The sequence below is a fragment of the Phragmites australis genome, chromosome 15 (genome assembly GCF_958298935.1).
Source record: "Phragmites australis chromosome 15, lpPhrAust1.1, whole genome shotgun sequence".
Classification (NCBI taxonomy): domain Eukaryota; kingdom Viridiplantae; phylum Streptophyta; class Magnoliopsida; order Poales; family Poaceae; genus Phragmites; species Phragmites australis.
In genome coordinates, this window is record NC_084935.1 from 4,530,707 (window position 1) to 4,673,024 (window position 142,318).

Consider the following 142,318-nt stretch of genomic DNA (forward strand, 5'->3'; position numbering starts at 1 on the left):
GTTCACTAAGCATAAATTGAACATGTTAAAAAATAACATTGTAATTAACTTTTTCATATTTACCATTATTTTTCCTACATAAAGCATAGTATAAGTAAACTAATAAAAGTGGTTTCACTAATTTTGGAGGTTAGTTATGAATTAATCTAATTGTAACACATTTACACCATCATGCATGTTACAATAACTATTTCATGAGTTCATAAATTTTTACAAGACACATGATCATGTAAGAAGACTAAAATAATGATTTTTGGATTAGCAAAGGATTAACTATGCATTTAACTAGGTTTAGCAAATGCATTTTCTCACAGAAAATATACAACTTTTTATGAGTATAAATATTTTTATCATATAGATCATGTTATAAGAAAATCAACAAAATTTGTTTCACTTGATTTGAAGCTCAGATAAATTAGTTATAGATTTTATAAGATTGAGCTGTTATTTTTTTAACTTGAGCGGTTTTCGATAAAACTAAACGGTTTTTAATAAAATTGAGAGGTTTTCGATCGAACTTTGAGTGGTTTTTTATCACAAACAAAATACAAGAAATACGGTCGGTTTTCGATGAAATTCGAGCGGTTTTCGGTTCATATCGAGCTGTTACCAAATCGTCGATTCAGTCGCTTTTTGCCTCCTATTTACAAATTTGACTGATTGAATCTAATCAAATTTTCACTAAATTTTAAAAGATTTTCACGATATTCATGAATTTTTAAAAATCACCTGGTAGCAATTTCCGGATCCCAAACGATTTTATTAACTTGGCTGCCGCACGCCATGGCCAGCATCAGCGTCGCGGTGTCGCCCCTCACCGGCGTCGAGCCATACCACAACTCCCTCAAGTTCGCGCAAGCGCTCGTCGGCGCCGTGCCGCTGGTGCACGTCTTCTGCGTGGAGCGGCCGTCGATCGCCGGCCGGTTCCTCTGCGCCGCGGCGCACCCGAACATGCGGGACCTTGTCGATCACTATGCGCGCGAGCACCCGGAGCTGGAGCTGCGGATCAGAGAGTACGTAAATCCGTCAGCTTCTGGCTCCTCCTTTCGTTCTTCTTTCGATGAATCACCGCGTACGTGGTAAATGGCAGAAAATAGTAGTTATCATTTGCTAGTGATCTTTTTCTTTGCGTGTGTGTATGTTTTGCCTGGATTGTTAGGGTGGCAGGAGCAGAAGTGAGTGCAGGCTAGCACAGGCAAAAGCTCGTGGACTTGGCGTTCAAGTACCGGTACGGAGCAGAGGAGGAGTGGACGGCAGCGTGGAATGCGCGAAGAGGCTGGGGTTGCTGTGATGGGAGTATGGGACAAAATGGCTCGCGCGAGTGCTTCTTTTTGTTTGCCACTTGTATCTCCGTGGCTCCGTGCATGCATGTGCTGGAGACTTTTTTTTCTCTTCCATATACGTAGGTTCCGTTTGACAAGACTTTTCCGAGCAATTTCTCAATTAGAGAAGCTTTTTTAACAGTATTTTTTAGTTTTTAGTTTTTTTTATAGAATTTGTAAAAGTGATTCTTTGAAATTAATTTGAAGCTAAGAATAAAAAAACAGCTTCCACTGATTCACTTTTTTACAAAATCACTTCCTCTGTATAGTTTATTTTAAAAAATCACTTTAAAATCACTTTAAACCACAAAATCACTCCAAAAAAGTCACTCTTCATAGAAAATTAAAAAAAAACTCTACCAAATAAATTCTTAGTTCATGTGAAAATTTAAGTGCTAGTTAAGCACTCTACTTTATAAGGAGAGATATTTTATGGTTCTCCTTGGAAACTTCTCATTAAGAAATCCTTGGCTTGGATCAGCAACAATGGATAGGGTCAGGCCACAGCTGCAGATTTGACTACGCACCTGCTGCCGGCCGGCTTCCTCTGCAATGCCCGGGACACCGGACTCTGCATTCTGGAAGGCTGATGGAACACGGAAGCCATCGACTTCGTCCATGACATGCAAGCCACTCTTCTTCTGACTTGGAAGCGATTCTATCATCCTAAAATATATATCCGTCCGTGAGTGCACTCTGATCTGACCACTGCAAAAAAATCGATCCGGACTCGTCAAGATGACCGGCCAGGTCTCGCCTAGTTGCTTCATCTGTCCAATAACCTGGTAGCAAATGACGCCTCCAAACTGAAACGCCGGTCGTCACAGCCAAAGCCGAGCTGAGCAGATCGTCCGGATCTCGTTCTAAATGCAAAACGTCTCTGTAGTGGCTCACAATTTCTTGTCGTGCCGAGACCATACGTATGGTTTGACATCGGGGGTAACCGGCGGCGAACCGTCGATCAGCGCCAGGGGCACGCTCGTACCTTCGCACGCACTCTTGTTAATTGTTGTCGGTCACACTAATAGGGATTAGGAGGAGTTATTTACTTATGACAAGGCCATTTGCAGATAGTATTCTAGTGTGCGTGCAGAAAAATAAAAGCAAGAGATCAGCTAGAGAAATCAGCTAGCTACACGCTTGCTGGACCCCATACTTTCACCAATATGTTTACGTTTTTGTTTTGGATTCGTGTAAAAGGTTAATCCGAGGTTGATGATATTGGAACACCTAGATTTATATATTGGTCAATCTCAAGCTCTGGTAGTAAAATGACACTAAACTTCTATAACCTCTCGCATAGGCTACATTTGATACTAATTCTTTCTTTCATCTATCACAACCTTACAACTAGCAAATTGACTCTATTGTTGACGATAACATTGTACACATGGGCTCTCCTCCACGTGTATACATATGCTTTTCGCTATTTAAAGCGCGGCTGAGCGGACATCAGGAACTGTGCGCGGTTGACAAGAAGGGAGGGAAAGGAGGGGGAGAAACGGAGGGGAGACAATGAGCAAGGTGTGCGTCACCGGCGGCGGCGGCTACATTGGGAGCTGGCTCGTCAGGAAGCTCCTCGACAGAGGCTGCGTCGTCCACGCCACCTTGAGGAACCTCGGTACGTGCCTGTGGTCTGCTCACTCTCTGCGCTACACCTGCAACGACGACTGCATGCTGATGCGTGGTTCGGTGGGCGTGGCGTAATCGACAGGGGACGAGAAGAAGGCGGCGCTGCTCCGGGCGCTCCCCGGCGCGGCGGAGCGGCTGACGCTGTTCGAGGCGGATATCTACGACGCCGACACCTTCGAGCCGGCCATCGCGGGGTGCGAGTTCGTCTTCCTCGTCGCCACGCCGCTGATGCACGACCATACCAGCACCAAGGTACGCACAGGTCCCGACAAGTTCTACCGCTAAAGCAGGCTCGGTTCTAATATTTCGGTGGTCTGAGATGAGATTAAAAATAAAGCTCTATTATTAAATATAAATCGCTCAGATCTATTTTTTTTTAACTTTTGAACCAATATACACAATATATATATACATATGAAACCTTTGAATTTTAGAACCCGGGGCGGTCGTACTGCTCAACCCCTCGTTCGTTCTTCAGTCTCAGATTTACTTCACAGCATCCGGTCAACAGGGGGGGGGGGGGGCGCTGTTTTAGAGTAAACTATGCATGGAAGCGGTTCTAACATGTGAGCGGCTCCCTAATTTGCGCCATCGCCACGAGGCGGCTAGCTGCTGCAAGCCTGCAGTCACCCGCTCTGGATTCTGGTGCGTGTGTCCTCGTTGCCTTCCATTTGTCTTTGTGAACTCATCGCTGTGCTTGGGCTACCTAATTTGCAGTTCAATTACAAACTCGCCCTTGCTTTCGCTTACCCTTCAGACGAATTGAACATGGTGTCGTCAATTCCACCTTCCACGCTTAAAATACTGTTCATCTCTAGACCGTCGTCGTTCGTCGTTCTCGTGCAGAGCATGGATATATATTTTATGACACCAAGATGAATTAATCCATCTTTAGTACAAGATTCGGCTACGTGCATCTATTAATATGCAGGATTTGGGATAATTCTATTTCTTTATCTAAAAAATTCTTAGCAGAAGCCTCACCACATCTCGGGTGGACGGGATGGAAAAGGGAGTAAACTTCTTCCAATACTGACCGACACCAACCTTTGATTCCTACTGGATCAAGAAACTGAGCGACGTGGCTAAGCGTGCATTGCATAGTACTCCATTCATCATAAATACTTATTGTTTTTATTTTGTTCACAATCTTTATATGTAACTTTAACTATTGTTTTTTATTATAATATATTTATAATATTTAATAACAATATAATACTATAAAAATATTTTTCAAGATATATCTACACATATGATTTTTATGTTTTCAAACTAAATATTCTAGAAACTATTGACGATCAGAGTTTTAAAAGTTTGACCAGATCTTGATCAAAGCGATAAATATTTATATGACAGTAGGGAGTAGTAGTTAACATTTTCAAACTTTGACTATAAACTATTATTTATATATTGAGTTTGAATATTTGAAAATGATGCAGATAGATTTATTAAGAAAAGTAGTTTCATAATAGTATATGTTAGGGGTTGTTATTTAGGACCTCCGCCGCTCCTGGCCCCGAAGGACCACGTTTGCGGATAAAATAGGTCCCTAGAGGCTGTGCGAATCACCAGGCTCTAGGACCTTCCGGAGCCCTAGCCTCTAAAGCCCTAACCTTCCAAAGCCACAGTCTCTAGAACCCTTGCCTTCCGAAGTCTGTGTAGGCTTTCCGAACTCTCGAGGAGAGCCATCTGACCTAGGAGAAAGATCAACTAGAGAGGACCTACCAACCATCCTCCACCTACAAGAAAGTGATATACATTTAATGCAATACAAGTGGAGGGCATCCTAACATCCCCAGTGTAAGTGAAGGTTGTCCTGATATCTTGGTAGTGTGGCGCCGCGATAAGTGATCGGTTGTGCACCAGTTCCCGACCACTTGCACTGTTGTATCGTCGTAATAGAGAATATCTTCTGATTAGGAGCAAGTTCATCCCACCTAGACCCGTACCGTGCGATCCGGCCGATTCTAGGTCGTGCGATATTTATACCGCCATCACCGTAGGGATATACTTGGACATTTTCACATCCTGCTAGTGCTATAAATACAGACCTTTGACCAAGACCAAAGGACCAATCCTTTTTTACCATCACATATCTGATGTTTCTCTCTCTTCACTTCTTCTCCAAGCTTAAGCACACTCCTATGAGTGTACTCTCGTCGCACTTGTTCGCGCAAGACATATTCTTGCTTTAACAGTATACTTTTACTATATTCTATAAACATATTATACCAAAAAGTAGTAGCCAAAGATGTATTTTGTGGACAATGCTGATGTTCAAAACATACTTATTTGTGACTATAGGGAGTATCTCCACTACTACAGAAATACTATTTTTTGCCGGATCAATTAAAACCGATAGTGATATGTTTTTCATTGCCGGTTTGTAAGAAAAAAATACCACTTCCGGTTTTAGAAAACAACCGGTAATAATATGGTATTATCATTGTCAGTTTATAACAAAAATAAGTAGTGATACTATCATTGTCGGTTTTTGTTATGAATCGACAATGAACCCAGAGCCGAACTTGAATTTGGCATTAAATCCAATTTAATCATCACTTCCGCTCACTCATCCTGGCCTATAAAATCTAAGTTCGATCTGATCAAACCTCATGCCCACCCGTCTCCCTTATCCTTTCTCTCTACTGTCATCCCCTCCCTCTTTTATCCTCTCTCGCCGTTGGATCTCTACCTGGCCTTCACCGCACCCCACGCCCTGCACCACCACCACCACCACCACCAGTGAGCTCACCTCCACTGCCGATGAAGTCCCCACTGTCACTAGCACCTGTAAGTTCGCCACCATCACTGGAGAAATCTCCTCCACCACCAGCACCCGTGATCTCCCCACCACCACCAGTAAAATCACCTCCACCACTAGCAGTGAGCTCGCCACCCCAACTAATGAATCCCTCCACCACTTGTTCCCGTTGGCTTGCCTCCGCTGCCAGTCAAGTCTCCTCCACCGCTCGCACCAGTAAGCTTGCCTCCACCCCCAGTGAAATCCTCACCTCCTCCAACTCTAGTAAGTTACCACAACCACCTATAAAATCAGCACCCTCACCGGAGACTCCGGACAATTAAAAATAAAACGGAACCGAGCACTCTCTGCCGGAGTCTGACTCGGAGACTCCAGACTAAATACTGAGTATCGGAGTATCCGGTGAACACCGGAGACTCCGGACTCAGTGAACTTTTGTTAAATAACCCGGTGTCCGTGGGTGAGTGTGTCTCTCAACTTATTGGTTCTAAAGGATATCTTGAGCATTGAGACACTAAACAAGCAATCAAATGCAACCCTCTTAATAGAACGGCTATCTTAGACTCAATTTTAAAAATAAAAGAATTTAAATCCTATTGAGTACTCCTTGTTGCTTCTCTTTTCTTTTCGAAGGGCGTCAATCGTCATATGTCTTCTCAATTTAGACTAAGATATGTTCATGACTTAGATAAATATATTAGATCATTAATCGTTTTGTCATCAATAAGACAAAACCCACTTAGGGGGTCTAGATGCACTTTCAATCTACTAAAAAGCCAAAACTTTTTTTTGCCAAAGCCCTTTGTTTGTATCTTTTATTTTAGTGAGTTTGGTTAAGTTTCTGTTCATTAGAGTCTTTGTTTTAGTCGCTGATCATCCATACTTTGAGTATCATTTGTGCCGCTCTATATTCTTGTGTCATTTCATATCTATAAGTGAAAATCCCACCCAAAAAATGTCATAGCCCAAGTCATCCTTTGCGAAAACTTTGATCCCATCAAGTTGTAGCTGCCGGTTATGTTGGGTTTTATCTTCTAATTGTGCTATTCATATATCTGGTTTTGTTATGTTATAATTAAAAAAAGTGTAAAAAAAAAGACAAAGGAAGTTGCTGTAAAAAAAATGGAAAGCTTGAGAAAGGAAGTATCTACTCCAAGTCATAAGAACAAACCTATAGCATCAACAAATGCCTCAGTTGGTTCTACTGTTAGAAGCAATGGAATTTGGTGCTTTAAGTGTGGGGTCGTGGACATGTTCTCAAAAGTCAACTTTTGATATTTAGAAATATGAACTCCTTTTGTTTAGCTATGTGTTAGTAAATCTCAGATAGTGATATCTACCTCTTTGCTCTTGTGATTTTCTTCGTGAGATTACAGAAGCAGTCGTTCGATGACTCCCAATTGGTGCTCCTGCTCCGTTTGATTGCATGTTATATTGGTTGATAACTTAGAATGTAGTTGAGCGAATCCTTAATTCTGGTTGCCGTATAGAGACGATGGTTGGCTTTGAGTATATTTGTCAAGTTGCACTATTATCTTGGCTGTTTGCAGCTAGTTATTCTTGCTGGTTGATCATACGTCATGAAATAATGGTTAAACGAATACAAGATTATTTATGTAATTTTTATTTTTATCATTTTAAATTGAATTAAAAAGAGAATATCACACAAGATGATAAAAATCCATATCAATAGAGCATTGCAAATGAACTCATTTTTTCACCAAGTAACTTAGGGTTGAAAATAATTTTAGAAATTATTACGCCACATGAGAGGAATATTAGTGAATTTTTCTAGATTTTTTGGAATTCCTTTGAGGCCTTAAAAATTGTTAGAAATTCTGAAAATAGCCTCTTTAGAGTTTTTTTATTTTGAAACCTACATGGGGTATTCAGATGAATCCTTTTAAAATGGATTCATCATAAATTATCGGATTTATAGAAAATATTTCGTGAATTTTAGAGTATGACAACTCTATTGTTCAAATAGAGAAAGAGGGAAGTAGAAAAATTAAAATATTAGTAGGGACTGTTTATCTGACACTTAATGTTTGATATGACTCAGGTTGTCACGCTGGCCCATTTGTAAAGGCATTGTCACGTCAGTTGAGAAGTTATGCTAAGAACTTTGGTGTGACAAAAATGCTAGTGTGTCGCCAGTCGCCACTCGCCAGAGCCCAACTGTACTCTCGTGCCCGGTCTCAAGCTCCACTACTGCTTTCTGTTAGGAGTTTGTTGGCAGCACTAACTCTTGTACATGTATAGATTACCAAGAGTATCAATAGAAAACGTTGAGCATTGCATCTGAACTCTCTCTCGCTCCCTCTCTCCCTCCCTCTCTCTCTCTCGTTCTACAGTTTTTAGCGGGAAATTTTCGTTGACACAACCTCACGTTTGTCACGTTGAGTGTGAGCTTCAGCAGTTGCATAATTGTTTAGGCATACGACTGCAGCTTGTTGTGAGAGTCTCAATCTAAATTTCCTACTTTTTTCCTAGCTGATTTTCTCGGATAGAGTCATTGAGGGTCCTAAACAGTAGAGTTTCATAAGTCCACGCTACAACGTAGATTACTTGGTCTGAAGATCGATGTAATTCGCATGTTTTTTTTTCGCAGTACAAGAACAGCACCGAAGCAGCGGTGGACGCGGCGCGCATCATCCTGAAGCAGTGCGAGCGGTCCGGGACGGTGAGGCGCGTCATCCACACGGCCTCGGTCACGGCCGCCTCACCGCTGAAGGAGGACGGCAGCGGGTTCAAGGAGTTCATCAACGAGTCGTGCTGGACTCCGCTCGGCCTCTCCTACGGATTCAGCAACATTCACCTGGACGTAAGCATGCATTTCCTCGAAAGTTCACGAACCCATCGTCGTCGTCGATCGATAGCAATGGCGCTGATCGATGATCAACTTGAACGACACGCGCACAGGCTTATGCGTGGTCCAAGACGCTGTCGGAGAAGGAGCTGCTGCGGTACAACGAGCGCGAGTCCCGGGCGTTCGAGGTGGTCACGCTGGCGTGCGCGCTCGTCGGCGGCGACACCATCCAGCCGTACCTGTGGAGCAGCATCCCCGTGATTGTGGCAACGCTGACGGGCAGCGAGATCCACCACAACTCCCTCCTGTTCTTGCAGGCGCTGCTGGGGTCCGTGCCACTGGCGCACGTGGAGGACGTCTGCGAGGCGCACGTCTTCTGCATGGAGCAGCCGTCCATGGCCGGCCGCTTCCTCTGCGCGGCCGGGTACCCCAACATGCAGGACTTCGTCGACCGCTTCGCCGGCAAGTACCCCGAGCGCAAGATACTGCTCAAGGAGTACGTGACCGGGTGTCCTTGATTGATTATTTTGTGCCGTTTAATTCTGCTGTTGCGAATGTATGATTACTGATTGATCTTGTGTGGTGATCTGTTTGCTTTACAGGGTGACAGGGGAGGGGGTCAGGGTGAAGGCTGACACAAACAGGCTCGAGGACTTGGGGTTCAGGTACAGGTACGGAGTGGAGGAGACGTTGGACTGCAGCGTCGAATGCGCCAAGCGATTGGGAGAGCTCTAGAGATGTGTAGTACGTGCAAATGTGCAATGTATGCATACTAGTTGGGATTCGATTGCAGCTATTGTCACATGGTGTATCGTTCGTGTGTATATTTCTGTTGACTCCTCGTCCCAAAGTGTGGGTTCAGGTTCGCCGTAAAAAGGAGTGTGTGGTTTGAGTACAGAAATTCTAGGTTTGGTTCCACCGTGTCCACTAGGCTTCTCTGATTCGCTCCCCGAATCGCAGGGACGGTAACACCCAAAGCGAAATTTCCACTACCTTAAGTATACATGACTTATAAAAATATTCATTTATGTAAAATATGTGAAAAAATAATAAGATAGGTGAGAAAAATTAACGGATGAGATTACATCGGGTGGATAGATGAACAGCTATTCATAAGTCCACAGGTAATACCTAGCAATGGACAAGCCATTAGCGGACTCTTGGCCTGCTTACGTAAGTTGGGCCAGCCTGCGCCAACAAATGCTTCTGTCGAACTCTTAACTAGGCCGCACCATGCATACCATAGATGTTTGGAAAAGGTACATATTGTCTCTCTCAATTATTGCTCGAGTCTGTTTGTTTCTCATACCGAATCGTAAAACCGGATATCTCAATTCCAACTATTCAAATCGGTGCAATTTACCTTCTTAACTAATTTTCATAATGGTTTCATCCTACGTGACGACAACTGTGTAATGCTAACTAGGTTCTGAGGCTGAGGTGGCTGACACGTGGTAGGCACGTGGGATCGAGGTGGATGCTGACTAGGCAACCGACTGACTGGAATTATGAAGGACATGTGGTGGCTCCTGAATGGTTGGTGAAAAGGTAAGTTCTAGATCTAATCTTGGTCACGGGTTTTTGATCTAACGGCTTGGATTGATGACGACCATTGAGACAACGGAGGGGCTCGGGCATGGCGGCGACGATGCCAGAGTTGGGCGGAGAACTCATCAATGGCCTCGGAACTCGATAACAAGTGGCAGGGGAGCATTAGGGCTAGACGTAGATCTCACCTCGAGCAACAGGGAGGTTAGAGAGGGGACGAGGCGGCTGTCAACGAGTGAGGGTGGCGGCAACCTCGGGACTGCAACAACGACGACACTCTGACAACTGGGGAGCGAGGGCAAGGGCGTTAGAGCGGTTAGCGGGCAACGACAAAGCTCTGGGGTGACTTGATAGCTACAATACGGCACAAAATCAGCTTGGCAGCCAGAGAGCAGAGGCGGCGTGGATCCACAGAGGCACCTCCACCTCCTTCTCGCAGCTCCCGCCTCTGCCTCCCTCCACCTCGTCATACACCTCTGTCTGCCTCAACTTCCCCTCCCTCCGCGAGGGCGACGCGCACCTTATGGGCCCACTCGACGCCTCCATCGACTCCAAGCTCCCCGCCATCTGCCACAACCTCCGCCCCTGTTTCTTCTTCTCCACCTTCGGTCACCATTGCCACTACCTCCCCGATGCTCTATTGCCCCAACCGAGCACACTGCCATGCTCCTGGTAACTCACTAGTCCCGTTTTTGCCCTTCACCAAGCCCAATTTTGGTCGAAGCCGAGATGCACAAATCGGGTCGCCATCACCACCGGGCTCTATTTCTTCTCGTCGGTAAGGTATCCTTCCAATTCCCCTCTTCTCCACCATCTCCTAGGCTCTATCTAGCTTGCCGCATCTCCAATTTACGCCCTCGTTCATTGAGCTGCGCCAGCGGCAGCTGGCGGCGACGAGCAGCAGCGGTGGAGGGAGAGGCTACGGTGAGGGCTCGGCTAGAGCATGGAGAGGGTAAAAGAAGCGGTAGGGGAGGTAGAGTGGAGGATGACGGAGCTCACCGTGGGGTCGGACGGGACGGACGATGGCCAGAGCTGGAAATCGACGAGAACGGTGGTAGTGCTCTGTCCCGTTCGACCCCACAGTGAGCTCCGTCATCCTCCATTTTTCCTCCCCGGCCCTTCTTTTACCCTCTCCATGCTCGAGCCGAGCACTCATCATAGCCTCCCTCTCTGCCACCGCTGCTCATCGCTGCTAGGCGCCACTGTTGCTTCACCAGCCGAGTCAAGTGCCCAAAACCATCCACAACGACCCATTGCTACTCCCTATCACGCAAAACCCCGCTAAAACCGAGCTGAGATCTATTCCCGCCGAGCACCTCTTTCGGCTTCATCTCCGGTGAGGTCACATCGGCGATTCGACTGTCTTCCGATAACGCATACCCTACCAACACACTCACCATGTCCCGTAGGTGCCCCATGCCTAGCACGCACTAGAGGCCGCCGCCTTTTCGCCATTTCTGGCCGAGCTTTGGTGAGAGCGTCGCCGCCGTAGCACTATGCTGGCACCCCTCCGTCGCTATCTCTCTCTGTGTGCGTGCCTCTCCCTTTCTCTGTTAGGCTGATGTGCGGGACTCATCACTGCCAAGTCAGTTGGGCCATCCACGAAGTCAACATGCTAAGTTGTTGCCACATAGGACGAAATGAGCATCAAAATTAGTTAAGCAGGTAAATTGCACCGATTTAAATATTTGAAGGAGGAATATATCTGATTTTGCGGTTCGAGAGGGACAAACAGACTCGAGCAATAGTTGAGAGAGGCAATGTGAACTTGTTACTAGATGCTTTGCTCCGTCGAAGGCAAACTAAGCCCAGCCAAGACCAGCCTCCAGTTGGCCAACCCGCCGTCCACTTCAGATCGAGCCACTGCTCCCATCAGACGCACCTCCACCGGACCATGCTAATACGGGCACCATTCTGACAGCATTACTATTCCATTTTTTTTGTAATTGCGTTGTTCCTGCTTCTTGTTTTTTTAGGCATGTTTATTTCAGTTGGAGATTATAAAAAATAGTTTGTTGATTGTGAATTGTAAGAAGCTAATTGTAAAGTTGGATTATAAAAAACTGGATTGTGTATTGTAAAAGCTGGTGGAAGACAGAATATTGCATTGTTACAACGTGAGAGCTGGATTGTAACAATCCAGCTGTTTGTTTCAGCTTGCAGATTATGGGCATGTTTGTTTCGAATTGTAAAATCTAGATTGTGATCACAATCTAAAAGCTAAAATAAACAGCTGGATTGTAATCACAATCCAAAAGCTAAAACAAACAGCTGGTTGTAAAAGCTAGATTGTTACAATCCAGCAATCCACCTTCCACCAAATTATAACAATCCATAATCCAGATTTTACAATTCAGCTTCTTACAATCCACAATTTATAAGCTGTTTTTCACAATCTCAAACTAAAACAAATCCAACTGTTTGTTTCATCTTATAGATTGTGACCACAATCCAGCTTTTACAATCTGAAACAAATATGTCCTCAGTGTGCGCTTACTTTTCATTGTTGTTGCATTTTGGTCATGGGTGCATGCCACCAGCACTTTTGGATCAAAATTTACACTCTAACTTTTCAACAAAAATTTCATCACAAATTTCGACAATCACAAAAGATTTTCACTAAACTTTGTAGATAAGTTTTCAACAAAATAAATCAAAAAATAAATAAAGTGATTGAGAAAGTAGATTTTGCACAACTTTTTTATGAATTTTTTGAAAAAATTTATTCAAAAAACTTTTTATGATTCTTTTTCTCAAAAGTTTTGCTCAAAGCATTTTGACTATTTTTTTTCTAAAAGTTTTTCTAAAAATTCGTAGGCGTAAATTTCATCCAATATATTAAAACTAATATTATTAAAAAAAAAATAGATAAGTTGGCTGTGCTAGTGGTCTTTCATGAGCTTGCACCTTTTAGGTATGTTTATTTCAGCTGAATATTGTGAAAAGTATATTGTAGATTATGGATTGTGAAAAGTTGAATTGTTACAATTTGGATTGTAAAAGCTAGTAGATGTTTGGCAACTTGGACTCTAGTATGGGTGGATTGCTGCTTTTGTATGTTAGTAGTCTGTAATGCTCTCAGCTAATTTGGGTGACATGTTTATTCTTTTGTGACACGTTAACATTCGATTGGACTTGTGATTCATTTTTAAATACGAAAATTCATAAATAAAAATGAAAACATACATAATTCATGTAAACTCGATGTCTACATGATCGGATAATTTAACGGATACATAATTCATGCAAAATTGATGCAATGCTCTTTGCATGCCAATGGCCCATGCAAACCAATTTTGTCCATAAATTCAGATAACTTAAAAGATACATAATTCATGCAAAATTGAATATTTATCCATAAATACAAAATTGCATAAATTAAATTAAAGAGATACATAATTCATATAACTTGAGTATTTATCCATATAAATAGCTTCTCACAATCATCCTACTCTCTCATAACAAATAAAGCATTAGCAAGGTTATCACAGAAGATATTCATGTCTCTCTCTTCATCGCTAAATTCACCATTGTCACCACTTCCTTTAGATGAAGATGCTTCGGGTATTAGTATGTAATTTTTATCTTGATCACACATGTCAAAATCTCCATCCCTCGTAGCACTATCTCGAATGAAGTTATGAAAAGGCATACATGCAAGTATTATTTTTCTTTGCTTTATCATAGGATAACTTGGTAAGTCCAATAAAATTCTCCATTTCATCTTCAAAACACCAAATGACCACTCAATCACATTGCGCAGAGATGAATGCAAATGGTTATATACCTCCTTTTTGACACTTGGTCGTGGGCCTTGTCGAAACTATGATAAATAGTACTTTATCCCTTTATACAGAGCTAGATAACCCGCTCAGTTAGGATAGCACGAGTCAAAAAGATAAAAAATTTCTATATACACAATGTAGAATATGAGAAAAAAAGGTATGATAATGAAACAATTGAGATAACAAGGCAATATATGAGTATACCAGTTGGGGATATGTGACCTTATCGCCATATTTGCGTAAAGCATCATTGAACACTCTCATATCATGTACCGATCATGACCATCACACAACAACAAAGGTGGACCTCATGTCAAAGTCACATACAACCAAAATATTTTGAGTGGAATATCCATGGCGTCCCACATATTGAACCAACTTTGACGACGGCACAACAACAGGTATATGTGTCCCATCTATTGCACCTATATTATTGAATTGTGGTGCAAAACAAGCACCTTGTAATCTAGAATGCACCGTCCTGAACTCTAGATCTCTTGGTTTGACAATATATGCTGAGAGGAGATAGACAATATCCAACATTTCTTGAAATTTCCTACTAATTATTTCAGTTAACCTCTCGAACATGTTTTCAGCTTGTTTAAATGATCGGGGAGCCCCAATCATCCATAAAAATACGCCTAAAGATTCAATAGAACTCATCTTCACAGTTGTATTCAAGCCATATGATGACACAAGTAATTCATGTAGCCTATCAAAAAGTGGTCTACTCATCCTAAATATGTTGAAGCAAGATGTTGGATTATTAAGAGTATTTATAACCCAATCATGACCCGATAGAATAGATTCTTTTCACTCGGATTTGTTCAGGAAAGTTGCACCATAGTACATATCAAACGAGCAAGATATAGCTCCATATTGTCGAATCACATCCAGTTGATTGCATGCAACCTCAAGTGTTTCATCCTCATCATCACTTCCAGTAAAGTTCATCTACAATCAAAGTTGCAATACGTCACTAAATAACAACGTTGAAATTACTTATCCATAACATTAGAGATAGTTCATGCAACATAAATTATTAAACATAGGTCCAAGCAACACATTACATAGCCATTGTCATAAGCAAATAAGTTCAAGAAACAATAAATAGCTAACTAATATTAGATTACTAATAATAGCCCTCCTTCTAGCACTACCTCTTCAACCAACCAAGCCTTCCTTCATTGGTGGTTAAGGTTAAGAACACATCACGGTTTTCAGCTTTGACAAAAAGTTGGCTGGCCATGAAATGCTCTATACTTCCTTCCGTTGCCCCACACATCACATCCAAGCCCATCACTTCCTTGATGGATTCAAACCTTAGTTCCCCTTGCATCATCTTGTTGGCTATAACACTATTGGCATGTATAGTATCCCATATGCCTTTCATTATCTTAACCATAGGGTTCTTTACTTTCTTCTTCAGACTAGTAGCACTTTTACTACTACTATTGCCTCTCTTCAGTGTAGTGCTACTCATTGGGCTTGCCTCACCGCCATATCCTTCACCTCCTTCCTCTCCTTCACCTTCTTCCCTACGCCTTCACTAGGAACACAAGAAGAAGAACCGTCCACAGCAGTAAGTTCAAGCATCACCTCAAGCAGTTCTGGACACTCTGGTGAACCATTCTTGAGCTTCCTCCATTCTGTGCATTTCTGAAAAATATAAAAGATAATATTAGTCAACAGGTATCCTAGAAGAACATGTAAGATAGTAATGTACATGATGGATAAGTACCTTTGTATGTTCCTTCCAATAAGCTCACTTGCTACCACTGTTCCTTTAGCATGATTCCATCCAAGGTTAGTAGCTTTATTAATGTACAACCAAAAGTTATACAAGTCTTTAAGTGCATCTCATTGGTTCTTCAACTGCAGTTTAGTGTGATGCAAACCTATCCTTAACAAGTACTTCTCAGCTATGTTCTTATATCCTCTACTAGTCATAACTCCAATAGACATATTCTCAACTTTGATTTTCTCAACATAAATTTCACAGAACGCCGTATTGTTTAAGGTATTCCAATCAGCTTTGTCTAGAACAAAGTCCTCCACCTATTGCAAACATGTCGTCGGAAAAAAAGTAGCAAAATATCTAACAAATCAGAAAAATGTGCAGCACAAAAACAGTACCATAAGTCAGCATGCAAGTAACTAATTAAGTGCTTGTTTCATGAAAGTATCATAACTGATTAAGGGAAACAAAATTCTGATCATTACAAAAAAGGAAATATGACTGTAAGCATTGAGCCAGACTTCATGTAGTACCAACTTCATGTCATGATCAAGAAAGATAATAAATAAGTACCAACTTATTCATATAGTACCAACTTCATGTCATGGTTAAGAAATATAATAAATATGTTGGAAATAATAAATCTTAACGTCATGAATATACAAGTTCAACACAAAAACTAACGTGCATCTCTAAACTTTTTTTACAAGTGCATCTATAAACTTATCTCAGTTCTACAATTATTCAGTTCACCAATCCATCAAACAAAAAAAACATCATGAGAATTGCATAAATATGACCGTAAGCATTGAGCCAGACTTCCAGTCATGATAATAGCAATAAATGTTGACATGAACATTCAGGCACATTGCAAGTTATCTTTTTATATATACATCTGCATGCTTTTAGTCATATCACTGAATATCAGAATGTGCTCAGGCATAACTCTCTTTCAAAAATAACTCTACCAAAACTATAGCAATTGTTGAAACAATCGATAGGATATGCAAATTTCAATACTGATGTAACTAGTCTGATTGACGCGCCTACGCGCGCCCGTTTTTATTTTGCTGTGTAGAGCACGACAAAAGAAAACTAAAAAATTAGGTTCACAAATTTTGTACATTTCAATATTTATTTACGAAATTATTAATGTTAAACACATTCAATTAATTATAGAGAAAACAATATTACTTTTATGCATGCGTATAGTAGTTTTAACATGTAGGTAGAAGTAATACTAACTAAAAAAAAATGTTTCATATTTTTTTGAGTTTTAGATATTTTTCTTTGCATTTTAGTTTTTTTTCAGCCGATTTATTAATGTAACTATTATTCATTTCGACATTTTTATAGAATTTCTGAAAAAGAAAACTACATATATATATGTATACGTATATATACACATATGTATATATGTATACATGTATACCTATATGTGTATATATACATATATACGTGTACACGTATACCTATATGTATATATATACATATAGAGCCCACTGCTACAGTATCTACAGTATCAGGGCGGAGAATTCAAGGCTTTCAGGCACTTTAGTATAGTATATAGTAGTTGATAAAGAAATCAAATTAAATATATTGTGTTGTTGGGCACCATTCTAAGTTCCTCAATTATTTAGTTATATCGCTATTCAGTTGAGCAGTCCATCAAACAAACAAATCGTGAATTTATGCAATAACAAAAAATTGCAATCAAAGGTACATGAGAAGATTCATGCACACCCATGAGCTCAAATTGCATGTAAGCCAGTTTCATATATATGAGGGTGACGCCAGTTTCATTTATTCTAAGCATGCTTTGGTTGAAATAAAAATTGCAATCACAGATACTTTGAGAATTGTGCCCATTTAGCATGAAACAAAAACATGCTTTGGCTGCTCTCACCGTGAATCAACAGATCATTTGGAACTTTACTTACACCAAATCTAACATAACTATCATCGATTAAGGCCGGTCGGAGCTCAACGTTTCAACAGCACTGATAACAGCAAGCACAATCGAACACAAATCATAACAAATTTGATGGCGGAAACTATAGAGCATTTCTTGCCAAGATGGCGCGGATGGGGGGCGGTGCACCGGTAGATGCTCCGGCTGTCACGTCGGCTGCTGGCCGCAAGCCATACCGGCGGAGGGGCGAGGCACCATGTACGCCTGGGAGCCCGAGCTAGGGCGGGTTGCCACGACAAGACGGAGAGCAGTGCCGAGACGAGAAGCGCAGCTTGGAAGAGAACCAGCGCTGGGAACGGCCTCCGCGATGGGGAACCCAGCCTCCTCACCGGGGAACGAGGCATCCACGCTGGGGATCCATTCCGCACCGGCCGCCTGACCTCGCAACACATCTCAGAATGCTGGCCACGGTGACCTCGGGCACCTCCGTGTTGAGGTCCAGTGGATCCATATGGCTTGGTTTCCGGCCACGGCTCGACGCCTAGGGTTCCGTAGGAGTAGACGGAGGGGCTCGGGGTGGGGTGAAAATTGGATGGCAGTGACAGGTAAATTTAATGAAAGCGTATGGGTATTTTAATCTTTCGTACTTCACAATCTGAAATAACCTGTTGTGAGATAGATTCTAACTATCTAGAGACCATATTACTACAATTTAATTATAACTTATGTCTATTTATTTCGACTTCGAATTATAGACACGGGAACCTACAATCTGCAACCTTACTCCTCGAGTGGAATTGCACGAAAGAACAGGAAGGAAGGCAATGCGGGCCATCACTGCATGTAGGATGGATGGACCGGATAGCTCGAGCGAAAAGAGAAGGGAGGGGCTGTCGGAGTGGTCCACGAGTTGACAGCCATCGCTCACCACGGAACAGGAATTTCAGCCGGACGCACGCTCGCTCGCTCGGCCTCGGCACGCGACCTCCATGACCCATGCATGATTCGCACCTGGCCGCGCAGCGCCCCTCTGCCGCGCGCATCATTGCTTGCCCGCGCGCCTGCTTCTGCGCCGCCATTACTACCCCGCCTTAACTTCGGCTCAGTCACAGTACGCGCCGATGCAATCATGCTGCTCGCTGCGCAACACCATGTGCAACCTGCACCGACGACGGATCCAACGCCCAGGGCACATCGGCGCGCCATGCCCATGATCGAGGTAGGCCTAGCTACACGGTTCGGAAACACTGCTCCGCCCGTCCGTCCGTCCGTCCGTGGGGACTGCAACTTGGATGCGCGTACAGTAGCGTCTGCCCAGAATCTGCACCTCGAGCAAGGCAAAACAAGCCGTGACAGAACAAGGGGTCCCACTTGAGCGAGGAGGACCGGACGATCGGATCGCTGTTGCCCTGATGCGCCACACCACCTACCGGAACATGCCCAGGAACGTGCATCGCCATGAGTTGGCGCATCTCTGTTGAGAAGGGACCAAATTTACCAGATGCGAGTTAAGCACGCACACCAAGAATGGCGGAGGTCAGAGTTCTCACTCCCAACAGGGAAGCATACACATGGCATTGTCGCAACAGCATTCTCATTCCAACCAACCATGAACTAACCTACTGGCTTCCCCACATTTACAAGATTAACATAAAGGAAAAGATAGACAATGGTCCTTGGAAGACAGTGACAGCCCTACTACCAAATTACAGAATAGAGAACATGAGAGGTGGTCATAAAGGGACACAACCATGGACTCGCTGACAACAAACAAGAAGCAGGCACTATTGGATTTTCGGATGGCATGACACATTCAGATGGATCAGGTTTTTTTCTTCCTCTTTCTCCACAGATCATCAGACTACTCCTGAAACAAGCTTACCAAAAGGGTCTCTTTCTACCAGCAAGTAGGGTATTGTTTCTAGGGTCAAGCTTTATGCCACCGCAATGGCAGAGATGATCACGGCGAGGAAGGCAGCAAGCCCAGCCGTAGGTAGCTTGCCCGCCCCTGCAGCGTCCATGCCGGTGCTAGTGCCTGTCGGTCCTAGGCCGCCGAACCCTGTGCCAGTAGTCCCAGTAGTGGTGCCCGTTCCCATGCCAGTGCCAGTGGCTGTGCCGGTGCCGACTCCGGTTCCGGTTCCGGGCGTGAAGGTCCCTGGGGTTCCTCCCATGGTGCCTCCAGTGGTCGGGGTGGTTGTTCCAACAGCACTGTATAAAGAAGGCAAAGTTGTTAGTGTTGTTGTAATTTTGATTCAATAGTATGCTGAAAACACTGTAATTGATAATCGGGCTGTTATCATAATCAGATTTATGCTGCTGCCTGCAACTTGAAAACAAAATCCTTCACTCCTGTATGTTAGAACTTCCAGAGCATTGCTGGTGTATTGATGCTCATCAATCTTTCATACAAATGCAAGTCTAGAAATTCATAGCCTGATAGTATGCATCTTGGATGTTTGTATAGGAATGAGGTATTTTCCAGTTTGGAAGGAGCATCAATTAAAATTCAATGCAGGCAGTTGCATTCCGAAAAGACCACGATGCATAAAATTTCATGCAGCACTAGTTTTCAAAATACACAATTTAAAACATCAACCAGTCCTAGGTAGTGCTTCATGGTACACATTTAATTTGAGTGGAGTTCATAATGTACCTTGCACTTGTGGGGAAAGAGCAGCCAGAAGAACCTGAAAGTGATAGGACATAAAAAGAACACATAAGGCACAACTACTCTGATAGATTAACAAAATAACTGAAATCGCACAAATTGTCATCCTCAGTATTTTGGTTTTCTTTTGCAAACTAGAAAAGAACAATCGCACAAATTCCTGCCGGCTGCCAGTATATACCTAAGGATACACATTAGTCATCACAACGCAATAACTTTGAAATTTGCCGGATTTTCTTGCACTTATTCGGAAAGTTCCACTTTTACTATTTTAGTTAAACGAGTCCACATCAAAAGCATACTCCACTACCTCTACAGAACCCGATTCCATGAAGCTAACTGATAACTAATTGATAAGGTAGCTAGATGTTCAGATTTACAGATCTTCCAGTGGCAAAAGTGGAGTTAAGTGGCAGCACAAGCACAGAAGCTCAAAATCCTGGAACACACTTTACAGATGTAATAGAGCATGACATTAACATTGATTCCACTAACAATGCAGTCCTTTCCTCACATTTCTAATCCTGAAAATAGCTCGCAACTAGCAACTAATAGCATGCAAGTGCTACCACTTCATCACAACCCGTGGATTCTTGAGCCTGAATGCAAGGGTAATCAAAACATGAGGGCCATTACTCGGGTTGCTGGTGGTGAGGGTGGCGGTGCCGGTGAAGTCGCAGGTCGCGCCAGTGGCCTTGTTGTTCTGGTAGTAGCTGTTGGCCGCCCAGGAGCAGTGCGCGGGGATGGTGTTGGGGTTGTAGCACGACCCGGTGTCATGGATGGGGGTGCAGTCCGCCCCCGAGCCGCAGGCGTAGTCGATGGTCTTCTGCAGCGCGGCCTGAGCCGCGTCTTGCCTGCACACGCACCATTCTGCACAAGACACCGGAGCAGATCAGTAGAGAACGCATGTGACCAGGAAAGGCGGTTCTTCTGTGTCAGTTTCTTGATGTGCATGTCACCGAATAAGCAGAAGAAAGGGATGGCTGACCCGGGGGTGTGACAAAAGCAATCGGATAGAGTGAGGTTTGCACAGAAAGAAAGGAGAACGCGGGCAACTTTGCCATTAGGAACATACATTCCAACGGGAATCTTAGCTCTTTATGTAAGGTTTGCTGCATGTCAGTTAAACAAAAGCAGAAACAGCAAGAAAGTGTTCTTTTTTGGGGAGAGCTCCACTTGAGAAGAACACATCTCCGCGAGGAAAGAAGAGAAAAATCCCCCCTTTTGCACCTTCTCTGTTTCGTTCTTGAACGAAACGGTAAAATACGACGCAGCTGATGACCATCTTCAGCCTCATGAAGGTACGGAAAAGCAATCTAGATGGAATCCGTGGCAAAAACAGTACATCTCGGATAAAATGGCTAGTTCCTCCTAAAAAAGAGGTGGGAATGAAAACTTTTTTATGCTTTGATGCCACAAAACACAAGCATAGATGAAAACAGGTAGAAAAATAACAGCTTGGGAGGCTACATTTCTACACATTACAGAACATAAATAACAAATAAAAGAAGAACATCTATGATTTGGCAAAAGAAAACCAATGAGAACTCCAGGTTTCCAGGCACCAAGCCTCACAAAATAACTAAAGAAAAGAAGCATTTGCAATCATTACTTTAGACAAACTTGCTAAATCCAAAAGAAGAAGAAGAAGAAGAGAGAAGAACAGAAAGGTGAACGGAGCTCACGTGAAGCAGCGAGAGTGGAGGAAAGGAGGAGCACCACCGCCGCCACCAGCGCCTTCATGATCTCTGCCACTCTCCTGCTAGACCTCCCCAGGAACGCCTGTCAGCACGCGAGAGAGAGCTCTGCGGATTAGATTCGTGGGAGAGAGATAGAGAGGGTCTCAAAGGTGGCTCGGCTTTGTTTTTTGTCCCTCCTCTTGAGAGAGAAAGCAAGATAGAAATGCGATGCGAGGAGAAACCGAGAAAAAGAGTGTGCGCGCAGCAGCGGCTGGTGGTGGTCACTCCAGGACAAGAGCAGCAGGACGCCGATGGGTGGAGTGTGCTTCGGTGTGCGATGAGCTGCGTGCGCGTAGATTTTTGATACGCCTGCACGAATTTTAACTAGTACCTCGATCGTCCTGCCCACCGCAAAATGCCAGCATATTTCGTGTGGATTTCGATTTGCTGGTGGCACTTTCTTGCGCATGGAATTGGCAAAAAGTTCTGGTTCTTGGTGCAGTTTATGCTTTTTCTTTTTTGGTGGAATTTCCTTTCCAAGTTCCAAATGCTGGGGATTTCTCGTCTTTGGGGTCTGTGATTGAGGTCAGTAAATACTGTTTTCTGCAGACGAATGTAACTGAAATGAATGAAAGATGAAGGAAAAACCTGTGGAATTAATGTGGCCCAACCTCCTCTGCGTCGACAATATTCCGATCACAGCAGTGATTTGGCCACGATAAATGCAGAAATGCCCCTTCTCAGGTGAGAAAACCCACAGTGGCCTGTGTTCAGTGCTCCTGGTACTGTGCTAACAAAAGCAACGGTCGCATTGTCAGAAAGCGGTCTCCGTTCTCCAAGGAGGAACTACAGTTTCACTCTACTGCAGAGGACAAGCTGTGCTGTGCACCTCGGGCTCATTATTTGCGGTTGGTGTGTTGGCGGGGCCCACATGGCCAGGGACAAACGGACGGACACTCCATATGGCTGGCTGCCTTGGATCTATCTCGGTCCACTTTGCAGTAACAGGCTACGTTAACCGGTCAGAGCAATGTGACTGTAGACGCTCGAATTACAGTAACATTAATTCCCCGTACGAGCAGGTTAACGGGGTGTTTGGTTCTTGGCTCATACCTTGCCACATGTTACGCCAAACTTGGCCAGGATTTTGCTTGCTGCCATAAATTCTTGCCAACTTTGGTCACTCGGCCACAAATCGTTGCTCGTTAGGGGTGTGCGGTTTGGCGCCTTCACAAATCGTTGCTCGTTAGGGATGCCGGCACCCGAGAAAGCGAGGCGAGCGACGATGATGTATTTTAAGAGTGTCGGAGTATTTTTTTATAAAGAAAAGATTTTTAGTGTTAAATTTAAATATATAGGTCGGATGGTTTAGTGTTGAGTTTGTAAACACTGAAGAATACGTCAGATCTTTTGTTGCAAAGAGGTTGCAGAATAGTGTTTTAGTGGATTGGCACATGTCGGATTATCCGGTAATAGATATGAGATTATCAAAAGCTTCTATCATACCTTTTCTTACATGGAGAAAAATTTCAGAACATATTGTGCTACACTCACCGGATGATTCGGTATTCAGAGCAGAACATACTGGAACATCCGTTGTTCACGTTTTCTACAGGATATGATCTGAGTTGAAATTTTTTATTTTTGTTAATATAGAGATATTATAGAGTAGGGAGAAATATGTTTGCTTGTTTCATAGTGTGCAGGTGACAGATGCAATTTGACAGTTGATGGCGGGTGATCGGGGCTAAGCAGGTATTTGGTGCCGGATAATTAAGGAGGGCCGAACGGAGTCAAGGATAATTCTAGCTGTACACATGGAGGTCAAGTAAAATATGAAATAGAGGATGAAGATAGTGTGTTGATAAAGTCAAGCGAATAAGATGTCAGTGTAAGTGACAAGGTAGTCCGAGGGATTAAGAGAGAGAGAAATTTGCCGACGGTCAAGATCGCAAGACGGAAAATATGTGTCATCATTGGAGTGCTTGATTCAGGTGGAAGCAAGTGACGACTAATCACGTTTTGAGAAGCGTACTACGGTTTTGCGATTTGGTCCTAAAACCGTGGGAGAACTGGAGTAGTACGTAACATCATCACAAAGCTTGCGTCGAGGCGAAGTTAAATCGTAAAGACGCCACGCCCGTCCGATAAATGGAGGAAAAAAATAAACTAAAATACTCTCGATGGTAGGTATGAGTGTATTATAAGATAGATATATTTTGAGGAAAAAACTAAAAAACTTAAAGATCAGGTTTTCTAGACCTATAAATAGAGATGTAGGACTATAAGAGAGGAGAAATCAAACATTTGAGCCCCATGTGCCTCCCATATGAGAACATTGTGTTAGGATTTTAGAGGAGAGAAGGATAAGTGTTTAGCCTATGTAGTAAGTGAGAGTTTTGAGAGAAAATATTGTAGTCCGTTTAAAATATGGCTGATCTCTTTGAGTAATGAAGTTTATTTTGTTATATATGTTTGAATTCTCTTTCTTCTAGTTTTCCTCTCTTGGTTCTTTTATCGTATGTGCAAGTTTTCTGGGTTGATTTTTATTTTTTTTTAGCTAAAATTTTAACATATTGAGATGTCGTTCTTCTTAATGCTAAATGTATGAAATTCATATATATATATATATATATATATATATGATAGGATGTTGAATTCTCTTGCATTTAGATTATTATATTGGAGATCTTTTTCACTTAGTGTTCATCTTTTGATTTTTTAAAGTGCGTTGAGTGATTAAATAAAAAAATATTCTTAATTTCAAAAAAATCTATTAAAATAACTATTCATCCTGCTATAATCGTCACTCTAGTTTCTACCATAGCCTTTAGAAAGTAGTGAACCTTTGTCATAATCTTACCGTGTTTCTTGATTCCGTCGATCCCATCGATCTGGAAACTTAGTGACGGTGGGTCTGACTGCGCGTCTCGGTAGCCTTGACATGCATGGCCTTCGGAGCTGGGCCTTTTTGATGCTTCATGCTTGCAAGGCAGCATGAGCACTCACCGAGTGACTGATGATCTGATGATCACCTACCGCCTTTTCGAAGTTCGTCGGAGATGATGAAGCCATTCGCTAACCGGATCTGCTCGTCGACCCTTTTGTCCCCAGATTAGATTCTCCAACTCCAATCGCGCAGGCATTGATTGGTTATTTGGTTGGTGGCAGACCTACGGGAATTATATGCTGCTGCCGCTGCAAGTGTTGGTGGACTGCGAATCATTGCGCCATGTCACGCATGTTCCACGGCCCGGACAGCACGAGATGAGCTCGTTTATTCTCCTATTCTATGCTCGAAGGCGTGGCGAGCTTGAGCATTTTTTTGGTAGCGTGACCCTATTCGATTCGGCTGCTTGTGGAGCTAATAAATTAAAATCGTATTAGTTCAGTAATTAGTTAGTTTACGGACGGCTACTACTGTCCCTGCCAGATTGAGTTCGAGGAGAATCAATTCAACGGTAACGTACGGCCAGTGGTGACATCCATCAAGTTCTAGATGTTCCTGACAAGAGTCGAGTCAAGGCCACGCCGGGGCGGATTTAACCGGGGGGGGGGGGGGTTGAGCCCTCCCTACTGGCTGCCGCACAAGGGAGCCCCCCTCGGCCCCTCTCCAACTTTTGCACCATGGATGAGGAATTTCAGCCTTCCAGAGGTAGAAGAAGGAGCTCCTGCGAATCTGGGCCAGCTGGGCTGCAAAGAAACGAAAAGGCAGCAGTTAGGCCATCCAACTAATTCAGCCCAGAGCCCACTACTTACTCAACTCAAGCCCATTTCACAGCTGGTCATCCATCCCCATCCGGCCAAATCCCAATCCCTAATTTGTCTCCTATGTGCGGGACAAATTCAACCATCTGTTAGTCCCGGTTTGGCTCTTTTTTTGTTCCGGCTTTAATTTTTCATGTTTTAGGTCTTTCTTTTGGTCTACTGGGACTAGATAAACCTAGTGTGCATCACCACTAAGACTATTAGTCTACATACACTAGATCAAGCTATTAAATCCAAATCACTCTTTATAGTACGGTTAAAGAGAATAAATCTATTTATATAAGTGATGTTCTCAACTCCGTATCACTTAACTAAACAATATGTCTTTATATTTTCATAAAGCTCTTCTTTGATCTTGATATTAACTCTTATAAGGTGTTTGAAACCTTAATCCCATCTTCTTCATCCATCTGATTAAAACTTTGCAAACTAGTAAATATTGTTAGTCTCATTGACCATATTAATATTAATCACCAAAATATATTAATCCTATGCTAGGATCATTGATCATTCACAAAGGAAACATGTGCCCTCCAATTTTGATTTGCAGAGAGAGGGGGATATGGCTTTCTAAAAGATGTGTAAGATTTTCTTTTTAGATGGATATGTAAGCCTTTTCCTCCCGTATTAGACACGGACTATGTTAGATCGGCTGGGTCTGAATATCAGGATTCAGGACGGGCTACTTGGGCCGGATCTGATTAGTAGGCTGCTTGGCAGGTCAAATTGGGCCGTAATTTGACCTAACTCAGGACAATTTGATCCATTTTTATATCATTTCTCAGGTCTAGTATACAATATGCCCAATTTTTACACGAGATAGTTGACATATGTAGTTACGACATTTTTTAGATGGAGGAATAAAGATTATCTCGGCCTCTAGATCACGTGATGCACATGACAAACATAGCTACGGCATAGAGCATCAGAACTTATGAACGGGTTAGAACATTATGTAGATAAATCTTGAGATAACTTGATGGAAGTGAGCACAGTGTCACACTTGTCAGTAGCATTTGCAAGACAGACAAAAAAAAAACTAGTCTTCGTGTTGACACTGATGACTGAACACTTGAATGGAGGCAGCAGTGATTCCTCGCAGCAAAAAAATAAAAATTAGAAAAATTAGAAAACCAGAAGTGAGAACTCAGACTCAGGTGTTAGCGGCTAATAAATACAATCGCTTCTCTTTGCAGTCGCTGCAACTGGGACCCACAAAACCGAAACCCTAACCAAATAGACCCACCATTCGAACACGCCAAACCCTTCTCCGACCCTTCCCGCCGCCGCCACTCACACCACCACCTCCTCCTCACCCCCCCCCCTCTCTTCCCGTCCGCCGTCGTCGCCATGGACGCCGGCGGCGCCTCCGACGCCTCGCGCCAGGTGCGCGTGCGCTTCGTGACGAAGCTGCCGCCCCCGCTTCGCGCGCCGCCCGCCGCCATCGCCGTCCCCGCCGACCTCTCCCGCATGGGTCTCTCCGAGATCGTCAACAGCCTCCTGCTGGCCGGTGAGCGCCTCGCGACCCAATCCGAGCCTTGCTAGAGCGGGACAACTCACGGGTTACTAAGCCTTTCGCTTCTGTTTCGCAGCCGAGCCGGACCACCAAGCGCAGCCCTTCGACTTCCTCGTGGATGGAGAGCTCGTGCGGCTGCCGCTCCGGCAGTTCCTCATCGCCAAAGGCATCTCTGCGGTAAGATTTTTTGTTCGGAGGCTTGTTTTTTCGGAGGTGTTGCTGTGGCAGGATATGGTTGTGAATTGTGTCGATGATTCGGTGCGAACGTTTTGCAGGAGAGGGTGCTGGAGCTCGAGTACGTGAAAGCCGTGGCGCCGAGGAAGCAGGAGGAGCCCTGTCCCCACGATGACTGGGTTAGTGCGGTCGATGGATCGAACCCGAGGTATGGTTTAGGTGGTCAATCAGGTGTCTTGCTGGTTATGTAGAAAACTGTTAGCTGTGGAAGTTACTGATCTGGAATGGATGTTCTTTTCTTTCATTTGTCATACTATCTGTAACGGTTAGATGACTTGGGTTTGAATTTTGGATTTGAGGTCTTTAGGATGCACCTTATTTTGATATGAGAGGTCAGTGGATGCACAAAATTGATTTGGCTAAGTTCACAGTATGTCAGTGCATGGTTGTACTTCAGGTTAGTTAACATTTTTTTGGATAAATACCTATCTAGACTTTGTTGACATTGGCTTTCTAATAAAGCAGCAGGGCATTAGTCCCAGTTAGGAGGGAACATGCCAAGGGATTTTAGCAGTCGGATTCGAACGGAACCCAAGCCACAGAAATAGATGTAAAATGGCAATTTCAACCGTCATATGCTGTTCCTCCATCCTTTTATATTTGACGCTTTAGACTTGAGCACGTTTATGTTGGGGCCTGGTTCGCTCACATAGGTCGTAGGAGTAACTTCTGGTAGCCGAGGCCCAAGGCAGGCCGCAGGCATACTGGCGGTAACAGGAAAACAGAGGAGTCAGGTGCACTTGCCTAATAGTCCTGTAGTAATATTCTAGTCTGAAACTCTTCTAATCTAATACCCTGGCTGAACTCCTAGATGGAAGCCTCCTCCTCCTGCTCAGTTTGTTGCTCGGCTTGGACTCACCCTTGTGCAGTGTGCTGTGCATCAACCTTTTGCACCTGACGCTGCTGCTCCTATTGCATGTCCTTCCTCCTTGAGTAGCGACGACACCACTAGGAGTCAACAACAACCTATTAACAAAAAGCACATCAAGACCACATACCCTATTAAGTCTGTCCCCCTTGCCACATATTTAAACGCTTGTCTCATAAGCCACCCATTTTTTATTGTAGTGACAAATCACCAATGAACATAGGCATTGGGTCTTCTGAAATATACATACACCAAAAGAGGTAGGGACATTTTAGAAAGTTGTATTCATGTATCCTCTTGAATCATACAACTGATAAAAAAGAACGCTTCATCACCTCTAATATCTAGTAAAGAACAGCGGATGTGATACACTTGTACACAGTGACACATTTGATTGTTTCCTTTGAATATAGATAGACAGAATTTGTGCATTGACATTCAAATGAACTTTTTTTTTAATCTAGAATCTTTATTTGAAGTTTTTCTTTCATGTTTCCATATTACTAAACTATTTGTTGTTTGGCAGTTTCATATTAACTGGTTGCTACGATGGTCTTGCAAGGTATGCCTCACTCAGATTTCTATTCTTCTGTTTTACTCTGGTAGAAAAGGCACACACATGAAAGTGCCAAAATTGTTGCAAGAAAATCATGTGGAATTGTTGTATGTCTTACCATTTCATTTCTTGCTTAGAATATGGAAAGACGGAGCAGTATGTACACAAGTTTTGGAGGGGCACAGCGGTGCAATTACTTCTACTAGATTCATCAATAAAGGTTAGCATTTACAAAATAATCACATTTGTTTATTATTGTTATGATCTCATCCCTTCCACAAATATTCTGCTTCATTGTCACATTTTCATATTTTTTATGCTACTGACATAAATAATATTATTCCAGGAGTTGAAACCAAGGGCAGTCTGCATGTAGTGACTGGCTCGAAGGATAGGTCATTGCGCCTATTCAAGGTAAATATACTTTTTTTTTTTTGCTTTTCTTTCAGGATCTTATTTATTGTCATAATAGTTTTCTTACATCCTACATTATGCTTTGCACTCCTGAAGTGTGAAACGTCGGTCAATATGGACTACCAAAAGCGGGTTGGGGCTTACAAAATTCTTCGCGGGCACACATCATCTGTTCAAAGTATTTCTATAGACCCTTCCAGAAATATGGTAATGATCACTTGATCTGGTCTTCTGCATCAATGCTGTCGCTGTATTTACTTATTTTATAAGTTCCATCTGACCTCTTTGTTGAGTACCTAGCTATGTTCTGGTTCCTGGGATAGCACCATCAAGCTGTGGGCGGTCGAAGGGTCAGAAGAAGATGGTGACACTGTCTCATTGAAGAAGAGAAGGATGAATTCTGACTCATCTGGACCTGAAGAGTCTCAGTTAGAGGTACTTGTTACAATCTAATCGGGATTCCTGGGTCTTGTATGCATAATGCCAAGGCTGTAGAGTATATTTGTCTGTTGATTGATTTAGGAAGTCACGTACTTTCATCACTTTATTTGGTATTCTGGTGTTTCCCCCTTGGTGCGTTGGCCTATGGTTATAGAGGGTATGAATACTCAGCTGCAAAATGGTTTGGTTTCAGTTTATGGCTACTCCTGGCTTTCCATAGTGCTGTTTCTGGACTAGATCAAATAATTCAAGTTATTGAGTTGAAAATGGGCAGGCTCATGCTTTTCAAATCCTTGTCCTATGATAGATTTAACATGTATTAATTACCATGATTTTGAGGGAGATGAAAGGTTGACACTTTCTGTTAGCACGTTTTTTTTCTCTTTGGTCACGAACTCATGATAATTCCCACCTCTCACAATTTGGAATCCTGCTGTACTCCAGGGTTCAGCCACTTCAACACTTCTGGGACATACACAGTGTGTTACTGCTGTTGCCTGGCCTGAGCAGCAAACAATATATTCAGCTTCTTGGGATCATTCTGTTCGGCAGTGGGATGCCGAAACAGTGAAAGAAACATGGAATATGGTAAGAAAAATGTATCTTTATATTGCAAACTATGTAGCTTTGTAGTAACAACTTTTCTATGCTATTTGATTGGCAACTCCAAATTTAAGTGCTGATTTTCTCTGCAGTCTGTCTATTGCAGCGAATAAGAAAGTCACTAGTTAATTTTTTACTATTAAATGTGGAAGATTCATAAAGCTAGTCGGACTATCCTGTTCTGTTCCATAACTGATTTTTTTCTGACTTCACTAAGTTCACTTTTATGTCCGAACCTTTTCCATAGGTTTGTGGGAAGGCCTTGAATTGCTTGGATTGTGGTGGCGAGGGCTCTTCACTGATTGCTGCTGGTGGCTCTGACCCTGTCTTGAGGGTATGGGACCCTCGCAAACCTGGTAAATATATTATAAGTATGCTTTTAATTATCTTTCTTGGACCACATCCAAACTAGCTGATATATTTTCCCTCAAACAGGAACTCTAGCTCCTATTTTTCAGTTCTCCTCTCACTCAAGCTGGATCACTGCTTGTAAATGGCATCCAAGTTCCTGGTTTCATTTGATATCGTCTTCGTTTGATGGGAAAGTGATGTTGTGGGACCTAAGAACAGCAGTATGATTCTAATATTCTCGTTCTCTTCCTCACTTGCTCACCAGATTGTTGCTTAAAACAATTCTTTAATGATTTTACTCTTGTCTGCAGTGGCCGCTTGCTTCTGTGGACTCGCACAAAGATAAGGTATTCTCTTTGTGGTGTTTCTTTTTCCATATTTCAGGTGAAAGAAAATGAGGCATTGAGCTAACCTTGGTGGTTGCAGGTTTTGTGTGCCGACTGGTGGAAAGGGGACAGCGTGATCAGTGGTGGAGCTGATTCCAAGCTATGTATCTCATCTGGGATCGAAATTGTGTGAGAAGATTTTCCACATGTTTCTTGTGTCCATGCTATTGAGGTTTGAACTTTTCTCATTCGTCATTATCTTAAATAGCCCAATTTATTTTTCCTCACTTCAAATAGTTAGATATCTGCTTTGCCCTTGCCGAACTCTTTAGGTGCTTCATAGCCACTAGCTAACTGCTGTTCAATTGCACAGATAATATTGGTTGACAAGTCATCCCTAAAAGCCAAACAATGTCAATTGTGGTTGAGAACATATGCACCAATTGTTCGTCAGACCAAGGTACCACATGGAGCTTGCCATTTGTGTATGCACTTATGCATGAGCCTGCATAAGTAAGATCCATAGTAATGGATTGCCACACTTTGCTCATCAACCTTTTGCTTGTTATGTCGTTTGGTGAAATTGACACTAAAATCGATATATTATTGCAAGATCATGAATTATAGTTCTGAGTTGATTGTTGGGCTGGCCGCTTTGCTTCATCCTGGTGTTACTTAACAGTGTCAATGTCAAGTGGTGAACTTTAATTGGTAGACTATGCTAATTACATTTTTAGAATCATAATCTATGTGTTCAGGTGAAAGGAAATCCTAGAGCCACACAACCTAGCATATGAATTGTGATGACCGTTATCTGTGTAGTAGAGTACTTGCATAGCACAGCTGGTTTCGTTGAAAGAAACTTACCACCTGTAGTTAGCCTAACTGGGTCGAAAGATCAGAATGTGGGCTATGTGGTATTGATGTCGTGATAGTGAATTTCATTGTGCTCGATACCTCACCAGGTTGATACATGAAACCAAAGAGGACAAGAAAGAAAGCGTTGGCAATCTCACTCCCAGGATTGAGACATGACTGCTTCGCAGTAGCTTTGTATAGCTCAAATCAGCTGGATTCTGAACTCGCTGTCGTGGCAATGCTTGTACTAGTAATTCATCTGCTGAGTTTGTGCTCCCTTGGGCATGCCGTTTCCTCTTAACTGGTGGCCTAACCACCGTGTGTGCTCGCACCTGTCCTGTGCACGAACATGAGCGCACCACCGCTCACCAGACTGCTGACTCTTTTCTCAACCAAATCGTCCGGCGAGCGTAGACTCCGGGGAGGACAGGGGCACACCAGCACCAAGCACCAACTTGGTAGCAGTCGAGCAGATGACCAACCGAAGTCCTAGGGCGCCGGATTGTCGCAACACGATGACACGCACAACGCCTTTGCGCCTACAGGCTATAAGTACCGCGTCGCTCTTCGCCTCTTCCATGCCCCGTTCTCTCATACAAAGCAAGCTCAAACTCGCGAATCGTACGAGCGGATCCAGCATGGCCTCGAGAACCGCCGTGCCCTCCCTCGTGCTCCTCGCGCTGCTGTTCTCGTGCATCGTCATGAGCAGCGCGGCGAGGAGGCTGGAGGAAGCGTCGCCCAAGGAGGAGGAGGAGTTCCCGCCGCACCTGACCGTGCCGGAGCTGCCAGTGCCAGAGCACGAGCTGCCCCCGCTGCCCAAGGTCGAGCTGCCTCCGCTCCCGGAAGCGCACCTGCCGCCATTCCCGGAGGTCGACCTGCCGCCGAAGCCCGAGCTGCCAAAGGTGGAGCTGCCGCCGAAGCCCGAGATCCCCGCCATTCCAGAGTTCCACTTCCCGGAGCCAGAGGCGGCTAAGCCATGATGCACGATCAGGCCTGCGTCCTATATGCCGTGCTAGCTACTCCGTTGGTCGTGTATACGTATCTGTCTGTGTTGTTGTCGTGTGTCCGGCTGTCCGTCCGGTCGTAGCGTTGCTCGTGCTCTTTCCTTTTGTTTTTCAGCGATTGTGCCAAGTATGTACGTATGCACGAGGCTGTCCTGTTCTGTGACTCGTGAGCGATGGCCTGATGATGCTAGCCACCTGCCCGCACGGATCGACGCTTTTGTATAAGGGTCCTTGTATCGTGGAGGTTTATCAATAAAGGATTGATCTCACAGTTAGCAGAAAAGGTGTTTCTAGACGTTCAGTCCATGCATGCTTTTCTGTGGTTCAGTGATTTCTGTCATCGGACAGCGTGGGCAACGTGTACTCTGCAATCTGCAGTGAACGTGCAAAGATGAGTCCATAAACATGTAACGGCAACACGGGAAAAAACTGAGTGGTTCGAATTATTCAGTCGACTTCATGCACCGGTCGTGCTGTCACACGTTCTCTCAACTCGACGCTTCTTAGCTTCCGTACGGCGTTGCGCCCCTCGATGCTGGCGCCGCCCGCAGTGCGCTCGAGCACAAGATGTACCTCGGCCCCCGCTGCCGCCGCGTCCGCCACCTGGGCCGAGCCCGAGCTTGTGCGAAGGTGGACGGGGCCGAGCTCGAGGCGGCGAAAGTGGAGGCCGAGCTCGCGATGGGGATGAGCTCCCGACGGGCGAGGCCGAGCTCGAGGCGGCGGAGGCGTAGGCTGAGCTCGCAGGCAGAGGCGGAGCTCGCGGGTGGAGGCCGAGCTCCCGGCGAGCGAGGCTGAGCTTGAGGTGTGGCAGAGGTGGAGGCCAAGCTCGTGACGGGATGGCGCGTCGGGCAGCATGGGCCATGGGGTCGACGAGGCCGGTGGAGGACGAGGGGCCGAGCGGCATTGTCACGGTGGTGAGACAGAAGCCAACCGGGGTGTGGCAGGGAGCAGAGGCAGGAGGACGAGCGGGGGACTCGTATACTCAGGCATCACGAAGCAATGTCGCCGAAATAAAGAGTGATTTAAATCTCGATGAACAGTACAATAACATTATCTATTGTAGCGATTTTACTGTTCATCAGTGATATTACTTTAGTAATATCGGAGGATGCGAGTCCATAAACAGGTGAGGTGAGAGGCTGTTGAATGGATAAGGAGTGGGGGGCGCTCCTAGAAGAAGCGAGACAGAGAGTTGTTTTTGGGTTTGGGTTAGAGTAAGATAGAGAGACCGTTGGAGATGAGTTTTAGATTAAAATATTTATTTTGGCTATAGAAAACTATTTATAAAATCTTTTAAAAATACTCTAAGAACAACACAGCCTCTGAAGCAGCATGCACAATCTTCTATACAAACATGTGCTCACAAACCGATTCAAATAGTTACCTACACTGTTGGGACCTATGGAAATAATAAAAAAAGGGAAAACCTTCCAACAGCAGCATATCGGTGAAGACCGCGCTCTAAAACTTATCCAGCAGGACATCCATCACTTGCACCTGGTAACCTGCTGATCAAACAACGGAGATTTAAATTTTCACTATAACCATCAGTTGTTCTTTGAACATAGCTTTCTCTGTTTTTTTTCAGATCCCCCGAGACTTTTGCTCTTGTCAATCTTTCCTACCTGCTTGAATGACAACGGAGATTTAAAACTTTTTTGGGGGAGATTGAATGACAACGGAGATTTTAAACCTTTCATTGTTAATCTTGAATTTGTGCAGCTGCAATGAAAGGAACTGAGCATAGAAGCACTTGCCAAGTTTCAAAATAGCTCCAAGAGTTTAGGTCATAGGTGTTCCCTGGAACATGCCATCGCAACTTAACAGGTGATCTGATCTGACGACAGTTCAGAGCTGACAAGCATGCACCTCTATCCCGCAACTTCCCTCAACGTAGCGCGCGCAGCGCTCACCAACCTGATGTCCTGATCTCTCAGTTTCGAACAAAATCATCAGCCAAATACATGCCCAAAGGCCGGATCACACGAGCACCCATGAACCAACCGCAGAAGGAGGATGTCAAAGCAAAAGCATCCGCGCTCTGGCGACCTACTGCCGCCGCATTCTTCCATCCACCGCCGCCGTGCCTTGTATTGATCTGAGCCTGTTGCAAAGAGGAGGTGTAGCCAACCTAGATGGATCTAAACCTAATCGGTAACTTACTCCTTGGTTTATGTTAGCTTGTCTCGCTTGTGAAACCCTCTAATGATTTGTTTGGGCTTGTCCTTCGTAGGGGCCCCAGGCTTCATTTATATAGGGGGTATCGTACGTCTTTTGGAGTCTTCTTTCCTGTTCTAGGAGATAACTTCTCTATTTATGGGATATCCTGAGTGCCTACGAGTAGTTTTCTTTCATCTAGGGATCTTTTTCCTGAAGATAGAGATATGTTCCGAGAATTACGGGAAATCATGAGGTGTCCGAATATGGCAATTATCCAGTAGTCATCGTTAAAATATGTCATATCTCTCTATCTTATGTACATCATATTTAATTATTGTTCGACTGATCCCTGATTACTCACCAAATGCACAAGATTTGTGTTTAATTATCAAAACCATAAGAAAAGGGATAAGTGCGCAAATCTAGGAACAAAACTATCAGGATCTCGCAAAATTGAAGACAACTGCACCAAGCATGCCTCAATTAGAATTTTTAGGGCCTGTTTGGTTACCCGCATGCCCTCAGCTTGACTCGTATAAGTCATGCAGGTTGAGTTGAGACATGCTGGAGAGATGCAGTAGGGTCTGTTTGGTTGGCTGCATGTGCTTAGCCTGACTGAGAAGAGATTGTGTTTGGTTGTCCGCATGAGTATATGTTGTAATACAAAGGAACTCACTTTTTTACCAAATAACCTAGGGTTAAAAATATTTTTATAAATTAGTACATCACATGATAAGAATATTAGTGATTTTTTTTATGATTTTTGGAGAATTTAATTAAATATTAACTTAGGCTTTTTATCAAACTAATTAAAATAGGTTGCTAGTAAGCTCTAGTTCGCTCATGAAAATGTTTAGAATTTTTGGACCACTCTGTTACCTTTAAATAAAATCGAGAGTTAAATAAAAAAATTCATGTGTACAATGAATTTGCCCTGTTCCGAGCAGGCCCGGCGGATACGGCCGAATCCTGCGTACGCACGGAGCCAGGCTGGGGCAATGCGCTTGCACGGGCGGATGCAGGTGCGAGCGAGCGGTCCAGGCAACCAAACATGCATCCCACGCCCACAAATGCATGCGTCGGTGCTTGCACGAGCGGAGCAGAGGAACCAAACACGCTCTTAGAAGGTTTGGAGGGGTACCACATGACCATACAGTTGCTCGTCGGGATCAACGCGTCAAATTGTGCAACTTTTGTGAAGGCTCCCGGGCAAAATATCTTCAAGAGGTGCTACAAAATCCTATTATGTGGGGGTTATAAAGAGAGGGTGTCAATCTAGATAAGAGGCATCCATGCGCACAACACCATCCAAAGATATTACGTCACCGCCACACTACTGTAGCTAGGGTTCATATCGCCGCCATCCATCTCCACCATTAGAACCCTTGTGCTATACCATAAACAAATGTCTCTCAGTGTACTCTATCATCGCATCAAGTAATTATGTTTGCATCCATCACCACAGCTCTTGATGGGTCGGCCTGTTGACAAATCTACCCATATATTCGATCGACTCTTGGGAACAACTGTGTGATGTCTTTTGCACAAATTTTTAGGGGACATATAAGCGCCCTGGGAAGGAGGACGATCTCCTCCACCTCCTACAAGAACCAAAGGAGTCGCTTGGGAGTTAATCAAGCGATTCAGTAACGTGAGAAATACGATCCCAGAGATTACCGATCCCTTGATCATTTGTGCCTTCTGACAAGGCATAAGCGGTTGGAGGTTGATCGAAGACATGGCTATGTGACCTCCTTAAGATGTTAGAGAACTCTTTGAGTTGGCCAACTGTTGTGCATCTACCAAAGAAGCTATTACATGGAACTGGTTGATGGACATAGGGGACAAATTGCCTCAGTCGGGATAAGAGGCTGAGGGATCCAAGTGGGCTGAGAAGCGCAAACCTAGTAGGAAGTCAGACAAAGCCAAGAAGAAGAACAAGATGGGCGAGTATAATGTCATGATCACATCTCATGATAAGACTTATATACCCAGGAAGACCTCCGATAAAGGGAAGAAGTTGACAGCTAGGGAGAGATAAAAAAAAGAGATGGTGCTCCTTCTACAAGTAGGACACTCATGACATAGAGTTCTCCTGAACTAGGTTCAAGCAGCTTGAGCAGTAGCAAAAGGGTCTGCACTCGGGGAAGGCCTCAGGCTCCAAGCCGTCAGAAGATGACGACGACCTCCCATTCCAAGAGGGCCCTCACGAGGTGAATCACATCTTTTTTTTTTGGGGGGGGGGAGGGGGTTACTTCGACTAGTCTGACTGTCCTAAAGTCGTTAGTAAACCAGGCTACAATCCGATAGGGTCAAGCCGAACATTAACAACTGTAAGGTAAACTGACTACTTACCGATGGAGGGAGTTCCCTTAATATCTTGTTTCTTGGTGCATTAGATAACATGCATGTACCTAGATCCAAGATCAAGCTAGTGAAGTATGCCTTTTATGGAATCATATTAGGCTCTTAGTCCAAGCCGCTTGGGCAAGTCTCGCTACACGTTACTTTCAGGAATGTGGAGAATTTCCGAACAGAGAAAATCTAGTTTGATGTGGCCGACTTCGATACAACATATAACGCCATTCTTGATCAGCCAGCCCTAGCGAAATTCATGGATGTGGTCTACTACATGTACCAGTCCCTAAAGCTTCCAAGTTCCAAAGGACTTATCAATGTCCAAGGCGACAAACACATGGCGTTGAAGTGCGTCAGGAAAAGCCTCGAGTTGGTTGAATAGGTACCCCCTCCACAAAGACAATTATGTGGAGGAAGAGCCGAAGCTCTCAAAGCCCAAAGTTACTCCTAAACAGGGCAAAGGGGTTAAGGTCATTCCTCGAGATCCAACAAAATTAGCCAAGCTCATCAGGGTCAACACTGTGTTGGGCCCAAACTGGAACTCAGGCACGCCAGCTCGTGGGATGCTGATCTACTCCAACAGTCTTATTTTTAGTAAGTAAATTAGGTTAGGTATATTTCATTTATCCTACCAGAATAATAGAGTTGGGTTGTTTCCTAGAAACAATGTGCAATTTTATGCTATCTATTCTCTCATAATACTTAATCACCGACTTCCGGTTCTTGTAGATCTTCACTAGTCCGATGACTTTTTTGCATCCTAAGCATGGATAAAAGGTAGGAATGTAATTTTCACTTTTAAATACTACATCTTCTCTAACTTCTAACTATCCAAGAGAAAAGTTCTACTTCAATCGAATAGTCGGGGGCTAGGGAAATAGAATCTTTCTCTCTTAAACTTTGATTGTCCGATCAATACATCTGTTATACAATTGAACAGTCGAGGGCTAGGGGAAAGTATATCACCCATAGAGCAATTTAGAAAGTTTCGCTATGTTGCTTGATGACGTCTACCCTTAGATGGTTAGTTCAAAAGAGGCTTAAGACAAAACTGCAAGGACTTGACGATGGGCTAAGCACATTTATGAGTACACACAAATCAACGTGTTTGTAACACTTGAGACAATAATACATCCTATTCAGAGTCGTACGTGGAAGAAGTCACCAGAGGTGTTCCTTGCCTAACCTCTCGACGCTATAGACACATCAAAAGAAGTCAAGTCGTTCTAAGCCACATGATAAATTGTTTAAACTCCCAAAAGAAGTTTGACAAATCTGAAATATGTTATAGGTTCAGACTCACTCGAAGGCGAATACTGGGAGAGTTCAAAATTGATTACATAAATAAACAAAAAACGTTCAGGGATTCGCAGGAGGATCTCACAGCTCCGGAGCCTCGGTGATAACTGAAGCAACACGAGCACCCTTCTGCTCGAAGCTGGCTATCTCCGAAAGATAACACGTGAAGCCCCGCATGATGACGTCCTAGTTGATCTGAGGGAAGTAACTCTTGAGACATCTCAACGTACTCGCTAGGCACTCACGAGTCACCTCCTTCTATTTCTAGAGGCTTGGGTGCTAGGCTACTCACAGCCAATTGCTGAAGGTCTCCCCCACCTAGAGCAATCTGCTAAAGGTAACCCATGGCGTAGGCATCCCATAGAAATGGGAGCGATTGGTTGGACTTCTAGATATATCGGTTGAAGGACGCAAAAGCTTTCTTCGCCACTGGGATCATGGCCTCTGACTACTTCTGAAGGATCTTTGTGTCCTCCCGTGCCGAAGTCTCTGACTCCTTTAGCCGCTCCACCTCAGCTGCTCCACCTCAGCTGTGAGCCCTGAACAACAAATCCCACCACAACATCCCATTGAATTATTTTGTTGATATGTGAAAAGAGGATGTTGAGTTCCCCATCGCTAAATCACAATCTTAGCCACCCAAATTAGTACAACACCAACAAAAAGCTATTGCAACAACCAAAAAGAGGCACTACAACAACCATAAAAAGCTATTGCAACATGCAGGAAAATATCTCCATCTCAGCTCGATGCAGCAATTTGTACAATAGCAAACAAGATCCACATCCACATCATCCAGAAAAAGCTTCTGCAACGTCTAGAAAATTCTTTGCAACAATTCAACTTATGTTTTTTGGAACATCAAGTGAAAGCTACTGCAACATCCAGAAAATACCGTTGCAACATATCAACCTACTTATTGTAACACACGAACTTGGATCCATACGAGAGTGAGAAGGACAAGAGAAAGAGAGAGGAGGGAGAAAGGGAGAGGCACACCAAGTAGGGAAGGTTCTTGTCTCCTCTACCCCTTCCCCTTCCCCTCTTTCTTCCTCAATAACTGATGTAGCTTCTTCCCACATCGATTTTTCTTTAATTGGAAATTTTCAGCTTTGAATCGAAAGCTTTTAGTCTTGAATTGGAAGATTGTTGCCACGAATTGAAAGTTTTATCCCAGATCAAATGATTCTTCATGCGTGTCATATGTGTTCATTCCCAATTGAAAGTTCCCCCTGAAAGGAGACCTTATACACACAAATTGAAAGTTTACACTCCCGAATTGAAAACTTATAGTTGTGAATCGAGAGTTCTTAAACCGAAATTGTAAGTTTTTGGTTTCAAATCAAATGTTTTTAGCCCGAGTAGAAAGTTTGCGAAGGGAGGAGGGGATGGGGTAAGCGGTGACAAGGGAGCGACGGGCTTGCGCAGGAGAACGGAAGGTGGGAAATGAGGTGGGGAAGGATGAAGAGTGGGCCGTTGGCTTCGGTTCAAGGTCACATGGACTTCTTCCATAGCAGCCCATCAAGCTGCTTCCTTTTACCAGTCTAGCCTAGGCTCAGTCTCGCTGCGCCCTCTCGCCGCCATCCTGCTCAGCTGCCTGCTCCGGCCGCTGGGGAGCTCCGCTCTGGTCCTTCTTTTGTCCAACCACGCACCCCAGGTCCGCCGCTTATAGATCTATTTCATCTTCATCCTGTTTGGTCGAAAGCCAATTTCTTTTTCTCTTTATCTTCGTTATCTCTGATATGATGCCATCTCATCCTTTAAGGCACTGCTGCAAGTCGAATCCTGTTGTAAGACATTGCTAGAGATCGCAAGGGAGGACACAAGAAGAAAAGGGCAATCATCTAGTGGTTGGTACTCTCTCTTCCTTCCTCACAATAGATCTAGCAAGCGATTCGTCAAATCGAGGAGGTTGCCACTCAAAAATTATATTTTTCTCTCTAATTGTTCGTTTTGTTTTGTATGTCTGAACATTAAAAAAGGGCTGCTCGAATCGACGATGGGCCACTCGCGGCGGTTTCTGAATCTAATCGTGGACAGCCGCATTCCTGGCGTCAGGACGCTGAGCCGCATCGACCTAACGCGCCAGCAATTATTTTACCCTGCACCACCTCCACCACCAAACGGAAACGGATCAGAATCCGCAGCGGCGCAAGCCGACGCCGGCAATGAGGCGTCAACGATGGGGAGGATTCGGCTTTCCCCCCCGAGTGTCACCTTCCGAGCTTCAGCTGTGGACAACAAATGGAGGATCCACTGCTTCCCGCTCGCGGATCGCAGGGTGCTCTGTGCCGACCAGTCGGGGCGCACCTTCCTCTTCGACGCTGACACGCGCCACGTGGCGACCATGCCCAGCCTCCATAAACCCAAACGGATGCCCTTCTTCCTCTTCGTCCCCGGCGCCAGTGCTGACTCCAACTCCGACTCAAACTCCGACTCCGAAGCCGGATGGGACACCGAGGACTATGTTGGAGACGGTGTTGGCAGCCTCTTCGTCATGGACGGATGGCCCGATATGGAGCCGAGCTACAGCGACTAGCCGAGAAACCAGTTCGAGGCGTACATCTACCGCCAGCGCAGCGCTACCACCTTCAAGTCCTGGCAGTGCCAACTGCTCCCGCCGCCGCCGTACGTCCGTGACCCCATGTGGAGGAAGCTCCGCCCCAAGATCGTGTCCTATGCGGTGGTCGGTGGTGGCTCCCAGTCCCAGATATTGATATCAGCGGACGGCGCCGGCACGTACTGCATGGACACGGTGAGCCACACATGGAGCCAAGTCGGCAAGTGGATGCTACCCTTCTACGGCAAGGTTTAGTATGTGCCCGAGCTCAAGCTCTGGTTTGGCCTCTCCGCCAAGGACCAGTTGTCTGCTGCTGACCTCTCCACCATGGACTCCAAGCCACGGCTAGTGGGCACTTGGTGCAAGGAGTTTGACCCGCCCATGGAATGGCGGGAATCGCAGGAGCCTCAGCTTGTCAGCCTGGGCTCGGGGAGGTTCTGCATCGCAAGGTTCTTCCATACCACGACAGAGTATGGCTACTATGGCGATGAAGTAATTAACCGGGCATTTGCTGTCTTCACCGGTGTGGAGGTGGTGCCTCGTGTCTACGAGGGCAAACATGCTGGGAATGGCAGTATCAATGGGGGCAATGGCAGTAGCAATTCAAGCGGCAGCGGTAATGACAATGGCAATAGCAATGGCAGTAGCGACAGCAACGACAATGGCAAAGGCAATGGAAGCGGCAACGGTGGCAAAGGGAAAGTGAAACTCCGAATGATTAAGCATATATCGAGATGTCACACATCTACAAATGGCACTACCATTGAGTCGGTGTTCTGAACAATTATGGAGGCTTTGCTTTGCTTCCAAGAAGATTCCCCGAGTTGGCTTTTCGTGTACTCGCTAGTATCTTAATGGACTAAGTGGTATCCTCGTATTATTAATGTCATAAATTTGGACTTTGGTGGAGTGCACTTTTTTATCCATTGTGTGTAGTCTAACCCTACATGTCTCTAATAATTTTGGGACCTGGACTGTAAGAGACTAGTCGGCGTGTTTTCCTAATTTCAGGATGTGGACATGAAAGTCTCCCTGTGTTGTCCATTTATGTATTGTGGTATTGTCTCCTATTATTTATATGGAGGTATCGAGGCTTCAAACAAACTTTCATAAGTCTGTGGTAGTACCGATAAGATGTGACGCCATAAACCTGCCGGACGTGCTTGGGGCGCTCCCTGCACAAACACCGTGCTTCCCAATCAAATATTTGGGATTGCCGGTCACCGTGAGAAAGCTGAGGTGTGCGGATTTCCAACCGGTCCGGGACAAGGCATTGGGATCCCTGGTTAGTTGGAAAGGGGGGCTAATTGCCCCCAGTGGGAGACTGAGTCTCGTCAATCCGGTGCTGACCTCAATTCATTAAAGTAGTTGTTGGGGATGATCTCTCGTCTCTCTTCGTATGGCAAGTCGAGATCTACCGGTAGTTGAGCACTGATGGGTGTTGCAGTTGTGTTTCAGAAAATGCAGACGAAGGCTATAGTGGACCTTTGGTTAGAGCCCAAAGGTTTGCCTGCGACCTCCCTCGTCCGTGTAGGCGAAGGCCATGGCGGACCTTCGGCCAGAGCTCGAAGGTGGGTCTGCGACCTCTGCCGCCCGTGTAGGTGAAGGCTACGGCAGGCATTCGGTCGGAAGCCAAAGGTTGACCAGCGACTCCGCTCGCCTGTGCGGGCGAAGGCTCTGACGTGCCTTCGATCGGAGGCTGAAGGTCGACCCACGGCGTCGGAGAGCAGGAGCAAAGGTCGTGGTGAACCTTCGGTTGGAAGCCGGAGAGAGGCCCGCTGCGCAGTCATGAGACTGGTCGAAGACCACAAATGGACATCGAGGTCCACTTAGCCGCTCAGGTACAGTTGTAATTATGCAATTGTAATTATGCAAATGTACTTGATTGTACCATAATGCCTCCGAATATGTCAAGAATGTGACAGTTAAGAGGATAAAACTGTAAATCCTAGCATGGAGTGTTAGGTACGGACTATAAATAGGGTCATCATGTACCTGAAGTGATAGAAAAATCAAGATTATTCACCCACAACATGTGTCACACCCAGAAGCCTTCGGCTTTCCCTTAGAGCGAAGGTCTTCTTTGTTCGGGACCACGGTTGCAATAGTAGTGGATCTTAAAAACGGTTGACAAAATCAGGCGCCGCTTCTTATGGGTTGGCGTGGAAGCTCTGGTGAATGGAAAATGCAAAGTCAACTGGGAATAGACTTGCCGACCTACTAACTTGGAGGACTTGGCATTCTCAACTTGGAGAACTTCGCTAGATCCCTGTCTTTGATGGCTCTGGCAACAGTGAAGATCTAATTTACTGCCCAGGGTCGGAGCGGATATACCTTGCAATGAGACTGATAGACTCCTGTTCGGAGCCTGTACTGCCATATCCATCGGAGATGGTGCAAAGATTTCGTTCTAGCAATCCGCTTGGCTCCGAGGGCAGCGGCCCAAGGACCTAGCGCCGTTTGTCTTCGAAATATCGAAGGCGAAGAGCTGTACCCTTCGGGATGCTGTCAACAGCAGCTGCTGGTTACCCAGCCGTGCTTCGCTGTCAGGCCTGACGGGGAGCTTCATTGCGGAGTACGTGTGCCTGTGGTCTGTGGTTCGTCGAGTTGAGCTCCACCCCAACATTCAGGATGAGATAACCTGGAAGTTGACACCAACTGGTGAGTATTCAGCCCCCTCTGTATACAAAGCACAATTTCATGGCGTCGTGGCTACGGAGCTCCAATCCCTCATCTGGAAGGTCTGAGCCCCACCAAAATACAAATTTTTTGCATGGATGGCAGTCCAGAATAGGCTCTGAACTACGGATAGGCTAGCTTGGAGGGGATGGCCGCACAACCCGCTCTGTCTGTTATGCAGAGTAACCCGGAAAGCCTTCACCACCTATTCGCTGCTTGCAGGTTTTCCAGACTGGTCTGGGACTTGCTTGCCACTTGGATTGCCCAACCGACCCTATGCTCTAGTTCATGGTCATCGTCTACAAGGACACTCCAATGGTGGGCAGCTCGGGCATCCTACAGGACTGTCCCGAAAAAGGGCCTGAGGTCCCCATCATCTTAGTCTACTAGGAAATCTGAAGGAGCGGAACGCAAGAGTTTTTCAAAAAGAGGAGCGCTCTCGGCTCCAAATTGCACAACATATTAAACAAGAGGTGGGCATCTGGTGCTCTACTGGGACGTGGCGCCTAGCACATCTTGTTAGAGGAGAGTAGGCCTTTGTTTTTACCGGTCTTTTTTTTTGTCTTTTTTCTTTTTTTTTTCTTTTTCTGTACATAAACTATTTTATTAATATAATAGGTAGATCCCTGATTCTGGTTCAAATTATATATCCCACTACTGTAATCCAATTTGAAATGTGGACAACGCCAATGAATTGCTTCATAGATGACTTAGTTCGGACCGCAGCTCTAATCCAGCTCGTCTTGAAATATTCTATAAAAACTCTCTTGCTCAGCCACAGCATTTGTTCCATCAGATCGCATCGCACACACGACCACGCTTTGGCGCTTGAGGGTCACTGGGACTGCTGCTGAACACCTGCCTACAAAGTTCTTGCAAATTCAACTGCATTTTGTTGTTTCTCTTTCGATCCTTTTTCTTGCCTTTTTTTTTTTTTGCTTTGCCTTTAGTTTCCTGTTTTACTGTTATTTGCTTTGTACTCTGTTTTCAGATTTCAATGAATTCATAAGGTAGAGAATCCTCTACCTTTTGCCTGAAACTATTATTATTCTAAATTGACATCACCTATCTATATATAACAATCTCTCAGGCATCCCAAATGTAAGGTAGACGGTACGTACCAGCTCATAAGCTTTTGAAAAGGATCCGTGATGTTCTAAAAGATATTGAATTAATATATTTAAAACTAACCGATTCTAAAAATTTGACAAAACAAATCTATATCAATTTCTATCTAAATATATTTTAGATTTATATAGTGTGTCTACTCTATCGCTCAAAAGAGTTTACAATCTATAGCTAATTTTAACAAACTACTCTTGAAAATTAAATATGCAAAGGTAAATTGCAAGTATGTAATACGGAAACGTAAAGAAGGTGAAGAGAGCAAATTCGGCATAAATAGTTTTTATCACATGGTATCGATGGCATAAACACCACCCTAAGTCCATGTTGAAGCAGCCACCTAAGCTATTGCTCTCGGTCGACACCCGATCACGACCCCTAAGCCACCTAGACCTCAAGTAGATAGAGTCACCAAGCCACAGAGGTAAGACTCATCACAAGCCTCTCTTCCGATCACTTGTCACTATCTTCACTTCGGAGCTTGAACCACTAAGGCAAAGGTATTCACGTCCATGTACAAGCTTCTTACCGCCGCTCCACACGAAGCTGTAACGTTGATAAGCTTGAGCCACCAAGACTCATGGTGCCGATGAGTCACCAAGACTATAAGGTAACGGTGTACCACTTGTACAAGGTAGGATTGCTCCTTAATCCTCTTTCTAAGTAACAATACCTAGCAACAACTCTCTCTAGACCTAATAGCACTAATCACTCCCTAATCTTATGCTAATTGCATTGGATGATCACTTTTAGCATTTTGGTAGTTTGGATGTCTCCTTAAGTGTATGTGAGCTTCTATGGACTCTATCATACTCAAATGACCGAGTGGGGGATATTTATAGCCTCAACCCTACGAACTAGCTATTGCTCTAACAGCTAAAAAGACTGTGAACACTGGATGTTCCGATGTTAACAGTAGTACAAGTACCGGAACATCCAGCGTGTACAGCAGCAACAACTAGCCGTTGAACCCCAACTTAATCTCATTATGAACACCGAATGTTCTGGTGTTCCTTTGAACTCCATCATCGGACCATCAAGTGTGTAGACTTGAGCCAACCGAGTCACTTCTCTTCACTGTGCATTTGTCTGGCGTGTAGATCTTCAATGCGTCGGAACATTTGGCGTGTACAGCCACGCTAAAACTAGCAGTTGCAATTACTAAATCCTCCGGCGAATACTTTGATACATATGCTGGACCATCCGCCGTGTTTACTTCCATCTTCCACTGAACTGAAGAAAATCCCTCTGGACTTTGCTCCGGTGAATCCCCCGGCGTGCACAACTTTAAGCGTCAGATCATCCGACGCGTGGAACACTTGAACTTCAACTTCTAGAATACTCCATCGTGTGCAAACGTATTTGCACTAGACTATCTGGTGTATATATTTTTCTTGTGACTTGTCCAATTCAATCTAATCTTTGTCCCAGCTTCGGTAGCTTCTTCATGTATTGTATCTATAGAATCTACTAAAATATATACTTGACAAACATATTAGTCACATTAATTATATTATCATTAATCATCAAAATCATATACATACCTTAAAAAAACCATATTCACTGCAGCTTTCAAGAGTGATCTCAGCCTTTAGCCGAAGATCTTGAGGGTTAGTAAGTAGTACCTATTTTCTTCTTTACCGTTCTATCTATTTTTGCAGTAACTTGTGCGATTTTGTACCTTCAAAAAATGAAAAAAACAAGACTATTGATCTTTATGAACTATGGTACATGTATGATTTGCTCTTTTCATTTGGCGGAACTTATTACTAATATCCTTAAAATATCATCCTGTTAAAGTAAAGTTCAAAATTTATACAGCAATGTTATTTCATTATGTATATATTGCCAAGCATTGCATAATCACTAGTATAGAAAACACTGTAAATAAGAATGGGATAATTCGAGAATTACTGAGCACCTCAATTTCTTGTAATAAGTATCATGGCTAAGCCTTTATGTTTTGACTTTCTGCCTTACCTTATCAGCTTATCTTATATGTTTACAATTTCATGATATTTTTTATAATTTCTTATGAGATACAAGTTATATCTTACTGTTTTTTTTTTTGAAAAACCAGCAGAAGCACTGCTATGTCATATAAGAAGGAAGCATGCAAGTTTTACATAATTGGGATTAAATAAAAAAACCAAAGGAACTCTGAAACTCAGCTATTTGCAAGATAATTAAACTAAGTGATTACTGGGCTACCGCAAGCAGCCCCCCGCAAAGAAATTTCTTCCTTGATGTAGCTGAAAACTTGCCCCAGGTGTTGCGATCGTCCAAAAACTCTCATGTCTCGCTCCTTCCAAACATTCCATGCCGTGTACATCACGATCACCGCTATGGTTTTTCGTTAAACCAAAGTTCTGGGACGAGGCGAGGACGGCCGACGATGAACGGATGTGCGGCGGCGATGATCCTCTGAAGCGAGTCAAAGGGCATGACTGCGCTCCAGGCCTTCGGGCTCGCGGGGGCGGGTGAGCGCACGGTGGCTGCACGCAACGGCACCCACTGATACCGAACGTGGGCTCGTTCGGGCGGTGGTCGCACACGGAGGATGGGTGGCACGGCAACGCGGTTGCGTCTGGGCGGTGGTCGCACACGTCGGCCGGGCTACGTGGGGGCGAGCGGGCGCCACCTCCGGCGATAGGGCGGCTGCGTACGGTGGGCGACAAGGGCGGCAGTGGCTATACGGCTCCTGGTCGGACTCGACCGGGGCAGTTTCACGAGTGTTCTGGATGGGGTCGGGTGTTCTGGAAGTTGGCCGTGGCCAGGTTGGTAGTTGCAAGTCTGAAGCTTTGATTCGTGTCATAAAAATGAACTGACATGATGTATGTAGCAGCAATGCATCAGGAGGGGTAAGTTCACCACTCATCGTAAAGAGGTTACCATAATTAACTATCATATTCTATCTAACTAACTAAATAGAAAACTAGATTATCATATCCACTCTAATCCTCAAACTAAACAGAAAATTTGACCACCACATCTAACCAATTAAACAGAAAATTAGATCATCTCATCCCAAAAAATAGAAACTTTATCCTCCAATCAAACGCATCTTAGGTTAGGATAGCCTTTATTGTTGAAGCAACCATGTGGTTTGTTTTTGGTTAGCACTTCTTCACATATATTTCAATAAAAACTGTAGTGGCAAAAATACATCCAATTTCGCAAACGTTTTATTGGTCTTTTCAATTGTTTTTATCTATACAAGAGTACCAAACTAGTATAATACTAGAAACATAGCGTCCGTTGGCGCGCGATATTGACCTGTCGCCGAATTCAAAGAGAAATGCTGAAAGGCAAGATCTGTATAATTTTCGTTTCTACAAACAGAGAAATGAAATATGTAACATTTCTGTTATTTATGGATAATTACATGTGTTATACGAATGTCTAATCTTACTTGGTAATTTGTCCTTTAGCTCTCTCTTTTCCACCGGATCAACTTCTTCTGGTAAGCTGTAATAATAATTAGAATAGTGACATATAAATTGTAGAAGTCCATTTTAGAGGTAGTGTACTAAATTAGCTTCTTGTATGGTGTATTGAAACATACCTGTTATAAAAATTATGAATTTCTTGAATTTCTCCATTGTTGACATACCAACGACAGGCAGTACTGCCACTTAGAAATGGTTCTATGCCTTTATATCCCTTGTATATAGTTTCAACAAAGATGGCAACAATAGCTTGATCTTGCCCCGTGTTGTAAGTTGTCTCACCATTGAACTCTGTAGCTCTTGGACCCCATAGTGAAATTTCTAAAATCTGTCCGCTGCACATAAACAAGCTGTAGAAGTAGCTATAATAGCCAATATAATTTAAGTAGGTATACTACATCACCATATTTCTGATTATGAGATTTTGATGTGGTAAGTGATTGGACGATACTTCATTGACAGAGGTGTATCTGTTGCTGCCAAGGTTGTAAGATATGCTAGCCATAGATATGCAGTGCCCAATAAAGTGGTAGATAATTATATGATGTTCTGTTCAGACATACACAACTGAAGTCAATGAAACAACAGGGCGCCTTCGTTATTGTTGGAGCAATGTATAGTTCTTATAGCCCCTTCCGTCCTCCATTCTATGTGCACTAACAGCCATGTATTGCTTTTATTTTCATAGGTTTGCTTGCATATGTTCAGTTTGGATTCTTTGACTCAAGTAGCAAACAGTCTTGAAAAAGATAGCATATATGTGTTAGGAGTATATATGAATTTGCAGGAAGTGATAATTATGTTGCCTATTGCAATAGGATGTTGTAATTTAAAAAGTAATTATTTAGCAATATAAGTATTAAGTATTACGTAGAGCAAGCAATCCTTTTTTCCTTACAAAATTTACTACAGAATAGCAGATGTTACCGAAGATCTTATTTCTCCAATGACATCTGAAGTAAAGCAGACGATAAAAACTTAGTTGCAGTAATCACTTCGAAACCAGTGCTATGTAGATAAATAGGTTAGGGAAAATACAATAAGGTACATTACCAAGGAATTTGTCTGGTTTATTTTTGTTCTCTTCCAAATCTTCGAATGGTGTCAATGTGTACACATATTTGGGAAATGATTCGGGCTGTGAGGTTACAGAAAAGATCTCTGTCCTTCTGTTTGGTTTATCATCATATATGGACCTGGTAGCACCTTGTATTTCGATTTTGCCTTCTCAACTGTAAATTTTCTGATGGTAATAACCTTTCTTTCTCCAAGATGATTTTTTAGCAGCGGCACAGCATCGGGAGGTATTTCCACACACAGAGTTTCCCTGTTTCAAATAAGATTAGTTTTTAATGTTAGAAAATGGGAAAATTCAGTGTGCTGTTGTGAGGGATCAGTACTATATTGCCCCTGTTATAGACTGCAAGAAATATTTACCTTCTCATCAATTGTAACCAGGTCCAGGTGTTTTAGAAATCCATCATCTTTGCCATAGCATTCCGACATTGTTGAGACTCGTACACATATCTTCCAGGATAATCTGGCTGGGTTAATATGTGATAGTAAGCTGACATTCATCTGCAAAAACAACAGTTATATATGTATAGTTAAAAATTTCACGGTATATAATATTTTTCAGATAATCTGGCTAGGTTAATCTGTGATAGTAAGTTGACATTCATCTGCAAAAACTACAGTTATATATGTAGTTAAAAATTTCACGGTATACAATATTTTTGGTTATATCGTCACAGCTTCCATTTTCATTTTCTATCAATATTTTTAGTCCTTGTTTTGAAGTAATATGTGATACTGCTACGTATAGTTGTCGACGTGTAAATACTGGTTTCTTTAAATACACTCCTACATTATTTAGAATTTGATCTTGGCTCTTGTTTATAGTCATTGTATAGCATATTTTTATAGAAAATTGGTGTCTGTTTAATAAGAAATGCCATCTTTGGCCTCTCATTGTAAGATTTATCATTGGTATGTAAATTTTGTCCCCAATATTTGTGCCGGTTATAATAACTGCTTCAATAACATTATCTCCAAGGTTAGTGACTATTAGTCTTGTTCCAATGCATAGGCCAATATTTTGGTTTAAATTTCTTAGTAGTATAATTGGTACACCAATTTTCAGTACTAATTTATGTTGAGGAAAATTATTTGCACTTAGTGTATTTAAGTATTCGACTGGATACAAAACATCATCATCATTGCATGTATCAAAAGACTTGAAAATACAATCTACACTTAAATACTCTTTTTCTTCTCTTGGTATTAATGTTAGCATATATAAGTTTGTATCATCAACAACTTCATTTGTGGGGGTTAATATTGCTATTTCTTTTAGGTAGTTTGGATCTAAATAATTCTGTGCAAAATTTGGGTAAATAGCATCAACAATTGTTGGGATTTTTGGCCTATTTGTGAATACGAGTAAATCATGTGGTATATTTATTGAGGTCGATTCTTCTTCATTTTCCTTTTTGGTTGCTGGTATGAGGCCATTTCCTATATTGAGAATCCAATTGTTGAACTTTTGTATTTCAATGTATTCATGGGTGTTTGAGCACTTATTTTTTAATCGCATATTTTCTGTCAGGTTTAATACGTGAACATATTTCCACAAGTACGATTTGACAATTGTAGCATCAATTATTTGTGATTTTGATCCATTTTCTATTACTGGTAGGATCTGTCGTAGATCTTCTCCTAGTACAATGACTTTTCCTCCAAATGGCAACTCTTTTGCATCAGGGTTTATTTGAATTTGTATATCTCGAAGGGATTTATCGAGAGCTTCAAAACATTGTTTATTTGCTATTATTGCCTTATCCCATATAATTAAAGAAGTTTGTAAAAGTAGTTCTGCAAGGAGTGTCCCACGTTTAATTTCGCAAGCTACAGTCTCATCTATATCGATTGAAATTTTGAATCTTGAGTGCGCTGCTCTACCATTTGGTAGCAATAGCGATGCTAGATGATGCAATAGTTAGAACAATTTTTTTTATGAGCTCTAAGATAATAAACAATGCACCACACGGCACAAGGCACTGAAAGAAAAACATGCTGTAGAGGCGACAAAGCGGCACGACCCGGGTATTTTCGGTGCCTCATGTGCCGGCACTGTACATCGTATTTGGCACCTCATGTATCGTATACAGCCAATTTTCGACACCTCATGTGCTGAATATGGTGCACAGAGCCGTATTCGGCACATGAGGTGCCGAAAACACCCGACCCCCCTTTTTCGGTGCATGATGTACCGAAAACTCATTTTCTGTGAATGAGGTGCCAAATACACATGCTATATTTGTAAATACGGCAACATGTTGTCTATTTTTACAATATAGGTTTCGTATGTTGTCTATTTTGTCAATACTGCCCAGTAAAATTCCATGAGGCATTGTCCATATTGCAACTCATAGGCGGACCTCTCACAATATCACATCACTAAAGAATAAATTTAATACACAAACAAGAATCCATCTAGACAGTGCCCAATTGCACCATGCAAGAGAGAGGGGAAAGAAGGGAGGGTGGGCGCATACCTCAAGGGCAGCGAGGCGGGCACCGACACCGATTCCTGATGAAGCTCGTAGGGGCGGCAAACAGGGGCAGTGGCACCGGTTCCGGGAGAAGCTCATAGGGGTGGTGCTCGATGGGGGAGAGGGGCGACAGAGAGGCGGTGGAGAGTGGCGGTTCGGGGGTGGAGAGCAGTGAAACCCTAATCTCCATAACGCGGGTCCGGTGTAATGCGAGTCGGGGTAGGAGGGAGGGGGTGACAGGGGTATAGCAATGGCATTTGCGGATAATTTCCTCTAAACTACGTGGATAGTTTCATTTTAGGGCTCCGCAAAAGCCACTGACTTGCCCAATAAACAGGTGCCGGGCCGCTTTTCGCTTCTAGTGCAATGAGGAGAAGTGCTGCCAGGAGAAGCTGCCCAAAGTGAGCCGTTTGGGAGCACAAGCACTTTTTTGTTGAGAAGTTATGCCAAATATGGCCTATGTATTGTGATATGGTCTCCTGTAATGGTATATTCTAAGTTATCTTAATTTTGCCTAGCTATAATTTATATTGTAATCCTAATTTATGAATTATCTTCTGCGATGGTCAATTTCATATGCTCTATGATTGGTTCCGTGCTTCACCAGAAAGATTTTTCATAATTTTGGTGAGGTTGACCTTCCTATTAGTCTAACACACGTGCCATGTTATGTTACACCGAGAGGAGTAGTTTGCCTCCGGAGTTTTCCTCGGTGTCAACCTCGTGGCGCTCCTCGGCCACTTTGAGCCGGCCAGCGAGCCCCTTGATAGAGAGTGTGTCGAGGTCCACTAGCATCTCAATTGCGAGAGCGATTTGAGAGTAGTGCTTCGAAACAATGGTGAGAAACTTAAGTACCACATTGTTCTCGTCAACTGTGTCCCCGAGAACCGTGAGGCTTCTAACACGGCCAATGAGGTGCATCACAAAGTCATTGGTGCCTCGCCATCCTTGAATGTTAACGCCTCGTACTACGTGCACAACGACTGCGCCATGGCCTTGCGCACACGGTCCATGCCAAGCCTCATCGTCTTCTCCATGTCTCATGTCTCCTTCACGGTCGGCTTGATCGCAAGTTTGGAGATCATCTCCGGTGGGATGGCACGGAGAATGGCCTCTAGCACCATCATGTTGAGCTCGCGCTCAGATGTGCCCGTGACCACCGCCGTCCACAAGCCACACACCTCGAGCATGACCTACATCATGAACGTTCAATCCCCGTAATTCGAGCGTGTTAGTGTAGGGTACGACTCCGAGCCACTGCTCTCTGGCATCACCCGTTGCACTACCAACTCGCGCGGCGTGCATATATCGTCGTCGTAGTTTAGTACACGCCACGGTGGAGTATGACTAGAACTAGAAGTGTCATCCTGCAGACATCTTGAAGGATCAAGCACACAGACTGATGTCAACTGACAGCCGAAGGCACACAAGACCTCAAACAAACACGAGTAGAGGATTATTTTTGTGTTGCGCTAAGACCGCAACTTTTCCATTTTACTTATCTCTTATTTAAAAGAAACAAAAACCAGATCATGCAACACCCAATGTCTCTAACCAAAGCAATCTAATTAGCTACCTTTGCTTGCTGCTTAATGCACAAATGCAAACCAATCAATTACCGTGAATACTGTAATGACAGGCTTGAATGATAATTTACTACCATGCATGCGACAGAATTAGCTCAGCGCAAGATTCCAGGGAAGATTCAAGCATTCCTCCACCCGTGCTCCCGAGCCCCAGGATCACGTGACCACAAACGACGAAACGGAAGGAAATCGAAAGCATGCAGTGGAACAGTACCTGCACCAAAATTCTCCGCGCGCAGAGCGGGCCGTCGCCTCCCGGCGAGTCGCCGGAGATGGGGACACCGTAGACGGTGGAACCATAGGAGGGACGGCTAGGATAAAAAATGGATAGCAGGTATCTAAATTATCTGATATTTGTATTTGTCAAAACACGAATATAGATATTTGTATTCGTGTTTGTTTTTAAAACGAATGTATCCGAATTTGTTTTAATATTCGGATTCAAATTTGGATATCCGAATTGCTTTGAATTTGGATGTGAAAATGGATGATATCCATATCCGTCAACCAGGGAACCAAATTTCGCTAATGTTTTAGAAATTTCAGGGGTGAACGAAATTTATATAATCCGATCCAATCAAATTAGAACAAATTTCAGTCAAATTTGATCAAAAATTTTAATTTCCGACATGAATTTCGAACGAAATTTCTAAAATTTTGGTAATTTCAGTAATTTCATATGTGAATGATTTTTTTGCGTACTAAAATAAAAATTCTTGTCGTTAAAGCTGTAGGATATTTACATACAACCCGATCGAGTAGATATTTGAATGCGGATTCAGATTCTAACTATCCGATTCGTATTCGTATTAGAGGATATTTGGATTTGTATTCATATTTGTATTAAAATATGTATAGCAATATGAAAAATGGACTATTCAATCCGTATCTGATCCGTTTCCATCCCTAGGTACCAAGGACGAGCGTGCGCAAAAAGAAACATACTTCCTGCGCCAGTTGGTAATTTAGGCGCTTACTACCCTGGCTTGGCCCGCGGCCATCAATTTGATGGTGAGCCCGTGTGCGCGGCGGGTTCTCTCACCCGTGCCGCGCATAGCCTTGCAGTCGTGGGTCGTGGTGTCGTTGGCCTCGCCACGCTCTTTGGTTGTTGCACCAGCGTGGAGGTTCGTCAGAGCATGAGCGTGAGCTGGAAGAAGGGGTCATACTCCTATCAAGCATCAATGCGTCCCTTCTTGTGTTGGCACGGCGCAACACAGTCCAGCTAGCCGCCTAGACCGAAGCAGGAAAGGGGCGCCGCAACCGGCGATTGGAGATGCTCGTGTAGACATAGCCGTGTGTCCGACAGGACTAACTTGTACTCCCTCCCATACGAAATAAGTGTCGTTTTAAACATCGATGTGGTTTCTAAAATATAACTTTGACTACTAATTTTTATTATAATATGTTGATAAAACATAGTAAAAGTATAATATTATGAAAGTACTTTTTGAAACAAATATATCTATATCATTTTTAAGTATCCAAACTCAATACATAAAAAATAATTTATAATTAAAGCATGAAATTGTTGATTGTAGGTAACTTAAAACAATACTTATTTTGGAAAAAAAAAGTAATACATGTGATTCTTGGACCTAGATCTCCTGATGTCAAAATCACCGTAACATTGTTACTGAGATATGAACCCGATACCATGCGTAAGTGATAACGCGTGACGCCAGAGGAATCCTGTCCGTGATTCTTAGCAAGCTACATGGTAGTATCTTGGAATTGCAGAGCCGTACCGAAGTACATCAGGTGGGGCGGTTCACGGTTGTGTGCTACGTGCTCCAATTTTCCGAGATTAGGCCATGCCGAGCCTATCAACCACAAACCAAACATGCAACAAAAGGAAGCAAGCGTCTGCAGCAAATTCAACATATATGGTAGACTTGCGCTCATTTTCAACTCGATGTTGCATCCCAACAACTATCTTGCCGATATGTCACATAAATATTCGCACACGACTGTTCTTTCATTATCGACGTGTCAGTGTTCTTGACGAGAACGAGAGCTCGCATATATATCTGTTCTTAAATAGATATTATTCTAAAATATATACAGTCAAATTTTAAATATTTGTTTATTAGTAGACTTAAAATTATTAGGATTAAGTATATAAAAATGATACTAGTGCATTTATCTGAAACTACTTTTATGTCATCAATTTTTTATTAGTTTTTACTTAGAAGTAGTTATGAAAAGGAATGGTCAGACTTATTTGCTGGAGATCATGTCACTATGCTAAAGGACGAGTAAAAAATAAACGGAGGTAGTATGTACATTGCCATGCTGTGCGTTGGTGACCTAATGTTGACAAAAATAAAAAAATAGATAATATACCGGACTGTATTTAAAAAATAGATAACATGATATTGTATTTACAGATAGAGCAAATGTATTTAGTATGTGATATGTCGATATCTAATTTCGGTACACGATGTGCTGAAAATATATAGGATAAATAGTTTTCGGCACACATGTACACCCGAGTCCCTTTTTTGATACACAGTGTACCGAAAATCTGTTTTCGATGAATAAAGTGCCGAATACATATGTTATATTTATAAATACGATAATATGTTATCTATTTTTTAATATAGATTCGGTATGTTGTATATTTTGTCAATACTGCCACCTAACGTCTGTACGCTCCTACGCGAAAGCACTCCATCACTAACCTAATCGATCACCTGCTCTTTGGAGATCGATCAACCGGATCAGCTCACTTGGACTAAAACTCTCAGGCACCGGAAATTAACAGGCTAGCCACTAAAAAGGAGAGCGAAAAACGACCAGAACCTACTACCACACGCAGCAGCTGAACGACCGATCATTTTTATTGCCAGATCGATGATCCCTGCAAAGACTCTTGCGAGGTGTACTAGCATGCCAGGACGTCAGGTAGAGATATAAGCTTGTTTATTCGTCGCAAGCACTATCTTATTTAGAGTACTCGTCATTTTCAACTCTATTCGGAGGTACCAAAACCTATCGTTTCGCCAGCTTAGGCCTGTTTGAATGTCAAATATTTGAAAGCCACAGTATATGAAAGCTACAGTTCTGAAGTACCATGTATGAAGTACTACAGTATATCAAAGCACAGTTTATTGCGGTATTAAGAAAACAATGGCGTGTTTGGCAGTTGCAGTATTTCATGAAGCATTTTTGTCTTCGAAAAATAGTTGCTAGGCATATTGCCCATCATTGAGAAGAAAAAACACATGTTAGGTACACAAATGGAATTCTAGATCTCATACGCTTATATGCTATGGTCCTATTTCGCATAGCTGAAACTTACGAGCTTTTGCTGAAAACTGTTTAAAGCTTATGTCAAAAACTGTTGGTTTTTATGAGAAATTTTTAAGTTCTCAGCACACCAGAATTTTAGAAAAGCTACTATCAGTCAGCTTATTAGTTTTTAGTTTATTTCATCAGAAACTAGCTTTTTCAGTTTTTCAAAAGCTAGCAATAAGCCAACATGTATGTTTTAGTTTATAGCTTCTGTGAAACAGAAGGCAGCAATAAGTTGCACCAAACATGGTCTATGTATCTTGGCTACCTGATATTCTTCACATGCACGGTTTCACTTTGCAGTATATATTCGGTAGCCTAACCACATGGAGATGTGTAGCACATGTGACACAAGTTACCCTACTATCATACAATTATTGAAAGTAGACGATATGTCACAGACGGTTTCTTAGGACCCGTTACAGATAAAATATCCTCAGACGATTGTTAAGATAGATGTGTCTGTAACAAGATATACGTCTATGTGTGAATGAACTCACATATGATTTTTATAAATCAGTTTATTTTAATCATACAGACACAGATAGCTTTTAGAAAAATCCGTCTGTGATATTGTCACAGACGGGTTTTTTTTTTAAATTTGTTTGTGTCTATTCAGTAGACACAGACGGATTTTATAAACACCCGTCTGTATTTAAAGATTTGTGAACATTTTTAAATTTGATAGCCCGCCTCTCCTGGTTCTTTTTGCTTCCAACACACACAAATCGCTCATCTCCCTAGACTCTTTTGGCTTCCCACACAAACAACCCCTCGTCTCTCCTCAATACAAAGCGATGAGGAGTGTTCTTCTTCCTCACTCGTCATATCCAAGTGTTTCACTGCACTGAGAAGCAAGAAGTGTTCTACGTCCTCATTTGCCATCAGTATCGGAGAAGCGAGATCTTGGCAGGGCCGAATCCCTTTCACTGCACCGAGGTGAGTATCATATGATTTTCTTCGCGGTTTAGTTAGAGTTTGTTATGTTTTCATTGCTTCGATCTGTCAACTAATGGCACAACCTTGTTTCTGTCGTAGATCTGCAATTGCGCAATTCACGGCGTAGATGCTTGGCGTCGACTTCAGCAGGGTGGACTTCATCTTCTTCGCTGATGTGAAGGCCCCCTCTGTCGACCCTGTATACGCCGTCAACCGCGTTCTCCATTTTGTTCTACCAGATGGAAATTTCTTCATTGTTTTTCGTTAGAATGGAGATATTTTTATCAACTGCAAGATATGCTTGAATGCCCATTTTTTGCTGAACCATGACTGACGGTTTGGCAGCAACTTAGTTTGGTTTTGGCTCATGTGTGAGATAGTCAAGGTGCAGCCAGATCCGGATGACTGCGAGCTGCTAATTGAAGATGATATTTTGGTTGACATTGTGCTGAAACACAGGAGGTTGAGATGATCTCATTTTTTTTGAAAAATGGTGTCGATCGACCCAAGTTTACCGATCAATTTTCGTCTTTTTGGAAGACAGCGTCGCCATGATATCAATCATTTCATCCTTTTGGAATACGGCGTCGATCGACCAATGATGTATAGCTAGTTAGGTTTATATGTTCTGAACAATATGTGATTTGCATCTGTGTGATGTTCTTAACTTTTGTGATATGTAAATGTCTATGTTTTGTATTCTGAACAATGTGTAATCAATGTTCTAAATAATGTGTCAATGTGTTTAATTTGATAATCGTAAAGTATGTATCTGTGTGACTCTTTCCCCCAGCCAGGAAGCAAATTTGCTTATAGAAGGAAATGGAGAAACAAATGTTTTTTTTAAAAAAAAATCGTTAGTGACAATTAACACAGATGGATTCAAACAAAACCCACAGACGGGTTTAACCAAACACCGTCTGTGACTCTTACTACGCACAGACGGTTATCGAGAAAATCTGTATGTGTGTAAGTGTATTACAGACGGTTCTGAAACTGTATGTAATAAGCTCGATATCACAAACACTTTTACAAAACAAAACATATAACCATCCGTGATATTGTTTAAAATCTATCTGTAAATACCCGTTCTAGGTAGTACCCTAACAATAGACTATTAGCTAAGGAAAGGGTGATGCATTCACCAACCAGATCACTCGTGTCTCGTATTCCCAACAAATTAAACCTTACACAAGTTGAGATCTCCGAGGAACCAAATCAAACAACAACTGTCAAAATGCAGATGGCTAGATGGCCTAGAGGTCTCAGGGGAAAAAATGCAGATGACCTACCAGTCACCAAAGATCACAAGACTCCTGCAACCACAGATATGCACATGCATGCATGCAGAAAGCTCTCATTTAGCGCTATAAATACCAGGCTTCTCTTCTCTCCCAGCCATCCCAACATCAAATAAAGATCCAGCTCATACAGATAAACATAGATCGGAACTGAGAAGCACAAGCCATTCAGTATGGTTTCCAAGAAAACCATGTCCTCCCTTGCCTTTGTCATGGCACTGCTGCTCTCTTGCAGCTCCTGGAGCAGCGGGGCACGGTACCTGGAGGAGGCGAAGCCCAAGGAGGAGTACCCGCCTCACCCCACCGTGCCGGAGATTCCGAAACCTGAATTGCCGCCGCACCCTACCGTGCCGGAGCTGCCCAAGCCAGAGTTGCCACCACACCCCATCGTGCCAGAGCTGCCCAAGCCTGAGCTGCCTCCACACCCCACCGTGCCGGAGATGCCAAAGCCCGAGCTGCCGCACGTGCCAGACGTGCCAAAGCCTGAGCTGCCGCACCCTACTGTGCCGGAGGTGCCAAAGCCGGAGCTGCCGCACCACGCCGTGCCAGAGGTGCCAAAGCCTGAGCTGCCGCACCCTACTGTGCCGGAGGTGCCAAAGCCGGAGCTGCCGCACCACGCCGTGCCAAAGGTGCCAAAGCCCGAGCTGCCGCACCCTGCCGTGCCCGTGCCGGAGGTGCCGAAGCCCGAGCTGCCGCACCCGGAGCTGCCGAAGCCTGAACTGCCGCCGCACCCCACCGTGCCAGAGCTGCCACACGTGCCGGAGGTGCCCAAGCATGAGTTGCCGCCTCTGCCCGAACCTGAGCTGCCACCGAAGCCTGAGAGCCACTACCCGGTGCCAGAGGCCAAGCCATGATCCGACTGCATACGTGCTGCTCCAGACTCCAGTAATAAATATACTTCCTGTACTGTGTATGTACGATGGTGTGTAATATTGTATCTTTATCTGTGGTCTTGGTTGTCATGAGCTAGCTAGGAGCGTGACGTTTCAGTGGTGGTGTATGTTGTTCTGCTTTGTCCTTTGATGATCAGACGATGTACGTATGTACTGACTTTTATGTATAAACAGTCTACAGTCTACCCATGTATCACCCATGTTTCATTTGTCTTCAAGTTGCGTTACCTTCGTATATATAGTATAAATCAAATGAAGAGTTCCCTGGAATTGAATCTGCGAATTCTGCACAATATGCATATGTTAGCACGTGGCTTAAAAACTCATGTCGTTCGTATTCTTAATGCATAAATGACTAGGTACCAAAATAAATAGAGAATTTGTTAAACCACTTTTGAAGTCTAACCGTGTCGGGTCTATTTGGAAAGTCGGAAATATTTCATATGCTACGATCCAGGGGCGGATCCAGGAATTGAAGCTGGGCCGGGGCTAGGCCAGTGTATATTGAACTGATATGGAGCTACTTTGGTTGATTTAGAGCTATATGGGCTAATTTGAGTTGAATGCTATATGAAGATACATGAGATTTTATGGACTGGACCTGTGCTGCAGCACTTCCAGCACAGGCCCTGGATCTGCCCCTACTACGATTCAATTCCTATATGTAGGACTTAAAAAATCCCAGTGCTCTGAACAGAACCATAAAACCTAGTATGATTAGTTTAGAATTAATAAAAGTAAAATACTTGATCTGGTCCCAAATATAAGTCTATTAGGACATTGATACGGTCTCCAATATGATACTTTAACCATCAATATCTATAGAAATATATAATTTTAAAAATAAAGAATTATATATTATGAAAATATTTTTCATAATGAATCTAGTAATTAACATCAATATTATGTTGTCAATCTATATATTTTTTTAGAAATTGATGATCAAAGCTAAAAATATTTGACTTAGGACAATTCTAAATGGCTTATATTAGGGATCAGAGGCAGTATTAAAAACCCTGTTTTTCAAAACTTAAAATTATGAATTTTACAGAAAACAAAATAATAAATTAATCCCACCTACTATATGTGTGTATATATAGAGCTGAATAATTGAAAATCGTTTTCTTTTTGTCTAAGAACGTTATATTGTCCTAGACAAATAATATCACTGAAATCCATATTAATTAGTATTACGCAACACATAGAAACATGTTATCTCGCTATATGGATGAAGAAAATGCCAAAATTATAATATTGTACATGAGTACTCTTTCTGAGAGCACGCAAATATTTGACTGTCTTTTTCAGAGTACAATTGTAAGAGAAAACACACCCTCCCTCGCACTATATTCACACACGCGCGCATCATCATGCTACACATGCTAAACTTGAGGCTTTAATTAAACTCACACACCGCACACCAGGAATGAGCGTCTTCGTTGGTGATTATGAGTAGAGATAAACAAGTCCTGGTTTGCATCAAGTTTTGGTCCAATAAATATGATGAATAACAATTCCGATTGTAATTTTGTCAGGAAACTCATAGGCTAAAACAAAAAAATAGTAGAGTCTTTTTACCATCCTTGGGAGGGACCAGGAATTATAACTAGTGAAGTACCAAATTTCGGTACCTCCGAATATATAATTTGATGGTACCTTTCAAAGATAGTAAAAACACTCAAAATAGTAAAAGATAAGGCGTCAATTCTTTTTATTTGTACACTAGTATACACTACCAGAAAACAGGAGATCCTGACGGTTTTGGGTATTTCCTGGCGGTTTTCGGCCGACAGGAGTTACCCGTCACGTGGTAGTGATATAAGGAGTACATGTTAATTATTAGCTACCGTAGCTTTTATAATTTGAAAGATGGTCACACCAACATGAAAAAAAAGGACGAAAGAACTATATACGGAAACAAAACATCTCGATCGTCAGTAGCATGGACTGTATATAGCTCATGTTGCGTACGTAACCTGTTTCTCAGTCTGCCCTTGACAGTTGACATGCACGTCCTTGCGTTACCCGGTGGCCAAACACATACAGATCGATGCGATGCGTCGCACACGTGTAGGAACAAAGCAGGTGCTTCAGCCAACCAGATCGCTCAGGTCTCACGATTTCCAACCAACTAACCCATACACAACTGTAGATCAGGAGAGGGAGATCACACAACATGGCGCAAGATAGGCCACGTTTGTTTCAATTTCGGAAGGTGAATTTTAGCTTTTAAAATTTAAAGTTAAAATAAATAGACAGCTGATAGAATCAGATTATATCAATACCAGATTGCTACAATCTAATAATCCATCTTCTATCAGATTATTTCAGATTGTAAAGTGCAAAAGACTAAAATATTCATCGCACTTTCGTTGAATTTACCCGCCACTGCCCCCTTCGCCGTGGATGGCTCGTTCCCCTGACACACCCTTGCTGCGACGCCCAACCGGCACAAGGACCGACGTGCTCCACCGGCGCAAGCCACCAGCGTCACCTCCTCCTGCGTCGATGACGTCGCCGCTGCTGGGCCAGCGCAGCCACCGGCGCACTCCGCCATGTCGCCCACCGTCTCGGTAGCAGCCGCCGCCGCGCCGCCCGCCGTCCCAGTAACCGCCACCTCGCCCCGACTGGACCTCCTCCCCGCCAGTGAGCCCCATCTCTGACCTTCTCCCTTTCCCTCCGACCTTCTCCCTCTCTGGTGTGCCCCTCTCTCTCACGGCCTCCTCTTGCTCCAGTCAACACATGCTACCGTCCCACCGCCGGCAAGCTCCATCGCTTTCTAGCCGCCCCTCTTTCTCCCTCCCTCTGGCTTCCCTTCGGTGCCTCCCTCTTCCTCCCATCCGGCCTCCTCTCTCCCTCCGGCCTCTCTTCCTCTTTGTAAGTCGCATGGGCAAAAGCCCGGCCAACCTAATTCACACACACCCCCTCCCTCTCTTACACTGCCGAGTGAGCCACACCTGATCACTGACCTTATCCACACACTAAGCTAAGGGCATAACCAGGAGAAATAGTTACAAAGGAATACGCATGAATATGTACAAAATAATTCGTATTTCTAAAATAACTACCAAGAAATAAACAGAAGAAATATATATTATAAAAGCTAAGGATATTATAAACATTACAAAATATAAACTACCATTCAACCCTCTCATAATTCAGTAACCAAACAGCTATCAACTTTTAATCCTTCAACTTTGCACAATTTACAATTAAAAACTATTTTTTACGATGCAAAACTGAAACAAACATACCTTTAAATAACCACGCAGGTGCGGAGGACCTAGCGTTACCAACCAATGAGAGATCAAGCTTTCATCTAGCACTATAGATACATGGTTTCGTTCTCGCCTTCCCGGCCATCACACAACGATTCAGCTCTCTCGTCGATGCATAGTTACACACTCGACGAGACGCAACATCTATGCGACGGTAGCCGGATCTAAGCTATATTTGGTATATGATGTATTAAATATGGTCGGGTCTATATATTTTTAGATACGATGCATCGAAAATTGTATTTTATTAAATAAGTATCAAATACAGATGTTAATATTATAAATATATCGATATGTTATCTATTTATGAGCGTATGTTATCTATTTTTGGATTTTGCAAATACGGCCATAAGGAGTACCGGGTACAGAAGCTATTTATCGGCAACAGACGTCTGTTGTCGAGTCTGAGCTATATAACAAATCAGCTCATGTTTGGAACGAGGAAATTTTGCAAGAAAATTAGATTGCTTCATGCAAAATTCCAATGAGGTTATTGCGTTCCACACAGGCCCGCAATGTCCTACAACTTTTATCCTCGGTTATATATATGAGCCCTAAAAAGAATGACTTCATTTGGTTATGCATTAATTCTTAAATTCGTATTAGGTATTTTCTTTACAGGTATAGCCTTTTTCTGCGCACGAGCGGTCAACGGCAGTATTGATAAAATAGCCAACATATAAACCTATATTATAAAAATAGGTAATATATTACCGTATTTCTATGAATAAACTGTAAACAACAGTATTGACAAAATAGATAACATACACAACCTATATTGCAAAATAGGAAATAGACTAAACCTGTATAGCATGTGTATTCGGCACCTCATGTATCGAATATGGCTCTGTACACCGTATTCAGTATATGAGGTGCCGAAAATCGGCTGCATTCGACACATGAGGTGCCGAATCGGTGCACGGTGCCGCATTTGGCATATGAGGTGCCAAATACATCTGGGCCATGCTGCGTTGAAATGTGTGTCATCTCTTGTTGCCTATGTCGCGTGTTTTGCTCTCGGTGCCTCCTATGCCGCATGTTGCTATTGTTCTTGCACTCGCTGTTGTAGCCAGCACTATAATGAGAGCTGGCTTCAGTTGAGGAGCAGCAGCGTGAGGCGGGGAGCAGTAATGCGAGGAGAGAAGCAGCAAGAGAGGAGCAGCGCGAGTTGAACATTTCGAGAGCGCTCTCTTCAGTTATAGTAAGTACTTATATTACGTATCTAATTAATACTATGATTAGTAATTGTGATGAGTAAGTAGATTATTTAATCCATTCAATTATATTTTTTAAATTATATTTTTTTATAAATTAGAGTACTTAGATTATTTGCTTAGTTTGATTATATGAATTTGATTATTCAGTGTAATTACATTATTTACTTAATTTAATAATATAAATTTCATTAATCAGTGTAATTAGATTATTTTCTTAGTATAATTGTATGAATATCATTAACCAGTATAATTAGAGTATTTACATAATTTAATCATAGTTATTAGAGTTATATGATTGATCAAATTAATTAGTTTAATTCAATTAATTTGATTAATTAGCTTAATCACTTAGGTTAAGTAGATTAATATGATTAATCGAATTATTTAAATAGGGTGAGTACTGTGAATTTATTTAATGGTTGTCAAATAATTATGGCACATAAATTTAAATATTAATTATGATTTTATTAGCTATTTATTATTTATTAATTATTTTGGGATTCCTGCTATTTAATGATTATGTAATAGTTATTCAGTAAATATTTATTATTATTTTTAATTTTTATTAAATATTTAATCACAATAGTTGTATATGAATACTTAGTTAATGTTTATTAAATATTTTAATTCAATCTTAAATATTAATCATTTCATTTGAATTCAATATTGATGATTTAATTAGCATTGTTAATTACTTAAGTATTTGGCATTGTTAAGTATTGTACTATTTAATTTGCATTGTTAATTTACTTATTATTTATGGAGAGCATAATTAGTTGTGTATCTAAGTAGTTATTTTATTATATGTATATTGTTTTTGTAGATACGGTGACTATCCATATTTATTATGGAGAACGTCCTACTGTTTTGCACGTGGAGCTCATAATAATTCAAAACTGTCAGCACATAGAGACTCTGATTAAGCTACTTATTGACCTAGATGGTCTGAAATAATATGTTACGAGCCTTTTGCGTGTAAACCAGCAGTCTCATACTGTTATCCTGGAGGGTATGTAGCCATAGCTTATTTCAAACGGCTAGATCATTGTTCATATGTTATTCGAGATGAGAAGGAACAATACATATTCTTTGTACTCACGCAAGGTATTGGAGGAGAACTTTGAAATAAAGATGTACGTAAACATAGTGCTACAACTGGTGCAAGGTGATACAGTGACTAGCGTGGAAGGGTCTTACTAGCAGGTGATGCATGAAGAGGAGGAGGGCATGTCGGGGAGGGAAGTTCCGGTACAGAGGGAGCTGGAGTGGACCCTTCTGAGGTAGATATATGATGCATGGATGATGAAGCTAGTGGTAGCGGGGATGAAGAAGCTACTGACTACGATGACCGGTGCCGATGATCCAGTACTTCCGTAGTGTTGTGCTGCTGGATTGTGTTGTCGTTGAGTATAACACCTTATCTAACTGGGGATGCTAGAATAGTAACATCCAGGTAGGACAACGGTTTCGTAACATAGAAGAGGTCATCCACTTTATTAGCAACTATACTATAATCACAAGAAGTGACCACAAATGCATCCCGTCTAACCCTACGGAGTATCAGGTCAGGTGTATCAAGCACCTAAATTATCCTTACTTTGTACGAGCACATAAACCGAAATATGATAACTATTTTGTGATCAGTAAATGCACCCCACATACATGCAGCGAAGAGGTTGTTAGGAATGTGAACCACGTCGTTGATGTGAAGTTCATAACCCAACTCCTTATCACCCTAGTTGGTACGGACATATGTTTGTCACCAAAATCGATTATAGAGGAGGTGTAGACTAAGACAGGTATACTAATCAACTACCACACTGCATGATGAGTGAAGCAGAAGGCGTTAAAGATATTGTTTGGAAGCTTCGAAGAGTCTTATAACTATGCTCCAAGGCTATTGTAGAAGATTGTCATGATGAATCCAGAGACTTAGTTAGAGGATGAGTCGATCAAGCTAGAGGATGGGTCATACAGCAGCACTGACTGATACCTCATTAGGTTATTCTGATCATTTGATAATACATCGAAGCTTTCAAACATTGAAGGATGGTTGTATGCATGGATATCACATTTCTGAACGGCAAATACCATACTACCCTTATGACAGCGTTGATGACGGATGCAAATAATAAGATCATTCCTCTCGCCTTTGCAATGGTTGAGAGTGAGAATAATGATAGATGGATGTGGTTCCTCATCTTGGTGAGGACACGTGCCGTGGGCAATAGTGAACGAGTTTGCATCATCTCAAACCGCAACAAGGATCTTCTGCATGCGTTGGACATGCTGCATGATAGCACAAACTACTCTATTGCATGACCTGATGTGGAGAGAAGGTGGGCATACGACACTTGGGCGTGAACCTGTATATAAGGTACCGCAACAAGTCTCTTGTAAAAATATTCAAAGGGTTGTGTCTTCAGAATGACAAAATTCAACGAGATATGAAGAGAGTTAAATGAGATCACTCGCAAGATGATGGTAGAGCAACAAACACAGGAGGATCATCTGTGGATGCAAATGGTGGGGGAGGGCAAACTATCATTAGACGTTCATGTGCTATGTTTAGCCAATGGATAGCGGGGAAGCCGGTGGAGTGTTGGGTCCTAATCCATGATACTGACGGTGTCAGGTTAGCACATAGTATTTTAATGATCGTATTTTACCATTTCTTATGCAAATAGCTCTTCTAAAATTATTGTATCCTATGTTAGGTACACCATCGTGACAACGAACATAGCGGATGTGTTCAACAATATCCTAAAGGGTGTACGGGGCCTCCCATTGTGTGCCATCATTGAGCTAACATTCTATAGAATGATAGACTACTTTCGAGACTGTGGTAATACTGTTATGGGGTGTAGCACACGGTTCACACTTAAGGTGGAGAAAATCATATCTAGAAGGAGGAACAAGGCACACTTTTATCGGACCAGGATCTACAACCTGGTCAACAATGAATTTGAGATCATGTGACGCCATAGGTATGCTTTTAGGTAAAGAGCACGGGACACCGTGCAACAATATCAACTTAGGCCTCACGAGGTGAAGTGCATATTCAATAAGCCAAAACCGCATCATATTCCATGCTCCCATATCTTCGCCGCTTGCAGAGACATGGGTGACAACGACGGATCATAGTACGTATCACCGTACTTCACGATCGTTGCATTAAGGAGCACATGGCTTCCAAAGATGCATATCCTCAACATTGGAAGTAGCTACAAAACGATCGAGGGATCTAAATGGGTACCTTATCCCTGAGCACGACGCACAAATCCTGGAAGGCCTAGAGCCACGAGGTTGCAAGGTGATATGGATACAGCAGATGCTGTTGACAGCCTACGGAAGTGCAAAATTTGCAAACAACCTGGCCATGACAGTAGAACTTGCCCAACCCGGCAGTAAACTATTAGGCCATTATCGAACTATATTGTATTGGAATTGTTGTAATTTAATTTGTTTTATGGATTTATTCACAGAAATGGTTTCTATTCTAAATTGCTATTCACCTATTAGTTATATTACCTATTTTGTAATATATAGTATGGTACTGGTATCATAGACGATATTTTTTTTATTGAACCATGAAGCTTGAAATCACTGTCATGGCTCATGGTGTTCTTCCCGAGCTTCTTCAGTAGGGTACGACGAGAACCATAGGGAAAGGATGATTTTCACATGACAGCAGGTACCATGATTATATGTGTTTTTTAATTGCCATGATAATTTGTTACTTACTAAGTACATGTATTGGATACCTTTGCAGTTGCTTCTATTGTGTGCTAGGAGTGTCCGCACGATTAAGGAGTTAGACCCTCGATCCCACGAGCCACTCGCACAGGCAGGACTACTACCTTTCGCTCTCATGATGGCCGGAGCTCCCATGGCTAGCAGTGGCAGGACACTTCTCCCACCGATTGAGCTGGCACTGCCTACAGGTCTCTTCGATCGGTGGCGTCCTGAGACGCACATGTTCCACTTTTCTTTTGGCGAGATGGTCGTAACATTGAGGTACGTGACCATACTAACCGAGCTACCGATCAAGGACGCCTTGTTAGTAGTTTCGCGACCAACAAAGGAGCAGTGGAAGGGTTACGTTGAGGGCAGGTAATTATTTGTTATGTAATGCACTTTAAATGTTCTAGTGCTATTCAAACTTTATTGACCCTCTGCATCTTTTGGGTTTGATGTGCAATATGACATGAATGATGTTAGCGTCTCCATGTCCTGGATTCATAGGCTACCACAGTTCGGTCAATGCTTATCAGATGCAGACGAGGCTACATTTATGTAGCGCTATGAGGTGTATATGTACATCCTGCTAGGAGGCATCATGTTCTACAACACAACAGGCGATTATGTCGTCCCCCATATTATATGGTTAGTGGGTCAGCTCGCATCACGTCTTTATGAGCCGACATCTTACAACTGTGGATCTGTTGTGCTGGCTGAAACCTACAGAGGATTGTGTGTTGCAACCCAGCGCGCAAAGAAGAAGGGATCTGCTATATGCTGCCTACACCTCTTACAGCTATGGAGCTGGAAGTACCTCTCGGTTTGTCGACCTTAGGTGAGCAAGAGCTACTATCCAGTCCCCATCTCCGGTAGTGCTGCAGATGACATGAGGTCTACGATGGAGTATCGATGGATTCATGCCAGGTTGAGATAGAATCAGCAGTAAGACCATAGTAACTACTTCCGGGTGATTAGAGATTTAGATTAAAAGCAATACTTACCTGGGTCTCATTTCTTATTTGACTCTCAACATAATTGTTCTCACTCTCAACATACCAAAGTCTATCTTCAACAAGCGGAAGTTTTCAGTGTCAAGCTTTTGTAACGGTGTCCCAGAGGTTTGATATCAAGATGCTGATAAGAGACATTCTTCTACAAATTATTCAACCAGACCAGCGACAGGTTCATCATGCGTCAACTGGAACTGGTGAAGCATCCCTGGAAGGCATGGAAGCATGGGATGTGGGACAGATTGCAAGCGAGCTGTGGAGGCAATTGGAAAACAAGAGATATCTGGTTGTTCTCGATGATATTTGGAGCATATCTGCATGGGAAGCTATTCGATTTTATCTGCCTGACTCAAACAATGGTAGCAGAATACTGGTTACTACACGAATCAGAGCTGTGGCACTCTTGTTGTTTCCATGAGTATGACCGACCTTATGAAATCGAACCTCTCACTAATCATGAATCCAAAGACCTTTTTTCCAAAAGAATATTTGGCAGCACAGTTAATTGTCCTGAGAACTTAACGGAAATTTCGGAAAAGATCCTAGGAAAATGAGGTGGTACACCCTTAGCCATAGTCAGTATAGCAGGTCTCTTGGCTAGCAAGCCAGTGCACAGTAAAGATCAGTGGCAGAAGATTTATGGATCTCTTGGTTCAGAGCTCGAAACCAGTCCGTCACTTGAGAGATTGAAGAAAATACTTGAGCTTAGCTATAATGATCTGCCTTACCACTTGAAAACTTGTTTCTTATATTTAAGCATTTACCCGGAGGATCGTAAGATCAGAAGGAAAAGTGTATTAAGACGATGTTTTTGAGGTGGCAGAAAGCTACTTCGACGAATTCATCAATCGAAGCATTATTCAGCCAGCGGACATGAGCTTTACTGGGAAGGTCAAAACATTTCGAGTTCATGATGTGATGTTGGAGATCATCGTATCAAAGTCAATTGAGGAGAATTTTATCACTCTGGTAGGTGAACAACACACTTTAGTTCCACTAGAGAAGATTCGTCGTCTATCTGTTCACAGTGGAGGCGTGAAAGAAATTGCCACAAGCAAAATGTTATCTCCATGTCCGGTCCTTGAGCATATTCGCCAATGGAGAAATATTAGACTTGGAACTAATGAGGATATTAGACTTGGAAGGCCATGAATTTCTGAGAAATAGAGATCTCAGAAACGTATGCAGGCTATTTCAGCTGGAGTATCTTAGGCCCCGTTTGGTTGCAAGAAACGTTTCAGATTCTTTGGTGATTCTTTAGAATCTCTGCCAAACGCACTAAAACGTGAAACGTTTCACCTTGAATCACCTGAAACGTTTCTCATTTTTAACACTACGAGAAGAATCACCCAAAATGGTGTTTCACCCGTTTCTAGAATCACTCAGTTCATTTTTCTTCAAGAATCCGAATCCAGAATCCCTGCCAAACGTTTTCAGAAAATTGAGGGTGATTCACCGGAGAAACGTTTCTAGGAAGAATCTGAAACCGAAACGTTTCTAGAAGAATCTGGAGCCCTGCCAAACGAGCCCTAATAGTCTTAGAAGAACGCATGTTATGGAACTCCCTACGTATATAGGAAAGCTGAAGAAGTTGGAAACTCTGGATATTAGGGATACAGGCATAAAGCATTTGTCTCCAGGCATTACCAGTCTTCCACATCTGGCAAACTTACTTGGAGGGAAAAGATATTACCATCACAATGGGTTGTGGCCGATTTCTGAGTTTTAGGGGTTACATGTCCCTAAGAAACTAGGTAATTTGGATGCCCTTAAAACACTTGCACAGATAGAATTCACAGTGTCTACATCCCATTCCATTTGTGAGCTGGGCAAACTGTTTCAGTTGAGGAAGCTTGGAGTAATGATGTTTGTTGATGATGACAACAGCTGGGAATCCTTGATCTCTGCACTTGAGAAACTAAGCAGCAACCTTGGCTCATTGTTACTTTGGCGACCTGATGGTGCAATGAACTTTTCTTCTCTTGATTCATTATCCAGACTGCCAATGCTTATGAAAGGCATCAACTTCCGAGGTCAGTTAAGAAAACTACCGAAGTGGTTAACCCTTCGCGCAACTGAACTAAGTGCCAAGGGAAGACCAGAAGATGCTTGCACGGTTGCCTAGCCTTCTCTACCTTCGGTTGCATCACGGTGCTTACGTTGACACAGAATTTTCTGTTGCTGCATCAGAATTCCCATGTCTTAAACTGCTTGTCATTCATCTTAAGATGCCTGAAGCTTGTGAAGTATGTAGAAGTTGGTCTCTAAGGTGAGCTACATGTTTACGATAATCAATTCTCTGGTTCTACAGGAAAGCCCCACCGAAAAGTGCAGCTTGACCAAATATCGCATTGATCCTATACAAGACAAGCTTGCACCTGCATGCAGTGTTATCTGGACACGAATACGGATGTTGGAATCCGATATGGATTCGGGTGTCCGATTCGGCAAAGAAAATTTGGACATGTGAAATACAACTTGAAATCTGACACGGGTGTCAGAATCCAACTCGAATTCGAGATATCCGATTCGGCAAAAAAAAATTGGCCATGAGTGTCCAAGTAACATTGCATGCAAGGGTGGGCCCACCTTATAGGTGAAGGGTGCACAGACAATCGGATAATTTTTTGTTTTTGAATGATCCATCATATGTAACAAGCCCATATAACCTAAAAAGTGAGACTTATCGGTTTTGTTTTGGATTCGTCAGTTATTACTAGATGCTGCCTGAAGTGCACTTCACCCACAAATCTTATTGTCAATTTGGATGCTGCAGAAGGGCAAGCTTACCAACAAGTTTTTGTGCCTACGACAAACGACCTGGGCTGGAGGTTGGAAGAATGGACTTTTTTTAGAGAGAATTAATCAGGCAGGAATTAAGAGGTGGAGCATTCTCTCAACTCTAATGTGATGATCCTGTGGAAAGAGATAAATGCCCGTCTGTTCACAACCATGGACGGACTGACGGAGCGTAGATGGGAGCAGGATGCATCGGTGGAGATGCGCGGTCTGCTTATATAGACTATAGAGGCGTCTTTTTTTCTCTTAATCAAAATGGGCATGTATCGAGTGGTAATGCTGCGTTTATTTGATTTTATACTCTTGTTTATCTAGGTACTTTGCATTTTTTTCTCGATGAACGATGATAAGCAGCCCTGCTTTTGAAAACAAAAGAAATAAAAATAATAATTCAACACCTAATATTAGAAGGTTGCTGAAACAAGAGCGAAAAGCCCATTTGGTCAATGTTCCTCAGTTGCCCTGTTAGACCATTTCTAACCATATTTTTTTATTTTATTTTTTTTCCTGTTCTCATTCTTTTTATTTTATCTCATCTCTACAGTTTTCTTTTAAAAGAATTCATAAAAAGAAATGAAAAAGAATCACGTCTTAGAAGGAAATAACTTTGAAAATCTCTTCGTGACAAGAACCGTGAAGAAAAACCGTTAGAGCGTTGAAGAAAAAAAAACTTGCTAAAAGAAATCTTTGGAGATGATCTTAGTTCCCGACCAGAAGCAGGTCCACCGTCTCATCACGCCAAGCTGCCAAATACAACTCAGGAACACCACCCGCAGCGAGTTGATGATGCCCGCCGCCGCCGCCTCCAAGTGGCACTTAACACTGGGTTCTATGCTCACCAGGTTTCACATAACCACATTAGTTCGGGCATCAGGGCTGATCCTCTCGCCTAAGACTGCAAGGACGCCCGAAGACAAGGACTGGTCTGGCCAGGGTAGGATTTTGCGAAACCTTGTAACCATAAAACCTAATAGAAGCTAAGAAACATGCACTTTCTACCATTATGACCACAAAACTGTGGTTTTCAGAAATTACAAGAATATGCAAAAAGATATCACGGCAAGCTCCATGATGAGTGGTCTTAGGCATTGACATAATCTAACTTCCCAAGCAAGAATAGCATCTTTGGAAGGAACTGCGATCCCCGGGCTTCTTCATTAGTTACATTACACAGCCCATAACAGCTTCCGGAAATTATGGAATAAGGGAGGAATGTCATGCAAGATGCTGCAATTATGAGAACTGACATTTTCTTTAGTTTCAAAACATGATGAGGTCGAGTCAAACTTTTAAAACATTAATCATCGATAACTTTTGAAAATAGTAGTCAAAGGTACACATCAAAGACCGTGCAATGTTCAAGACAAGACGCCAAGTATTTTTGACTTGAGGGAGTAGTATGACTGCCATTCAAAATTGTATTTTGCAATTCAAAATTATTAAGTCCTAACATCAATCCTGTGTAGTTTGCCAGCAAAAATGATAGGTTGGGATACTGAAAATTGCTTAAAAGTCTGGTACAAAGAAGTAATTTACAAGCTACAATGTCCGTGCTCTCCAAATGTCAGCAAACCGAGTACAAGCTGCCCTATGAAAATGGAAAGAAAACCAGCGTCATATAAAATCAAAGAGATGAGCATAATCAGCAAGATGCAACGCTAACTATAAAAACAAAAATAGCATCCACTACAAGGGACGAAATCCAGCAGAATGACCAGTACTTACTGCCTTAGTACCCAGCATTGTATTCTATGTTATACAGCAACTCCCTACGATTTTCACCACCCATTCGGTAGTTGAACTGTTTAGCCAGGGACTGCACTTTCTCGTCACTCTCAAAGTCTGATTCACGGGAGCAGCGTCTTCGAACCTTCTTGAGGGTATCCTTTGAGGGAGAGAAGCCAGCATCAACCTGAACCGAACATAATTAGAAAAGTTCTCATGCAAAATGGAATTTTGAATGGCAGTTTGGACTGACCATCTTATCAATCACGGCAAGAGCAGCTTTTGGATCTCTATTTACGATGTGGGCATTGACGAGTAGGGAGTAAGTTGTTGCATTTGGCTTAACACCAATACCCAATAAATGCTGGAGCACGTTACATGCTTCTTCTGTCTGCAATACAAAAGGGCACAACAGATTGAAGAATTTGTTGTGAAGCAAGCTGAAAAGAGGTTATAAATATCAATTGTATAGACCAGACTAATAATAATAATACCCTTTTCTTCTTTCCAAATGCATACAGAAGGGCATTGTATGAATGTATGTTGGGTGTAAGTTCGAACTTCTCCTTAATAGCATCAAAAGTTTCATATGCTCGCTCAAGATCCCAAATGTTTGCACAGCCTAATATGACACAGTTCAGAGCAGCAACAGATTTGTATGGTGGATCTGCATGACTCAGATTCTCCAATTGAACATACACCTGCAGAGAGGAGCCTATAGCATTAGGGTATTCCATCATACTTCGCCCAAAAAAAAGCACAAGTGACCATCTAAATGAATTATGCATAACAAGTGTTACATGAATATACCGAATCCAGTGTGCTGAAGCCATCTTTGCAGCAAGCAACAACAAGTGGATGCAAGGAAGTAAACGGCGAGAAGAGCTCTAAATCAGTGTCCTCAGAGTTCCCATAGGCATTTTCAAATTCGCGCAGTGTCCCAAATGCCCGCTGAAGCTGACCAATTGAGGAATGAGCATAAATCTTGGCAAGATATGTCTCTGGGGTGGGTGCCCTTTTCTGGCGCAAGGACTTCCGTAACAGCGACCAAGCAGCATTCAAGAGGTCGGTACTATAAGTTCTACCAGCAGCACTTAGAGCTGATATTACTAGACCTTCATTAACTGAAAGCTGAACAGGAGGTTTAACATTCTCACCACGAGCAATCCATCTTGCAAGAAATTCCAAAGCAAAAAGAGCTAGTTTGCTATTGTTAGCTTCAAACGCAGCTTCTGCTATGTCAATGCACCAGGCCCATTGTGGACACAAGACTTTGTTCTTATCTGTTGTCTGAAATAAACCAACCGTACTATCAAAAACAAGGCAGCCAAATATTTTCTCAAGTTGAAATAAACATACAAAAGGTATATTCCAAAAGTAAGAATGCCAAAGGCTCATAGGTATATAGCCCACAGGCCACAGACCTCTTATGCCTGAGACCAACTGCAATATTACATTCCTAAATAACTCAGGTGCACTAAATTAAACAATCTAAGAATAAGTAGTACCTTGCATTTCTCTATAACAGATGCCAATGTGTCCAATCTCCCAGATCTCACACATGCTCGGACATAATCAGTGAAAACAGTTAACGATATTGTGTATCCTGATTTAAGCATCAAATCCAAATACTTCAGAGCTGAGTCAACACGGTTCTGTCTAATCAGCAGGCCTACAACCAAATTGTAGGATTCATCATCTGGTAAAGTTCCTGTTTGCAGCATCCTGATTTCAACAAATAGGCAATTATTTTGTAGTCAAATGTAATGTAGTGGAGAGTCACAGACTGACCTTAAAATAACAAAATATTTTGTTATAAATTTGAGCATAAATTATTGCCATACTAAACCAAAAAGCAAAAGAGGAAGATAAATTATTGCCATACTAAACAAATCAATACTGCCATCACAAACTTTTTCAACATTAGCCTTTGTCAAACTCAACACTCTGCACAGATTGTTTTCAGAAAGTAACTTCAGCAGCATAAATAATAGAAGCTCCTGGCATCAACACACCAACCTCAAAGGCACTTCTTAGTTCCTATACACTTGGGACTGCAACAATAAAATATAGAGGAACTTACTGTTATGTACATGTATAGGATACAAGGTTGATATCGATCACACATCACAAATCCTTGGTACAACTGTAGTCTCAGCAAACCGATTCTCACTGAGCATCGTGAATCAACAGTCTCAACACATCCATAAATAAAATGCAAAGAAAATGACCTTGAGCAGAACAGATCGTGACCTTTCCATTTTCTATAATTAAGTGTTTCAGTTCAAACTATGTTGCCCATTCTGTATACCTCAGGTCAAGCTATCATCCTATGGCCCGCGTACAAATATGCAAAGTAAAACAGGGAACTCTGGAAGTAATCTAATCAGACCCAGTGACACTCATCTGAATCAACCACGTCCTGGTATCACAACAGATAACTCAGCAATCGAATCCACAGGTTTGCAGAAGATTCTGATATGTCCTAACCTATAATCTATCCTAAAAAAAGGCACCTGGAAAATAGGCAAATACCAATGCAGAGAATTTTCGACAAATCACACAACGCACCATGCAATGGCAATGTCGGACACCAAAGACAACGGAACTCACCGTTCAATGAGCTTCTCAGCGCCCTCGGCCTCCTGGGCGGCGACCATGCCCTTGAGCACGAGATTGTGCGAGGCCGTGTTGGGCTCGATCTCGAACTCGCGCATGTGGTCGGCGAGATCGAGCAGCTCATGCGGCAGGGCCCCCGCCATGAGGTTGGCGCGGAGATAGTGGTTGAAGAGGTCGACGTCAGGGTGGTTGGGCTTCCCAGTGGCGGCATCGAGCGAGCGCACCCAGAACTCGAAGAGCTGCTTCATGTCCTCCCACCGCTGCTCCGCCATCCACTCGGCAAAGGTCTCCTTGAGCCCCGCGGCGTCGAGCGTCGCGGAGTAGGACGCCATGCGGTGGTGGCCCCCCAACGGGCCGACGACGGCCGGGAGGAGGGAGGAGGGCGGGTTGGCGGCGGCGGGGTTGCGCCAGTTCTCGCCATAGAAGGGGCTCCCGGTGCTGGGGTTCGGGGGGAGCGGGGCGGCGGGGTCGGGATCGGGGGCGGCGGTCGGGGCCGGGGACAGCTCAGGCTGCTGGGGCAGCGCGCGGGAGGAGGAGATTGCGGCGCGGAGGAGGAGGAGGTGGGGAGCTTGAGGGTAGCGATGGCGGCGGAGTAGGAGCGAGGTGGCGGCGGCCGCCGCCGCAGCCATGGCGGCGAGGGTTAGGGTTTTAGCGGGGTGGCGAGGCGGAGTGAGGGGGAACAGGGGAAGACGGCGGCTGGGATCTTCAGATGGGCAGGCGTGAGAGAATGGGGTCAGGAATGGAGTAGCGGAGGGGCGTTCGAGGGTGGTTTCGTCATTTTGCACACTGTCAGTGGGTCCCATGGGTGTAAGCCGTTAAGCTCCCGCGTCATCATGATAATGAAAACGGATGGGAACAGGGATGAAATAAATAGGGATAAAATGGATTATAATAAAAATAGACGGAACGCCGAAAAAATTCTCTAACCGTTTTCATTTTTATATTTACTCAAAAACAGAAAAGTTAGAACAGGTATGAATTTGAGAACATCGGAATATAAAAACGAATTAATCCAACAAAAACACACTAGTATCGATCGACGAAACTACCACTTTCTTTGAACGACCTCCAGATTCATAATGGCATCCAGTAATTTTATTTATAATCTGATTTAATTTATAAAATTAGGATAAACATGATAGACAAGATTGATTAAGAATATTGACACCATTTTATCTACAATTTCATAACTTAGTGATTCATGCTGGTGGACAGCACGGTGAGGCGCTGCCTGGCTTGACCTTGACATCAATAGAGCAACACTAGCTGATGTTTTGAAGTCAACAGCGAGTTTGGAGGCAATCACTCCTACAAGACCTCTTGCAGAGAAGATAGCGCTCCTATCTGAGAGTTTGTAGACATATAGCAGATTTTCTTCTTGAGCCATCCATATTGTGAGTCTAAATCTCGTTTCATTCTCACGATCTCATACTTCTTATTATCCTCTATCATTATTATCTTTGTGAAATATAATAATCCCTAAGCTCGTAAACGATGATCGAACCATCGCTCGACTTCTATCGAGAACCTAATCCATGCTAAGCATAATATATTCTTTTTAAGTTAGATCATTATATGACATGAACAACTCAGGTTACAAAAGATCAATGATAAACAATGTCAAGAGAAGGTAATACAACAAATAGGATCTAACCTAAAACCCGACATAAGACTCATTAATATGCAAATATACATAAAGCATAACTTATCAATTGACACAATATATGATCCAAAGTAATGGGATAAAAATACTTAGATACGTGCCTTATTGATCAACTTCACAAGCAAGAGAAACAACTTCCGAATCGACCTTGATCACGCCCACGTCACCCTCCAGTCCTTCATTCACTAACGAAGATCGCATGCAATGATGAGCATGAAAGATATGCAATGAAAATGCTACAAAATTTTAATGAGGATATGGTACTGAGTAATGTACATAATGCAGCAAGAAACACTCAAATTTAAATACGTAAGCTCATGGTAAAAGGATTTATTTAAGGTCTGTCCAAAAAAGATCTTAATTAACCTAGCTATCAAGACTAAATAAGATTCAACAATTTAAACAGCACTTCCATACCAAAGTATATTTTTCATAGATATTACTAATCATAACATGAATTTTCCAAGTGGTTCCATAATTTTAGGACATGCCATTAGTTAATTGTTGTTTAATTAAGCTGAAATACATTTAAATAATTAATTAAATATCAGAAAGTATTTATTGAGTTCCAACATTTTTAACATATATTTTATACTCACACGAAGCTAACGCAACTAGTTTCGTGATTTTTAGAGTTCGTATGAATTAACTATGAAATATACAAGCTATTAGGAAAAAAAAAGAAAATGCATGATAAACAGTAAAATCCGGAGTCTTCAGTTGAACTCGGACTCTCCGGGTGGAGGTCCTCAGGTGTTTTTGGTTAAAATCACCTGGAACCTCCGAGTTTACTCGGATAGTCCAGATTCTGATAGCAGAACGCGAGTTTTTCGACGATTCTTCGGCCGATTTGATTTGCATGTCAAAATCTAAGTCACCTAAACATGTAAAGGCACTAAAGCATTAGTTCAAACCTAATTTACTCTCTCTAAAAACTCGAATTGTTAGCTCAACTCCATCTAAACTCCTCATACTGACTCTTGCTAAACAAAATCTCTCACATTAGATTATAGCCCACAAAACCCATCCAAATTCGAGCTAAAAGCGTGTATCTTCACATGAAAAACTTAGAAGACTTTTTCAAGGTGTTTAGCCAAGGTTTGTGGTCATCAGTTGGGGGAAGAAATGAAGGGATTTGCTTGAGAAAATGAAAAAGGCCTGCTGAAATTTCAGAAAATCAGGGTGTGACAAAATCACTTTGCAAATACTTCAAATCTTCGTGCATGTGAGTGATTCTTGGATGGATTGGAAGCTAATGAGGAAGGGATTGCAATGATATAACATGCAGACCTTAGTTTAGCTTCCTTATGGTAGATTTTTTAGAAGAGAGAGAGTTGGACAAGGAAAGAGGGGAGAGCAGCAGCAAGGCTGCTGTGCTTTGGCTGAGAGAGAGTGAATGTGAGGGAGAAAGTGAGATGGATAGAGGGGCTGAGGGGTGGGGCTGCTGCCTTTTGCGGTAGAGTGGGAGAGGGAGAGGAGGGGTGGGGCCAGCTGGTGGGACTCACTTGCAAGAGAAGCAAGAATTATTTTAGCTGGAAACTCTTTTTATTCTCTTCCCATTCTATTAACCCAAAAGGTGATCTAGAGCTCCAAAAATTCTACGGATTTTTGAGTCGCAAAATACAGAATGAGATGAACCAAATTTTAAGTTGGATTCACCCAAAAACTTATGCAATACTTAAAGTAAGCAAAAACTCTAACGTTGGTTATTATCAAAATACATAGTAAATATCAAACCACCAAATGGAATAGCAACAATCCATAATGCTTAACATCTAAATATGATGCTTAATTATGCGTAATGACATGATTAGGGATTAGGATGTGACACATGAATCGACTTACCTCATCGCCGAAATCCACCCAATCGACCATCGGTCCATCGGGAAGAGAGGTAAAGTAATCGTAGAACCCCTCATCTGAAAAACCAGTTTTCAGCGAAGCTTTGGGCAATGTCGATGGCATCTCGCGTGTAGATTCTTCAATGATTTGTGAACTGTCGATCTAACAAACTTGTTAAAAAAAATTAGAGGATGCTTTGAGTAGACGAATCGTAAGAGGAACACACAAGGGATTTTAGACAGGTTCGGATCTATATGAGGATAATAATCCTACATCATATTTGTCTTGTATTGATTTGAGTCTGTTAAAGAAGGGTGTGACCAGCATAGATGGATCTAAAACTAGTTGTCGACTTTCTCTTTGGTTTATGTTGGTTTGTCTCGCTTATGGTGCTCTCTAATGACTTGTTTTTTTTTTCTCTCCCTCTGTAGGACCCTTTGGCTACGTATATATATAGGTGTCGTGTGTCCTCTAGACTCCTTACTTCCTGGATATGGGGACGCCTTGTGTACCTATAGTTAGTTTCCTTTTATCTATGGATCTCCTTCCTAGAGATAAAGATATACTCTGAGAATTGTAGAAAACCTGAGGGTGCCCAAATACAATAACTATCTATTATTCATCGTCGGAACTGGGCTTAAAAACTTTGTGCATCTAGGTTACTATTGTTTTAATTTGTTGCTCTTAGCATCTTGATCCTTCAACGGGCCATGATTGTCAGGGCTTTGCACTTCACACCGCCTGCAGGTCGAATGAATCATGCGCATCATTTTTAGGGCCCGAAAGAATGACGGTGCACGCTATCCTGACCATGCTCGCTTGATCTGCAACGATACCACGCAACACTTCAGCAACTTGGACGGGATGTATTATTTAGCTCTCTAGTATAGGCAAGGCCTCTGTGAATGGACAAATTGACCCGAGAAAATGCGTACTCCACCGGTTCCCCGCCGCGATGGCATGGTCTCGTTCTCTCTTGGTCAAACATATCATGCCTCTCGAGAACTGTCCAGCGTATATCCGGATCAAGGCTATCTCAGTTCTGCCTAGCATCTCGAGTTTTTATGCGAGTGGTGAGCTCTAGTAGGGATGCTGGAGTATCTAATGTAAGCTCCCATTTGGCACAGTCATCCAGATGAGAGCGTGCAGGGGGAAATGTAAGTAACAGGAACACATTCGGCAATATTTGAGCTGATTTATCACTTTAATGGCCATCTTCTTTTACATGGTAAATGCTAGTGTAGGGAGCCCTTTAATTTGCTTCTAATGGCACTATGGCAGACGTCGATTCCCTTTGTGTGGGTTGGAATTGAGCGAGGCAGCTTTCATGTCATTCTTTTTTTTAGGATTTACTAAATTTTACTTGGGTGTTTCTTCCCCCTCCCACACCCAAATTTTCAACTGCCCGATCTATGTGCGATTCGAGCTCAGGTGAGGCTAGGGTGAGGGGTGAGGGCTCACCGAAGTTCAGTGGGCTTAGAGGGAAACCTGCAACAATAGGCAGGCCCAATGGTGGTGGCGGTTGGTTGACAGGGCAGTGAGGGGGCAAGTGCATCGCTAGCCGAGGTAGCAAAGGACGGCCGATGGGCAAGGTTGGAGTGAGGCAACGAACAAAGTGGCCGCGGGAGGTGGCAACAAGGAGGCTACCGAATTAGGGGAGGATCTCATCGGAGCACCATGCCGGTGCTCACACCACACTTGTGGGTGGGGTAGAGACGAGCGAGGCTTGAGGACAAGAAGGGGTGTCTAGCAGAAGAAAAAAGAGAGATGAGCCGTTAGATCCCATCTAACAGCCACAAAAATTCAAGTGTTGCAGTAGACGGGGCCTTCTTTTTACCCTCTTTGTCTTTGGGGTTATGCATTGGTGTCGAAACGACGAGGTTTATTTTGATATAAATACTTTATTTTCTGCTTAGTTCTAGTACGGAGTAAGTTGGTTAGCAGCATTGCGTGGCAAATCTTGGCACCTCGTGTCTACGACTACGAGCTTAAGGCCCTGATTTCACCTTTTCCAGAGGAACCAAAATAGTGTGTCTACATAGATTTAGCCGTGGAACATGGTTTTGGAATAAGGATATCCTTACACCTTACATTGGTCAACTATTTTCACCGAGTGGTTTTGTAAGTTTTGCATCAGTCTACAATGCCATCTTAGATTCCAAAGCTCCTTAACGCTCCCAACTAATTAAAGGACTTCTGGTATTTCTTTAACCACCCTAATGACAGTGCACTGGAAGAAAGTTGCATGGCATGGGATGATGACTTATGACAGCAACATTCGACACTGACATAGAGATATGATCGTTACAATGTTACATATTTCAGGGCATGTAAAAGGGCGTTAGCCTTTTCTGTGAAGAGTACCCCCAAAGTTTGGCTGATGTGATCTTTTGCTCACTAACCAATCAATCCTTACAATTATTACATTATTGAATTCACATATATAGTGGAGTCTGGCTTTGCTTCTTCTTGCCCAGTATCATCATCTGATAATTAACCGAGTTATGAGCGCAAATTGGCATCTCTGATGGCCCAACAAAAAAAGAACAATAACTAGAAAGTCAAAATGGTTAGCTGCAATTTATGGCATTTTGAAGTTAGTGGTTGCCTACTAATCCAGTCACTAACACCCAATTAGAGGTAGCTCCAATCTTTGAGAGCCCTCCCTTCGCTAATTTTAGCAGCAATCTACTGACCACGGAAGCAAGCAGCCAGGCAGATCTGGATCTGTGCTAACTGCTAAAGAAAGGTTGGTTAGTGGTTACAGGGTAATAGAGCAATGACCTCTTTGTGCAGTGGTGAGAGGTGTTTGGTTTGGTTAAGTACACACATTTGTGGGAACCACTAATAGGAGTTGCCTGCATGCACATCTCTCATGGCTTTGTTTTAGAGAAATTTTGTGGTGGTCTCGGAGTAATTTTTGCAATTGATTTTGTGGATCGGACGGTCCAGATCGGTTAGAATACTGCCCATTGTCTAGAGGTAGTATAAGTAGTATATAATAGGAGTATAGATAGTATAAAGGTATTTTGGAAAAAAAAAGAAATGGCATGGAAGTAATAACATGTAGCTTAAAGCCGAAGTGAACGTCACCTTCTCTGAACCTTAACAAAGAACCCTTGCCAAGACAGACAATCGAAACGTTCTACACACATCAGTTAATTCTATATGACATTATGCACATACATAGTAGACGCCAAAGTCACAAAATTAACAACAGTAGCCACAAACTTTTTTTCTCGAACGCGTAGGAGAGTTGTGTGTTATTATATTCAGAGTAGAAATGGTTCAAATACAAAGTCGTACCAACGGCTGGGTTAGTTTTTTGTCGGAGAGCGTGCCACATACATATGAGTACGATCAGGCCCCAAAAAAAAACTCAACCCAACAAAGCACCCAACCCTACTGCCCTCCCCCCCCCCCTAAACACCAAAGACGAGCCTCCTCATTGGTATCCTACAGTAGAGACGTAACACAAGGCCGAGCGCCCTCAAAGACACATCGGTTACGGTGTTTCCAAATGGACCATGCCACGAGGATGACCAAGGAGTTCAAACCCTTGCGGGTCTCTTTGGAAGCTTTGCACTGGGCTCGCTGCCACCAATTCTGGAAGATGCTGTCAAGACGTCTCGGTGCCAATTCCTGCATCCCCACGCGCTGAAGCGTCATGAACCAAACCTCTCTAGCAAAAACATAGCCCGTAAGCAGGTGGTGTATCGTTTCATCCGTTTGATCACAGAGGGGATACGGGTGTTGAAGGCCTCGGCGTGCGAGGCAATCCGCTGTCCAACATCTGTTTAGCGTGGCAAGCCAAATGAAGAATTTAGCCCTTAGCGGCGCCCATGTCTTCCATATCCTATTGCAAGGTTCGAAGCTGATGGCACCTGTGAAGAACCAGCGATACGCCGAACGTGTCGAGAACTTTTCTAAGGCTGTTGGAGTCCACACATATTGGTCAGGGCAGTCGGCCTGCAGGATAAAGCCCTCCACTGCATCCCACACTTGCAGAAAGTCCAAAAGCACTAGAATAGATAAGCCACCGCTGATGTCCCGGAGCCAGGTGTTGTCCTGTAAGGCGTCAAAAACTGAACATTTAGCGACAGCCTTCTTCACCACAAACGGGAGCAAAGCAGACGCCAAGTCTTTCAAAGAGCGACCAAGCAGCCAATGATCCAACCAAAAAAGTGTTGATTTGTAGTCTTCAACCACATACACCATTGATTGCAAAGAGCACGTGCACATTGTCATGAAGTGCGATGCCAACCGTTGCCCATGGACGCTCTGGCAGCATTTTCTGTAACCAAAGCAAACGCATCCGGAGTGACCAACCGAGAAGCTCGAGATTATGGATGCCCAGACCACCCAACTCTAGCGGCTGACACACCCGTCCCCAGGCTACCGCACAATGCCCGCCTTGAACATGCTTCCTACCCTTCCAGAGAAACGATGTCTCTTATCGACGACTCACAAACTAGAACTACAGTAAGTTAGTCCCATATCGACACCCCAGGCACGCCGATCACAACCCATTCGTGCATCTTTCACGCGCATGCCTTAGTGTATCCTGCTGGATCGCTGCTGCAGCAGTAGCCCCTAGATGAACGGCACACCGAGTTTTGGGAGCCACTACTGCCCCTGGATGAACCTCTCGACGGTGTACTTCTATTGCGCCTGCTTGTACATGACGACCTTGACTACCCTCCACTTGGTGCGCTTGCTCATGTTGGTGTCGGGGTCCATGATTCTCCACCTCAGCGTAGTAGCAGGTGTTGAGGCCGAAGTCACCGAGCCATAGTAGCCACCCCTGCAGGTCGATGAAGCCATCGATCTCCGACTGGATGTAGAGTGTGCGTGAGTACTCCTTCCATGGCTGGCCCAGGAAGGTCTTGAGCTGTCCTGTGTGCACCTCGAACTCTGGGTGCAACACAATGGTGCAGTTGTGGATGACGGTGCTGCCCGTCGATCGCTTCTCCTTACAGCCCTGCCCCTGTGTCGTGACGATGTTCTGTTGGTTGTTCATGCACTTGGGCACCTAGATCAAGCAGTTTTGTAGTACCACCTACGCACTGCTGAAGATGAAGTCGATGGTGCCGCTGATCACGCAGTCGTGATAGAATTGTCGGCTCATGTGCGTGTACAGCGTGTCCTAGTACATGTTGAACGGGTACTCATAGAACACTGACATGTCACTCTACACGCATAGCACCATGACCTGATGGTTCTTGTCTCCCGCCGTGTTGTCCACGCTGATGGCGCACATGAAGAACCCGTTCCCAATCGCCTTCATGGTCGTCGTGTCCTTGGTCGTGATGTTCAGCATGAAGCTCTTGTTGCTCGTGATGATCCTCTTTGTGGTGCCATCGCCGATCATCATCATGTTCCTCACGTCCCGGACATGGTGGGTAATTTTAACGAAAATACGATAATTACAAAAATACCCAATCACGTGGATGGTTAGATTATGTTTATACTACCCCTTGCCTACAGATAGTATGGAGCACTGTAAAATGGCTCTTGTTTTATAGAGTACCCTCTCATTGTCCCTGCAAGGAAGCCATTACCCAGAGAACCAGAGATCAATGTTCCTTTGTGTGCTATATATATACATATATATTAGTCTGTACTCCCAGAACTACATACTCCCTACTATGATATACCACATAAATGAACTGGATATATTCCTTTATCAGTATGAGTATACTTATATACTCATTCTAAGGTACTCTATTGTGAATTATATGAAAAAATTGAAAAAAAATCCATCAATTTTAATAGATTTTGATGATACCTTCATATTTGTACATAAAATGTAATATACTAAAAAAATATGTACAAACCAAAAAAAAAAATATACATCCCACTTGGATGATCTTATATACTCAGATGCTCCATATACATATCATTTATCACATGAGATATTCCCTATGTTAAATAAGTATATGAGAGTATATACTCCCGGGAGTACCAAATATGCTTCATATATATATATATATATATATATATATATATATATTCTCACAAGTTGGAGTGTGACCTGGCCGTTGGCTAGATGCAAGAAGAGCTTGTGACAGCTCATTTCTTTCTTGGCTTTGGCTTGTGGTGCCTGCTATTCCGAGGATATGATGCAAGGACTGGTATTATTCTACGGGCATCGTTGCCTATCTAAGATCATGCAGTTTAGTTTGGAGTAAAGTAACTCACTAGAAAAGTGTCTGCAGATTGGAGCCTCCAATTCAAGTCAACGCAGATTTGAGGACAAGGTAGCTCACAATTTGAAGTTTGCTCATAATTGACAATTGAAATCAGGAACTATGCAGTATCTCTGATAACTACTTCTGAAGCCTATCACTATATATGTATGTTGGTAATTCTGCAGATTTGAGGTTCTTTATCCTCAAACCGATTGGCTCTGCTATATAATTGCAGTCAAAATGAGGGCGTCACCCGATCATGGCGCCATAAAGAAAAGAGAAACCTTGCCCGACTTGTGGATTACCAACATCGAGAGCTCCACCTAATACGATGGAGAAGAAGACCGGCACAATGCCGTGGTCCCATTAGATCGGCAGGCACTGATAAAAAGAGGTGCATGGAGATTGCCATCGCACCTATTCGAGCTGCCGTCTCAAAAAAAAAAAAAAAAAAAAGCCTACACTACAAGCATCGCAATTTTGATTGCCTTTTGGCCATCATCCTTCGCAATCTTGATCAGAGCTACATGATAACACATTTGTATATAGTTTTGCTACGCAGTTTAGTGAATTGAAGCAAGGAATATACTGCTACAGCACAGATGTGACTTGAACAAATGTGTCCAAAGAAGAGAAGAGCCAAGATTCCAGTGTGAGAGGGTCTGCAGGCTGCAAGCTAATTCTGTGCTTTGCAGTGGACTGGAGTTTTGGTAGGAGCTATAGCAGGCAGCAAGCCAGCAAGTGTGTTTGCCTCCCAGGCAAACCAGTTCAGCAATGGTAGGCAAGAAAGAGACATGAACAACACAACTTTTTTTTTTTGAGGTAAACAACACAACATTTGTGTGAGCTGTCTGTGTCTATCTAGAGAGAGAAAGGAAGAGAGGGGAATATGGCATGATGATTAAGATTTATTATCTTTAGTGACGGAAACATAAACTATCCAGCAGCAGGCTTGATAAAGCAACAAAGAAGGGGGGGAGAGAGAGAGAGAGAGAGAGAGAGAGAGAGAGAGGAATGGTGAGTGAGAAGACTTGTCCAGCGTTCTGGTGGACAAGTGAACAACCCCCTGCACTGACTGATACCACATGCCATCCACACACATGCATGTTAAATCCTTTTTCTTTAGCTGTACCTATTTCTTGCATAAAGGTTTCCTGTTCCACTGTACTAACCAATCATTTTGTCACTAGAGTTTGCAGCTCCTGAGCTTCCATCAGTGTACTCGCTCGGCCCCTTCCTTGCTTGCTGCTGCCCTGTTTCAGTTAGCTCACAACCTCACATCCTTCAGCTTCACTAGCTCGCACAATGCTTTCTTAAGGCACATTACAATTGGTGCGTGTGTGAGAGAGAGGTACAAGTACAATACAATGCTCTTGCTGCTTGCTTCTCTCTTGCTCAATTCAGAGCCACCAACCAGTAGCATGGCTGCATGACAGTACTGCTGTACTAATCAGGCATCAACTGAAGCAATTGATTACTTTGAGGCAAGTATAAGCTGGTGGTGCCTCCCACAGGGCAGATCTCAGATTGGTGAGCAAAAGTAGGAGCAGAGCCAAGGTTAGCATTGACCCAGAAACTCACGGAGAACAGTTAGTTACTTCAGCAAGCAGATGCCAAAGTTAAAAATAACACTATGACCAAGTAAGAAGCATTACTAGCTTTCGAGCTAATCTTAGAATCCATTAACTGAATCAGCTAAGCCACTGTGAGCTTAGATTATGATATGCTTATTGGTTTGGTACCTTCAACAAAAGGGAAAAAAATAAAGACAGTACTAATAAAGTTCAAATAACCTGAGAAAACTCTGAATTCTTCTTTAATTCTCCCCGAGGATCGCCTGAAGCTTGAAAAAATGAATTGAATTGAATCTGTACAAATCCCCATTGATCACCTCGATTTGCAGATCAAGCTTGGTTCAGTACAGCCAGCGAGACCGAGCTTCAAGCCTCATCCGGAGGAGCCGGCGGGAAGTTGAGATCAAGAAACCCCGCCACGACCACGGAATGCTGCTCCTGGTCCGCGCCGCCGGCGTAGAGCTCGCCGTCGTCGTCGGCCATCACGTGCGAGCGCTTGTGCCCGCCGAGCGCATGCCCCGATGCGAACACCCTGAAGCAGACCGGGCACTCGAACTTCTCCACGGCCACCGCCGAAGCCTTGGCCTTGCCAATGCCGATGACCACCGAGTCCGGCGAGGCCGAGGGGGACAGGGTGCTGAACGATGCGTATGTCTCGGCGCTCTGCTCTTGCGCGGGGGATGCGGCGGCGGGGGTGGCCTTGGGGTCGCTGCAGCTGATGTTGATCCGCTTGTGGCTCGCGCGGTGGCCGCCGAGCGCCTGGTACGAGCTGAACACCTTGCCGCACCCGGGGCACTCGTACCGGGTCCGCTTCGTCGCCACGGCCTCGCATTGCTGCTTCGGCGAGCTTCGCTTCCTGCTCTTAGCGACGCCGCTTTTGATCTTGGTGTCGCCGTACTGAAGCAGAGCTGAATCGTCCTCGGAATTGTAAGCGTAGACGTTTCTTGGGGGGCGCGCCTGCTTCATCGTCGCCTTCTTGTGCTCGTTCTCCTTGTCGAAGGGCTCCTCTTTGACCGCCGAGCTCCACAGGCCGGTGTCGCGCGAGAGCATTAGGAGGCAGAGCGCGACGTCCACCTGCTCCTTCTCGAACCCGCTCAGCACCGGAGGCGGGGCGGGCGCGGGTGCTGGCGCCGCCACGCGCATCGACCGGCGCCTCCGCCTCGGTGGCGCAGCCAGCACAGGCGCTTCCATCGCCATCATCTCCGGCGCCTCCTCTGCCTCTGCCTCCACCTCCTCGGCAACGAACTCCTCTTCCACGTCTACGTCCTCCTCGTCGCGATCCCTCCCGCCGGACGCATGAATTCGCATGTGCCCCAACAGCGACCTCCACGACGAGAACAGCTTCCCGCACTCCCAGCACGCCTTGTGCTCGCCATCACCACCGTCGTCGTCCTCCTCGTCGGAGAAGTCTGACAGCCGCCGCGTCTTTCTTGGGTTCTCCCTCAGCCCGTACCCGAAAACGCCATTGGAGCTCCGTCCACCGTCCGCCGAGGCACGCCTCAGCTCGTCATCGGCATCGACCTCCACCGCCGCCTCGCCCAGCGAGAGGTGAGACCGCATGTGGCCCCCGAGCGACCGTCCGCACGGGAAGCTCTTCCCGCAGACCTTGCATCCGTGCCTCGTCGCAGCAAGCTCCATGGCATCCATCAAGAAGCTAGCTGGAATTCAGGATCAAGGGATCAAGAAATCGACCTGGAGGTCATCAAGAATTCAAGACGCGATCGGGAGAAGGGTCTGCGGCCGCATCGAGCATCGGAGATCTGGGAGAGAGGGAGAGGGGAAGAGCAAGCTTGAGGCTAGCAGAGTGCTGAAGGAGTAAGAGGGGAGGAAAGGTAGGGTGGTGTGGTTATGCGGATGGCGAAGCTAGCGGAGGTTTTGTTGGGGCGACGGGTGCGGTTGGGGGGAGGAGAAATCCATGCATGGAAGCGAAGTTAAAAACTGACAGGAGAGAGAATCACATGGGCTCTTGGAGAGAGAGAGAGAGAGAGAGAGCCTCCAACGAAAACCTTGGAGTTGATGACGTGTATAATCTACATGGAGGACAGATGGCGCTCTACGCTTGTCGTCGGTCAAAGATTTTCTTACGTCATAGTAGCTGCATATATGGCTATACTGGTATGAGACTGTGCAATATATATCATTTATTCGCAGTAATGATTTTCTTGCGCGATAGTAGTTGTATGGGTTAACATCGTGTCGAGTAGTAATTAAGTTTGGTCTATATATATAGTAGTGAATAACTATTATAGAGTGACACAAGCTTTTTCACTGGAGATAGAATGATGTAATGCAAGGTCACATTCAATATAATGACCTCGTAGATTATAGAATTTCAAGTGATGGGATCATAGCAACATGTATCTCAGATTTTTCGTGTGTAGTAGTTCTTTTTAATGATTTATCGTAAGAGATCCACTCTTGGAAAATCAATCAATTCTCAAACAGGGATTAAAAGATCTGGTACAAGCTGCCACTAAGAGCAGTTGTTTGCGAGAAAGAGCATTCAACATGGAGGACTGCAATCTTATTGTTCAACATGTTGAATCCAAGGTCATGAAGACATGTGATGGTATCATAGCACTATATCTGTTAGTCAAAAGTTTTCTTATGTAATAGTAGTTGTATAAAGTGCAACTATTTCTTAGCGGTAATACTCTAAATACCAGGAGTAAAGAATTTCTTGCATGACCACTATTTTAAGTTTGTTCTCTCTATGTAGTGCCTAAGCCTTTTTTTTCCTTTAGAGATACAATGACATAAGATGAGTACTCATTGCATAAATGGCCTGATAGATTTTAGGTATTTGAAGTTACGGGATCATATATAGCAATATGTATATCGGGTTTTCTTGCATATTAGCTTTCTTTCTTTCTCAAGAATCGACGAAATGAAGCATTATGAGAAATTAATTGATTCTCGAAACAAGGATAACAAGATCCAGCACAACATGCCACTAAGAGCAGTTATTTGACCAATGTCCTTTGGATGTGAGAAAGGGCATCCAACATGGAGGACCACAACCTTGTTGTTCAACATGTTGAGTCCAAGGTCATGGAGAACACGCGATCGTATCATAGCACTATGTCTGTCAGTCAAATATTTTCTTACGCAATAGTTGTATAGAGTACAATTATTTCTTAGCGGTAATACTCTGAATACTAGGAATAAGGATTTTCTTGTATGACCACTTATTTAAGTTTGCTTTATCTACATAGTGGCCTAAGCCTTTTTCCTTTAGAGATACAATGACTTAAGATGAGTATGCATTACATAAATGGCCTTGTAGGTTTAAGGTATTTGAAGTTATGGGATCATGTACAGCAATATGCATACCGGATTTTCTTGCATACTAGTTTTTCCTTCTTTCTCTAAGGAATCGATGAAAGGGAGCACCATGAGAAATTAATTGATTCTCGAAACAACGATTACAAGAACTAGCACAACATGGCACTAAGAGCAATTTTTTTACCAATGTCCTTCTGCTGCTAGAAAGTGTATCTAACATGGAGGACCACAACCTTGTTGTTTGACATGTTCAGTCTAAGGTTATGGAGAACATGTGATGGTATCGTAACACTATGTCTGTTAGTCAAAGGTTTTCTAGCGTAACAATAGTTGTATATAGCACAACTGTTTCCTACTGGCAATACTTTGAATATGGATTTTTTGCATGAATATTAATTAAATTTTCTCTGCCCTAAATATGGATTTTCCTGCGTGACCAATAATTAAGTTTGCTCTATCCACAGAGTGGTGGAAGCCTTCTCCTTTGGAGATAACACGACGCAAGCTGAGGCTGCATTACATAATGGCTCTACACGACAATTGAAAGCAGAATGTCGTAATCTGTTATTTTACAAACTAGAAAGTTGTAACGAAGCTTTTTCTCATTACTGAAAAGTTGTAATTAAGCTGAGGTTATGCCACTGATACCATGCACAAATGATCTTGCACGCACGGTGGCTCCGAATAGAAGCATATTTGGGGATCGATATATTAGTCGCAAGATGGCATATTTCTGATGTGCAATATGTTCAGAGAAGAAGCGGAGAGGAGAGCTGCAGCACGCGAAAAAGTCAGCCTTTGCGCATGGGCGGTGGGCTCGCGGGGACGCCGTGATTTTCTTTTGGCCACTGGCTGCACGTTGCACGCCGTTTCGTGCGTGTACTTCGCTGCCGGCCGGGAAGAAGTCAGACCACGAGCGACGAGAGAAATCGGCTCGACAGTAGCATTTCTTTCGTAGTAGCTGCTGCTGCTAATAAGTACATGCGCTGGTACGTGCCAAGTTCGAATGCTTCCTCGTCTGGCCCTCTGCGATTCTTATGTTGACTTGCCCCAGCCTGTCATTTCTTTAATCACTGGCGGCAGATTTGTCAATCATCAATGGTCAAGCCTTATCGACAGCTAAATGGAAGAAGAAAGAAATGCTTCTCCTCCCCCCTTCTCTGCCGCTCGGGCTCGGCTCGTTGCTCTACGGTCCTCTGCAGCCAGCAGCCACTAGACCGCGGCCCTTCGCATGCAAGTTGCAACGCCTGCTTATTGGACGTGCCGCTCGACGCACGGTGGCACGGCCAACCTCTGCAGCCACACCGTGCCGTAGCCATCCTCTCCTGTGCTCGATCGGTCACCCTCGCCTACCCCGCAGGCTGCACCGTGCGCTGCCGTCCGTCTCGCGGGTTGGGGTCTCGGCGTCGGCACGGCGGCCTACGTACGCGCGCGGGGGTTCCTGCTCGTCTCAAGCCCCAACCGCCCGGCCGCGCGGTGCGTGCCAGCACGCCACTCGCCGGCATCGATCTTGCGGAGTCGCGGGCGCTGAACTCCGCGGTGCGCCGACGGAGTTCCGCTGGCCGATGTGTAGGAGCCGCACGGACGTTGGTGCCTTGCGCGGAGGGCTGGCTTGGCTGTACGCGCTTTTGCCTGCTTGATAACTTGTGCATGGGTTCATCTGACCGAGGAATACTACAAGATGCAAAATGTCACTAAACCAACACACAAGACATGCTCTGCATGGGCCAGCATCCCAGCTGCATCAGTTGGCAAAGCCAGTGAGTGAGGCGACGAACAAGACAGGGAGTGCATACCTCGATTCCAGCCGAGTTGCTGGAACATCCATCCAGCTTTTCTGCAGATCCTGCCTGCTCATTGTTCTGTTCACGCACCACCACTCTTCCCCATTTGGCGCGTCTTTGGTGAAGTCGTTTTCCGCCCTGCACCTTCGCTTTGCTTGCCGGGACCGGCTTGTCTCGCGTAGCAACGGCCGGCCGTCTCCTTCGGGACACCACATGATTTCTCCAATTTCTCAAGCCATCATCGATGATTCATTTTTCTTAGTATTCTTCTGGAAGCCAGTACAAGTGCAGTGCATGAACAAGGCAAGTAAAGCCGGTACAAGTACAGTGCTGACCGAGATGAAAAATTAAGAATAAATAGCACTAGCACTAGTGTAGTTGGCAACACTGCACTGCATTTCTGCGACTGCTATCCTACGAATTTCGTCACTGGGCTAAGAGGTGTACTACAACGGTAAGGGAATGTAAACTATCCTCTCCCGTCATGAATACATATTTGTTTAAGTTAATATACGATTTTTAATACATAGTTTTGACATTGCTTTATATTTATAAAATTCATTGAATTTATAATATTATGAAATATTTTTCAAGATATCTACACATATGATTTTAATGTTCCTAAACTAAATATTTTGAAAGCTATTATCACACAAAGTTTTAAACATTTAACCGAATATTTTCAAAATAACATATATTTATAACCGAGGGGAGAACCTCTCTATGGTAATTTTCTTTTCTTTTTTTCTTCAGTGAGAGGATGACAATGGTCAATGGGCATGGAGAATTGCAAGGCTGAAAGTAGGAGATGAAGGGAAAGAAGAGACGAGCAAGGCCGATAGATTAATTGGGCCGCTATTTACAGGCCCAAATATGATTGGGCTGGATGTGAAGGAAGGGCCCAACTTTCGACACCCAATTGGGCCAAACGGGCCTCAGAATGGCCCGCCGCCTGACCATGATCTCCCAAAGCGTCTCCCCACCGCACGATGGAACCCTGGAACCTCCGCTACATAGTCGCTCCACCCCCGGCGCGCAAAGACCCTTTCGAGACCGCGCCGCCAGCCACCACCCCACCTCCAGAGCGCCGAGCGACCAGCGGCAGCCATGGCGGTCGGCAAGAACAAGCGTATCTCCAAGGGGAAGAAGGGCGGCAAGAAGAAGACGTGAGTCTGCTAACCTCCCCCCCCCCCCAACCCTCTCCTTTTCCTTTCTCAGATTCGAGGTTTGTTCGCTCCGTCTAGCCCTTTCGTCCGGTGCTGATCCGTCTCTTGGTGTCGGTGTGTCTTTTCCCGCAGCGTCGATCCGTTCTCCAAGAAGGACTGGTACGACGTCAAGGCCCCGTCGGGTTTCAGCGTGCGCAACGTCGGCAAGACGCTCGTGTCCAGGACACAGGGTACCAAGGTCTGTACCTTTTCTCTTGCTCGCTCTATTTTTTTTTTCTTTTTGTGGGATCTGTACTGCTGATACGTGTTCTGTGGTGACGCTATGCATGCTTAGTCGCTTCGATGTATGTGTAGAATGTTGCTGGGCTAGTTTTGTAGGGCATTGATTCAATCAGGTAGGACCTTTGCGCTGCTTGTGCAGCGCGAGTTTGTGTCTGTTTCTCGGAGAATAATGCGGTATATGTTGGTGCTTTGTATGTGTGGACTGATCCATGTATGATGATTTGACTCTTGTGGACTCATTGAGTAAAGGATACGAGGTAGTAGCATTTTATGCGATAGCTTTGATTTGGACGTGGTTCCTGTTTTACTCTTGAGATAAAACAGAGTAATCCCTGATGAGCCTGGCCATATAGAATGGTTCTGTCTTGTTCTTAGGCTCGTAGGTGACAATTGGTGTAAATCTCAAGTTATCACTTATCAAAGCGTTATAAATAGAATTATTGGGTTTGTGTATGGCGATCACTCTTGATTTCTGAGGTCCAGTTCTGCTTTTAGATTGACTATTTATAGCACATTAATGTACCTTGGTGCTTATGGGCATAAATTTCTTCTTTTGTTGGGATTTTTCTGCCGATTATGCACTGTTTGTGGTTTGGTCATTAACTGTATAGGGATGTGTACTTGGTGAATTACACTAGTGAAGGTAATTAAACTTTTGTAGCCTTGCTAATTCCTTATAATAATTGCCTGAATCTCAATTTCTTCCTTTTGTTTAGATAGCCTCAGAGGGTCTGAAGCACAGAGTTTTTGAGGTCTCCCTAGCTGATCTTCAGAGTGATGAGGATCAGGCTTATAGGAAGATCAGACTTCGTGCAGAAGATGTACAAGGGAGGAATGTGCTCACAAACTTTTGGGTAACGATCTATGGTTCACTGCACACAGTTACCACCCTTATGTTGTAAATTATGTTGCTAACCAGTCCATCTTGTTAGGGCATGGATTTCACCACTGATAAACTCAGGTCACTGGTGAAGAAGTGGCAGACTCTCATTGAGGCTCATGTGGATGTCAAGACCACTGATAACTACATGCTCCGCCTGTTCTGCATTGGCTTCACCAAGAGACGCCCCAACCAAGTAAAGCGCACTTGTTATGCTCAGGCTAGCCAGATCCGACAGGTAACATTTCTGGCCATATCTCATGTTTTAAAGAGGTTTGAAACTATATGTTAGCCTGATGTCTTATTATATTTACCCCATTTGTAGATCCGCCGCAAGATGGTTGAGATCATGACCAACCAAGCCTCTACCTGCGACTTGAAGGAGTTGGTATCGAAGTTCATTCCTGAAGTCATTGGCAAGGAGATCGAGAAGGCGACTTCAGGCATTTTCCCTCTCCAGAATGTGTTCATCCGCAAGGTCAAGATCATGAAGGCCCCCAAATTCGATCTTGGAAAACTCATGGAGGTACTTACTATAAACAAAGTGATTATGTGTTCATATAGTTTACAGTTGTGACTTGTTAGTCTAACGCCGCTTGTGACTCCCAGGTCCATGGTGACTACAAGGAAGATGTTGGTGTGAAGCTGGAAAGGCCTGCTGAAGGAGATGAAGCCGTGCCAGGACAGGAGGTTGCTGCTGAGTAGAGAGTGCTTATCCCGTATTTTGCTGCCTTTTATCTTTAGCAGATATATGTATTACCACCTGTCTAAGTTGGTGACATGAACTTCCCAGTCAAGTTTTGATGCCTGCTTTCCTGAACACTTTGTCGAGACCTATCCAGTGGCGGCTTGATTTCGTCCGAAAATTGGAGAATGTTTCCAGGGCACCATGCTTCGTTTTAGCTAGTAATTCAGATGCAATGGACTACACAAGTCTTATGCTCGTCGTTTTGAAGCATGTACTCATATCCCAAGTGCCAACTCTTAAAAAGATAATGAGAAATAATAATAATAATAATAATAATAATAATAAATGTATTAGTAATAGTAAAAAGGTAATAATGGTACAAGAAGATTGATTTTATCTATATCTATAGATGTATAAGTTATGATTTTGATATGTGAAATTGAATTTCCATATACTTCTGTCGTAGATTGCTAACTTTCACTGCAAGATACAGTGACAAATATAATCGTAGAGAAATTTAATATCATATGCCAATGTGCCATGTTCTATAGGAGCATAGGTGGTTCCAGTAGGTAGTCAGGTGGACCTTGAACTACCTAGGAGTGTGACTGACGCTATGAGTACAGAGTATAATTACTCGGTCAGTATAAATGTTTGAGGTTCAATGTTGCAGTGTTGTGAGTTTTAATTGATCTTGTAATTTTGTATGTTTAATATTAATTGTAATTTTTAAATTTGCAATGCTGTGAGTTTCAATTTATTCAATATAAATAGTTGATGATTATTATAGAAGAGAATACATCTTAATGGTATTGATAGAATTTAGCAAAAGCTTAACAATAAGTAAGTTACTAATTGTTTTATACTTGTATAGAAAATCAAGTACTAGCTTTGATTCTTTTTCTAGAAAAGGGAAAAGAGATAGGGAGGCGAAGTGGCTGCAGCACTAGCTGATCCTAAAGTTCCTTCCTTTCTGTGTGAGATGATGAGCCGAGCTGATTGAGCTGGGGAGGCCTAAGCCTGCCCATTTATTTCCAGCTGGATGCTTACCAATAGCTGTAGCTACGATTCTAGTGAACCATAAAAGGTTAATTTTTGCCGGGCAAGGCGCACGGGCTCACTGGCGGACGGGCTACAATTCTAGCGAACAGCTCACTCGCAAGGCGCACGGGCGGGATCTTGCCGGTCCGGGGCCCAACCCCGGACGTGCACCCATTTAAGGCCTCCAGTGTAGGCCCCGGGAAGGGGATCCGGCTGTAAAAAAAAGTTAATTTTTGCAATTTTTGTGGTGGTTGTTTTGGTCTGTTCTGGACAATTTCTCCCCTGGCCACGAAGATTAGCAGCATGTTCCAATCTGACAAAGGGCCATTGACTAATGCAGTGTGTCTATTATTGTAACTAAATCTATTCAAGCCTTCAAGGGCAGGGTTTTCATATGCTCTAGCGATGCGCACTTTTCTGCTTTTTGTTTGTGTTGGTAATCGTCTATGATATATGATTGTCTATTTGTATTATCACATTGTGGCCTCTGCATATTTATATTATCACTGGATTAGGAAAAACATGTTTTGCATGCAACACTTGATCTATTTCCTCCTAAGCACTGAGAGAGCACAACCGGAGATTTCTCTTATGGAATGAGAACCAATTTGATGCTTTGATAGAAAAAAGAGAGCAGCTTGTGAGCGCACTTGACGTATGGTATATATTAGCTTAACTAAATCTGGTCACTCTAAAAATAGATTTATGGGAATTTTCGTTAGTCGTGACATGTCTGTATATTGACTGCTTAGACTGTTCACATGGTATTTTAGGCATTACAGTGTAGAATAAAGGTCATACGCAGTGTCGAAATCAAAACTTCAGAATCTATAGACACTGTATCTTTGACCAAACAAACCCTGTCATGAATTTATAACTAGAATTTCATTGGAAATTTATTCAATTTCATTTAGGTTAATGTATGCAGAAGTGGAGAAACCTTTCACCACTCCTACACCAAAATAAGGGGAAAGCCATTAAAATGAATCATTTCACCACAATAAGCAAGCAATGTTGCCACTAGTATAAGATTTATGGCTGCAATTAGTTGTCTTTTATCTTCCAACTTCCTCCTCGTGAATATGAGTGATTAAGCATGGTATAATTTTTTAATTGTGAAATGCGCAACACGGTAATATTCATTTTCCTTTATCCCGCCAGTTATGTGCCTGTGCAGTCTGTTGAATGTTTGTTGTGCTTGTACACATCAGAATAGCAGGCAAAACAAAGCTTTGGATCGCGACGATGTGGATGAACTGAACTCCATAGTGAAAGGAGCCAACCAATGCGCGCTACTTGATTGGGAAACAGGTCCTGAAAATGTGAACTCGCCTTCCTGACATATCATGTTACAGAATCAGATGTTAACTGTGCTATGCAGAATTGCTAACCGCATCCTTGTAACTCTTTTTGAGGGAGGAACCAAGAAACTATTGTTACCCTTGCAAAATTGTCTTGCTGTAAATATGAGGATCACAATAATCTTTTCTCGTCAGTTTCTCATCAGCCATTCAAAGTTGTGATTCATCAATGATATAAATACCATTTGAAGACCTTGCTAAGAGATCTTGACAAAATGATAATCCCTTAATCCCTCTTGTTATAGTTCATAGAAATGATTTGGACAATTGAAATCTCTTGCTAAGAGATCTTGACAAAATGATAATTCCTGTCAGTTGTTATTTTTTCTATTATGTAAATCACATTGGATGCCATCAAACTTGTTCTGTATCTAAGCAGACAACCAATTTTTAGAAATTGGACTAGTGTGTCAAAAAACTTTGTTTAGTGCCACGCCTTAGGTCATCAGGTCAGCTCACTAAGATGCTAACATGCGTAGTTCACTAAGATGCTAACACGTGTAACCCTGATGCCTAAATAATCCACACTATAGGAATATGTTTTCACATGCGCCTGTAAATTAGCATTTCCGAATCCAGTCCCACGTGGCACGTTTCCCCCCCTAAAGGCGCTGGAAGGTACTAGCATATATGAATTTAGAATAGCAACTTTTTGTTTAACAGTTACAACAAACTAGGGTGATTTGGTGCGCTCTAAATCAAAATCTATCTATAAACTATAAAAGCATCAGTTTGATAGGTCCAAAGATATAGGCCATCTAAATACTACATCAAACAACCCACGTCACGAGCGGATTCAACAGGGGAGCCCCTACCCCTGGAAACACTCAGTCCCCCTACAATTTTTGGGCATACTTGGGGAAGAAGAGAAGAGGAGGAGGAAGAAGAAGAAGAGAAAAAAGAGGAGATAAAGGAGAAAGAAGAAGAAGTTGAGCTCCTCCTAAAATTATACTCTGGATTTGTCACTGACCCACGTTGCTCTAATGTTGTATCCCATCCAACACCAAATATGGTATATATGAAAACCCATCCTCTCTAATCATGCTCCCATAAATCACGTTTCCTTCCTTTCGTTTCCTGACGGTTTCCCTTTCTCTCCCACCAGACGTCGCACCTCCTCCACCCCTGTCGACACCCCTCTCCCCCTCTCCCTCACTCCTCCCACACTGCTTTCTTCTAATGTCTCCTATTCCCATCGTTCATGTTACCTTGCCTCCCTATGCTGCCCCTCCTCATCCATGTCATCTCTCCTCCCTGTACCACCCTCTCTCACCGTCACCCCTCAAGCGTCTAAGCCATTGTGCTGCACCACACTCTCCCTCCCTGCCTTGTCAACCCTAGCGACTCAACATGCCACGCCGTCGTCTCCCCCCACATCCGCATCATACCCAATCTCACACCTTATGCACCACAAAATTGGGAGATCTGGGTGCAGTGGAGGATGCACAGGGTGGGCAAGCTCGGAGACGGGGTTGTTAACGATGGTGGCAACAGCTCGTGCAAGGCAGCACGACACGAAGAGCAGCCATGAACCTATAGACTTAGCACACATGGCAAAAGCTGTGGTCACAGTGACACCTCGTGAGAGGTCGAGGATACCTAGACCTACTCCTTGGACGCAGCTCACCAAGGTTCACAAATTCGTTTGGACCCTGAAAATCGGACTCTGGCGGTAACCAGAAATGCACGGTTACCACAAAAATCGGTCAAAATTGGGCGAGAATTAGGACAAATTCACTCGGTCAAATTTGCAATTTGGAGCAAATTCAGACCGAATCGACCGAACAGTAACCGATCGAATTGACCGATTTATCGATCGAGTTTTCCGTATTTCCTGCATTCACCGATAACCGATCGAATTTTCTGATTTATCGAGCGCATTTCTTGGTAACCGGTGAAGTTCAACAAAAAAAAACTAAAAAATTGCTCAGCCTTGTAAAATCAATAACTAATTCAATTGAGTTTCAAATCAAGTGGAACAAATTTTTTTGGTTTTTCTTGTAACATGATCTACATGATAAAAGTATTTATACTCATAAAAAAGTTGAATATTTTCTGTGAGAAAATGTATTTTCTAAACCTAGTTAAATGCATAGTTAACTATTTGCTAATCCAAAAATCATGCAACCAATTTTGTTAGTATTCTTACATGATCCTATGTCTTTTAAAAATACATGAACTCATGAAATAATTATTGTAATATGAAGGATTGTGTAAATATGTTGCAACTAGATTAATTCACAACTAACCCATCACACCTCCAAAATTAGTGAAACTGCTTTTATTAGTTTACTTATACTATGCTTTATGTAGGAAAAATAATGGTAGACATGAAAAAGTTAATTACAGTGATGTTTCTTAATATGTTCACTTTCTGCTTGTGAATTTTGTAAAAATTATGAAGAAATTAATAAAACTCTAAATGAAGTGAAACCAATTTTAAAGATCCTCTTGAGATACGCCATACAAAGAATATATTTATATGTTAAGTTTTTTCTTAACATAAGTTAATAAATAACCAGTACAATTCAACTTTTTCCTTTTTTTTTACTTTCTCTTTTTAGAATATAATACAAACAACATTTTTTTGAATTTTTTTTTCATGAAAGTTCTTAGAATTGTCTTTAGTTTTTAAGATTTTTTTTTAATTTTATGATTTTTTTAATTTTATTTTGAATTTTTTAAATTTAAATTTGAAAACTTGTCTCAGTATAAAATCGGTATAGACCGACAGACTCGATAATCGCAGTTATCAACCGATAACGGATGAATTTTCAAACCTTGCGGCTCACAGCTCCATGTGATTTGTCTGCCTTAGCAAGTACAGAGATGACGAAATGCTACGTGTGATAGTGCAAGAAAATATTACAATATACATATACGCTTACAAATTTTCGGTTTCTATTACAATATTATTAATCCTACGTGTGATGTTGATTAGTAGTGGCGTAATTGCAGTAATTAGGTGCCAATCGTACAACAAGGTCTTCTTGGGGGGCCACTCCTCCCCTACTACTACTCGGCATGAGCCCTTAACAACGAAGCCTCGCCGCCGCCGTCCCCTCCCTCTCTCTGCCGGATCCTCCACCCGCTTCCGCTCTTCTCTCTGTCCAGTACGGGTGGAGATCCATCCATCCGGGCGAGGACTCGTTCGTTCATGTGTCGGTGAGTGATCCTTGCTGCTTGGATGGATTCCTTTGTTCTAAAGAGTTGGTTTTGTTCTTAATCAAACCCAGATTCTTCTTCCTCTCCATCAATTTGGTTAGTTGTGGGGTTGTGTGCTGCGTGGTGCGCTACTAATCCAATCGATCCATCCGTCCATGGTTCCATCAGGTCCTTCTTCAACTTGCTATATCGACATTAATTGACATCATTCAAATTCTTGGTACCTAAATTAAGGTGCGGTTGCAGTTTTTTTTAGATTCGGGCTCAAAAGTGAAGTCCGCCCTTGGAGATGCATTGACGCAAAAGAGAAAAAAGGTTTTTTGTTTAGTTCTTTATATTCACGGTGCATTTTGATCCTAGGGTTTTAGGGAGTTCCGAACTTATCAGTGTTGATTGTAGCTTTTTTTTGTTTAGTTCTTTATGTTTATGGTGCATTTTAATCTTAGGGTTTAGGGTGTCTTATTGGTGTCAATGACAGTTCTTAGCTGAGGCACTTGGCTCAATGATCAATTGGTTGTCTTGAAAAATGTGTGATTTTTGATATCCCTTTGTAACACGCTTGAAGTAACCTTAGCTGGAACAATTTTCTTGCGGCAGGAATGACGTGAAATAGTGTGAAATCTTTGTCCTGGAAGCAAGAAGCCAGGAATCATTGGTGGTTATGGAAAATGATAATGGCGATATCGACGATTTGGGATCAGGGTGGCTTGAAGTTAAAAAGGTAAGTTTTTATACCTGCTTTGTTTTCTCTACTATCTTATTTTGCATTTTTGCTCTGATCACATTCTCATATTGTGCTGTATTATGCCGAACCAACTCTTAGTGTTGTTCTATGATTCCGTGTTACAGAAACATCGATCCAGCTCAAAATTCACATTGCAGAGGTCTTCAGGAGGTTCCGGCCATAAAACTCCGAACTTGTCTTCACAGTCTCAGACTAACTATAGCAGTGGCAGTTCAAGGTGGAGTGACAGGGACAGGCTGCAATCCCCACCATCGGGCATAAAGGCTATTGTTGGTGTCGATGAATTGGGTAGTAGAGAAACTACTAATGTTCATGCTGAAGAATGCACTGATGTAGGTGCTAGTGACCTGAAGTGTGCCTTAAATGCTTCAGCCTCAGAGTATGCAGTAAAAAAACCTGAAGAACTGCTGCTGGATGAAGAAACAAGTGAACCTCCCCAAACAAGTCAGATTGATCATGTAGATCTGTCAGTGCCTCAGAAATCCTCCACCTGTTCAGGCGGTCTTCCAAAATGCGCAGATCTTTCTGATCTTATCACAGATTCTCCAAAAACAGAATCAGTAGGTGTTCTATCCAGCACTTCTGTCAAGTTTGGAGACTTTGATGAAGTCTCAGGTCTATCATTACCCTCAGATGCATACGGAGATAATAATTCTTCTAGGAACTACATGCATGATGAAGATGCTGCACAATTCAGAAATGAACTTAAAGATGAAAGTAAACTCAAAGTAGATTTGAATTCTTGTAGAAAAATTGATGAGACATCTTCTATTATGGTTCAAGGAGCGGAGAAACCCAATGATGATGAGAGAGGGCCATTGGATGCACCTGAAATATCAGAAAGTACTTTGGATGTTAGTGGTTCAACAGCCTCAACTCACTCTGTTTCCCTATCCTGCTCCAATAATGATCTTGAAGTTCCAGTTACAACTTCATCTGTTGCTTCCACAGAAAGCAGAACGTTACTTCATGACCATGCACCATCTTCTGCAGATTTTGGGGCTGAAACTGCTGAGAGCAAAGAAAGATTCAGGCAGAGGCTATGGTGTTTTCTTTTTGAGAATCTGAATAGGGCTGAAGATGAACTTTACCTCCTCTGTGAACTAGAATGTGACATGGAGCAAATTAATGAATCCATACTTGTTCTTGAAGAAGCTATATCTGATTTTCAAGACCTGAAATCCAGGGCAGAGCATTTTGATAACACGAAAAAATATTCTGGTGCACCGAAGGAGGGGATGCCAATGACTGTGAAAGCTGACCATCGGAGACCTCATGCCTTGTCTTGGGAGGTCTGTTTTTTCTCACTATATATCCAGATGTCTTGTCCTTTATTTTTTCTTCCGTATATTTATGATTCATTGAACACTAACTGCGTGAATGTCTTCTTGCATCACATACATGTGTATGAATATTGAACGGGACCTTCACTGTGATGTGTTGCTGGACTGAGAACTCTTACAAAATTAATAGCTGCATGTTGTTTCCTTCCTTTGATAACTAACTTCTTCTGGAATACCATTCTACTGTTTACAGACTTACAGTGCTCTAAAATCTTGTTGGATACATCATATATGCAGGTCAGACGGATGACAAGTTCACCACACAGGCAAGAAATACTGTCTTCATCTCTAGAGGCCTTCCAGAGAATCCAATTGGAACTGGCATGCAAACAGGCTGGTATAACACCAGAGATATTTACATCCAGCTCTTCTGGGGAAGTTTTAGGTAGCTCAGCAAAGCTGACTAGAGCATCGGCTACTGTTGGGAATATAAGTTTGAAAGTGGAGAGTCAGGTGAAACTTTCTGGTGTTAGCGAGAAAAAGATTACTGGAGAGAAGCAAAGCAGGGATGCATCTAAGTCAGGTAAATCACCTCCACAAAGTATGCCATCACATTCTGCAAGGAGCAGAAGAGGAGCACTAGAACCAATCTCTGAAATAGAGAAACACAACTCTAAGAAGGACAAGGAATCTCCAGAAAATAAATTTGACAGGCTCAAGTCAACAGATGTTAAAAAGAGTACTTCTCATCTTGAAAAGGAGAAGCAAAATACAACACCTTGGAAATCAATGGATGCCTGGAAGGAGAAAAGAAACTGGGAAGATATATTGAAATCTCCTCCTGTGCAGAGTTCTCGCGTTTCTCATTCTCCTGGTCTTGGCAGAAAAGTTGCAGATCGGGCTCGTGTTCTACATGACAAGTTGATGTCGCCTGAAAAGAAAAAAAGAAGTGCTTTGGATATGAAAAGAGAAGCGGAAGAAAAGCATGCACGAGCGCTGCGAATTAGGAGTCAACTGGAAAGTGAGAGGGTTCAGAGGCTACAGCGTACCTCAGAAAAATTAAATCGTGTCAATGAGTGGCAGGCCGTGCGCAGCTCAAAACTGCGAGAAGTAATGAATGCACGCCAGCAGCGTGGTGAATCTCGTCATGAAGCATTTCTTGCTCAGGTTGCTAAAAGAGCTGGTGATGAGAGTAATAAGGTCAGTGAGGTCCGTTTTATTACATCACTAAATGAAGAAAATAAGAAATTTTTGCTGAGGCAGAAACTTCATTATTCCGAAATGCGGAGAGCTGAAAAGCTACAGGTGATCAAAACAAAGCAAAAGGAGGACACTGCAAGGGAAGAAGCTGTTTTGGAACGAAGAAAGTTCCTTGAAGCTGAGAAGATGCAGCGTCTTGCTGAAATACAGCGCAAGAAAGAAGAAGCTATTGTCAGAAGAGAAGAGGAGCGCAAAGCATCTAGTGCTGCACGAGAAGCGAGGACTGCAGAACAGCAACGTAGAAAAGAAATAAGAGCAAAGGCACAACAAGAGGAAGCTGAACTTTTAGCCCAAAAATTAGCTGAAAAGCTCCGGGAAAGTGAGCAGCGCCGCAAGTATTACCTAGAACAAATACGTGAGCGAGCTTCAATGGATTTTAGGGATCAACCTTCACCTTTTCAACGCCGCTTTCCAAGTAAAGATAGCCATTGCCGTTCTACTTCTGCTAATAGTGGGGAAGATTCACAGATAACAGGCAATTCCAGTGCTGCAGAGTCTATTGTTAAATCATCTAATAATGCACAGATAAAACGAAGGATTAAAAAGATTCGCCAGCGATTAATGGCTCTAAAGCATGGATTTGTTGAACCAGCCATAGGTGAGAATACAGGAATTACGCACAGGGCTGCTCTAGGAGCTGCCAAAGCTAAGTTAAGTAGATGGCTTCAAGACCTGCAGAGACTTCGTCAAGCTAGAAAAGAAGGTGCTGCGAGCATTGGTTTAATTGTTGGTGATATAACAAAGGTATTTCTTATTCATTACATAGTGTGTGGACTATATTAATATAGATTTTTGCTAATAGCATTTTCTGTTTATTTTGGTACAGTATTTAGAAGGGAAGGATCTTGAACTACATGCCTCTAGACAAGTTGGTTTGCTTGATTTCATTGCATCCGCCTTACCTGCCTCTCACACTTCAAGGCCTGGAGCTTGTCAAGTCATTGTCTACCTTTTGCGCCTGTTGAGAGTTTTGCTCTCACTTCCAGCTAATCGAGCTTATTTTCTAGTGCAAAATCTTTTACCTCCTATTATTCCCATGCTATCAGCATCACTGGAGAATTACATTAAGGTGGCAGCATCCAACTCTGGAAATTCAAATCTTCTGTCTAGCAAAACTTCAACTGAAAACACAGAGTCAATAGGTGAAGCGTTAGATGGCTTTTTATGGAGTGTAACCGTGATTGTTGGCCATGCACACCTTGATGATGAACAACTTCAAATGCAGGGAGGATTGATTGAACTGATTGTAGCTTATCAAATAATTCATCGTCTGCGAGATCTTTTTGCCCTTTATGATAGACCCCAGGTGGAAGGATCCCCACTCCCATCATCTATACTCTTTGGTCTCAACCTTTTGGCTGTCTTAACATCGAAACCTGGAAATTTCTCTACAGTTGATTGGGAGTCTTGCAAATGCAGAGCTCTAGGTGGCAATTTAGTTCAAGAATATGAATATCTAAGTTTACAAGACAGTGTGGGGAACCAGTTGATAACACTTGACCAGTCTGGAGACACCAAATTGCCATCGGTGTGTAGTGAACAGACTGAAGAAAATGAATCCTCTGAACAACATGAGTTGAGCATTCCAGGGGATGGAAAATTGGTTGATGAAGCTAAAAAGGACTTGTTAGCCCTCTCTGCTGACCTGGACAACTCAGCAATGCAATCGTCTGATTTAGGAGTTTCTACAGAGGTGCATTCTGAAATTCCTAACCAGGGAGATGAAAATAGAACAGTGGATGGCTTTTTTGAAGGAAGAAAGGTGAATAATGTGTGTTCATTTCCTAATGATGTTCCTGGAAAATGCAACGAGACGAACCTAAAACAGCCTGTAGGGCTTGTACTTTCTGCAATGGCTGCAACTGGACTTGTTAGTCTACCTTCACTTTTGACAGCTGTGTTGCTCCAGGCAAACAACAGATCGTCATTAGAACAGGTTTGTACATCTGCTCTACAAAGGCGCAATTTGTTTTGTTTGGAGAAATTTTAGAAATTTTGTTATGTTGTCTCCAAACTCAATTGCTCTATATAAACCTTAGAGCCAGTTTTACAGGGTTACATGAATCTTTATAAAAATTACACGGCATTTGGATTTTCGGATATATATATATATAGCATTGAATGTATGTTAAAATTGACATTGTACATAGAAATTTATTATTTACTGGCATAGTCATCGATTTTGGTTATCATAGAAATCTGTCTTCTGTACTTAGTAGGGCAAATTTTGGATGTTTATTGCATTGATTTTTTATGGATCTTTTCTTGCTAGAAAAATGATAAACTCAATTTTCAGACTTCAGCGGTTCTTCCATCAAATTTTGAAGAAGTGGCCACTGGCGTATTGAAAGTTTTGAACAATATGGCATGTTTGGATATAACCCTTCTGCAGTGCATGCTTGTAAGTGCTCTTCATTAAAGGATGGATATTATCAGTGTTATTATTGGCTGCTTGCTTTCTTTTTTGCATGTATCACTCTGAGTAGGTAAATTCCAGCACTGAAACATATGTAGTTGTTATGTACGGCAATACATATAGTAGGAGAAGGTCAAAGAGGGCAACAACAGAAGTGGCGGGTGAGTACCAGATAAGTTAGCATAGTAGGATTCCAATAAATGAGTCAGTTTATGATTAGGATCAGAAGGTCAGTTGGATTAGGAAAGGTTAGTAGAGTTAGTTCGGATGAGAAGATAGAGTTAGATATGTTAGCATAATTAAACTCGGCTAGGAGAAGTAGAGTCAATATATGGAGAGAGATAAGTTGTAATCAGGGAGGACTCGAGATGGAGTTAATTTAGGATTCGAGTCCTAGTAGATTTAGAGTCGGCCAAGCTTTGGATATAAAAAGCAGCCGCAACCCCCCCCCCCCCCTCTTTCAGGGAAGCAAGCAAGAAGAATTCATCTAGTCTTCTCTAATATTCTAAGTCTCTCATCTATAGTCTAATCTCTCATCCCTCGCAGCTGACGCTGCCCAGCTATACTCCCGGCGGATGTTTACCCGCGTTATGATCTAGGATCATAACATTAGTCCACTCCGGCACACTAAAATCTACTTAGTCACTTAGATTAGTCATTGTCCATGGTATCAGTAGAAAATTTAGTTATCCACAAAGGTCTTATGCAGAATTTTCTGTCTGGCAAGCTGACAATATTTTAATATGGAGGTCGTTAAGATCTTTCATTCTATTTTTTGACCTGCATAAGTTTGTGCTGGTTATGAATTCTTTTCAGGCCAGATCAGATCTGAAGATGGAGTTTTTCCATTTAATCAGCTTCCTTCTGAGTCATTGCATGAATAAATGGAGAGTACCAAATGATCAGGTAAAATACAGGTTTATTCCTTGTATAAACGTGAGTTCATGTATTCTCAACATGATATATCTGTTTGTGATGCTTTTAAATATTCATTTTTTAATTAGATTGATTTCTTTAAGTATCACATATAGTTACTTTTTACTGGTTTTGTTGCTATCCGTTCTTCGTTGGCTATATAATGGAACATGTTGTACCTGTAATTTATCATTATATATGTACAGACTAGGTGGCAGTTTTTGTGTCATTGGAGGCACTAAAATCTAGTTACCAGTGCTTGTCCTTAACTATGATCTTAATAATTATCTTCCTGCTTGAATAAACGTATTCCATTAGACATGTGATTCTCATAGTGTGATTATGAACATCTTTCACATTGAAATGTCCAGCCTCAAATGCATGCTGTAGGAAAGTTATACGTGGGGTTCCAGGGAGGTAAAATGGCTGCAAAAGTTGAGGAATTGGACGAGCTGGATCTTATTTTATAGCTTTTGTCTAATAATTTTGGGTACGACAAGTTGCAATCTGTTGGGATATTGTTATGAAAAACTGTTGGACATAATGTCATTCCTTACCCGAACAGTTTTCATCCTATGATACATTTTGAATGCGGTTCTGAGCATGAAGCATATTTCTTATCTGTATTTTGGCAATAATTTGGTCAATCCACATGTAGTTTTGCAAAATTTACTCTTATGCTTGATAGTCATTTGGACTTTTCTCTGAAAAAGTGGTTGCTTTTTTACAACTGCTCTTTTTGTTCGCTTCCCTTGTTCTCAGATATGTCTGCGCTCCTTTCAGGTTGGTTTACTGCTTCTAGAATCTCTGCTACTTCTTGGCTACTTTTCATTGTTCCATGCTGGGAACCAAGCTGTTCTTCGGTGGGGAAAGAGTCCCACCATACTTCACAAGGTAAATAATTGCTTGTGTAGCCATGTCTCTTGATTTCTTCGGGTTGCTGTGCAAATCTGATCGGTTCAAAAACAGGTCTGTGACCTGCCTTTTGTTTTCTTCAGCGACCCCGAGTTGATGCCCATTTTGGCCACTGCTCTTATCGCTGTTTGTTATGGTTGCGACCAGAATAGAAGTGTTGTACAACAAGAAATAAGCACGGATATGCTTCGTTCTTTGCTGAAGTCCTGTCAAACTTCAGGATTAACTCCTTCAGATTCCATTGCTGTAGATGGTTCTGGAACGAACAATTCTAGTGACAACTTGCAGAAGTTACTGGATACCAGAAACTCACAAGGTGACATCCCAATAAGGTCAAGCCGCAAAAGTGGACGGCCAATTGTTGGGAAAGGTGCTTCAGGGTTCATCAGATTCAACAGAAATAAGGTTCAGAAGGATGGTAGAGGAGCAAGAGCCATTGATGATGGGCCTCTGAAGCAAAGAGCTGGAGAAGCCTCATTTACCTTTTTGTTGCATAGAAAAATCCCAGCTTCTTTCTTGGATAGAGCCGAGGAGTTCTTCTGCAGCGGGACATGAATTCGGCTCTGTAACTGACCAGACCTTTAGCACACAAGCTACTGAATTCACGATTTTGCGACAATGGTGCTTCAGGCTAATATACCATTAGGCAGTCGGAACTTTGTCTCAAAACTTTAGGCAAACGAAACGTCATTCTGGGATTTAACCGTATAGTTTTGAAAACAGTAATGACTTTTTTTTTTTTTTTTTTGGAGATGCACCGCAATGCATGCCTAAGTTAGCAAGATCCTTATCCAAAGAATTGTGCAGAAAAATGTACTGTAATATGAAAATGTGGCTACACAAGGAAGAAAGGAACTGAGGTTGATACTATTCTTTGCTGTCGAGATGGATTGTCGATTTTGAGATGAACTATCGAGATGCATACACAAATGTGGCAAGATCACCTCCAACAAAGCCATAATTGACAACTAGTCAGTTGCATTCCAGGAAAAAAAAGAGGGGGTGGGGGGGGGGGGGGTGGAGAGACATTCCGGACTAACAAAAAAACCGCTGCATAACTGCGGCAATATTCTTTAATTGACACCAAAGCCATCACTGAAGATGGAGACAGATTGTAAAAAACAGACACATACAAAAAGGACAACACACGCCTGGTTGCATTCAACATACATGCCCAAAAAAGGGGTGTCCAGTGATTTGAAAAGATCGGCGTCCTTTTGAAGAATGCCCATGAGTGCTGTACAAAAGTAGCTGTGGAGTAGAACTACCTATTCCACAACAATTCCGTGAGCACTCCCATGAAGGATCCCGACGTTCCAATTCCTCTACCCAAGTATAACACACTACAGCTGGACACACGATTAATATTGGGCCCTCATCCTTGAAGCAACAAGCTATCGCAATTGCCTGCATTTAAATGGGTGAGAATTTACTAATTCCAAAAAGGCGAAAAAAAACATTCAGAAAGCAAACCAGCTGGTTTATTCATATAGTCTAAAAAAAGTCCTAGAATTTGAAATGAACAATTACTGCTGTTCAACTAGTGTCACTGCAAACTTGAAATAGCAGTGTACTCCATGCTAACTTGCCATATGATAGAATTTTGTTGGCTCTGAAAACAGTAATAGTCTATTCATACACAGAACACTAGAACAGAAGTAATTGCATTATGCAAGCATTCATGCTAATATGCTACTCCCTTTGATTACAAATATAGGTCGTTTTAGTCTTCTCAACTATTTTCTAAATATAAGTCATTCTTAAAATTCTATGCACTTTTTTCTTTCTGGTTCCTATCTTACCATTGTTTAATAAATGCTACTACTCTCACAAATAAATGATTTATCTTTTTTAATGCAGAATAAATGAAGGACAATAAGATCATTTGATCTACTTTCTTAATCTTTGTGCACAAACCTAAAACGACTTATATTTATAATTAGAGGGAGTATATGCTCACCTGGAGAGTCTTACCGAGCCCCATCTCATTCGAAGCCCAAATCTCACGCCTTCAAGTTGGAAGGGTAAAAGTGCATCTTGTAATTGCTGAGGCAGTTTCTTGAGAAGATCGTCTACTTCTTTGTCAGAGGCCCAATTTTTGCCAGTCGACCTAGGGAGGTTCTTAATGACTTTCCTCGTGCTATAAGGTATACCTTGCACAACAGTTCCAGGCAATTTCTTTAGGCATTTCAACACCAGATCATAGTCCACGAGCTTAAAGACAGGACGAAGATGACCACTTTGACTTAGTGACTGTGCCGCAGAGTATTGTACAACCTAACAGTACCAGCATTAAAGGAAAAATTCAGTTCCAGATCTATACCAAAAAGCTTATCATGCAAGCAAAGAGATTAAAGAGAAGATGTGGCTAAATATTACATCAGTGAGAAATAGTTTTCCCCCCTTTACATCAGTGAGAAGTAGCATCCGTAGCTTAATGTTTTCCTTTTCTTTAAGCTTCTATTCGTTGTGCGTGTGAAACTTTCATAGATTGTACTTCCTCCGTTCCGTTTCGCAATATTTGTTTATGATCTCGGGAGTATCTGTCTCAAATTGTTTGTCTTTTACGGTAACCAAGGATGCTTTATGGTCTATTTTCCTGCTATGTCCTTAAGTGCATGCATGCATTTACTCAACGTTGGTGAGTTACTTGCTCTCATCTTTGTATTGATTAGGGGTAGTATGGTCATCTCAGTGTATTTTTCACTCGATTTTAGCATTCCTTAGTTTGTACGTAATGGTGGACGTGGACAAACATTGCAATACAGAGGGAGTAGCATGAGCAACATTGAAATGGCCAAAAAGAAAAAAAAAAGCCAGATAGTCATTATTATTGAATAGAAAGGTGGCATTCATATCAAAATTAAATTACAGTTGCAGCGCTTCATACTAAACTCAGTAGGCACCAGTAGTTGTTAATAAGCCTGATACTCGAAAGATGAAGTAAAAAGTTGGTAACTTCTAAACTCTTGGATTCTCAATAGTTAAAAAGAGAAGACTTTCAAAGTTCGTGCCCCTATGTTGTCATTGGGAGTACATCACGACTTTCAGGGTTCGCGATACTGTGTTGTCCTTGGGAGTACATCGCCTCAACAGAGACAACATTGATCAAGTATGTGGAAGGTGCAAGGTTCTTCGTGGGCGAATTTGGAGATGACAGTACAATTTGTCAGTTTCCTGAAGCAAAGGAATGCTCTTAATCCAAATCAATGAGTAATAAACAACGAACCCAAATCAAAGAACAGCATTTGTCAAACAACCAAATCATACAGCAAAATGGGCAAAGAACCGCCGAATTCATGGAACGATCCAGACAGGTGGAATCGAAGAGCAACTATTTATCAAGAAACGCTCGCAGATTCCCACAATTTTTTTTTTATGAAACATACCCACAAATTTCCCAAGCTGCCGTCAAGTAACTCGAAAAGCACCAGGACTTCTAAAATAAATTGCATAATCGTATCCAAGAAAACACCAAAGTCCTGGAGAAGTTCATAAATATCGCATCGTAATCGAAGCACAAGCAAGTAAAAGATGCCTATTTCCTATGCCAGGCAAGAACCAATGCGAGCCGTACCGAAGCCAAGGCGAGGCAGTCTTGGACGGCAACGAGGCAGTCGGCCTCCCCGGGGTAGGATTTGCTCCCTGCCGGTCCCACCGCCACCGAGAACTCGTCGGGGCTGCACAACTCCAGCACCACCTGGAACCCCACCCGTGGCTGAGGTGGAGTCGGCGGCGACTGTGGTGTCGGAGATGGGGAATGCGGTGGCGGCGGCGGCGGCCTCTGCGAATCGCTTGCGCTTCTCGAGGGCGAGCAGGCGGTTGACCTCGGCACGGCGGTTGACCTCGGCACGTCGTGTTACCTACGATAGCTCCACCCCGGTTGGTTCAGCGGCCGAAGGCGCGACGCCGTCTCTCTTCGCCGGGTTCGACCAACAACGATCTACCAACGGCTCTACTCCTGCCAGACCCAGGGCTCTGGGGTCTACCCCGTCTAGCCCCCCCCCCCCCCCCCCCCAAGCGAGAGCAATCCTCGCTTCACCCTAGACCTCCGTCTGGGAGGTTGTTGTTTCCGTCCCTGCCCAGGTGCCATCGCGTTGCGTTGTTCCTTGGACGGACTCTTTCACCACGGACGAATGTCGACTCTGTTGGGCGGTCCTTGCGTATACCGACTGCGCTCGACAGGGTTTCAAGGCGTCCGAGCTTTCCAATTGCATCATTGGTGGCCTTGGTGTGCCGACGATGGAGTTCCAAGTTGTGGGATTCTTCCACAACAACTTCTTCATCGTTTGTCAGACGCAATCTGCGCGCGATGTCATCCTTGCCGCCAGTGGTAGGCCTCTTTCTTCCAACACCATCTGGTTCTTCAGGCCGTGGACGAGGTTGGAGTATGCGGCCAACGGTGTCCTCTCTTACCGCACCATCATCTCACTCCAAGGAGTTCCACCTCACACCTGGTCTACTTTCACGGCCCAGCACCTCTTGGGTAGCCATTGTTGGGTTGAGAGGCTAGAGGAGGTGACCACGCAGATGGACAGGCCTAACCTTACAGATCTCTGTGTGTGTTGCTTGGTGTGATTCTCCAAAGAAAATCCCTAGTAACGTTGTCATGGAGGTTTCAGAGCAGGGACTTGCCACGCGCTATGATGATCCCGTCATGCAACATCTCTTCGGGAGCATCCTGCCATACCTCATGGAGGTCAGGACTTTGAGATATGATGTATACATTCATGTAATCTCCGTGGAGGAATTCCAGGTACCATCTTCTTCCAGCAGCGGCGTGTTCTCCTCTGGCGATGAGGCCGGTGGTGGAGGCATAGGGTGCTCTGCCTTCCACCAGAGCGGCATCTGTCCTTTCTGCCGTTGTCGGGAACGACGGTCGGTTCTGGATCTTCTCCTATTCATGGCTGCACTCTTGGTGTCCGGTTAGTCGATGATGTGCTTTTGCCATGCTCGGCTTACGTGCGCACCCCATTCGGCTCGTTCCCTGTCGCAACTCCCGAGGATCGGTCCGCTCAGAAGTCTCCACATGCGGACATGGGTGCACCCATGGTTGCTTTCGACGTGTTGCAGGTCAGAGTGGATGACTCTATCATGGTTCATTCCCATACCTGTGACCCCTTCCTGCGAGCCTACGATCCTATGCTGGAGGTGCAGTCTCTACGTCAACAAGGTGTTGTTCCCGAGCGCAGTCCGTGCGTCAACAACGAGACCTGGTGCACGGTTAGCCATCCCCATGACTCCCGTCTACGTACGTTTGACCCCATGTTGCAGGAACTGTCCGTGCATCAACATGGAGTTGTCCCCGGGCGCAGTCCGCGCGTTCAACCCCGTGGGACGCCTGCTATCACGTGGCAAATTTCCCTCATTTACTTGAGGCATAGACGTCGCCTGCTTGCTGCTGCCTCTTCGTTGAGTCCTGAGGCCCCAGCTCCACTTTCCAATGGACACAACCCATTGCCTGCTGGTTGTAGAAAATTAGGCCACTCTGTGGCCCAGGGAAACTGGTCCACCACGCACGTCGCTCGGCGCTCTTCTTCACTACGGTTAGGCAGCCACCTTCGCCCATGGTCCCATCACCAGCCGGAAGATGTCATTCAAGGGGAGTCCAGGGCTTCTACGTTCCCCCAGGATGTTATGGCGGGTGAGACGGCTAATCCAGCGATCGTTACCTTCCTACAAAGATTCACAAGGGAGATTCCCACACCGCTGGCGTCACCTACCCTTGCTGTTACCTATGTGCCATCCGCATAATTTACCCTTCGCTGAAGCAAATGGCTGCCTGCACAACCCAGCCACTCCGTGGTCAGGCCTTCCAAGCGCGAAGAGGCACTGCTCATGCACCGCCTCGGCCTTGTCAAGAACAATGAGGTGATTTCAACACAAGTTCACCAAGCGCACACAACACTTTTCACTAAACCCCTATCCGAGGAACACTTGCATGTGATCAAAGAGCTTTTCCCAACCATGGTCTGCCTCCTGAGGATCCACGCCCTCCGCGGAATCCCTAGCTTGATTAGCGACTCGTTGCACGGTTGTTGTTGCATTTTTCTATGGACAATTTTAATATTTTCAGTTGTAATATCTGTAACCTCAATTTTAAGGCCCGCCGTGACATCGTTTAGTCCATGATCCATGATCACACCGCTTTTGTTGTGTGCTTGCTCGAGACCAAGTTTGGGGTTGTTACTCCGTTCTTGGTTAATGAGATTTACGACACTAATGTGACTGGCTATTCATCCTTGCCTACCTCCGACACCAAGGGGCATCATTGTGGTCTACCGGTAGCCTCTTACTTTAACCACAATACAGGTGCTCGGCTTCTCTATTACCATTCTTGTTTCTACACCAACAAACGACTCCTTTAGCTTGAATGTCGTGTATGGCCCTAATGATGAGAGCCTCAAGGATTCTTTCCTCGCTGAACTTGCTTATGTTCATGCATCGATGCCTGGTCTGTGGCTGATTATAGGCGACTTCAACATGATTTCTTCATCCAAAGACAAGAACAACGCCAACCTTGATAGACGGTCCATCATGCGGTTCCGATGGTTTATCGCAGGGCAGGAGCTCAAGGACCTTGATCTCTTTGGCCGCCGTTATACTTGGTCCAATGAGCGGGCAACCCCTACTCTCATGAGGCTTGACCGTGCGTTGACGTCCTCGGAGTGGGACCATATGTTCTCAGATTGTCTCCTTCAAGCCTTATCCTCTGAATGTTCGGACCACTGCCCTCTTTTGCTCTCATCTTCGGTGTCCACCCGGAGGCGCAGACATTTCCACTTCAAGGCCTTCTGGACAAAAATGCCTAGTTTCCTAGACACGGTTAAGAGCGGCTAGGTTCTAAAGGATGAGGAGCATACCTTGTCACCGCTCTCCTAGTTTGATGTGCTGCTTTGGAGTACTGCAAGAGGCCTCCAACGTTGGAGCAATATTTACATCGGAAACATTAAGGATAAACTCCTCATTGCTCGAGAGGTTATCACTCGGTTTGACCATGCTCAGGAAGGTAGGCGGCTCATCTCAACTGAGTCCGCATTGCGGAAACACCTCAAATTCCTTTGGTTAGGCCTTGTTTCCCTCAAGCGCACTATTTCATGCAGTCGTTCCGGGCTGGCTTGGCTTCGAGAGGGCGATGCAAATATAAGGCTCTTCCTCTCCTTTGCCAATTTCCAAGCGTGCAAAACACCATCAATTCCTTGGTGACGCTGGAAGGATCAGTTTCCTCACACTCTTCCTTGGAGGAGGCTTTGCTCAGTCACTTTTCTTCTATAATGGGTGTCGCCCCACCAAGAGCTTTCTCTATGGACTTGCCGCATCTGGGTATATCCCCCTGGACTTGCAATCGCTTGATGTTCCATTCAATGAGGAGGAGATGTTCGAGGCCATTAACCGCTTGCCGCTCAATAAGGCTTCGGGTCCTAATGGTTTTACGGTAGAGTTTTATTGCTCTTCGTGGCCAGTGATCAAGAATGAAATGACTATGGCCATATGCGCTTTCGGCCTCGGCGACCGCAGGGGTCTCAATCGGCTGAACAGTGCCATGATCACACTTCTACCGAAGAAGGATGGGGCCACTTTGGCTTCCGATTACCAGCCTATTAGTCTCATTCATAGCGTGGCTAAGATAATCACAAAGGCTTTGGCTCTTGGCATGGCACCTTGGCTAAACTCCATTATCACCAATAACCAAAGTTCCTTCATCACCAGTCATTCGATTCATGACAATTTCAAATTGGTGCACTCCACAACGAGATTGCTTAAGATGTCAAGGAGGCCTAAGATTTTGTTCAAGTTGGACATTTCGAAGGCATTCGATTCCTTGAGCTGGGCCTTTCTCTTCGAAGTCTTGAGGGCTTGGGGCTTTGGCCATCGTTGGTGCTCCTGGATTGAGTCCATTCTCGGTTCTTCATCCATTTGGATACTCCTCAAGTCAATTCCAGGGTCATCATTCTGCCATGCGCAAGGGTTGAGACAGGGGGACTCCCTCTCCCCTTTTCTTTCCGTGATCATGATGGACACTCTCAGTCATTTACTGTCGAAGGTTGGAGAGGTAGGCGTCATCGACTCCATGGTCCATGACTCAATTCAGCACCGTTGTTCGCTTTACGCCGACGATGCTGTGATTTTTTTCTCTCCAACTCCACAAGACATCCGAGCTCACCTAGACATTCTACACTTCTTCGGAGAGGCTGCCAGGCTTAGAACCAATTTAGACAAATGCGCAGTTATACCAATTTGCTATGATGAAGCCAAGCTGAGAACCATTGATGAGCTTCTTCCATGTGGACTGGCTACTTTCCCCATTCAATATTTGGGAGCGCCTCTCACGACCGGCTGGTTGCACAGAGCACATCTTCAGTCTTTGGCGGACAAGGTAGCGGCTAATCTACCAACTTGGCCAACCAAAATGATATCCAAACCTGGTCGGGCCACCTTGGTTCGAGCGGTGTTGTCCTCAACTCCGCTACACATGATCATCTCCATCGCTATACCTCTGTGGGTGATCAAGGAAATAGATAAACTTCGGAAGGCCTTCTTATGGGCCGGTGACAGGACGAAAACCGAGGGCCGTAGCTCCCTTGCTTGACAACGGGTTTGCCGGTCGCTTACTTACGAAGGATTGTGAACTCTAGATTTCTGGTTGTCTAGCTTCGCGCTTCGCCTTAGATAGCTCTGGTGGTAGCGCTCCGACCTGTCCAAGCCCTGGGCGAATCTCCCCTTTACTCATGACCACGAGGGCGCCGCCCTTTTTGATGCTTCAACAATCTTCGAGGTTGGCAATGGGGAATCAACTCTTTTCTGGATGGACTCCTAGCTGAGCGGTACCTCCATCCACTTGGCTGCGTTGGACCTCTTCAGTTGCATTGCTTCTACACTGCGCAAGACTAGAACGATGAAGGACACCATGCACAATCATTCCTAGGTGAGGGACATCACCGATCCACTCTCCATTGCAGCAATCGCTCAATATTTGCATCTCTGGTCACAGCTGCAAGCCCTTCAATTGACAGACGAGCACGACCAAGTCATTTGGAGATGGTGTCCTTTAGGGGAATACTTGGCAAGGTCGGCCTACTACATCATGTTCCAAGGATCCATTGAATTCGGAGGCGCTCAAGTTCTTTGGAGAGCATGGGCCCCGGTGAAGGTAAAATTCTTCGCCTGGCTTTGCTTCCATGGCTGGCTCTGGACCGTAGTCTGAAGAAAACGCCACGGCCTACAATCGGACGATGTGTGCGTGCATTGCTTGTAGCTACCAGAGACTACAGAACACCTATTGTTGTCTTGCACCATGGCACGTGAAGTCTGGTGGCTCGCATTAGGAGTCTAGCTTCTAGCCGAAGAGATTGCTTTCATTGACTGGTGGGTTGATCTACGTGGTCGTGTGGCAGAAGAGCTCCGCAAGGACGTGACTCATTGATTCTCCTAACTTGCTGGCATATCTGGTTGTCCTGCAATGCAATCACCTTCAAAGACCGTCGCCTCTCAACAGACAACTTGATGGCCCTCATCTGGGAGGACGCAGAACGCTGGTGCGCATTCGGAGCAAAGAACTTGGCAATGCTCTTAGTTAGGTTGCAAACTTGGGGCTCAGTGCTATAATTAACAACAACGCTTAGTGCGAGGTAGCTTTGTTTCAATATAAGTACTTTAGCGTTAGTCATATGGGTGTTGTAATTTGACCTCTTGAGGTCGTTGTGCAAGACTCGAAGTCATTTTCATTCTTAATACAAAGATGTACAACTCTTCTGTGTTGCTGGAATCAAGGATCCGGCGGTGCTACTGCTCGCATAGGTTAGTGGCATAGCTCGACGGGATGAAACGGTATCGCATTACGCTAAGATGGGAGAGGTATCGGGCTTCCAAAGTATACCGCTGCAATCGGAATATGTTACAGATAAACTGAGAAGAGATCAAGCATGCATATAATCTCAGTAGTGAAATTCTTGTAACTTTGAACGTCTGATTGGAGAGGAGATTTTAGATCCAAATCCTTGTGATTTTTAATTCAATTTTGAACGGGATCCTAAACCTCATTATCCGAGCAATTATAAAGCCGGTGAAAAGAGGTAAGAATGACAACAGTTCGACGACTTCAGAGAAGGGCCGCACAATTTTACGAATACAATCAGATCACGCACACCAAAACGATGAAATCATCTCGTGAAAAACAGATATGAAGTGCCTATGGATCGATTCCTTCAGTATCCAGATTCGTACAGCGACCAAATACAGTGAAGTCAACAACAAAAACAACACGGTAAGGAACAACACATGAATACCATGAGCACAAACCTCACATCTCGAGTCTCACTGAGCCAAACACCTAATTACGCATGCTGTAAACATTAGGAACAAGGCAAGGGGTGGTGTCTCCGTTGCGATTTACAAGAAAAAGTAATGAGGCATCAATAAACAAAGGAAAGACTACGTAAAATAGCTCCTCTTTTTCCATCTGATGCAAAGCACCGGGACGAACAACACTGCAGTTTGATGCAAAGCCCGTCACAGATTCTTGTCTCGCCGCAGTTTGCCGAATCAATGACATCCCACACTCTGCTAGTCACAACCACGATTCAGCACCGTACAGCAGTCACAGACCCTGGGCTTCAATCTTGCAAACCTGTCAAACAACAGAGGCGACATTCAGACGATACTTATATTCTACTGTAGCAAATCCTTTTTTTCAACCCTCATGGGGCCACTTATGGTCCCTCCAGAACAAAACAGTTCTGTTTGAACCACATTTTGCAGTTATTCATGCTCAAAAGGAAAATCCGCCCTAGACAGACGTTCTGTTATTACATTGCATTTTAACTTATAGTAAATAGCTTTGCAGCTCTGCCATCCTTTATTTGAGAGCAACTCTGCTACCTTACTTTAACTGGCATATTTGTTGTCAAATGTTGTAATGGTCTAAGTAGATAAAGCAACAAAAACTAGCAAATCACACATCAAACAAGATATCAGCAATGCACTTTTTCTTAAAAAATTCATAAATAAAATAAGAGGGAAAAGTGGCTGGACAATATGATTGTTATGGAAATAACCAACAGCTCTAGATTTATTATAATGAATAATGGTCTTGTGGTTAATCTGGAAAATTAATAGCAACACATTTGACCAAAGAAAATTTGAAAGATCTGCATCATCATTAATTTGATTGCTCTTCTAATCTTCAAATACCAGAAACGAGAATCGGAGTGGTGAAATTTTTGGAGATGTTTTCACAAGCATTCCAACTTCCTCTAAACACTTCTGTGATGCCATTTCTGACATGGGTATAATTAATTATCAGTTTATTACTTATCACTACTTGAAGGACCATACACATCAAAGTAGTTTAAACTTAAACTAGGGCCAAACAAAAGGGCGCCAGACACAGGGCCTGTGTTGTAAATTTGGATTCTTACAATTGATTACAGGGCACCAACGATTCTAAACCTCATTTTAAAAAATGAGTACAAAACAAGCATGTAAACCCTTGAGAACAATTTCAATCAGTAACGTTTCTCAAAAATTTCAGATGTCAAATTTTCCTATAATAAAATCTAAAATAGGCATTATTTGATATGATATTCTAACAAGTGTTTACTAGTTCTTGGAGTTCCAGGGAGAAAATATCAGTACATGACATATTGGGCAAGCCATATGTATGCAAGATTTAAATAAATGAGGATTGAGCAGGTAAACCTTGGCATAAACAAACTAATATTGAACACCAATTAGTCTATGTATATTCAGACATGTCTGCACATGAGAATTGATATTTACAAAAAAGATTGACGAAGTAATCTACCATGGAAAATGCCTAACCATGTTTCAGTTTATATACCTTAATACATCATAAAGAAATCTTTCTTTTCTTCATAAATACTCAGTAAAAATCAAATTTTACAGATTAAATTGTCCAATAATTTCAATTTAAATAAAAATAGCAATGTGAGAGCATAATATATGATCACCTGATTCAAGTTCCTGATGATTACTCATCTGCTGCTTCCTCTGAATCTGAGAGTGGTAGCAGGGTACCAATTCCAATAACATGTCCATTCAGGCATACAAAATACTCCACGGAATCATCATAAGCACCCAGCCTAGCGGAAGCACTCCTCGGAATCATATCCGCCTGGAACATGTTCCATAGCTTGGCTTTACAATAAGGGCACAACTCCCTTGGATGAAACCTAAATCGCTTCTCAATCAACATCTTCTTGACCCTTGAAGTGGCGAATGACTTAAATATGCCTCGGAAGAAACCCAAATCACCCTCTTCCCCTTGATCAAGATGCTCGCATGGATCTGACACATACAAGACGTCTGACTTACATGGCAGAGGCAGGAAACTCCTGCCTGCGGTCCTCGAAAAACGCGTCCTGAACACAAAATGGCCTGGGACGTGAATGTTGTTAAACAATCCCCCTTTTGTACAGCCATTGCAATAGATGAGCAGCTTCCCGAGCGCCTTCCAGTTCCCATCGACAATGTGGCTGCCACCTGAATGCAAATCCAGCATCATCTTCGGCGCCCTTGCATGACAAAACTCCTTCCACAGCACTTGCTTGGCAACCTCGTCAAACCACTTGCACACGCACGAGAGGACGGCGATCAGCCTAGGGTTCCAGTTCATGTGGCGGAAGACGAGGTACAGCGCATCCTCGCTGAGGTGACCCTTGGTGCAAAGGCAGATCGCCGAGTGCATGCAGCGGTGCTGCTTCACCACCAACACCATCTCCAGTAATCAAATCACTCCAGCAACAATGTCCACCTTCTCGTACCCCCTTCAATCCTGTTTTACAGTAGTGTCTCAGTTCCATGTATATCAATCGGATCACTACTGCTACAACAGATTAAATAAAGGTTATGTTAAATCGTTTCGGCAGTTCTAAACTTCTAATCGACTCACGACCTCCACTGACAACCTGAGGAAACTTTATAGGAAAAGATAGACAACTAAATCCGCAGTAACAGAACCCAAACCTGCCACTAAAATCTAACCGGGGCGTAAAGTAGTTCGCCTTTTTATTCAGAAATCTCATAAATCAACATTTTATTGGTACATGAGACAAAATCACTCCGTAGATAAGATAGAACCAACAGCGCGAGATGCTTCCTATGTCCTACCCCAAGAACGCATACATAAAAAGACTACATGAAACAAAGGAATCAAACTTATCCACCCAAACCCCCCAATGCGGCAAAACACCGAAAAACTATGCTCAATCAGTGAGAGCAGGTGGTGCATGCGCTCGCTCGCTGTGCGTGTGGGGTTCTCCGGCGACGCGTGGATCGGGAGCTCCTCGATCGAGCCGCATCCGAGGCACGATTCTTCGCGGGAGTCAAAGGATGCGTCTAACCGGAAGGAGTCGCCGGCCACTCGTCTCCGCATTCTTCACTCAACGAGAAGATGTGGCAGGGCTCGCGACCCAAGAGCACGGTGACAAACATGCAGGCAGTAATGAACTCGCGGGGCGCATCCATCTCCGCGGGAGAAAAGAGGGAGACTCTGAGCCAAGCCTTACCTGACACGACGCCGCGGGGTAGCCACGGCCGGAGCGGGGAAAGGAGGAGCCCTCGCCGTCGCCGTCGCCGTCGCTTCACCGGTCGCCGGCGTCGGGAGCGAGAGGCCGAGACGGGATCGACGAGAGGGGATCGGAATCATTGGGCCGGATCGAGCCGCACCAGATAGCCACCAAACGGGTGCGAGCACAGGGGCATAACCGACCATTCATGCAGGGCCGTGACGAGGCAGATCCAGCTGGCCGAGGCGGGAGGCGGAGGCGTGACGGCAGTAGCGACCGGGCGGGGCACGAAATTACGTTGGTGCCCCTCGGCCAGTCGGCGTCCGACTTGGTGCGACGAGACCGACCTCGGCGGGTTGCGGCCGGCAAGGGCATTTCGGGGAAGTCAAGTGGGACTAAAGGGTTAAAAAGGTAAACCGCGCGTGGCCGCGAATAACTCCAGGGGAAGGAAGCATGAGGATTATATTAGCCGTTAATTATTTAATTAATCGATTCGACGGTGGGATTGTACGGGATGTGCGTGAACCGTGTGGTCCGTAGGATATTTATGGTCGCGTTTAGGAGCAACGTGTCGAGGTTAGTGTCCTCTTGAAAAAGAGAGTATTGCTATATTTTAGATGTATGGAAAATGACTTTTTTCAATCGATCAATCACAGATGTTGGGTTAAGATTGAACGTCACTTCTTTTTTCTTCGTCCTCTAGATGCTTAGCAATGGTCTTCTTCTATATGTGTACTGGCTGAATTGATCACCAGCCTCATTCGCCTCCACCTGTCTTCGGTAACTCTCCTGTCCTTGTATCTGCCTCCATCGTCCACCGTCGTGCTAACTAAGCTATTTTTGTGCTCTCCTGCCAACGGCACCGTCCACTAGTCATCATATGTCACCGACGGTCGGCGGCTTTCCCAATACATGAAGTGAACATTTTCTTCAATTTCTTGTCATGGAGCAAGATTATCGAGAGGAAAAACACTGGTAATATTGACATACATATCACTCGCGATTGATAGCCTTCATCGTCTCGAATGTGCTAATTGAACAAGGCCTCGTACCAATTTACATGGCCGCCTATGGCTACGAACAGACAAGCCATGCTTGCATTACCTTCTGATTTCCGGATAAAACGACATCTATATTTGAATTCGAATAGGAGTATTGGTTCGGACTTGTGCGTACATTCGTCCACCCTATAAATGGTGTGCCAAAATGGTTCTTATGCTTGGGAAATGAATTTTTTTCTTCCAAATGTTGCCTTAGAAATTACTAAGTTTTGTTCAGAAATGCAAGTGACCCATCTATCCAAGAACCTCATCTTATTCCGACTTTGCCACCGATACGGCCTGCAAAGATTTCGTTGGATACCAACGGGCAAGTTGATGGTCCACTGGGTTCATCTCCAGCTAGGCAGACGAGCAAGTTGTGAACAAGTAGTACCCACTTGAGCGTGCAGCTAGCTAAATTGCACGTTATCCCCTGGAGCCCTAGTGAATCGCTTTCTCTCACAGGGTGTCACTGCACCAAAATGAAGTTTCCTTTGCCGGTGCATATTATCACCTCTCAAGTGGTTAAATCTTAGCGGTCAATTGAAGAGAGAAATGGATGCGTACATACAGTTTCTTACAGACACTTTACGAACCGAACCCTCACTCCACTAGATCTTTTGTGAGACTAGTTTAGGACATATGTTGTTGCGCAAGCTGAGAGGAGAGCGATTTATAATAGACTTAAGAACACAAGAGATTTTTTCAAGTTCGGATCTTCTGATTGGATAACAGCTCTACGTCATGTGCTTTTACTTATGATATATATTAATTGGTTATAAGAGGAGTTTCTACATCTGATCAGAAGAGAAATTTTTTTCTCCGAGGGTCCCCTCTTCTCAGATGACCACGATACCCTATTTATAGGGTGTACGTAGCTTAGTGTATAAGTTATCGTAATGTATAAATATCTAGAATTTGACCGAATTACCAGACCTTATCTTAGATAACTACTTTTTATCATACATAGAAAATAAATATCTACCGTGATAACTATTATGAAGGTTGCCAATTGTGGCCCGGCGTCGCTCTATTGGGGTGTCAGGACGACTTTCATCCTGCTGGGATGTCAGGATAAGCATCACTCGCATCGGCATTAATCGTTTGTCACATCACGTCAGGTCGGCTGCAGGGGGTATCCTTTCTTCTCTGATATTATCTCCGAAGGCCGGCTACATTTTTAGGCTTCGAAAGGCCGCATGAGCACCAGAGGGGTGGCTTGAAGGGGTCTGTAACCTCCGGGGGCCTGGCCTCCTGTTGGGAGTTCGGAGGCCGAAGGCTCTGTAGGAACTTGCTGTAGCTTCGAGTTTTAGAAGGCTACGTACGTGCCGAAGGGGTGGTCCGAAGTGGTCCGTAGCCTCCGGGAGCCAGATCTCCTGCTAAGAGTTCGGAGATCGAAGGCTCCGAAGGGGCCTTTAATAGCGATCGTCAACCAACTTAGTATTCTCAGCCTAATCTATTTTTCCCAATATATGCCTTTTCCAAATTTGAAAACTTGCATTGCCAACATTGTGACAGTGTCTGAGGGGAAGGATACATTACAGCATACCGAACCAACATCTAATTCGGAGCAATAAGCAACGTCATTGGAGCGGCAATACTCTCGGCGATGGGTTGGATCGTAATCTTGCCAGCAGTTCTATTTGAATCATCATCTTGCAATACTTGAAGGCCCAGCAGCCAAATGGTTAATTTCCAGGAAAATAGCCTTCATACAAAATTTAGAAAATCACAACTCAGATTACTGTGTGGTAGAAACATTAGCCAAGATGAGCACAAGAAAATTGTTCAACGTAAATGGTCAAATGACTTACCAACTGATCTTTTGTTAAAAAATGCACCGGATAAGCCGACACATCCAATTGCCAAACAAATCAGTCAGCTTGATTGCCTAGGATATGCATGTTTCTTCAGTTCTCCTTAGTACTAATCAAGGTGTTCTCAAAGTCTGGCAATAAAATTTTCTGCCTTCCTTTTGACATATTCATGAACTATGCTAGCTGTGCTCTCCCTATGGCGCAAATAGAACTCTGCAAGCAGGTAAGATATGATGCTGGCAGTTCAAATTTAGCTTAAAAGCAGATCTTAATCCACAATTGCCTCATTTGAAAGTACTTTTAGCAGCATGGACAGAAAAAAAATGTGATACAAGTTTCCACACTTTTCGAGAGAAAAAAGTTCATTCAGGTCAGTTTAAAATCCATCAGTGCGTCGAAAGGTGACAATAAAACCATCCATTCATCAGGCCATAAACAGAAGCTTGGCAAATTTGTTAAAATTCCACTGGTTTTTATATGTTAGGTCAATTTTTACAGTCCAGGTGAAACCACGGATACATACTAAATTTGGTAGCTTTGGTTTGTGTTATTTTTGGCTAATGCAAGAGCCAGCTTATCGAGTTTTACACCTACAGGCACTAATCTAGTTTATGAGATACGATCCACGATCCATAAGTGGATCTGAATAAACTCTTGAGGCTGCTCTCTGCAAGATTCGACTTATCTTAAACGACCTATTCAACTTAGAATTAAATTCAAAAGTAAGAAACAGTTTGGCTTTAGTATAAGTTTATCAATGATAAAAACAAATTAAAGCGAAACTAAACATGCCCTTGGTAATAGTGCTATAAGTATCATCCTTGTGATTTCCATAAGGTTCAGTGGAAAACAACCAATAATAGCTGCTTTCTCTTGGCTGAAACTCAGAGGTAGCAGTAGCATATGACGACAGAAGGAATTTTAATATATGATGTTGGGGCTATCAAGTTTTATTTGAGATATAATGACATCACGACTGAAGAGAGTGCACTAACAAGGCGGGAAACTCTATCACAAACAGCATGGTGCATGAGGATTCCAGCTGCAACAGATACATTAAATGAATCCACCATGCCTTTCATAGGAACACTACAGTGCAAGTCTGACAACTTCAGAGCATCATCGCTAATACCCCTGCCACCGAAGAATTAGTTAGTACCAACTACAACTACAGGATGTAACATTAATGTATCAGTTAATCCACACACATCATGATGGAACAGAAATGCCTAAACAAGTGTGATATTTTTTTCAATTTGTATGAACTTTTCAAGGCATGAAGTCATCATACTTCTTTCCACATTGAAGTATAAATAGAATACGTATCAAGATATATATCTCTCCTACTTAAAAAAGACGTCAGACATGTTCCGTCCGTTAGATTCCTCTGCCCGTTCTCGGTCCGTCCACCCCCTCGTTCGTTCTCCCGATCGGATGTTCGTGCTCGTGCCCCGTCATGTTCCACTCCCCGTTTTCTAGTGGGTGGCAACTCGCACGGCGGCCGCCTTCCATTCCTCGCCTCTTTGGCCTCCCAACTCACCTCACAAACCAGCCCCGCATCCTCCCCCACCCCATCCCCATCTCCTCCAACCCCCGCGCCGCCGTATCTAGCAAGCTCCCCAGACACGTTCCCCCTCGAGACCCCGCCTGTGGAGAAAGAGGACGCGGAGGCTGGCAGCGCCCGTGAGGGAAGAGACGGAGAGGGAGGCGTGGAGGCTGCTGTGGGGGGCAGTCGTCAGCTACTATGGTGCGCCGGCGGGGACAGTGGCGGCGGAGGACCACAAGTGCACGGAGAGGCTCAACTACGACCAGGTCGTCATCAGGGACTTTGTGTCATCTGCACTCGCCTTCCTCATGAACGTCGAGACCGAGATCATCCGCAACTTCCTCCTCCACAACCTCCAACTGCATGTGAGCGTCTGCACTACCGGTGCGTTGTCAGCATGCCGCCGCTGCTATCCTTTGCCTCCAATGCCTTTAATCCCCATTTGTGTGCCGTTGCCACCTCCATTCTTCGGTCGTCTGCTGCGCCACGCCACCACCTCATCCTCCTTCAGCCACAAACACCTCCTCCCTCGACTGCTGTCGGAGGGTGAACTCCTATCGCAGGGATCATGGGGGACCCCTTTTTAGAGATTCGGCCGGAGGATGATCCTGAATATGTTCGCCAGAGAAATAAATGGGTATGAATGCGATGGCCGGCGGTGCGGGGTGATCTAATGCGGAAAGGAGTAAATGTACTGGAGTTTAGACAAGTTCGGGCCGTACGGGGGCGTAACACCCTACTCCTATATGGATACTATAAATGCCCTGAGGAAGTCCCTCAAGGATGTTGCTGGTTACAAGAATGTTGGTCTATCTTAGAGCCTGGGGCTCTTTGTTCTTCAACCTGTCTCGTGTTGTTCACTTCTCAGCCGTTGTTTCTCTGGTGCTGTGTTTTTCCATACTACTGAGCTCTCTTCTTTCTCTTTTGGCCTGACCTTTCCTTCTGTGCCGCCGGCTGCTTTAAATACCCGCCGGTAGTAGCGTGCCCCGAACGGGAGGGGGAGCACGAGTTCCGAGACACCATAAATGGAAAGGGCGTCATCTACTCCCTGGTCGGGAAGAGCCAAGTGCTCGGATTCGACCCCCTGCTCGGGGGGAACCGAGTGCTCAGGCTCGACCCCCTGCTCGGGGGGAGCCAAGTGCTCGGGCTCGACCCCCTGCTCGGGGGGGAGCCGCGAGGACGAGGGAGTGCTCGGGGGCGGCCGGGAGCTGGGACCCAGCACCTGACCCCGTGCACTCATCCCGCTCCACCACCAGCACCTTGCTTACGACCTGAGGAGTGGCCGACACGTAGAGTAGCAGTGGCTCGCCCTCGGACGAGGCCACCAACACGGGTGGTGAGGTGAGATACTTCTTCAGATCGCGGAAGGCCTGCTCGGCCTCCGACGTCCAGTCGAAACGACCGGTCTTCTTCAGAAGCTTGAAGAGGGGGAGCCCCCGCTCCCCAAGTTTGGAGATGAAGCACCCGAGGGCCGCCATGCAGCCGGCGAGACGCTAAACCTCCTTGAGTCGAGCCGGGGGTCGTATCTGCTCGATGGCCCGGATCTTCTCTGGATTGGCCTCGATCCCTCGGCTGGAAACCAAGAAACCGAGAAGCTTGCCCGCAGGTACCCCAAAGACACATTTCTCGGGGTTGAGCTTCAGGCGGGTAGTGCAGAGACTATTGAAAGTCTTGGCAAGGTCTTCGAGCAGGGTGGCGCGGTCTTGGGACTTGACCACGAGATCGTCGATGTAGGCCTCGATGTTGCGGCCAACCTGCGAATCAAGGGTGATGCGGATAGCGTGCTGGAAAAAAGACCCAGCGTTGCGCAAACCAAAAGGCATCGACACATAGCAATAAATCCCCACCGGAGTGGTAAAAGCAGTTTTTTCTTCATCCTCTACGGCCATGCGAATCTGGTGATAACCAGAGTTTGCATCTAAAAAACACAAAAGATCACATCCCGCGGTTGCATCTACAATTTGATCTATGCGGGGCAAAGAAAAAGGATCTTTGGGGCAAGCCTTGTTTAGATCGGTGTAGTCCACGCACATGCGGAGCTTGCCGTTGGCCTTCGGCACGATAACTGGGTTTGCCAACCACTCGGGGTGGAGGACCTCTCGAATAAATCCGGCGTCAAGGAGCCTGCTAACCTGCTCCCGGATGAACTCCTGGCGCTCGGGCGCATGCCGCCGGACCTTCTGTTTCACCGGGCGTGCGTCCGGACGCACAGCCAGGTGGTGCTTGATCACCTCCCTAGGGATCTCGGGCATATCAGACGGTTGCCATGCAAACACGTCGACGTTAGCCCGGAGGAAGGCGACGAGCGCGCTTTCCTATTTACCGTCCAAGTCACCGCCGATTCGGATGACCTGGGAGGTGCCTTCACCCACCACGACCTCCTTCGTAGGAACGGAGGCGTCGGCAGCGAGTCAGGGTTTGGATGTAGAGGGTCCCAGGCCCCCTGGACGACCTTCGACCTCGGCTCGGGCTGAGATCAAGGCCGAATATAACTGCTCGGTGCAGGAGGCGGCGCTGCTGGTCTCGGCGGACACGGAGATGGGGCCCGCTGGGCCCGGCATCTTGACCGTGAGGTACGCGTAGTGCGTGACCACCATGAACCGAGCGAGCACCGGGCGCCTGAGGATGGCATTGTAGGGGAGGGGGAGCTCCACGACATCGAAGATGACGTTCTCCGTCCGGAAGTTATCCCGGCTCCCGAATGTCACGGGCAACTCGACCTGCCCGAGGGGCAGGGAGTGCCCGAGCGTCACCCCGTAAAACGGGAGCGACGGCTTTAGGCGCCTAGAAGGCACCTACAGCTTCTCGAAAGCCTCCTTGGAGAGGAGGTTAAGATCTTCTCCCCCGTCGATCAGCACCCTGCTGACCTTCACGTTGCAGATGGTGGGGGACACTACCAGGGGTAGTCGCCCCACGCCTGCAGTACTGGCAGGGTGGTCGGCTAAGCTGAACGTGATCGGTGCACCCGACCACTTCAGAGGCCTCGCGGCCTCTTCACTCGGGGTCGCCGAGCACACCTCACGCCGCATGATTTTGACACTACGGCGGGAGGAGGGCGTGTACACGCCTTCGTCGATGAAGGCAACGGTGTGCTCAGGCTCTTGGAAGCCGAGTTCTGTGTTGTTGGGGGCAGCTTCATCGTCGCAAACCCCCGCGGAGCTCGTCGTGCTCCCTTTGGTGCTGCTCGACGAGACCCTTGACCGTGCGGCACTCTGTGAGGTCATACCATCTGGTCTGGTGGATCGGGCACCCCTTCCCTGGCTCGGGCCCCGCAGGAGCGGGGGCCCTTGCCGGAGCGGGAGCCCTGGCGGGAGCCGGAGCCCTTGCGGAAGCCGGAGCCCTAGGAGGGGCTCGGGCCGGGGCTCTCGCGGGCGCAGGCCGTCTGTCGGCGGTCGCCCGGCGTGCTTGCTGGCGGTCGGGCTCTTGGGCCGGCCTACGGGCGGGGCCCTGGGCCGGCTCGACGGGGATGGCCTCGCGCCTCCTTCTCTTTTTCTTTTCCCGCCTGTCGGAGCGGGAAGGACCTGGTTGAGCGGCGGCGGGGTGCTCAAGGCGCGGAACGTGCCAAGCCCTAGCTTCCGCCGCCTTCGCGCACTTGTCGGCCAGCGCGAAAAGTTCCGCGGTGGTCTCGACCTCGTGCGTGCCTAGCTTCTCGAGCATCCGCTCGTCGCGGACGCCCTGCCGGAAAGCGATAATGACAGCGTGGGGGGTTATCCGCGGGATGGTGTTGCGGACCTGGTTGAAGCGCTGAAAAATTAGCCACGAACTGGTGGCAAAGATCATCCCAGGAGCTGATAGACCCTGGGAGTAAGTTCATAAGCCAAGAGCGGGCAGAGCCCCTCAAGGCAACATGAAAGTAGTTAGCCATCACCTTTTCGCTGCCACCAGCCGCCTGAACAGTGGTGGTGTATATCTGGAGGAACTCGACGGGGTCGATGGACCCGTCGTACTTCTCTGGCAGCTTGGGGAGGAACTTGGTGGGCCATTTGACCCGGCGGAGCTCACTGGCGAAGGCACGACACCAGGTGCCGTACCCTGCAGCGCGGGCAGCACCCTTGAGCGGTGAACGCCGGCAAGCCGGGGAGCCCCGGCGGTCATGGGCCGGCAAGGAGGAAGCCTAGTCCTCAGCTTCAGCCTCCTATCGGGTCTCCCGCTGGCGCTCGAGGGTGACGCGCGCGTCTTCGATGTCCCTCCGCTCATTGAGGTGCAAGCGGAGGTCTCGAGTTCCGGAAGCGGCCAGGGGGCGGCGCTCCGCCTGGAGGCCCCTCGGCTAGCGCGAACGCCACCCGACGATGGGCCGGTCCTAGCGGCGCCACGCTGGGTGGTGGCGCGAGAACTCTCGACCAGCACCTGGCGGCGGGCAGTGCCGACCAGGGCAGCGACTTCCTGGAGCCAGCGGCCCTCCGGGGTTTCCCCCGCCGCCTGGACTAGTGGATGCCTGAGGAGAGCGTGTGCTGCAAGCAGCGCGCTCCCGGGGCTGGCCTCGTCGAAGGCGAGTCTACGCCGGAGAGGCGCCCGGTGCTGTCCAGACGCGGACCTGGCGGCGGGAGTTTCGACCACCGGCTAGGGGTCGGATGGTGCACCGGCGACGGCGGCGGCGGCCATGCTGGGCCCAACGCCCTGGTCCCCTTGGGAGGGGAATGCCGCGCGTGCAGGTCGTGGCTGCTGCTGGGATGCAGCAGCGACTGGGGCCTCCTGTGTGAGGGGCTGCATTTCCCCGCTGGAACTGGAGCCGGAACGCTGGAGGCGATGACAATCGGCCATTTTTTTTCTGCGGAAGAAAACAAACAAACAGATTCAGGGATGCTTCCCCCCTACCTGGCGCGCCAGCTGTCGGAGGGTGAACTCCTGTCGTAGGGATCCTGGGGGACCCCTTTTTAGAGATTCGGCCGGGGGGATGATCCTGAATATGTTCGCCTGAGAAATAAATGGGTATGAATACGATGGCCGACGGTGCGGGGTGATCTAATGCGGAAAGGAGTAAATGCATTGGAGTTTAGACAGGTTCGGGCCGCACGGGGGCGTAACACCCTACTCCTGTATAGATACTATAAATGCCCTGAGGAAGTCCCTCAAGGATGTTGCTGTTTACAAGAATGTTGGTCTATCTTAGAGCCTGGGGCTCTTTGTTCTTTAGCCTGTCTCGTGTTGTTCACTTCTCAGCCGTTGTTTCTCTGGTGCTGTGTTTTTCCACACTACTGAGCTCTCTTCTTTCTTTTTTGGCCTGACCTTTCCTTCCGTACCGCCGGCTGCTTTAAATACCCGCCGGCAGCAGCGTGCCCCGAACGGGAGGGGGAGCACGAGTTCCGAGACACCATAAATGGAAAGGGCGTCATCATTTCCTCTGGGCGAAGTGACCGGGGGTGGAAAATGCGTCGCATGCCCGGTCATCCGTCACCATAAATGCACTGGCAACAGGCGCCATGGAGAGGGCCCACCGGGCAGCTGCAGAGCGGCCGGCGTGCCCGCCCTGTCTTGTTCCCCTGCCACAGCAGCGCGGCAGACGGAACGCCTCGACCCTTACGACGTTATCCCGAGACGGGCCGGATGGCACGGGATGGGACCCGTGCAATTAATAACCCCACACCCCTCTGCCAGAACATGGCAGGAACTGACGCTGAGCGTGGCGGGAGCAGTTGGAGGTGACAGGCCACGCATGCTCTTTAAATGCGGCCTCGAGCCTTTGACTGGCTGACACCTCATCGGTGGGCCCATCGGGTGCCACTGCCAGGGGGCTTTCTGGGTCGTCGGGGAACCGAGTGCTCGGGAGTCACTGTTCACCTCCCCGAGCACTCTCTCCCGAGAATGCCCTTTCTTGTCCTCGGGGAACCGAGTGCTCGGGGGTACTGTTCACCTCCCCGAGCACTCTCTCCCGGGCACACTTGTACGGATCCTCAGGGAACCGAGTGCTCGGGGGCTGCTGCACGCAGCCCCAAGCACTCTCTTCCGGAACTTCCTTCGGTGGGTCCTCAGGATACTTGGGTGCCCAGGGGCCACCGCTAGCGGCCCCGAGCATGTTTCTCCCGGTACTTAGCTCTCCTAGTCGTCGGGGGACTAGGGTGCTCGGAGGTCACTGTACACCTTCCCGAGCACTTTCTTCCCGGTACTTAGATTTCGTGGATCATCGGGGAATTGGGGTACTCGGGGGCCACCGACTGTGGCCCCGAGCGCCCCCTCCCGAGACTCGATCTTTTTCACCTTGCGGGAGAGACTTTGCGGAATGGTGCCATGTGGTAGATTGCTGGCCTGGCCTCGAGATTCGGGGACCCCCAGTTCCTGATGCACCGACAACTGCGTAGCCGCCTCTGACCATCGTGGTGCTGACTCCACCTCTATGTCCTTCCCTCCTGCATTCCTTTCCTCTTCAATGGTTCCGTACCAAGAGTATGCATGCCTCGATGGTAGTGGTGACACAGTGCACACGGCTTATCAACAGCAGAAATGCAATGGGAGGCATGCACATCAGTGCTCGACGGTTTGCCTCTGAAAAGATAGGTTACAGGTAAGTAAGATATTCATGATCAAGTGATTTAGCATTTCACTGATAGTGACTATGATTTTTCAAATCAGCAGATTGAAGCTTATTCCATATGTTCCTAAGGTCTATTCTAGCATGTAGTACTCGTATTAAGTGATTAGTGTTAGCCTTTCTTACTCTGGCATATCATGTGTCTTGGATAGTGTGGGAGTACCCTTTGGTTAATGGGGAAGGCTATTGATTGCAGCGATTCGTGTGGTCCGAAGTATTTGTAAGTAAGTCTATACACATAGCTGCAATTGATTTTTTTTTTTTTTTGGTAAACAGAAAAGTAACTTTATTGATCATGAATATGGCCACTTGAGGTTATGTTTGAAGCAATAACAATGAATTCTTTTGGTCATATAGAGATTGCAGACATATAAAGCATAGAACCTTATTAGCCACTCTTTTGCATGGTTTTCTTGGTAATTTAGTCTTTATCTCTTACGGGGATTCTATCATTTTTTGGTTGAGATCTTTTCTCCTATTTTATCTCCTCTCCCCATCTTCTCATCCGCAACCTATATATAGAGGGGAAGCCGGCCGGTCTAGGGGATCAATTTTTGCCGGCCGCGTGCGAAGCTTTGTTGCTACACCGACCCGCCACCATCAAACTTTATCGCTGTCATGCTTTGCCGTACACCGCGAGATCATCAGAGTTGTGTGGAAGCCTTGCTGTGCTTCTGATCCAGTCTTCACCGCCGCCACAGAACAAGACCTCCGCCCTCTCGGAGTATGTGTGTTAAGTCACTTTTGTTTAATAAAATTTTGGCACCCGTTGCAATGAACGGGCATATAGTCTATATAAGTAAAATAACCCATTCATGGCATTAAATCTAGTCTATTCACCGGACAACATACGCCACTCCTCTTGCAAGAGGAGAGATTCAAATACCTCATTGCAAAGCTGGTAAGCAGATTTAAGAATAAAAAATATTTTTTCATCTAATTAGAAATGGAATAGTAAGAAAATACAAAAGAAAGCACATCCTATACTGACTTCTTCATTCAAATATTTCTGACACTAACAATAGCATGATTAAAACAAAAGGTACATATATGGATAGGAGGGACAGCCCCTACCTAAGCTCGTTGCCCACAACAATAGCCGTTGGATGGGACCAATCCATGTCATACACAGAAACCTACAAACCATTCATAACATAATTATTCATTCAACCATATTACTTATATCAGTGGATAATAGAGAACTTTTCGATGAGAAAGGTTAAATCCTGATGATGTATGATTGAAACATATATCTTCAATTTAAATTTTCAGTACAAATATTCATTGGCGATACACCCGAATTCATATTCTGGGTAACCTCAAGTAGATAATGAGGATCAGAGATTCAGAGTATCAGACAGATGTCAACAAAATTGGTGGCTATAGATCGTTGGTCTCCCAATTCGAGGACCCGGACCCTCTGCCTTAATTGCGTAATGCAGAGAATCACTGTATGGACAGTACAATGAGTCAATAGCTACAGTAACCTGCATTAATTAATTGGTACTACTGTAGTAACTGTAGCAACAGGGATGTGAGCGTTTTTGATCGGGCTCTCCGTTTTTGATCGGACGATGCACGTTCACCTTAATGCAGAGCGTAGTAGCCTCTCTGCATTGGCTTCTCCAATACAGAGGATCTCAGTCCGCAATTTGAAGACTTTTACAACATACGGACAACACATAGTTTGAAAGAAAATATGTTCCATAATAAATGCATCTTATATATATATATTTAAGTCACCAAAAATGTTCTTTTTCCTTTAGTTTAAACATAGCTGCTGCTTTTCACTGAAAGCAACACATGACTGTGCAATGAACGGCATGCAGCATAAGAAATCCATGTGGATCATAGTTTCCTAACTTCGACAAGTATTCATGTTGTAGGGAAATTGATAGATAAGATGAAGATTGAAAAAAAAACTACCGAATCAGTTCCCAAACAAGTAGTTGCAATGCGATAACCACGCTTTTTCAATGCAGAAAAACATTCTGCAGGCGAGTTCCATAGCCTCTTCACTATTTAGTTTTTTAATAGGTTTTTATTTTTGGAGATTGATTCTATCTCTTAGGAGTTTTTGCACTACATATACAAGGTAGTACCCTTATTGTAAACACAGATAAATAAAAAATAAATAGTTTTCCCCTACATTATGGTAACTTCACAATTATTCTCTTAAGGGATCGTTGTACTACACCCGAAGTTCTACTAAAGACCAAGCTAGTGAAACGAATCTGCTGTGGCCGATCTGCATTGAATCGACATCGTCGTCAAGCGGATAGGTTATGGCCTAGCCTATATGCCCTAATCGCTCGCAAGGATTGAAAGGTACAATCAATTTGTAACGTCCAATCGCAACAAACACGACCGGTGGGGCCCATAGCCACCACCTCGCCGCCGCCGTCTCTGCACAAATCGAAAAACAAAGGAACACGTCGCCAGCCAGCAAACCAGTGACCACCCTCCATGCACAGATCGAAAAAGGAAAAAAGAAGGGGGAGGTGCACGACACATCGCCGGCATGAAGCCGGTGGCCTCGCTGCACCACCACCGACATCAAACGTTCTCGTACATGGTGGCTCGAAGGCCACCGGCACAAGATCGAAAGAAAGAAGAAAAAAGGGGAAAGGGGAGTACACTGCCGACATGAAGCCAACGGCTTTGTACCTCCGTCACCCACTCGCACGTGCGACCGCCCGAAGCAACGGGTCGCCGAATTGCCGTCGCTTGAAGCCGGTCGCCCGCCGTACGCGCCGCCTGAACCATGCGCCGCCCGAAGAAGCCACTCAGCTCGAAGCCACAGCTGGCACCACAGCGCACCACCACGGTCATTCGAAGCCATCACCGCTGCCGCCTAGCCAGCCCTGCGGCGCACCACCGCCCGCCGCCGCCTCGCCGGCGCTGCAGCTCACCGCTCTCGCACGAGCGTCGTCGCGTGCCGCTCCTTGCGACACACTGCCAAGTGCCGACCGCCGTCGGGCCGAGTGGCGACTAGGGTTTAGAAGATGTGGGTGTGCCAAATTGGGCCAGGTCGACCCAAATAGTAAGCAGGCTGACCTGATAGAGGCTAAAAACCGAAGAAAAAATAAGAAAAAGAAAAGAAAAATTGATTTTTGCATTTAGCCCCCTGGATTTTCAAGTATTTGAGCGTAATCCCTAATTTTTTTTGTGTTTAGGCTGGTTGTTCTAAAAATTATACAGATGCCCTATTTTTGCAAATTAGACCCTGTGGTTTCTGGAAATTACACAACTCCTGAAATTTACATATAAACCGATGGAATTTGCAGAAAACCTTGAGAATACTTTTTCTTGCAGAAAAGTACCTCTAGAATTTAAATTTTGCATCTGTTTTTAGCAATTATGTAGTATTTATTGCTATGTTATTTTTACTATTTAAATTGCATGTTATACGTTTAAATTCAGCAAAATTCAAATAACAACATATAAAATATCAGAAAATTTGTAGTAATCCAATTTAGCAACATGATGCAACTTTACTAGTAGTAATGCTTGCGTTATTAAATATGTAGATAGCTGACATCACAAACAAGGAGTTCGCTGAGCTGAGTGCTGATGACCGCAACTATCATACTTGGGCGTCGGATGTCCGGATTGTACTTGGAGCGATAAAAGCTCTGCGCTGCCATTGGCCTTGGAACAAATAGTGCAATAGTTCCCACAAAGGATGAGAATGATCAAGCACTTTATTTTCTCTGCCACCATCTCTCCCTACTTTGAAGGATGGGTATATGGCAAAGACCAGCACTAAGGCACTATGGTACGCACTGCAAGAGCGTTTTGAACGTCTTAAGTACACCATCAAACCTCTTGCAGAGCAAGGATGGATCCAACTCTGTTTTCTGTGACTACAAGCATATCAGATAGTACAACTCTGTGTTGCATCACATTTGCACAATTCCGTGTCTCTGTGGGAAAGAGCTCGCATAAGAGGAGAAAGTTGAGAAGACTCTCCATTTTCCACCCGAATGCGGCAAAATCCGAACGCAATCAGTGTCAATCAAAATACAAGAGTATTCGGAACTGATTGACATGTTGCAGCTTCATAAAGTTTATGATGAAGTCATAAACAAGAACTTCTTATCCCAACTGCAAGGAATAAGTAGTGTCCTAGAAATCAATCACAACTCTTTCAAAGCATAAAAGAACCGCAATAAGAAGTGAGAAAAGGGAGGAAGGAAAGTGGTGGCAGACAAGGTCAAGCCTAGTGATGATAATGGCAAGACAAAGAAAGATGTCAAGCCATATGATGAGCAGAACCAGAATATGCAATGCACCAAAGCATGTTGTGGAAGCATACCAGAAGAAAAAGAAGGAGCAGCTAGAAGCACACCTCACTATTGTAGTGGGAATGGAGGTGGACAAAGTAGCCACAATTAAAAGGAAAGCATCTCACATGAAAGTTGATGATGCTCTCACACTGGCAGTAAAAGACTTCCCAGTGAAGGATGAAGCGTAAAAGAAAGTTATTATAGAAAAAGTGGCTGAATATTTCGTAAACTCTATCTAGAATTAAAGTAATTAGTCATTTATTTAGTTGCTGAATTTAGAATGATCGAATGAATGAATGAAAGCTCAAGAAGAGCAAGTTTAGCTGCAAATAATATTTTTCGATATAGAATATGTGTGGCGCTCGCATGAAGTGTGTTTTGTAGATAATGGAACCACAAACACCATCTTAAGAGAAAATGTGTATTTTCAGTCTATCGAAAATAGCTCTAGAAAGGTGATGACTATCACTGGTAGTGATAAATACATAATAGGTTATGAAAGAACCATAGTCATACTATCTATGTGAACTACTTTGCGCATCGAAGAATTATTGTTGTGCCCTGAATTTACAAGAAATCTCTTAAGTTTTAAAGATATTCATGCTAATGGTTTCCATGTAGAAACTAGTGAAGAAGATGGTAGGGAGTATACTATCATCACTAAGCGTGATAGTGAAGTAAGAATACTAGAAAAACTTTACTCCATGAGTAGAGGCTTGTACTACACTCGCAATAAAGCACATGAAGTATTCACTCGTAGTGCAGAATTATTCTTCCTATGGTATGATAGATTAGGTCACCCTGATTTTAGAATGATGAGAAACATAAGGTCATGGCATAAATGTATAGAATTTTCTAAATCATGAAGATTTTGTATGCCCTGCATGTGATACCGGAAAATTAATAATAAGACCATCTACCTTGAAGGTACAAGAAAAAATTCCTCCATTCCTGGACCGAATCCAGTGGATATTTGTGATCCTATTCAAGTGTTTTCTAGCCTGTTTTGGTACTTTATGGTATTAATAGACACATCCTCGAAGTGGTCATGTATGTCTATTATCTACCTGCAACCACGCCTTTGCAAAGTGGATCTCGTAAATCATACAAATCAAGAATAATTTTTTGATCATCATGTGAAATCCATCAGAATGGACGACACTAGAGAATTTACTTCTAAAACGTTCGATGATTATTGCACTAGTATGAGAATTAAAGTTGAATATTTTGTACCACACGTCCACGCTCAGAATAGATTAGCCGAAGCACTGATAAAAAGAATAAAGTTCATTGCTAGACCTTTGTTGAAGCACTATAATTTGCCTGCTACATGTTAGGGATACGCAATCTTACATACGGTAGCTCTCATTCATTATAAACTATCCTCCTATAACATCCATTCACCTATGCAACTAGTGCAGGGGTAATTCCGAAGATTTTCCATTTATGCAAATTTAGATGTATGGTTTATGTGTCAATATCACTGCCACAATGAACCACTATGGGACCTTTGCAGGAAGTTACAATATATGTCGGTTATGAGACTGCATCCATAATCCGATATTTAGAACTAACAACTTGAAATTTGCATATGGCCCGCTTCGTTGACTGCATTTTTGATGAAAATAATTTTCCATCATTAGGGGAGAAAATGTACCCTTGGATGAAAAATGTCGCAAAATTATATGGCAAGCTAAAGAAATTACGGCACATGATCCTCGCACTAGTGAAGCAAATGATGAAGTACATAAAATTATTGTTTTACAGAAATTAGCAAACGATCTGTCTGATCATTTCTATGATTTGAATAGCGTGACTAAGTCACATATGCCTGCATGCAATGCACCAGAGAGTGTGGAAGTAACAAAAGAAGGTACCCCTCATCTTGTCCTAGGAGCTCTGAAAAATAATAAAAGGATAAGAAATTTGGTTTCTTAAGTCTCAAATAGCCGAAGATGTCTGGCGAAAGTGGGAAATGAGAGCCTACCACAACTGATCATAAAAATACTCCAAAGGAAAAAGGAGGGGAGTCAGTTGAGACCTGACGATGGTATGGAACCTCGAGAAGTAGGCATATCATATTTGAACCTTCGCACGTAGGAAGAAACCAGCAAAAATACGTACGCTGAAATCAACGTTGGTAAACTAAATGGCCTTGCTCCAATAGTAAGAAACAATAAAGAAGCACCTAGAAGTGCACCTAAAAGAAATTATAAAGAGTAAGATGAAAAAGCACCTGAAAGTGCACCTGAAATTTTTTTATGAAGAGTAAGATGAAGAAGCACCTGAAAATGCAACCCATGATGAAATAGCAATTAACTATATGAATTCAGGAGAATCTTGAAATAGAGCAATCACAATAGTTGACACATACTTTATAAATAAAATTACCACAATTATAGATCTTGACCCTGAGCCTGCATCGTTCACTGAATGAAGTATGTGGTCAGATTGGGAAGATTGGCAGAATGCAATAAGCCAATAACGGTTGTATTGTTGTCCCTGAACAAAAGAGAAGTTTTTGGGCCAGCATGCCGCACACCTCCCCACATCAAACCAGTATGATACAAGTGAGTTTTTGTTCATAAGAGGAATGGAAAAAATAAAATTGTGAGGTACAAATCACAGCTAGTGGTACAAGGTTTCACCCAACGACCAGACGTTGATTATGAAGAAATATATTCCACGGTGATGGGTGACATTATCTTTAGATATTTAATCTCAATGGCAGTCAACCTGGAGTTGAAAATTGAAAATAAAATTGATGGATGTTGTGACCACATATCTTTATAGGAGTCTTGATTCAGACATTTATACGAAGGTACTTGAAGGAATACTATTACTGAATCAGGATAGAAGAAATAAACACCTTTATAACGTACAATTGAAGAAATCGCTATATGGGTTGAAACAGTCATATCCCAGAATAGATTTTTGCATATGAAGATGATCTGGGTACCATCGGTACGGAAGAAGAAATAGAAGAAGCAAGCATGTACTTGAAGTACGAATTTGAAATGAAAGATTTGAGTAAAACCAAATTTTGCTTGGGCCTGCTAGAGCATATGACAGATGGAATTTTAGTATATTAGTCAAATTACACTCAGAAGTTGTTAGAGCGGTTTGGTTTTAAATATTCATTTCCCGCTAAAACTCCCATGGTCAGAAGATCATTGCAAGAAGATCAAGATCCCTATAGACCTATAGAAGAGGGGAGGAAGTGTTGGGACCAAAATTCCCAATATAGTGTAGAGCCTACTCGAAGGTATTATAAGGGCTTGAAGGAAATCTTGCATTACTAGTAAAGTAGCAAAGATCTAGGTCTGTTTTAAAGAAAGAATCAGGACATAAGTCTGGTTGATTACGTAGATGCTGGGTATCTGTTAGACCCGTATACAACGAAATCATAGACTGGCTATGTTTTCTTATGTGGTGGAATTGCAATTTCCTAGAAATCGTGAAAGCAAAGTCTTCTATCTACTTCGATGAACCACTCAGAAATAATAACTCTATATGAAGCTGCACGGGAATACACAGAAGAGTGATTAATCGTATCCAACAGTCATATGGTTTGAACACTACTAACACCCTTACCATTATCTATGAAGATAATGTTGCATATGTCGTACAAGTGCAATCGGGATATATGAAAAGCAACTTAACGAAGCATATCAACCCTAAATTATTTTATGCTCATGAATTGCATAAAATGAATGAAATAAAGGTAATGCATACTAAGTCATGCAAAAATCTTGCAGATTTATTCACTAAGTCTCTCCCTGCATCTAGTTTTGAAAGGTCTATTTATGGTATTGGGACGATGAGGCTTAAAGAGTTGCATATTTCAAGGGGAGAATCTTTACATAATACCAATATGAAGAATTAAATCTTAGTCAAGAAGATTGAGTGTCCAAAGATAATCATGAAGATTATATGAAGCATTTTGGGTGAATTGTACTCTTTTACCTTAAATGAGTTTTCCTGAAGTTTCTCATGTTAAGGTTTTTAACGAGACAATTAGTGTGACCATATCGTGAGTTATGTACTCTTTCTCACAATTTTTTTCACTGAATTTTTGGGGAGTTTTGATGAGACATGCATTTCACGAAAAGTGCCCAAGGGGGGTGTTAGGAAACCTGTACAATAGAATTTGGACCCGTCTCGATCTCTAAAGATTTGGCCTTCTTAAAATATGTCTCTATCTCTTGAAGATTGATTCTATCTCTTAGAGATTTTTGACACTATATATACGGGGTAATACCCCTCATTGTAAACACAGATCAATAAAGAATAAATAGCTTTCCCCTACATTATGTCTCATCTGTAATTGTTCTCTCGAGGGATCACTGGATTACACCTGGTAGCAGTGGTTTCTCAACAATATGTAGCATTTTGGTTTCACTCTTCACCTGTGCACCTTTTGTTGTTGTTGCAGGAGATGACGTGCACGGTCTGCATGCTGAGCACGTCTATGGAGCGGAACGCCACTGAGACGTTGATGAAGACAAAGAGCCCCTCCACGACGAGGCACACCACATAGCTCCGGTTCTCCATGGCACGACGGATACATTCGCGGCGCGCCTCGAGGATGTGCGGCTCTAGAACCTCCATGACCTCCTAGCTCGACAGCTTCGCGCCCTCCCCTACTGCGGGCCGGAACACATCCAGGTATGGGAACCACCTCTTGCTCCCCCCGAGGGAGGGGATGGTGGCGCTGTCGACACAGCGCTGGAGCT

At 44.0% G+C, this 142,318-nt stretch overlaps 11 protein-coding genes, 2 long non-coding RNA genes and 4 pseudogenes across 20 annotated transcripts; 11 read left to right on the plus strand and 6 right to left on the minus strand.

Moving 5' to 3' along the window:
- Positions 1-2,779: 2,779 nt before the first annotated feature.
- LOC133891938 (NADPH HC-toxin reductase 1-like) lies at positions 2,780-9,368 on the plus strand. Its single transcript, XM_062332655.1, has 5 exons — positions 2,780-2,943; positions 3,037-3,206; positions 8,330-8,542; positions 8,641-9,023; positions 9,130-9,368. Exons 1-5 carry the CDS (start codon positions 2,838-2,840, stop codon positions 9,260-9,262), a joined length of 1,005 nt encoding a protein of 334 aa, XP_062188639.1. The 5' UTR covers positions 2,780-2,837; the 3' UTR covers positions 9,263-9,368.
- Positions 9,369-19,087: 9,719 nt separating this feature from the next.
- LOC133893431 (PLASMODESMATA CALLOSE-BINDING PROTEIN 3-like) lies at positions 19,088-22,197 on the minus strand. The gene is made up of 4 exons (XM_062334444.1): positions 21,864-22,197; positions 20,815-21,048; positions 20,164-20,197; positions 19,088-19,718 (listed from the first exon to the last, which is right to left on the minus strand). Exons 1-4 carry the CDS (start codon positions 21,919-21,921, stop codon positions 19,445-19,447), a joined length of 600 nt encoding a protein of 199 aa, XP_062190428.1. The 5' UTR covers positions 21,922-22,197; the 3' UTR covers positions 19,088-19,444.
- A 4,638-nt stretch (positions 22,198-26,835) lies between these two features.
- LOC133892679 (ribosome biogenesis protein WDR12 homolog) lies at positions 26,836-31,597 on the plus strand. Its single transcript, XM_062333581.1, has 14 exons — positions 26,836-27,135; positions 27,218-27,318; positions 27,417-27,523; positions 28,770-28,805; positions 28,937-29,019; positions 29,146-29,213; positions 29,310-29,420; positions 29,514-29,648; positions 30,099-30,242; positions 30,505-30,613; positions 30,693-30,829; positions 30,920-30,955; positions 31,035-31,166; positions 31,308-31,597. Exons 1-13 carry the CDS (start codon positions 26,976-26,978, stop codon positions 31,125-31,127), a joined length of 1,320 nt encoding a protein of 439 aa, XP_062189565.1. The 5' UTR covers positions 26,836-26,975; the 3' UTR covers positions 31,128-31,166; positions 31,308-31,597.
- A 761-nt stretch (positions 31,598-32,358) lies between these two features.
- LOC133892682 (protein PELPK1-like) lies at positions 32,359-33,082 on the plus strand. Its single transcript, XM_062333583.1, has one exon. It carries the CDS (start codon positions 32,371-32,373, stop codon positions 32,770-32,772), a length of 402 nt encoding a protein of 133 aa, XP_062189567.1. The 5' UTR covers positions 32,359-32,370; the 3' UTR covers positions 32,773-33,082.
- Positions 33,083-40,612: 7,530 nt separating this feature from the next.
- Positions 40,613-41,152, plus strand: LOC133892683 (uncharacterized). Its single transcript, XM_062333584.1, has one exon. The coding sequence runs from the start codon at positions 40,613-40,615 to the stop codon at positions 41,150-41,152; it is 540 nt and encodes a 179-aa protein (XP_062189568.1).
- A 105-nt stretch (positions 41,153-41,257) lies between these two features.
- On the plus strand, positions 41,258-41,953 carry LOC133892680 (uncharacterized; annotated as a pseudogene).
- A 17,256-nt stretch (positions 41,954-59,209) lies between these two features.
- On the plus strand, positions 59,210-60,186 carry LOC133892681 (protein PELPK1-like). The gene has a single exon (XM_062333582.1). It carries the CDS (start codon positions 59,274-59,276, stop codon positions 59,952-59,954), a length of 681 nt encoding a protein of 226 aa, XP_062189566.1. The 5' UTR covers positions 59,210-59,273; the 3' UTR covers positions 59,955-60,186.
- A 2,362-nt stretch (positions 60,187-62,548) lies between these two features.
- LOC133893031 (disease resistance protein Pik-2-like) lies at positions 62,549-71,614 on the plus strand (annotated as a pseudogene).
- A 1,824-nt stretch (positions 71,615-73,438) lies between these two features.
- Positions 73,439-77,121, minus strand: LOC133892927 (pentatricopeptide repeat-containing protein At1g26460, mitochondrial-like). Its single transcript, XM_062333919.1, has 7 exons — positions 76,377-77,121; positions 75,272-75,488; positions 74,574-75,053; positions 74,258-74,464; positions 74,017-74,154; positions 73,764-73,950; positions 73,439-73,626 (listed from the first exon to the last, which is right to left on the minus strand). The coding sequence occupies exons 1-6, from the start codon at positions 77,009-77,011 to the stop codon at positions 73,768-73,770; spliced, it is 1,860 nt and encodes a 619-aa protein (XP_062189903.1). The 5' UTR covers positions 77,012-77,121; the 3' UTR covers positions 73,439-73,626; positions 73,764-73,767.
- A 7,171-nt stretch (positions 77,122-84,292) lies between these two features.
- LOC133893032 (uncharacterized) lies at positions 84,293-86,269 on the plus strand (annotated as a pseudogene).
- A 1,603-nt stretch (positions 86,270-87,872) lies between these two features.
- On the minus strand, positions 87,873-89,566 carry LOC133893254 (zinc finger protein ZAT9-like). Its single transcript, XM_062334235.1, has one exon. The coding sequence runs from the start codon at positions 89,297-89,299 to the stop codon at positions 88,019-88,021; it is 1,281 nt and encodes a 426-aa protein (XP_062190219.1). The 5' UTR covers positions 89,300-89,566; the 3' UTR covers positions 87,873-88,018.
- A 4,161-nt stretch (positions 89,567-93,727) lies between these two features.
- Positions 93,728-95,936, plus strand: LOC133893280 (small ribosomal subunit protein eS1-like). The gene is made up of 6 exons (XM_062334269.1): positions 93,728-93,887; positions 94,020-94,125; positions 94,886-95,023; positions 95,102-95,287; positions 95,375-95,575; positions 95,659-95,936. Exons 1-6 carry the CDS (start codon positions 93,829-93,831, stop codon positions 95,752-95,754), a joined length of 786 nt encoding a protein of 261 aa, XP_062190253.1. The 5' UTR covers positions 93,728-93,828; the 3' UTR covers positions 95,755-95,936.
- Positions 95,937-101,114: 5,178 nt separating this feature from the next.
- On the plus strand, positions 101,115-109,708 carry LOC133893648 (uncharacterized). Of its 8 annotated transcripts, none has more exons than XM_062334732.1 (11): positions 101,115-101,304; positions 101,376-101,472; positions 101,551-101,619; positions 101,902-102,025; positions 102,154-103,341; positions 103,630-105,336; positions 105,419-106,528; positions 106,865-106,993; positions 107,825-107,914; positions 108,707-108,817; positions 108,893-109,708. In XM_062334732.1, the coding sequence occupies exons 4-11, from the start codon at positions 101,966-101,968 to the stop codon at positions 109,391-109,393; spliced, it is 4,896 nt and encodes a 1,631-aa protein (XP_062190716.1). In that variant the 5' UTR covers positions 101,115-101,304; positions 101,376-101,472; positions 101,551-101,619; positions 101,902-101,965; the 3' UTR covers positions 109,394-109,708. The 8 variants fall into 8 exon arrangements, with proteins under 8 accessions (XP_062190716.1, XP_062190719.1, XP_062190717.1 ...); XM_062334735.1 differs by having other exon boundaries at positions 101,561-101,619; XM_062334733.1 differs by having other exon boundaries at positions 101,406-101,472.
- Positions 109,709-109,903: 195 nt separating this feature from the next.
- LOC133893364 (uncharacterized) lies at positions 109,904-112,825 on the minus strand. Its single transcript, XR_009904477.1, has 3 exons — positions 112,416-112,825; positions 110,799-110,978; positions 109,904-110,245 (listed from the first exon to the last, which is right to left on the minus strand). It is a non-coding gene; the product is annotated as an uncharacterized LOC133893364 (long non-coding RNA).
- A 6,181-nt stretch (positions 112,826-119,006) lies between these two features.
- On the minus strand, positions 119,007-122,519 carry LOC133893197 (EID1-like F-box protein 2). Its single transcript, XM_062334170.1, has 3 exons — positions 122,365-122,519; positions 120,808-121,631; positions 119,007-119,465 (listed from the first exon to the last, which is right to left on the minus strand). The coding sequence occupies exon 2, from the start codon at positions 121,572-121,574 to the stop codon at positions 120,828-120,830; it is 747 nt and encodes a 248-aa protein (XP_062190154.1). The 5' UTR covers positions 121,575-121,631; positions 122,365-122,519; the 3' UTR covers positions 119,007-119,465; positions 120,808-120,827.
- A 3,712-nt stretch (positions 122,520-126,231) lies between these two features.
- Positions 126,232-135,304, minus strand: LOC133892061 (uncharacterized). Its single transcript, XR_009904348.1, has 3 exons — positions 135,220-135,304; positions 134,368-134,429; positions 126,232-126,355 (listed from the first exon to the last, which is right to left on the minus strand). It is a non-coding gene; the product is annotated as an uncharacterized LOC133892061 (long non-coding RNA).
- LOC133892930 (alkaline/neutral invertase C, mitochondrial-like) lies at positions 126,587-127,674 on the plus strand (annotated as a pseudogene).
- Positions 135,305-142,318: the final 7,014 nt, after the last annotated feature.

Coding starts and splice junctions, on each gene's coding strand:
- LOC133892679 (XM_062333581.1), top strand. CDS start 26,976: ATGGACGCCGGCGGCGCCTCCGACGCCTCGCGCCAGGTGCGCGTGCGC. Junction 28,806..28,936: donor TGCTACGATGGTCTTGCAAG/GTATGCCTCACT, acceptor TTTCTTGCTTAG/AATATGGAAAGACGGAGCAG. Junction 30,243..30,504: donor TGAAAGAAACATGGAATATG/GTAAGAAAAATG, acceptor CCTTTTCCATAG/GTTTGTGGGAAGGCCTTGAA.
- LOC133893648 (XM_062334731.1), top strand. CDS start 101,966: ATGGAAAATGATAATGGCGATATCGACGATTTGGGATCAGGGTGGCTT. Junction 102,026..102,153: donor GGTGGCTTGAAGTTAAAAAG/GTAAGTTTTTAT, acceptor TCCGTGTTACAG/AAACATCGATCCAGCTCAAA. Junction 105,337..105,418: donor TTGTTGGTGATATAACAAAG/GTATTTCTTATT, acceptor ATTTTGGTACAG/TATTTAGAAGGGAAGGATCT.
- LOC133893280 (XM_062334269.1), top strand. CDS start 93,829: ATGGCGGTCGGCAAGAACAAGCGTATCTCCAAGGGGAAGAAGGGCGGC. Junction 95,024..95,101: donor ATGTGCTCACAAACTTTTGG/GTAACGATCTAT, acceptor CCATCTTGTTAG/GGCATGGATTTCACCACTGA. Junction 95,576..95,658: donor ATCTTGGAAAACTCATGGAG/GTACTTACTATA, acceptor TGTGACTCCCAG/GTCCATGGTGACTACAAGGA.
- LOC133892682 (XM_062333583.1), top strand. CDS start 32,371: ATGCCCCGTTCTCTCATACAAAGCAAGCTCAAACTCGCGAATCGTACG.
- LOC133893197 (XM_062334170.1), bottom strand. CDS start 121,574: ATGGTGTTGGTGGTGAAGCAGCACCGCTGCATGCACTCGGCGATCTGC.
- LOC133893254 (XM_062334235.1), bottom strand. CDS start 89,299: ATGGATGCCATGGAGCTTGCTGCGACGAGGCACGGATGCAAGGTCTGC.
- LOC133892683 (XM_062333584.1), top strand. CDS start 40,613: ATGGGCCACTCGCGGCGGTTTCTGAATCTAATCGTGGACAGCCGCATT.
- LOC133892927 (XM_062333919.1), bottom strand. CDS start 77,011: ATGGCTGCGGCGGCGGCCGCCGCCACCTCGCTCCTACTCCGCCGCCAT. Junction 75,489..76,376: donor GCTGAGAAGCTCATTGAACG/GTGAGTTCCGTT, acceptor TGTTGAAATCAG/GATGCTGCAAACAGGAACTT. Junction 74,155..74,257: donor CATTTGGAAAGAAGAAAAGG/GTATTATTATTA, acceptor TTTGTATTGCAG/ACAGAAGAAGCATGTAACGT.
- LOC133893431 (XM_062334444.1), bottom strand. CDS start 21,921: ATGAAGGCGCTGGTGGCGGCGGTGGTGCTCCTCCTTTCCTCCACTCTC. Junction 20,198..20,814: donor CCTCACCACCAGCAACCCGA/GTAATGGCCCTC, acceptor TATCACTTTCAG/GTTCTTCTGGCTGCTCTTTC. Junction 19,719..20,163: donor TCTTTCCCCACAAGTGCAAG/GTACATTATGAA, acceptor TTCTTTATACAG/TGCTGTTGGAACAACCACCC.
- LOC133892681 (XM_062333582.1), top strand. CDS start 59,274: ATGGTTTCCAAGAAAACCATGTCCTCCCTTGCCTTTGTCATGGCACTG.
- LOC133891938 (XM_062332655.1), top strand. CDS start 2,838: ATGAGCAAGGTGTGCGTCACCGGCGGCGGCGGCTACATTGGGAGCTGG. Junction 8,543..8,640: donor TCAGCAACATTCACCTGGAC/GTAAGCATGCAT, acceptor ACACGCGCACAG/GCTTATGCGTGGTCCAAGAC. Junction 9,024..9,129: donor CGCAAGATACTGCTCAAGGA/GTACGTGACCGG, acceptor TTTGCTTTACAG/GGTGACAGGGGAGGGGGTCA.